General features: G+C 44.3%; 1 protein-coding gene across 1 annotated transcript; it reads right to left on the reverse strand.

The window, feature by feature from the left end:
- Positions 1 to 2,283: 2,283 nt before the first annotated feature.
- Positions 2,284 to 94,197, reverse strand: TNFRSF19 (TNF receptor superfamily member 19). Its single transcript, XM_061133211.1, has 10 exons — positions 93,961 to 94,197; positions 71,874 to 71,973; positions 68,301 to 68,411; positions 50,357 to 50,535; positions 40,584 to 40,669; positions 12,689 to 12,853; positions 12,115 to 12,240; positions 8,932 to 9,034; positions 7,437 to 7,842; positions 2,284 to 5,359 (listed from the first exon to the last, which is right to left on the reverse strand). Exons 2-10 carry the CDS (start codon positions 71,937 to 71,939, stop codon positions 5,327 to 5,329), a joined length of 1,275 nt encoding a protein of 424 aa, XP_060989194.1. The 5' UTR covers positions 71,940 to 71,973; positions 93,961 to 94,197; the 3' UTR covers positions 2,284 to 5,326.
- Positions 94,198 to 144,179: the final 49,982 nt, after the last annotated feature.

Below are 144,179 nucleotides of genomic sequence, written 5' to 3' on the forward strand. Positions count from 1 at the left end.
CATTTATACCCATGGAGCTACAGACTGTGACCAGGGCTTCCCTGGTGGCTCAAACGGTAAAGAATCTGCCTGCGATGAAGGAGACCCAGGTTCGATCCCTGGGTTGGGAAGAGCCCCTGGAGGAAGGCATGGCAACTCACTCAGGTATTCTTGCCTGGAGAATTCCACGGACAGAGCATCCTGGTGGGCTACAGTCCACAGGGTTGCAAAGGGTTAGACACGACTTAACAACTAAACAGCAGCACTCTATGACTCTACAAATACACACTGAAGGAAGGCAGGCAGGCCTGACACAGGAAACAGCGTTTTTTCAGAGCCAGGCCTCCGGGAGGAATTAGATTCCTGATTAGGTTTCAGGGGAGACAGCTCTTACCTGATACACTGCAGGGGACGTGTGCCAGGCATGGGCCACCTGCCTCCCTTCACCTGCAATTAAAGGATCACCAGCCTTTTCTCAGATCTTCTGTTGACTGTAAATAGTCCACCCCAGGGAGGAGATGCCTCTGCAGGGCCCTGCTGGCTATGCTTAACCCCAAACAAAATACAGAGAACACAGCTCTTTCTGTCTCTAACAGGAATAGTTAATGCCGTTAGAAATTAAGATAAAAAGAAATCCTCCATTTTTACAGATGAATCATTGAAACCTGGCTCGGAAGACCACCCATGGCTCCAGAGAAAGTGTTTTGCTGGTTAAGTTTTTAACATTCGAGGCTCTTAGAGAGGTTGATTTGAAAGCAGCCATAAATCACACCACTTCAAAGGCGACTGTGGTTTGTGAAAGGACCCGGCCGCTGCCTACCGGAATCTGGAGGGTAGAAAGAAAGCTTTGACCTTCCTCTGCTGACTCTGCATAATGACCACTTTTGAATCGTGAAATGTCTTAGAAATTATAGAAGATTTTGGAAATCCTCAGACTGACATTTAGTTACAAGATAACTGAATGGTACATTTAAGCTATATTTTCATACCTTATCGGGTGCCAAATACATTTTAAAAAAACCAGACAGCTGCTCAAGTTGAAATGGGGCAAAGAGACAAGTTCAGAATGATAAGTAGGCAGCTGCCAACCGACCTTCATCATGGTGATCATCACGCATATGTACTGTTTAAGTGACGGCAGAGTCCTTCAGGCCCCCTTGCGGGACTCTGTTTAGATCTGAGCTGCCTTCCTTAGAGAGCTGGAGGCACCTCCAGCCCCCACCCCGCTCTGTACGGACACTGGGAAAGAGCAAAGAAGGTGATGAGTGTCCTTCCTATGTGTGGACCCCTATGGGGTCCACAGGGACACTGAACAGTAAGCTGAGAGAACATGGTGACACTTTAAATAACCTATTTTTGGAAACTGAAAGTTGCTCAGTCATGTCCGACTCTTTACAACCCCATGGACTATACAGTCCATGGAATTCTCCAGGCCAGAATACTGTAGTGGGTAGCCTTTCCCTTCTCCAGGGGATCTTCCCAACCCAGGGATCGAACCCAGGCCTCCCGCATTGCAGGCGGATTCTTTACCAGCTGAGCCATAAGGGAAGCCCAAGAATACTGGAGTGGGTAGCCTAACCCTTCTCCAGGGGATCTTCCCGACCCAGGAGTTGAACCAGGGTCTCCTGCATTGCAGGCAGATTCTTTACCAACTGAGCTATCAGGGAAGCTGTCTTTTTGGAAAAGAACCTGAAAAAGAATAGATAGACGTATAACTGAATCACCTTGCTGCATGCCTGGAACTAACACAACATTGTAAATCAACTTTAAGATAAAAATTAAATTCAAAAAATGAATAATCCATGTTTTGTTGAGGAAGTCTAAAATCCTCTCAAAATCTAGGAACAGCTTTCAAAGCTTTACTGAGGGGAGGAAGAGGGGGCTGAGGAAGGAGAAGGGAAGGAGCCAAGAGGAAAGAGGCTCTCAGGTAACCACTGCTGCCCCGGGGGAGCCCCTCGTCCCCTCAGCCCCACTGACCTCCAAAGAGATGAATGGAGAATTTCTTCTTCAGACCTTCCCACTTGGTGTCACAAAATGAAGGACCAAAAAAAGAGATCATGATAAAATCTTCATACCAAAACCTCTCAGATAACTTAGAACATTTTTAGTAGCTTGACCCGCCTCATGCCTGAGAGATGTAACCTGGTCACCAGGGAGGAATCTAAATCCTCAGAGGTCAGAGGTCCAGAGAGGGGTCGTGGGGAGGACACGATCTTAGTGAGACCCTCCATGGGGAGCAGGAGGGGAAACACAGCTGCATTCACACCATCCATCATTTTCTCACCCAATGTGTCGACAAGAATACAAGGTAACAATTTTATTCACAAATAAAAAAAGGTCTTACAAAACTAGTTGTGTAAGGAAACCAACATTTACAAATTCATAAATTCCAGTATGCAAAATAGTCAAGATGAGGTCTAAATGGATGCAAGCTGACTGCCTTAAAGCAATGATGGGATTTTTCCTTTTCTATGTTTTTTTTTTTATTTTATTAGCACAGACAACAGTGCTTGACCTAGGTAACAGCAACATGAACACTTTATCTAAAGTAGAAAAATCTATATTGGAAAAATATATTCCATATACACAAAATCAGAAAACCCATGCCTTTCAGTGGTTGCTGTCCAATCCTCATCTCATCCTTGTTGGTGAGTTTCTGTGGCACAGAAAGTAGCAAGAATTCACACGTCCAGTCCTGTTATCACCTGATGCTGATTTCCTGGCATGCCGGCAGCTGAGTTTATCCTAGTGCTGCCAATATTCCAATGATATGAGATGCCAGCTGGACTGTCCTTTCCAGTGTTTACAAAGAGCGCAGGATATAACATCATTGTCTGTTTCCATAGTACATGGTAGTACAATGTCTTCATCTTGATAAAAATAACCCAAGATTTTTCAAATGTTGTATCAAATAAAATCCATTTGTAACCCTAATTTTCTCTGCTGGGGCTTCCCTGGTGGCTCAGTGGTAAAGAATCTGCCTGCCAATGCAGAAGACGCAGGTTCGATCCCTGGGCTGAGAAGATCCCCTGGAGCAGGAAATAGCAACCCACTCCAGTATTCTTGCCTGGAGAATCCCCATGAATAGAGAAGTCTGGTGGACAACAGTCCATGGAGTCACAAGGAGTCGGACACGACTTAGCAACTAAACAACAACAACAGTATCTCTATTGATCAGAAGTGATGTTTCAGGATTTGGAGCCAGAGCCTCTTTTCCATCAATCTTAGCTTTCTCCTGCAAGTGTTTGCCTTTGACGTTAATGAGGGCTCCTACACATGGAAGATATACTCTGGTTATAAAAAGGAACACTGCCCTGGCCTACCCTGTTGTAACAAAAGTGATTGGTTTGCAGACTACAGCACATGTGACTTAAGATGAACTCTGCATTTTCCTAGCCCTCTAGTGCTCAGATCCTAAGTACTTTGCATGAGTTTCCTAAAGGCACATCTCAGAAGAGCTGGTGCATGCCAGAGCTTAAGAATCATTGGTTTAGACTAAAAAAACGGAAGAGAAAAAAGAAAATCAGTTAACTCTGGCTGGGCACCAGGTAGACGGGAAAGGCTACGCGTTACTGTGAGATGCTCTAATTTCCTATTTCAGTCCAAGGAACGGAGGTCACACACACAACACACCAAACCCAGGGGTGTTTGTGTCTTTGCAGGGAGCCTGAGCTGTGGATGGAGGAACATGATGGGGGCGTCTTGTGAGAGCTCATGAATGCAAGAGAGAAAAGCACGGGGTAATAAGAGGTAAGTAACAATGTCCTGGGAAAGGTAGAGTTCTAATGCTCACTTCAAACTTTTTTTTTTTTTGGCCGTATCATGTGGCTTGTGGGATGTTAGTTCCCTGACCAGGTATTGAACCCAGACCCTTGGCGGTGAAAGTGCTGAATCCTAACCACTGGACCACCGGCAACTGCCTCCAGTGCTCACTTGGAAGGTCAGGAGAAGACACTGATTTTGGAGGAGCAACTCGGAAACAAAATATGTGAGCATCTCTAACGCACGGATGTTTGAAGGTTTATGTCTTTTTTAAGTGCAAATGGAACAAAGCTAATAGTCATCACTTAAAAGGCAACAGCCAGGACTGATTATGAACGTGGTAGGAAAAGAAAGAAATCCTGCTCAAATAAATCCTCTCCAGGGTGCACAGATGAAGAGCTAAGGAGCCGTCCCCTGGTTCATGACTGAGCTGGGTTTGTTTCTGTCTTAGCTGTAGAGCAAATTTTAGTATGTAAACACCAAGGTGGCAGGGATGGATCACCTTTGTAGAAGTACTGGACTCTTCAATCCAGCGTAGCTGCGCTGCGGTGGAAACTGCTGTGTTGATCAAGCTTAGAGATTGGAGGGAGCCCTGTAACGTGCTGATCAGACGACACAACGGTGGTTACAACCACCCACTGTGCTTGTTCTCTCGGTCCTAATACGCAGAGTCGTCTCCTAAGACTACTCACCTGGCATCGTATTTCAGTGGCATGGACATACCATGTGCTGGCATTTCTAAAGCCTTTATTATAAAACACGATGCAAACAAAAGATTATTATAAATACCGCTTTTCTATAGAAGAGAAAATCTGGATCTTTTGAGCTCAGTCCCAGGGACAGAAGTAACAAATGCTTCCATATCAGTGGATTTTCGAGGAAATCTGCTAATCTAGGATCAGGATTAAGGAACTTTTAACTCGGGGGAGGGGTTGGGTAGCCCTTTCCCAACCACATTCACTAACTCAGGCCCCTCTGGTCACTAACTCAGCTGGGGTTGATGAGACAGTGGCTGATGGAGAAGTGTCGATTCTGTAAGATTTGATCTCTTCTGATTCCCAGGCCACCATCTGATAAGCCATGACTCAGGCAGACCGTGTGAGGTCGCTCAATTCTAACCTCCCACGCTGATTATTCAGATGATGAAAAGGTGACCTCCAGTACACAGAAACACTCACCTGTGAACCTATCCTACGTAAAAACTAGGTAACCGATCTGACATTGACTTTTAGTAGGAGATGCGAAATTATTTCCAGAAAGTGTGAATGAGAAGTTATACTCTGGGCCTTCAGTCTCGGCAAAACCACCACATCCACCACGAAGAGAAGCATGACTGTGTTTCTGCTTCTCGTTATGCCCCTAAGCTCGGAGGCTGCAAACCTGGCCCACTGTGTCTCCGAAGAAGTCGGCCTCCCGCTCAGACGCTCCTTGGGTGGAAAAGATGCAGAGCTTGGAGGCTCCATTCCTTGAGGTTTCGGCTCACGGCGGGCCTGGCTCAGAAGCTTAAAATGACATCAGTTCAGTTCAGATTCACTTTTTCCCCCAGAAGCCACGTGAGGTCCACAAGCAGGCTCTGATGGACACTTCACTGAAGAAAGAAGCAAGTCCTTTCGTCCCCCTGAAATGGTGACAGAAGGAGAGCTCTGAACACAGCACCTTACGAACCGAAACCGCTACACTGTGACTGTGAAGACGGACGGTGCTTCACTTTTCCTAATGGTGCACCTGAATTTAATGATACATGGACAGGAAGCTCCTGTTACGGTGTCCTAATATCAGGCACCCATGTACTCTGGGAATAAAAATTAAGACTTCCTAACAACCCACTCACTCCATCTGGGCAAACAGTCCTTAAAAGATGAAAATGAACCCCAACAAACTATGGACAATGGACAATTGTCCATATCAATGGACAATTCTTCTGCTGATTTTCAACCTGTCAAACATTTCAAGCCTGGTTCTGTGTTGCACTTCTTTAAAGCAACTATAGGCAAAGATTTTAGGATTCTTTAGTCTATTCTTTAAAAGACAAAGATGGTTAATGATTAGTGCCATTCTTGGTCTTTGAATTTAAAACGTCTGTGATGCTACTGGAGAAAGCTTAGAAAGAGTTTGGGAAGGAGACTTCTCTCATAAATGACCTCCCTGGAACACTCACACATGTCACAGGGCAAACATCATTGGCAGGGAGCAGCCTTTAGGTGTAACCCTTGTCAAAAAAAGGGCAGTGACCTCACTTTGGGAGGGGCTGAGGTCTGGCCACTACATATTATCATACATACGTGAAACCCTCATTTCTGCAGTCACTTTTCATCAACTTACTACTAATTTGGCATTGATGACATATCAGATACATCTACAGCAAAATTTTTTTCATAAGTGTAAGCAGATTATCTTGAAATAGAAATTTCTGAGGTTCTCTCAATAATAAAATAGTTTTGTCAAATATACTGGTCAACTGATATGATAATACCAACCATGTTAATGCTATGATGGAAGGCAAATTATACTTAATTGGTCAATAGAGAGAAAAAGAAAAAGAGATTTTAATATATTGAGAAACTAGAACCCAGGTCACCTCATATCTTTTCTACCATTCCTCCCATATTTCATGCTGACATTTAAAATGTTTGTTAAAAAACACCACCCACAGAAGCTTTTCCTGTAATCGAATAAGCTATTTCATTCCCCAAACGTCTTTTCAAGTGATGTCTCAATATCTTAGTCCTCTTCCCTTCTGGAGAGGTGTGTTGAGGGAAAATTTGACTAAATTTGAGTCACACAGACTAAGGAAGAGGCTCACTGCTATTTGCTTTATCCTGAACCATAACTACATGGAGAGGGAGACAGCAACCCACTCCAGTATTCTTGCCTGGAGAATCCCATGGATAGAGGAGCCTGCTGGACTACAGTCCACGGGGTTGCAAGAGTCAGACACAACTGAGCGACTAAACCACCACCACCATAACTATCACTGTCAGACTCTGGGTGGATTAAACCACCCAGAAGAAGACTATTGCGTAAAAATACATTCTGGGGAACAAATGAATCACAAGTTAGAAATCTGATAATTTTTTTTTTTTAATTTCTTGCATGTTTAGTTGTGTCCAGCTCTTTGTGACTCTGTGGGCTGTAGCTGTCCAGGTTCCTCTGTCCATGGGATTCTCCAGGCAAGAATTCTGGAATGGGTTGCCATTTCCTCTCCCACGGGATCTTCCTAACTCAGGGATCAAACCCACGTCTCCTGCACTGGTTGGTGGATTCTTTACTATGTGAGCAGCCAACTGGGATGTGCCAGGAGGTACTTGGCAATAAATCAAATTAGCACTCTGCACACCTTTAACTTATACAATGTTATATGTCAATTCTATCTCCATAAAGCTGGGGAAAAAAGAGTAAATAGAGGTTAAAATATAAATGAGTGTCTCAGTAGGAATTTAATGTTTCATTGAAAATAAAATAGAAATAAATTATTTTCAAAGGGGTGGGGTTGTTAGTATAAAAAAACAAAAAACAAAACTCCTGAAATTTAATGTAAACATACTCTCCTATAACACACAAGAAGGTATGAAGGATGGAAAGACCTTCTCCCCAGGGTCGCCCACATTTTCTGGGGTCAGAGCCTGGTTCCCTCTGGGCGTCCCTGAGTCAGTACTGCGCCCATCCTGAGATCCACCACTGGCGGGGGGCCTCACCTGGGCGTGTGGCTGTGTGGTCAGGTGTGGGGCATCTCCTCGCCCCTGATGCAGCTGGTTTTCAGCAGTGAGCACGATCTGAGCCCGCACAGGCTCCAGCAGTGCATCACTGAGTCTCGACAAATCAGTAGTGTCTGTGAAGGTCTCCGGATGAGCTAGAACGGGCCCCACTCCACCGACCAGACCCCGACTGCTGTCTGAGTCCAGGGAAGCCAAGCTTGTGTTCTCTGGGTCGAGAGAGTGAGCGTCTTCTCCAGGGAGCTCAGGGCAGGAATCACAGGAGGAGACGTCGTCACCTCCACCGGGATTCTGCATCAGAGGCCAGGCGTCCGAGAACTCGCCACAGAGGGACCTTGACAGGGACCCGAAGAAAGTGGGAATCGCCTCCCCCGCTGGACCTGTGTTTCTGGACACATGTTCGAAAGCGTATAAGTAACTCTATCGGGAGAAAAACCTCCTATAAAGCAACACTCCAGCTATGCTTTCAAGTTTTCTAGATGAAATATACTCATTGGAAAGGACCCTGGTGCTGGGAAAAACTGGGGGCAAGAGGAGAAGGGGACAACAGAGGATGATATGGTTGGATGGCATCACCGACTCAATGGACATGAGTCTGAGTAAACTCCGGAAGATGGTGAAGGACAGGGAAACCTGGCGTGCTGCAGTCCATGGGGTCGCAAAGAGTCAGACACGACTTAGCGACTGAACAACATGATGTAAACAACATTTTATTAAGTCAGAATCTTCGTGCCTCCTTCTTTATAAACTTGCTTCAGTACAGTAAGTTAAATTACTCCATTTACTATAAAATTGAATTTCTATACCCACTTCTTCTAATCAACATGTGTTGATCACTTAGTTGTGTCCAATTCTTTGCGACCCTGAGGAGTGCAGCCTACCAGGATCCACTGTCCATGGAATTCTCCAGGCAAGAATACTGGAGAGGGTTGCCATTTCCTTATATTTATACTTAATCCAACGTCTAAAATATGGAGTGTCCTAGGTCTTCACTGAGTTTAACTACTATTCTAAGATTCTCTGGGTATGTGGCATACTAAAAATTACTTAGAGATGACAAAAGTGTTACAAATCATGAATATAAGACAAAAACAAAATTAGCAGGATATACAGTATAAAGAATGTTGCATTGGCTCTCAGTAACCCTGAGAGACTTACCTAATTCTTTCCAAAGTTCCCACCCTCTTAAATGTCCAGAATGTCATTAATACTACTAACAAAGTGATGTCCCCACAGTTTCACATGAAATGTAAATAAGTAGGATGTATATTTGCACAAGGGAATATGAAATTATATTGATTAAAAACACCACTTTGGGACTTCCCTGGTGGTCTAGTGGCTAGGGCTCCAAGCTTCCAGTGCCAGGGGCCTGGGTTTGATCCCTGACCAGGGAACTAGATCCCATGTGCTGCAACTAAGACCCAGCGCTGCCAAGCAATTAAATAAAGAAATATTTTAGAAACACCAACCCACTTACCTGTCCTGAAGGGTGGCCTTGCAGTGCCCCCGACAACCAGCAGCGTCCCGGCCGACGCCGCAGGTCCCACCACAGCACCGGGATGGGACGAGGTGGACAGGCCCTAGGAAAGTCGGAGGGCTTGTTACATTGCGTCAACACTGCACTTGAACGTTTAGCTGTTCCCCTTTGGGTGATTTCTGAGGGGGATGGGCCATGAGGTTTAATTTTTTCTCTTTTATCTTAAAAAATGATGAACCACTTCTATGCAGGACCTGGAGACAGGCAACAGGAGGGTGGTCCCCAGGGGCCAGAGGTGGGAAGATGGGGGTTTCCTGGGTGGGGTCGGGACAGCGTTTCGGGGATGGTGGTGGAGAATGTGCTTAATGTCCCCGAACTGCTCACCAGGAAATGGTTAAAACAGTAAACCTAATTTGATGTCAATTTCACTGCAATGAAAATAATGCTGAAAAGGTATGAAGAGAGGGGACATGAAATAAGTCTTTCAAACATGAAGGACAGTGTTTCTGCGAGCAGGCAGGGCATTGCTGGGCAGAACACGAATGTCCACAGCGTTTAACTCAACACATGCTTTGTTCTTTACTGCTAGGAACGTAGCTTAAGAAATAACTATCTATGTGCATACAGCTTTACTAACTACTCTGTTCACTGAAGCAGTATGTATATTATTTTTGGTTACGAAGACAATACACAGTCATTGAAGACAAACTTTAAAAATAGAGAGATTAGATCAGAAATTGAAAAATAAATCTTTCCCAATTCTATACACTGCAAAACACTGTCCACGTTTCTGAATAGCCTTCTAGACTCCTCTCTCTATGTATACAGACACACGTAAATCTGATTTTATAAACCATAAACAGAGTAAAGCATACCGACAAACACAAAAGACACGCACATATTAATATACAGAGAAAAGGTTTGAGGAAGTTATATATTAATACATAAACATATACACATCCAGAGTTTCCACAATGAATTATTTCTTTACTTTTATCAAGAGAAAAAAAAGATGATGAAACCATTTCCCTTTTAAAAATGAAAGTTAACCACTGAGATGCAGCAGCAAGCCGTGATGAGAGGGATAGCCGCCTGGCCTGCAGCCGACTCTGTCCGGAAGCAGCCCTTGTCTCACATGGCCATGATCGTGGTGACGCGCCTGGATCCACTGCCAGTCATTTCAGCAAGTCACCCTCACTGTGAGACATTTCAAATTTATTCAAAGAAAGGCACCACCATTCCCTGTAGAAATGGCTGGTTCTAGGGTTCCAGCTGGGAAATATAAGATGGGCCTGGAACTTCTTTCTGAGCCAGAAAATAACAGAGAAGCTAAAAAGATAATGAAACTATGTCCAAATGATGCCTGAGCAGGGTGAAGGGACTTCCTCTGGCCAAACCTGGGAAAATCTGAGCCTCAAAATAAATAATGATCACCAAGGACTGTTATCCCTTTATCAGAGACATTGCATCCACGGTAATTAAAGGAAAGAATAAGTGGGGAAGAAGAGAAGTTCTTGCTTACCTAGGAAGTCAACTAATAAATGCAGATAGTAACCGTCAGCGGAGAAAGAATTGTGCTAAAAATGCCTTACTTCCCATATCAAATATTAGACTGAAAAGCTGAACCCTTTGATGTCTTGAAATGAAAGATTGGACAGTTACAAGAAGACCAGCCATCGAATTGGGAAACACTGAACCTCACGGACGGTTATAGGAGACGACACACTGCTAGGTGCTGTGTCCACAGGTGCAGGGGACACACAGGTGAGGATGGAGCGGGCAGAGGGCAGGCTTCTGGAAGGGCTGCGGCCACCTTGATTATGCCCTGCAGAGGAGGTGAGGTCGTGGGGATGGGGCAGGAAGTTAAGCGTAAGCTAGTGTTCCTTTGCCGACTTTTGCCCATTTTAGAAACCTTAGTCCACCTGAATTACAGGCAGACCTGGCTGTATCGTGCCTGACAATTACTGCTTTTTCCCAAAGTGCAGGTCTGTGGAAGCACCATGTCTCGCAATTTAGGGGCACTATTTTTCCTACAGTGTCTGCTCACTCCATGTCTCTGTGTCCCATTTTGGTAATTCTCTCAGTATTTCAATCTTTTCCAGTATTATTATATTTGTTATGATGGTCTGTGCTCAGGGAACCTTAATGTGACTATTTTAGTATGACTCACTGAAGGCTCAGATGATGGTTAGCATTTTTCAGCAATAAATTATTTTTAAACTAAGGTGTATATGTTGTTTTTTAGGACATGATGCTATTGCACACTTAATATATTACAGCATAGCATAAAGATAATGTTATATGCACTGGGGAACCCAGAATGTCCCGTGACTCACTTTATTACAACGTTCTCTTTACTGCAATGGTCTGGAACTGAACCCCAGTGTCTCCAAGGTCTGCCTGGACTTCCCTGAACTTCCATCTCTGTCAATAATCCCAGAGGCAACACTGGTTTGTGGAAAACCCTGTCACAGGTCTCCCTCCTCCCTCTTCTGTAAGAAATCCGGGGCTTCCCTGGTGGCTCAGTGGGAAAGAATCGCCTGTCAATGCAGGAGAGATGGGTTTGATCCCTGGTCTGGGAAGATCCCACATGCCACGGAGCAACCAAGCCCATGTGCCCCAACTACTGAGCTTGTGCCCTAGAGCCTGGGGGCCCCAACTTCTGAAGCCCATGAGCCCTAGAGTTGTTGCTTCACAAGAGGAAGCCACTGCAATGAGAAGCCTGCACACCACAAAGAGAGTGTAACCCTCCCTCGCCACAACCAGGGAAAAGCCCACACAGCAACCAAGACCCGGCACAGCCAAAAATAAATAAATAAATTAGTTAAAAGAAAAAGAAATCCAGAAAGACACCAAGACAGCCATGTGCAGGTTCACTTTGAACCCACCAGACAAGAAAGGAGACAGACAACCCTACTCTACAAAAGGCTCACGTTATTTTAAATCAACTGACACCAGAATGAAGGCGAACTCATTTTTTAAAAGTTACTGGGAAATCCTAGAATTTTAATGAGATGCTTCTTTTCTGTTTGATATTAATACTTAAAGATGCCCAACACCCCAAACCTCTGGGGACAAGGGAGAATGACTAAACTCGATTAGCTTTAACTGGAAAACAGAGCAGGAGTGCTCTTTGCGGCCTCGGGGCCTGCGTTCCTAGTGGACCCCAAGCTCTGAACTTACCGCAGGTCTGGGCCGAGTCCCGCAGGCACTGGCAGCAGGCGCGGGGCGCAGGGGAGCTGAGCCGGTGTCTGTCGAAACAGGACAGCTCGGAGCCGTTGTACTGCAGGTCCTGTGCCCTCAGGGACCCTGCAGAGGCCGAGAACTCGGTCAGCGAGACAGGCTCCCCAGGGGAAGCCCGGGAACATCACAGAACCACCCCAGCTTCTGCAGTTTGGGAGGAAAGGACAGCTGTGGTTCCCATTTAAAAATACTTCTTCTTACAAAAAGGCAGAGAAATGAAACAATCGGTCAAGAAAGCTCGAGATGGGGGGCCCTTGTGTTGCCAGAACTTGGAACTAACTGTGTTTCTGTGGAGGGTGGGGGCGGCCCTGCCTCCTCAGGCCCCGGGGAAGTGATGCCGCCCCTCGGCCACACCCTCAGCGCCTCCCCTGGGAGGACTACTTGCACGTGTTCTCTGTCCCCGTGGCCGCAGCCAGATGCTCCTCTCAGGTCCTCGTTGGACACTCGGAGGACAATGATGATGATCAACACCCTTCGGCAGGATGCCAAGACACAGCAAGCGCTCAGGACTTACAGCTCGGCTTCTTCTCCACGAACTGCCGCTTACAGTAGATGACGCAGAGGACGAGCAGGGCCAGCAGCACGGTGGCCAGGGCGCTGCAGATGACGGCCGCCAGGGCCGTGTCCCGCGGGCTGGAGGCCGTGGATGGGATCCTCACCAGGTTGACCTTGCTGGTACCTGAAAACCACGGGGACAGAATTCTCATGTCTCCACCACCCAGGAGACTCGGACGCGCACACTGCATGCGGGGTCCCCTGCAGGGGCCTTTGTGCAACATCAGTGAGAGCCCAGAAGCCGGGGTGAGGAGGGAAGGTGTGCTAGGCGGCACACACACTCCCTCCACCCGGGAGATGGCTGGAATATTGCACTTCCACCTGCAGCTCTCCTCTCTTTCCACGGCAGCAACCACGTGCCACCCCGACACACATGTCCTCAGGCCCACCGGACCAGACCATCTGCCAGATGGGGGTCTGTCATCGTGTTCTGTCTCCCCAGCACCCGGCAGCATAGGGCACAGAGCAAGCACTTAATATTCTGCAAATTGGAATCAGACTCTCCACAGTTTTAAGCAGGCTGAACTGAGGTGTGCTCAGGAAGGCAACTTTAGGGGCAAACAAGGAACTGGATTATTCACAACCTTGCCGTGGGCCTCCACATTCTGAGACAGTGAACATTATTATTATTACTTTAACACTGTTGCTGTTACAGTACTGAACAATACCTATGTTTTGGAGGAAAAAAAGCTAACACCACCATGACCTCACACTGACAATACATCTCTGTCTGGATGGAGCTTGTTTTGAGGACCTGTTCACCCGCGTGGCTACCGCTGATCGTGATGGACTCGGCAGCTCTAGAGATACCTGGCTGCTACCAGTATCTGAGCTGCGAGGCACTAAAGCCCACTTGGAACACCTGGGACTTTCCCCCTGTCCCTGGCCACAAAGGACCACCCCATCCTAATTCCTAAAGTCAGGTTTCCACTGTGGCCGGGTTTCCTCTGGCCATGACCCCCGGGGCCAGAGCCACAGAGAAACATCAGGGTTGAGTTACTGAACCATAAAAACTTGACAGCCTGAACAAAAGCAAGAACGATCATTTGGGGATGTTGAGTCTTGGTGAATCTGGGCTCCATGACTCTGGGCCACCCTGAAACATGTTTCTCATTGTCACCGGGAAAGGTACAGACACCATATGGTTTGGACCTGGATGAATAAGAATCATAATCCAACCACACCTTTTAAAGGATATTTGTTGGTAAACATGTTCAACACTCATAAAAATATTGCTTCTAGTTATGCAGACATAATGTCATAATCAAACAGCACACATTAGATATTCACCACACAGCAAGTTAAAAAGATCATAGCCCGGACCTGATAGAGATGAAACCTAAATCTGAAACAGCCTCTATAAGTGGGCAAATTCACCAGAAAATGTATGAACATAAACAAACACAGCTGTGTAAACAGTGACAAATAAACACACGAATAGGAATTTATGTCTAATGCAGGTAAAAGTGTGGGCTACAATGAATTGTAAGTAACTTGGGAAACTTGAGTATTGCTTATTGCAACCAAATCGTGAGGTTGATTCATGTTTGTGAGAAAATGGTTTACTTTAGAGTGAGACTGGGCCCTGTAGCTTAAATTTTCCATCAAGTAACCAAGCTCCAGTCAACACTAGGCTTTGGCAAATCTGTCATCAAAATGAGACAGCTTGAGAACTAGACCCCGGCCTTCAGATTCTCTCTGGTGGACTACCTGCCCACTTGTTCAGCCACTAAGTCGTGTCCGACTCTGTGACTCCACAGACTGCAGTGCACCAGACCTCCCTGTCCTTCACTGTCTCCTGGAGTTTGCTCAAACTCATGTCCACTGTGAATTAACCAAAGAAGCCAGAAAAGTTGGCCATGCTCCTCTGTCCATGGGATTCTCCAGGCAAGAATACTGGAGTGGGTTGCCATGACCTCCTCCAGGGGATCTTCCCGACCCAGGGATCGAACCCTCATCTCTAATGTCTCCTGCATTGGCAGGCAGGTTTCTCACCCCTAGCGCCACCCGGGAAGCCCAAAGAGTCAGACACGACTAAATAATTTGAGCACTCCGTAAAACCACACAGGGGGATGGAAAAAAAAAAAATGACGAGATTATTTAGAGATCTGCTAATAACAGGAGTCCTTGAATATTTTTAGTAGAAAGTCATCCAAATTACCATCAACATTATCACAGAGACCACACACCAAATACCTGCGGAGGACTGGCCCCAGGTCGCCCGCCTTCAAAATGTCATGACAATCCTCCACAGCAAGGGTCTTACAGATGAACATGTCTCTACAAATCTAGAAATGGGTTTTCACTTAAACAACCATCAGGCGGTTGAATCAAGATTTAGGCCTGATCTGTCTGACTCTAAAATATATGCTCTTAAAAAAAAAAATTATGCTACATTCCTCTCAACATTCCAACAGTATTGTTTAGAGGGAAAAAAAAAAAACAAGAGTGTGAAGGACTATTATTCAAATTTTGTACAGGCCAGTAAATTCTACTTAATTAGCTAACATATACAATAAGACTTGACCTAATTTACAACACAAACACTTCTTCACAAGTCCAACCTCTCTTATCCCCAAGATTAAAGAGGCTATTGCGTTTTATTGCAGTGAAAAAGAACACATGACTCTTTAAACGTTTATTTTTTAAACGTTCTTGTTAAGGTCTATATAGTATAACTAGATGAGTATTAAACAAGTAGGGAAGGATATGAACTGTCATATATGAACTAATTATGCTTTCTGTCTGGGCTTCCATGTTTAAGATTTCACTAACACTTTGTGTTTTCATCAGAGAGTTCACAGAAAAAAATAAAACATCAGGTTGCATGCTATGTGACATGGAAGCTCCAACATAATCAGAGATGTGAACATTTTCACTTATTGATGACCATGTTTTGTCATGAGTAATTCAAGTGACAATTAGTTCTGGAAGATAATCAGACATTCTCTAATAATTTTCAGGAACATATTTTATCTTTGACTTTCATATTTTTTTCAAGTAAAAAAATCGATTCATTATTTTCTGTGCTCTTTCATTACCACTACCATCACCACCACCAAGAAAACTCATGTTGAGTAACTGTGTAACAAGCCCAAAACATGATGGATTGATCTCTCGCTATGTTCTTTAATTAAAAATATACATTAACAAAGAGCATTTTGCAATCTTAACTGAGGCAAGGATACAGGCCTGGAGTGTAAGCTTTATCTTGTTCATCCACACTGGTTAAACAAAAATATCTACAGTAACACTCAACATATGAATTCCAGATGTACCACAGAACAGTCTGCCAATAAACAAAATAGTTGGATTTTTTAAAGTCCATTTTATACCAAGCTCTCTCACACTGGATGTAATGTCATGTAAAAGAGTGAGTCTTAATCATTTTACTTATTTTTCATTTTAAACTTTGGTCTTTGAACAATGTGGTTTGTTTTTCAATACTGATAAAAAACATTATTTGAAAATGAGAGCTTTCTTTTGCACAGGAGAAAAAAAAGATTTTAAACTGGATTGATTTTTTCATTGTGGTGAAATATACATAACATAAAGTTTACCTTTAGCGACACGGAGTACTTCCACAATGTTATGTAAGCATCACTACTTGGGGGGGAAACCCCCAACCCGTGAAGCAGTCATGCCCCACCCCCTACTTCCCCACCACCACATCCTGGCAAGCACTAATTTGCTTTCTGTGTCTGAATTTGCCTATTCTGGATATTTCCTATAAAAGGAAACATAAAATATTACATGACCTTCTGTGTCTGTCTTCTTCTACTTAGCAGAAAGTTTTTGAGGTCATCTATGTCAGCATGCAACAGAACTTCATTCCTTTTTATGACTGAATAACATTCCATTGTATGGGTGGACCATGTTTTGTTTACTTGCTCATCAGATGGTGGACATCTGAGCTGTCTCCCCCTTTTGGCTATTGTGAATAATGTTGCCATGAACATTCATGTTCAATCTTTCTCCATACACTTTTAAACTTTTCACAAAGATACACACAATGGCTCCACATGCTATCAAAAGGTTAGTGTTCCTTCACTAAGGCGTTATGTTAATCAGTCACTCACATACTTAATGTTATTACACTAGAGCATTACGTTAATTAATAAGTCAGGAAAAAAAAATTCCTGAGCAAACCAAGAGAAGAGTGGAGGGAGACAGTGCCAGAGAAGCTAATCAGGACCAGTACTTGTAGGAATTGAAATGATAGTGAGGAGCTTGAATTCTATTCTAAGAATAATAGGAAGTACTCAACAACTGCAGAATATAGATTCTTCTTTAAAAAGACTAAAATCATACAAAGTATCTTTTCCAACCACAACTGAATTAAACTAGAAATCAGTAACAGAAGGAAAACTGGGAAGTTCAAAGATATGCAGAAGATAAACAATCTACTCTTAAATAACCAATGGGTCAAAGAAGAAATCACAAAGAAAATTAGAAAACATTTTGGGATGAGATGAATGAGAATAAAAAACAAAATATCAAAACTTATGGGATACAGCAAAAGCAGTGTTTAGAGGGAAATATATAGCAGTAAATGTCTATACTAAAAAAGATCTAAAATCGACAGCCTAATGTTTAACTTTATTACATTAGAAAAATAAGAGTAAACTAAACCAAAAGCTAGCAGATGGAAGGAAATGATAAAGATTAGCACATAGATAAATAAATAGAGAAAAACAATAGAGAGAAGCAATAAAACCGAAAGATGGTTCTTTGAAAAGATCAACAAAATTGATGAAACTTAGATTGACAGAGGAGAAAAGGGAGAAGACTCAAGTACGTAAAATCAGAAATCAAAGAGCAGACATTGCTATGGACTTTACAGAAGTAAAAAGGTTATAGGAGAACACCATGAACAAAGGTACCACAAACCGGATAAACTACGCAAAAAAGACATTCTTAGAAATACACAAAACAGTGAAACTGACACAGAAGAGACAGAAAATGAAAACAGACCACAACAAAGAGATGGACTCAGTCATTAAAAACCTCCTGACAAAGGAATGCCCAGAACCAGATGCCTTCTTGTGAATTCTGTCAAATATTTAAAGAAAAATTAATGCCAAATCCTTCTCAAACTTTTGCAAAAAATGAAGAGGAAAGAATACATCCTAACTCTTTCTATGAGGCTAATATTATCCTGATACCAAAGCCAGAAAAAGGCACTATAAGGGGAGAAAACTACAGATCAAGATCCCTGACAAGTACAGAAGCAACACCCCCCAACAAAAACGTACCAAATGAAAGTCAGTGCATATTCAAGAATTATACATCACAGCCAAGTGGGATTCATCCCAGGAAGGCAATGATGATGAATCATACCAAAATCAATATAACCCATGATAAAAAAATAAATGAAAGGGACAAAAAAACCCACTAATTGCCTCAATTATGCTTAAAAAGGGTTTCCCTGGTGGCCTAGAAGGTAAAGAATCCACCTGTGCAGGAGACTTGGGTTCAGTCCCTGGGTCGAGAAGATTCCCTGGAGAAGGAAATGGCAACCCACTCCAGGATTCTTGCCTGGAGAATCCCATGGACAGAGGAGCCCGGTGGGCTACAGTCTGTGGGGTCACAAAGACTAGGACACGACTGAGCAACTAAACAACAGTGGGCCCACAGGGGGACAACAATGCTTAAAAAGCACTTGACAAAACCCAATGCCCTTCTGTGATAAAAGCACTCAATACACCAGTAGGCATGGTTGCCAGTGCCCACCCTGAGCCAGTGGTTCTCTGCACACCCAGCGAGACGTGCCGCGTGCCCTTGGGGCAGGTGTGGGCAGAGTGGTGGTGGGCAGGCTTGGACTGGGCTGCTGCTGCAGGTGTTGCTCCCACCCAGGCAGATTTGTTCAAATCAGACAACTCTGAGAACTCTCAGGTCTTCCTCCCAGGACACCACAGCTGCCTCCAGTCCCACCAACGCCACCATGAGGCCAGTGGCAGTGGTCTGCAGTCAGTAGCCGTTCTCCCGGGGATCTCCTCCTACCTTCCACATCTCTGCTGTTAGGAGACTCGGGCCCGGAATCATCGCCACTCCCCATCCTGTAAACCCAACCCGAATGGCATCTAAACGTCCAGTGTGGTGAGGATGAAGCACGTCTTTACTGAATCTGCTAGCTTCATACCTTACATTACTGACACAGAAATGTTGGGGATCCCGAGTTTGACTGGCTTGGAGAGCATGATGAATACCAATATTAAATGTGCTGGAGTGGCATGTACAAGATGAAGACAGGCAACATTCAAAATTACTTAAGATATGATTCCCTTTTGTTCTTCAGTCGCTAAGTCGTGTCTGATTCTGCAACCCCAGAGACTGCAGCACGCCAGGCTTCCTTGTCCTCCACTATCTCCTGGAGTTGATTCAAGTTCATGTCCATTTAGTCAGTGATGCTATCTAACCATCTCATCCTCTGCCACCCCTTTCTCCTTCGGCCTTCAGTGTTTCCCAGCATCAAGGTCTTTTCTGATAAGCTGGCTCTTCACATTGTTGGCCAAAGTATTAGCACTTCAGCTTCAGCATCAGTACTTCCAATGAATATTCAGGGTTGATTCCCTTTAGGATTGACTGGTTTGATCTCCTTGTAGTCCAAGGGACTCTCAAAAGAGTCTTCTCTTAAATGTGCCTTAATCAATATGGACACTCTAAACTCTACCTTAAAAATGAGAAAACATAGGGTAAAATCTTCATGACTTTGGATTTGGCAATGGTTCCTTAAATATGGGCTTCCCTGTTGGCTCAGACAGTAAAGAATCTGCCTGCAGTGCAGGAGAATGGAGTTCATTCTTGGGTCGGGAAGATCCCCTGGAGAAGGGCATGGCAACCCACTCCAGTATTCTTCCCTGGAGGATCCCCATGAACAGACAAGCCTGGTGGGTTACAGAATGTGGGGCTGCAAAGAGTCCAACACCACTGAGCAACTAACATGTTCACTTTCACACAACTGAAGATCGGAAAAACAATCTGATTAAAATGAAACTAAAATGTGATTTTGAAATATAATATCACTAAGTAAAATAAGAGGAGCAAAGCTCAACGGGAGTTTACAACAAAACAGTAATCAAGATATGAGCAAGATTTTATTCATCAAGAAGCAAGATTATTTAAATTAAGAAAGCATCATTTTTCAAATGAATGTTAGAAGGATTATATGAGGATTTGTATTTTTTTCTTTTTAAAAAAGGAATCATTCTGACCTTACTTTTGAAGTTTCACCCAAACTATTCAACTTGATGTCTCTATTTACAGAATCTGAGCCTGGTAAGCACTGGCCAGACCACCTTCTTACAACTGTATCTGGGGCAGCCAGTTGTATGCAAGTAAAACCAAAAGTTCATCGTGTCAGGCTGCTTTTCAAACATGCTCTGAGTGCTGAGTTTCCAAGCTAATGTCCTAAATTGTTTTTTTTTTTTTAATTTATTTTCCTTTTTGAACTTAACAGCATATCAAAAACAGTACGGCTAGGCAAACATTTTTCCTTTGTTGAGCAATGCTGTAACATCTGTTTATAAACACAGAACTTCTGAGCTTGAAGTTCCTTCTTTCAAGTTCCCTCTCGGGCACTGCCCCAGTTACTAGTCCTTTCATGATTTAAACTCAAGTGAATCAAGGCAGAACCCCGAGGCAGCCTCCACTCTGCTTTCTTTTAATACTAATACAGATGACTCATAAATACAGTTCTATTATAAGCAGAGCCAGCTTCTGAGAAGTACACTTTTGTGTCTCTGCTTCCCAGTTGCTCAAGTTGGGTGAATCACCAAGGATAAATAAAGCAATACGTAAAAGCTGCAAGGCTATGGAACCAAAGAAACCCAGGGTACCCCACGATGTCAGGATGGGTACCTGATCATCAGACTATGGGATGGTGGTTCCCCAGGTTACTGAGAGCAGGAGAGCGGGAGACCCCCACAGAGGACCTCTGAGCCCTCACTCCATCAGCCATTCTGCCTCCACCAATTTCTGTTTCCCTCTGGGCTGCCTGCCCACCATTACCCAGTTGCTATTCTCAGCCTTTACCATGCATGTTGGGAGGAAACCATGAAAAAATGCAAACTGTTCTTCTTGAAGCTGAAGAGGGGGAGGATGGTGGACATAATTCCATTCACTCTTAAATTGAAAGCATACATTCCTTCACATTTTTTGTCTAGTCTCACAATCTTATACACAGAGTCTTTCTTTTGTAAGAGCAAGTGCCCACGTTGCTTAGTCATATCCTATTCTTTCTGAGCCTGTGGACTGTAGCCCGCCAGGCTCCTCTGTCCATGGGATTTCCCAGGCAAGAATAGTGGAGTGGATTGCCATTTTCTTCTCCAGGGGATCTTCCTAACCCAGGGACTGAACCCATGTCTCCTGTATTGGCAGGCAGGTTCTCTACCACTGTGCCACCCGGGAAGCAATTAAGATTATTAATAAATATTACCCTGTATTATGAGACATTAAAAAAGATATGATTATAGCCAATACTCCAAAATGGTTCCAATTATTCCATTATTTTCTTTTGAATTAAAGACGGAAAGTCCAAATCTTGCAATGAAACCGCTAGTGATATGAATCAAAGCCCTTTATTGCCTTCTGGAAAGCTTTTATGAAAACATTTTTTCCTGAATTCCTTACCCTAGAAGAGGTATGTGTTTAGAAAAGCAGAAACTTCTTTAAACCACACGCCCATTAGTTGTTATCTCCAACTTTATCTCTGCTCTTAGAAAATCTTAACTAAAGTCAGTGGTCAGTCAGTTCAATCACTCAGTCGTGTCCAACTCTTTGCAACCCCATGGACTGCAGCATGCCAGGCTTCCCTGTCCATCACCGACTCCCAGAGCTTACTCAAACTCACGTCTATCAAGTCGGTGATGCCATCCAACCATCTCATCCTCTGTCATCCCCTTCTCCTCCTGCCTTCAATCTTTCCCAGTATCAGGGTCTTTTACAATGAGTCAGTTCTTCCCATCAGGTGGCCAGAGTATTGGAGTTTCAGCTTCAGTATCAGTCCTTCCAATGAATATTCAGGACTGATTTCCTTGAGGATTGACTGGTTGGATCTCCTTGCTGTCCAAGGGACTCTCAAGAGTCTTCTCCAACACCACAGTTCAAAAGCATCAGTTCTTTGGTGCTCAGTTTTGTTTACAGTCCAACTCTCATATCCATACATACATGACTACTGGATAAACCATAGCTTTGACTAGATGAACCTTTGTTGGCAAAGTAATGTCTCTGCTTTTTAATATGCTGTCTAGGTTGATCATAACTTTTCTTATAAGGAGCAAACATCCTTTAATTTCATGGCTGCAGTCATCATCTGCATTGATTTTGGAGCCCCCAAAAATAAAGTCTGTCACTGTTTCCCCATCTATTTGCCATGAAGTGATGGGACCGAATGCCAAAATGAGGTAATTGACGGTTGAGTTTGGAAGTGACAGAATGTTATTACCAATCAAAGGGTTAAAGATAAGAATGCAATATCAGTATTTTGATTACATAGAAGAACAATTGCTTATGATTAGTCTCTCCTGAGACTTCCCTGGTGACTCAGATGGTAAAGAATCTGTCTGCAATGCGGGATATCTGGGTTCAATCCCTGGGTAGGGAAGATCCCCTGGAGAAGGGAATGGCAACCCACTCCAGTATTCTTGACGGGAGAATTTCATGGACAGAGGAGCCTGGTGGACTACAGTTCATGGGGTCAAAACAAGTTTCAGACATGATTGGGCGACTAACACACTTAAGCAGGCCTCCTGATGGCGGAGCAGAAGACAGTGGCAGTGACTTTTCAGATAAGTTAATGTACAGAATAACAAACAACTAGCAGAGCCTAGTGGTAATCGGCTCATATGTGGAGAGCTCATGCATGTTGTGTTTACACGAACCCGATTCTACTGAGTGAAAATTAAAATAGCAGACACGCGGCTTTTTCTCCTGGGCAGCCTGTCAGGGGCTGTTGCTTGAACTGGAAGCACTGTAGGCTGATGAATGTAAGCACTTTGCTGCTGAAGGACCAAAGCTCAAATTTAAAAAGGATAGGCAGAAGCCTCCCTCCACTGGTCCAAGTGCAGCACATGGACATCTGGGGTCTTTATCCTTTTTTCCTTCCCTCTTTTCCTGGCTCTAAAATATACTGTAAAGTGCTGCACACTCTTGGTTAAGAGCTTTGTCGTCAGCATTCTCGGTTTGAATCCTGGCTCAGCCACTTAGTAGCTGTGTCACCAACCAGCAAACGATGACTTCAGTTTCCTTATCAGTACCACCAGGAAACAAAAGTATCTACCTGAAGGTCTGTGAGACCTGAAGGAAGTGATATACACACACAGGGTCATCTTGGTACCTCCCACAGTGAACTTCCTGAGTTAGCCATCCTTTCTCCTAATATTATTCGGAATCAGACATCATATTCTAATTGTTATTATGGTAGAATCTGGATGGTCTCTTAAACCAAGTGAAACCACCTATGTAGCAGGCAGGCCGCTGAGCACCCTGATGGGATAGCCTGTGTCCTTATCACATGGCTCTGGAGGGCAGGAAAGCGCACAGTGAAGACAAACTAACATAATTCTCCCCAGAAGTTTAGGTTCGTTTCTTACAAAAGACACAGCTGCCACTACTTTTATCTAAGTGTCTCAAAGGGTCCCTCCTGCCATACGATTAACCAAAGTAACATTAAGCAATGTTGCATAAGAATAAGCGACCATGAGCAAAATAAGTCAACCTCTTGGAATATTGTGAATAAAATGGTAAAGCTATTACTAAAAAGAGCCTGTAGGATAAAACTTCAGGCAAAACAGAAAAATATTAATGGTCAGGCACAAAGACAGCTTGGAGAATACAGAGCAGGAGGGACATGGCAGACAAGCCATAGGACCTGTACTTGCTGCTCCTTAAAGACACTGGTGGGGAATTCTGAGTAAATGAGACTCCAGGCACCAGTCACAACTGACTATGATGTTTGTCCAAGATTTCTAAGTCTTCCTCAAAGGCTTTTATTAAGTAGTGTTTGTATAGGATTTGAGATGAATAGATGAAAATAGTATGCTTCTTTCTCTTCTAGCTTCTTGAACACTAAGATCATGGTTTGGACTTGTTACTTACATGTGCATGCATGCATGCTAAGTTACTTCAGTCACGTCTGGCTCTTTGCGACCCTATCGACTATAGCCTGCCAGGCTCCCCTGTCCATGGGAATTCTCCAGGCAAGAATACTGGAGTGGGTTGCCATGCCTTCCCCCAGGGAATCTTTCCAACCTAGCGATTGAACCCGGGTCTCCCACCTTGTAGGCAGATTCTTTACCTACTGAGCTATCAGGGAAGTCCAAGAATACTGGAGTGGGTAGTCTATCCCTTCTCCAGGGGATCTTCCCAACCCAGGAATCGAACTGGGGTCTCCTGCATTGCACGAGGATTCTTTACCTGCTTAGCTACCAGGGAAGCCTCATTACCAACATAGTGATAGATAAATACAAATATACATTAAGCATAAATAGTGTCATAAATTTAAATTACATACAAAAGAGGACATTGATAGAAGATCCGTTCAGTTCAGGTCAGTTGCTCAGTTGCGTCTGACTGTTTGTGACCCCATGGAGTGCAGCACGCCAGGCCTCACTGTCCATCACCAACTCCCGGAGCTCAAGTTGATGATGCCATCCAACCATCTCATCCTCTATCATCCCCTTCTCTTCCCACCTTCAATCTTTCCCAGCATCAGGGTCTTTTCCAATGAGTCAGTTCTTCCCATCAGGTGGCCAAAGTATCAGTCCTTCCAATGAATAATCAGGACTGATTTCCTTGAGGATTGACTGGTTTGATCTCCTTGCAGTCCAAGGGACTCTCAAGAGTCTTCTATAACACCACAGTTCAAAACCATCAATTCTTTGGCGCTCAGCTTCCTTTACAGTCCAACTCTCACATGACTACTGGAAAAACCATAGCTTTGACTAGACAGACCTTTGTCGGCAAAGTAATGTCTCTCCTGTCTAGGTTGGTCATAGCTTTTCTTCCAAGGAGCAAGCATCTTTTAATTTCATGGCTGCAGTCACCATCTGCAGTGATTTTAGAGCCCCCCAAAATAAAGTCTCTTACTGTTTCCATTGTTTCCCTATCTATTTGCCATGAAGTGATGGGACCAGATGCCATGATCTTAGTTTTCTGAATGTTGAGGTTTAAGTCAACTTTTTGACTCTCCTCTAACACTTTCATCAAGAGGCTCTTTAGTTCTTCTTCCCTTTCTTCCATAAAGGTGGTGTCATCTGCATATCTGAGGTTATTGATATTTCTCCCAGCAATCTTGATTCCAGCTTGTGCTTCATCCAGTCCAGCATTTCCCATGATGTACTCCATATATAAGTTAAATAAGCAGAGTGACAATATACAGCCTTGACGTACTCCTTTCCCAATCTGGACCCAGCCTGTTGTTCCATGTCCAGTTCTAACTGCTGCTTCTTGACCTGCGTACAGATTTCTCAGGAGGCAGGTAAGGTGTTCTTGTATTCCCATCTCTTTTAAGAATTTCCCACAGTTTGTTGTGATGCACACAGTCAAAGGCTTTGGCATAGTCATTAAAGCAGGTGTTTTTCTGGAACTCTCTTGCTTTTTTGATGATCCAACGGATGTTTTCAATTTGATCTCTGGTTCCTCTGCTTTTTCTAAATCCAGCTTGAACATCTGGAAGTTCACGGTTCACATACTATTAAAGCCTGGCTAGGAGAATTTTGAGCATTCTTTTGCTAGCATGTGAGATGAGTGCAATTGTGTGGTAGTTTGAACATTCTTTGGCATTGCCTTTCTTTGGGATTGGAATGAAAACAGACCTTTTCCAGTGCTATGGCCACTGCTGAGTTTTCCAAATTTACTGGCATATTGATTGCAGCACTGTCACAGCATCATCTTTTAGGATTAGCTCAACTGGAATTCCATCACCTCCACTAGCTTTGTTTGTAGTGATGCTTCCTAAGGCCCACTTGACTTCGCATTCCAGGGTGTCTGGCTCTAGGTGAGTGATCACATCATTGTGGTTACCTGGGTCATGAAGATCTTTTTTGTACAGTTCTTCTGTGTATTCTTGCCACCTCTTCTTAATATCTCTGCTTCTGTTAAGTACATACTGTTTCTGTCCTTTATTGTGCCCATCTTTGCATGAAATGTTCCCTTGGTATCTCTAATTTTCTTGAAGAGATCTCTAGTCTTTCCCATTTTATTGTTTTCCTCTATTTCTTTGCATTGATCACTGAGGAAGGCTTTCTTATCTCTCCTTGCTGTTCTTTGGACCTCTGCATTCAAATGGCTAAATCTTTCCTTTTCTCCTTTGCCTTTAGCTTCTCTTCTTTTCTCAGGTATTTGTAAGGCTATTTGATAGAAGATGGATTAATAGAAATGACTGTCTGAAAACTCCTTTCTCATGTATATATTTGCCTGGTTCTACTACCAATATTTAGATGGTCTGGCTTCACTGTGAAATTACAGCAGAAAAAAAGGCCAGTTCCATGAATGTGTGATAACTGTCTTTGTGGACAAGGAAATTTGACTTACTTCATTCCTGAGGGTGGATGATGATGCTCAATGTGCATCTTCAAAGCGTGGGAAGAGAGACCCTCCTATATGAGAAGAAGAGGGGTGAAGGGGAGATAGAGAAGAGGAAGCAGGCTGGACCACCACCCGGCCAGCACAGCATTTACAACCAGAAAGACACATTGACTGACGGGAAATTCCCCCCAGTGTCGAGGATGTTTCATCTTAACATGTGACCTTTTACCTGAGTGTCACTTTCACTCCCACCTGGGGACACTTCAGGGTCAGGAAGTCGGTGATGCGTGTGTTTATAATAAGATGATGGCGTGAACTTACAGAGGAATGCAGCAGGCTCACGTTCTCACCAACACAGCTACACAACTACATTCTCTGACTTCAATCACTAACCTGCATGGTGGCAAAAACTGATTTTAAAAAATCGAGTGGAAGTCACCAAGTCTCTCCTTGGTGTATGTAGACATGGGCTTGGTTCCCCATCCAACTGAGGCTGCGTTTCCACCGTACACCTCGTCCAACTACGTAAATGGGCCCCTGTAGTGTTTGAACAGAATCCCGGGCAGCCAATTGCCTTCCTCCTGAGAGTGGGGCACCACCCAAGCGTCCCCACTGCTCCATCTGCCACTAGCTGCATGCTCACGCATGAGAATACCTCCAAGATGTCTAGTGAGCTGACTTGCTCTCAGCCACCTAATGACTAACACGGTACCTGCCAGCGGCGATCTGTTTTGTTCCAAGGTGTAAAGCCACAGTAACATCACTCTGCCCACAATAACGAGCACTTTGTCTTTCAATGGCCAGAAAATCATGATTTGAGGATGTCCCCTCTCATCCAGCAGGGTGTGCAGTGCATTGAGAGTCGTCCTTCCAGATCCCCAGGTCTCTGTTGTCTTCTCCCACCTCCACTTGGTTCCCACTCACCTGCTCCCCATAGACCCCGCCCTGCCGCCGGAATCAGTCCCTCAGGGGCTGCTCTGTTTGTAGCAGCGGCTGCTGTGGACTGAAAGCCACCAGCTTTCACTGTTGCTGGCCAAGAGCCCTGAGGGGCCAGGGGCGCACAGCCTGCCCTCGTGGGCGCGCTGAGCCCCGGCGCGGTGCTAGCCGGAGCGGTGAGGAGCAGCTGGGAAGCGAGCTGTGTCTCCTCCAGCCCTGCGTCCCTGCAAGTGCCGGCCACGGATGCTCATGCCGCTGTCCACGACTGCTACCAACGGGAGTGGGAAACTTTTCCTATTTTTCGTTTCTTTAAATTTGGTTTGTGTGTGCGTGCATGCTAAGTCACTTCAGTCGTGTCCGACTCTTTGTGACCCCCTGGACAGTAGCCCGCCAGGCTCCTCTGTCCATGGGATTCTCCAGGCAAGAATACTGGAGTGGGTTGCCATGCCCTCCTCCAGGGGATCTTCCCAGCTTGGGGATCAAACCTGCGTCTCATTGTCTCCTGCATTGGCAGGCCGGTTCTTTACCACGAGCACCGCCTGGGAAGCCCAAGTTTGCTTTGGATCTTATTTCTTAGTACAAAACGTCAACACTTCTATCCAGAAAATGAAAATTAACCATATTCATGAGGCACTGAACTGAACAGCTGTATTTTTTTCTCAGCGGGACAAAAGAAAATTATAGAGGGACAAGACAAAGAGACTTCTATGCTTTAAGATGTGTGTGTCCTCAGGTGTGCCATCAGAAATACAATGATAAAACCAAACAAAAACAGGACTCAAGGGCCCTCGGCGGCCCAGCGATGGGCCTGGAGCAAGTGTGACAGGAGGTTGGGCAGGCCAAAGGGTCAGCAGGGGTTTTAAGAGAGGGGCTGGGGTGATGGATGAGGGCCTCAGGCTCCCAGCAGGTGGAAAGGCGTCCCAGGAGGCCTGGGGGTGGGAGGGACCAGGAAGGCTGAGGTCAGGAGGAGCATCCTGAAGGCCAAACCCAGCGAGCAGAAATAGCCCTGGGCAGGAAAGTCCTGGCAGGGGACCTGTTCCCAGCGGGGTTGCAGGTCCCAGATGCTGAGACTCAGTCAATGACTTAAGTAAACTTGGTTTCTGCTCTTCTTAACCTTGCTTCCAGACTACTTGGCCTGGAGATCTATTCCCCGCCAGGACTGAGCCAAATGTGATCATGCATGTCTTTATGGGGAACAGAAAGAAAGAAGAAAGGGCAGAGCAGGTGACTGCCACAGGAGAGTGGCTGGAGGGGCAGGGAGGCAAACCCCAGGCCAGCACTGCCCACCGTTCAACCACAGGGTCGACTGACGAATTCCGCCGCTTGTGCGGTTCAGAGGAAGCCTGTGACACCCAGAGCAAGCTCGTCACTTTACGTTTGGCAGTGGGTGAATTATAAATAACTGTCTGGTACTTTAATTATGATAAATGTCATAATTAACACTGAAAAACACCATAAGCCACAAAATGGCAGCAGCTTGTCTATGGCATTTCTCTGTAGACACGATAAAAAGGATTTTTTTTCCTGCTTTCAAGGATGTTTTTCTTCTTTTTATTATCCCCCAGTCCCAGAAGGTCTCGCTGTGTTTATTTGACTGATGGAACAATGAAGCTTTGAAACTTCCACACCAAGAAACAGAAAAGACACCATAAAAGAAACACATTATTACGGCCGCCACCATCTGTGCTGAAGGATATACACAGGCTCAAAAATAGTTTTGCCTCAACTGGGACTAACGGACGGGGTTGCCATCTGGGAGCTGGAACAAAGACTTGCGACTTGGGCCCCTGCCCTCCTTGTTCCCGAACAGGACTCCGCTTAACCCCTGCAGTGCCAGGCTGCACTGGGGGCCCTGGACTCCGCGTTCCCTTGGAGGGAACCTTGTTCATTTGACCTCATCCTCGGGGAAGGCAGCATCCAGCTTGGCACGCTTGCACCTAAGGACTCTGGCTCCAGGAATCATCAGCTTCCTCGTTATTAGTAGAGTGGATAATTCTTATTTACCTCACTGCAGTACTGTGAAATGATTCTAAGATGACAAAACTCAAGTTACTTCGAACCCATTAACTTCTTACTAAGAAAAAAAAAAAAACATGTGTATGTCTCTGCCCAGTTTAGCATGGCGGGGCCTAGACTGAGGAGAAAACCTGGATGTAGACTGTGTTTCTTGCCATCCCTGTTCCAGCAGAATCGACCTTGCTCTTCATTTATTCATAATCTTATAGCTGACAGAACTTATGGTGAAGAACCCAAGTCTGCATTAGGTCAGAAAGATAACATGTCTTGAGGTTTGGAATGTGGTGCAGATTTAGGACTTCAACCAAGGCTTTATCTCCTCTTTTAAAATTGTGAGAATCTGGAGCTCGAGCCCTGGGTTGGGAAGATGGCAACCCACTCCAGGATTCTTGCCTGGAGAATCCGCATGGACAGAGGAGCCTGGTGGGCTACAGTCCGTGGGGTCACAATGAGTCAGGACTGAGCACACAGATGCTCTGGGCTTCTTCCCTGGTGGTCCAGTGGTTAAGAATCTGCCTGCCAATGCAGGGGACATAGGTTTGACTCCTGATCCAGGAAGACCCCACATGCCACGGTGCAGCTAAGCCCATATGTCAGAACTACTGAAGCCCTCTTGTCCTACAGCCTATGCTCCACAAGGAGAGAAGCCACCACAATGAGAAGCCCACGCATCTCAACTAGAGAGTAGCCCCCATTTGCTGCAATTAGAGAAAGCCCATGCAGCAGTGAAGATGCAACACAACCAACACTGGATAAAGTAAATAAAATAAAATAAAAGTAAGGTAAAATTAATTTTAAAAATGGTGAGACTCTTCAATTGGTTCATGAAAAACTGGGACACAGACAACCTAAATAACTTATCTGGAAGTTAAGGATTGGGACTAGGACTCAAAAGCAAGCTCCCGTAGAGACTGGCTGACATTAATTTGGAGATGATAGGGTAAGACAGTTATGTCTTTTCAGTGCTTACGAGCATTAGAAGTCAGAGAGAAACTTCCTGCATCTTATCCTTCAGATCAGAATCTGGGGGACTCTCAAGAGTCTTCTCCAATGCCATAATTCAAAAGCACAGATTCTTCAGCGCTCAGCTTTGTTTATGGTCTAACTCTTTTCCAAGTAGGTCTAACTCTTTTTCAAGTACCGTTTTGATTTCTTTCTTAAGTTTAAAATTAAAATGCCCTCACTCCTGGTCCTGGAGCTGGCCTGAAGAAGTGGGGCTGACTGGGGGTCCAGGCCTGCCTCTGCTGTGGCCGCTTCTTGGCAGTGACGTGGGGGTGGTGCAGGCTAAGAGAAGCACATGGAGAGTGGTTCCCTCCAGGACTCAAGACCCACTTGCTGTTTTAAACTCTCCTGGGGCTCTCCTCTCCTTTCCCTCCTCAGAGTGATGCTTCTCCAATGACTCTTCCTGGTCAAGAGCTGGTATGGGAAGGGGCTGGACACACATTCGGGTTTAGCGACAAAAAAACCCCCTCCGTGGGTGCAGCTATGCTTATTCCAGTTGCCCTTGGGATGTGGCCCCCAGAGGACAGAGCTCACAAACCTCCTCCCGAGGACAGACGCTCGGCTCTGAGGGACGGAGTCGCTGCTAAGCTGAATCTCTGACAGTCTCTGCATCCAGTCTGGCGTGCACTGTGAGGTCGCTTTACGCCATGCTTTTTTTATTTTAAGCATTTAATGGGTACACACACAAATCACTGATCCCTTTGCAAAAGTCTATGACTTAATGAAACAGGCCTGCTGGATTTTATATTTTTTAAATAAACTGTACTTAATCTAACACTCATTTAATTTAGTGATGGCCTTTAACAAACCACAACCTGTTTCTTGGTGAGTAAATATTTAAACCAGCTCATTGACTTTGAATGTCTAAGAGAGACTGCAGAGAAAGGCCAAGGAGCTGGATTTACAGCCAACTGGGTAATGATCAGCCGCTCCTGTTCTCAAGGGGCTGGATCAAAGCCTTCGGCGCCTCCAGTTCAGGACTCCCCTACCTCCAGACTGAGGCCAGCAGACGAGCTCTTGAAGCATCTCCAGGGTCGGGGGACATGGTCCAGGGACCCGGGGACAGCACTCAGACTGTTCTTTGCTTTTCTTCTCTTTATGTGGGACCAAGTGCATGGCTGACAGACACTTGGCCATTTTATATTGGGAGAAAAGCATGCATGTAGAGCACGTGAGTCTAAGAAACATTTTTCTCTTAAAATTTCTTGATTTTTGTTAACTTTAGTGAAACTAGGGCTAAGGAAAGGCAAATATTTGAAATAGTTAAATAATCACTCAAAGCGGCTACATTCACCAAGCACTTCTTTCTCTAAAGAGGCCAAGACATTAAAGCTGCCCCAGTGTTTTCTCAACATCCTTGGAAAAGGAGCCATTTGCTATGACGGATTTTCAACGTATCTTTAGAAAACAGTTGCTTACCCTAGAAGCAAATCTGCTTAAGAAAAAAAAAAAAACCCAGATTAACTATGTGGGATGGAAACCATTTCAATGAAAGGAGAGCAGCAGCTTTCTGTTTTCAGGAAAAGATCCAATGTGACTGGATCTCCCCTTCCCCACCCCTCCTGGGTCCAGAGTAATAGTGAAAACTGCAATGACGGTAGCAGGTGGTATCAGATAACCCAGGGGTCCATCCACACGAAGCTGGAGCACGCTGGGTGCTCTGTCCAGGGCCCCCGCCCCAGGCCGGGTACACAAGCCACGCCGCTCTCCTGCATCATCTCTGCCTGCCGCAGCCGCCCCCATTTCCCGCCCTCCGCCCGGCAGGCGGCGCTGTCAGAGCATCATCTACAGTAAAGCCTCAGTGGACCCCACGGGGCCCTCAGGGTGTCCCGGGGCCAAGCCCTGGTGCGGGGACCGTGCAGGGCGCCCTGGTGGATTTCCATCTCTTGGTTCCCATGTAAGCCACTTTCCATGTCCACTCTGCTAGCTTGTTTGTCAATAAAGTAAGGAAATCACAAGGAACTGAGAAAGAGAAAGGGAGGAAAAGCAGGAAACTGTGGAAAGATGAACAAAGAGAAGAGAGCACTTCCCGGAACCAGTGACTAATGAGTGGGCAGTGGGGGAACGTGCTCCAGACGCCCGGGGGCCACTCTGCAGTCGGCTCCAGGAGCCAGGGCTGTTTTCTCTGATCTCCCTGTCCTCCCGCTCCTCGCCCTGCTCTGTGAACAGGACAGAGCTGCATCTTGAAGAAGCTGCCCTTCCCTACTGTTCAAGAGGCCCCGGGAGCATCTGTCTGACCTGAAAAGAGTCCCCAAACTGGGCACCACCTGCAGGAGCCAGGGCGCCAGTCTCCCGCCCGACACTCGGACTCCTGGCCTGAGGACCACAGACTCCGAGGACATCCCATGTAAACTGAACCCGTAATCGGCAGAGGGTGGCTTTGTGGGCCTGTCCGGCAGGGGATCCAGCAAGTTCTCTGCAAAGTCAGGCCGCTAAGTATGAGCCAACTCAGGAGAAGAACTCTGTCCTGCAGGAATGGGAAACAATCACAGATGCAACACCACCACATGATGCTTCCGAAGCACATGGCTTTGCTATAAGTCTTTCGGATTATATACATCTCTCCGCACCTCGTTCTACATCACTCTGATCAGATTCAGTGAGTGCTGGGTCCCCGGATGAAGAGTCCTGGGTGCAGGGAGGTGGCAGGAACTGACTTCTGATCCTCAGGGGTTCAACTGTACACAGAGCGGCTGAAGTCACCTGCTCTCCACCACAGGCAACCTGAAAACCCACACGGGCATCGATTTCAGAACACTCCCCATTTGTTTCCTCTTAAACTGAGAGGAAGTGTTAGTCACTCGGTCGTGTCCAACTCTTTGTGACCCCATGGACTGTAGCCTGCCAGGCTCCTCTGTCCATGGGATTCTCCAGGCAAGAATACTGGAGTGGGCTGCTATTTCCTTCTCCAGGGGTTCTTCCCCAGCCAGGGATCAAACCTGGGTCTACCTGCATTGCAGGCAGATTCGTTATCATCTGAGCCACCATGGAAGCCCTCCTTTTAAATTGGTTTTCTTTAAAAGAGGTGTTTACCAGGCACCCTTATTTAAAACAATTTAGCACGACAGGTCAAGAGCGGACGATACGAGTGCCTTTGGACACATGAGCACCTGTGGGCACTTGGGGAAGGGCTCCCACACGTGTGGACAGAGCAGTGTGTGTGGCAGACAGCCCTGAAGTCCACCTCAAGTCTGAAGCCTGCAGCACTTACTTGAAAATATCATTAAAGTAATAATTAGTATATGAATATACATCTCAAGGGGGAAAAGGTTACAAAACTGTGTACGGCATAATTACACCTATTTTTTAAAAATATCAGTAGTACAGATAGAACAAAGACTGAAAAGAAGACCATCAAAATACCATAATTTTGTTCTGTTATGTGTCAATGTTGGAAATGTTTTGTTTACGATGCTCTCCCCTTCCTTTTTTTCCTACTAAACTTAAAAAAATTATCAATTAAATGAGCAAATGTGGTGTTGTTGTTTAGTTGCTGTTGTGTCTGACTCTTTGGGACCCTGTGGACTGTAGCCCGCCAGGTTCCTCTGTCTGTGGGTTTTCCCAGACAAGAATACTGGAGTGGGTTGCCATTTCCTCCTCCAAGGGATCTTCCCGACCCAGAGATTGAACCCACATCTCCTGTGTTGGCAGGCAGTTTCTTCACCGCTGAGCAACCAGGGAAGCCCCATGAGCAAAGAGTTCTTTTAAAGTTTATTTTGAAATTACTTTTATTCTCTATTTAGATGATGGTTTGAGTTTCCTATGGAAAACAGTCAGCCTTTGACTTCCCTGTGGCTCAGATGGTAAAGCGTCTGCTTACAATGCAGGAGACCCGGGTTCAATCCCCAGGTCGGGAAGATCTCCCGGAGAAGGAAATGGCAATCCACTCCAGTATTCTTGCCTGGAAAATCCCATGGACGGAGGAGCCTGGTATGGCTACAGTCCATGGGGTCCCAAAGAGTTGGACACGACTGAGCGACTTCACTTTCCTCCTTTTAACAACGAAATGCCTTAATGGTGCGGAGAGTAGCGGGCTTTCTGAGAGGATGAAGTCATGTTAAATCCTACAGAGCCGTGGGTCAGCACAGCTCCCGACCTCCTGTCTCCCCCACAGGGTGACTTATCTGATGGCTTATCTCCTAGGAATCATGTGGCTTGTTTTACTAAGCCCCCAAGGACAAAGCAAACATCTCGGTTAAACACCCTTAAATAAAAACCGCTTTGAATGTTTTCAAAACCATTTGCTCCAACCACAGTGTTTGTTCCAAATTAAGTAAACACTGCTTAAAGGAAATCACGCCAATCCTGCATTTCTTATCAGGCCCAGGGCAGGAAGTAGTTCTAAAATTTCTAGTGTTTTTCTGTGTTTCTCCTAATGCTGTAAACAGCTGCCCCTTATCAGAGGGTGGAGCAGGGGTTTCTATGGAAAGGGTGCCTTTATTTACCTGCAGCTCCATCCTCACAAATTAGAATGCTCTGGGCGGACTAATCCATGGATTAGTTCACACACCCATCATTCTGCCAGTGGGAGGGGAGCTTAAAGCTCAAGCTGGTTGGGCAGCGGGCGTGGGGCTTTGGGCCAAGGGGCAGAGGAGATCGGGCGGCCTGGTGTTCTGGCCATCTGGATCACCAAGCACAGAAGTCCTCTGTAGCCCCATTCAGGTGACCCTCAACCCCCCGCTCCCCGGCCCCCAGGACTAGGGGAGGACTGAAGCCAGCTGCATCTGGGACCCTCCCCGCGTGGGGCAGCTCCCAGCCACCACCTCCCACACAGGGCACACCTGGACGGGCGGGGCCGCGGCATGGCAGGCCAGGTGCAGTCATCGTTGGGAAGAAGGCTGGCGCTCCTGGATGCGATCCCGTTCACGTCTATCTCCCCTCTGCCAACATGGCACGGTTATCCCCATCTCCCGAGGGCCAAGGGGAGGCTCAAAGTGATGAGCTGACTTGCCCGAGGTGACACCCGCGGTCCAAGGCAGAGCCTGGGCGTGAATGAAGGTTCACACACCCACCAGTCTTCCGGGGCAGGGGAGCTTAAAGCTCATGTTGGCTGGGCTGCGGGCGTGGTGCTTTGGGCCATGGGGCAGAGGAAAGGGTGCCCAGACTTTTCGCTGGTTCCAAGCCGTGCCCCACCCTCGGCTGCTGGTGGACGCCAGGGTCTGAGGACTTAAGACTGGGCCAATATATACAGTCAGAGGGCAGGGGGTTGGATAGAAACCTCTTCTAGTTTTGTAAAGCAGTTTATAAGGAATTCGAGTACGTGGTTCAGAGAGAGAAACTGCCACCGAGACACTCTTGGTCACAAATCTGAGCTGCGGAGAACGGATGGCCGAAGCTCCCTCTGTCTCTCCTTATGCCCCGTCCAGGTTCCCACACTCACTGCTGGACTCTGAGCCACAGCCTCTGCTAAACCCCACAGCCCCAGGCCGTCCTGAGGTCCTTTCTCAAGATAGCGCGTGTGCATGCTGAGTTGCTTCAGTTGTGTCTGACTCTTTGTGACCCTATGGACTGCAGCCTGCCAGGCTCCTCTGTCCATGGGATTCTCCAGACAAGAATACTGGAGTGGGTTGCCATGCCCTCCTCCAAGGGATCCTCCCGACCCAGGATAGAACCTTCATCTCTTACGTCTCCTGCATGGGCAGGTGGGCTCTTTACCAGTAGCGGCACCTGGGAAGCCCAACATAAATACACTACCATGTAAAAAAGAGATACCTTGCTGGAAGCTGCTGTATAACACAGGGAGACCAGCCTGGCGCTCTGTGATGACCCAGACTGGTGGAACGGGGTGAGGGGACGGAGGCTCGAGGTGGGGGATATAGATACATATATACAACTATGAATGATCAGAGTTGATTTATGGCAGAGACAACCTCAACACTGTAAAGCAATTAGCCTCCAATAAAAAAAAATTTTTTTTGATGTATTTATATTCCTTTAAAATTATTCTCGTGTTATTAACACAGACAGTCGTCCTTTTAAAGGACTTTGTTGCAAGCCAGTCAATCCTAAAGGAAATCAACCCTGAATATTCACTGGAAAGACGAATGCTGAAGCTGAAGCTCCAATACTTTGCCCACCTGATGCGAAGAGCCAACTCATTGGAAAAGACCCTGATGCTGAGAAAGATTGAAGGTGGGAGGAGAAGGGGACGACAGAGGATGAGATGGTTGGATGGCATCACCGACTCAATGAACATGAGTTTGAGCAAACTCCAAGAGATGATGAAGGATAGGGAAGCCTGGCATGCTGCAGTCCACAGGGTTGCAAAGAGTAAGCCACGACTGAGAGGCTGAACAACAACCACCATAAGCTGCACGTTTCGGGCACAGTTTAGGTACGTCTTGTGGCACAGAGGCCTCTACAGACATCACAGGAGATGGAAACAAGGCTCACCACGACCACTGATCCAGCTGGACCCTTGGTGCTCCCGGGAGCCCACTGTTTTCTCCCCTGACCCCTCCACTCTCATTGAGGGAACCTCAGACGCCTATGCTGGCCCAGCCTTTGCAGGCCTGGGTCCATTGTCACCTGGGAGAGTGGTGCTTCGTGCTCCACACACACACACACACACACACACACACACACAGCCTCGCAGGAGAGCCCCTTGCCGGCCACTGGATGGATGCACATGCCCGGGTTTTCGCCTGCCCCTGCCCTGGTTACAGCATGGAGCCTGGCACCGCCTCCAGCAGAGGGCAACCCTTCTCTGGATCCTTCAACAGACCTTACATAACACCATTCTCTTGTCCTCTCAGATAAAACAGTCAGCCTCTCTCAACTGGATCGTTCCCTTTAACCTGCAAACAGACAGGCGTGCCTCTCGCCTAGAAACAACATAAAACAGAGCCCTCCTCTGACTGCGCTCCCCACGATCACTGTCGAGGCAGGCTCTGGACCGAGTGACCTACCATCAGCTCCCTCCTTCCCTTGCATAGCCTCCTACGTCCCCGTCGCCTGGGCTCTATTTCCATCACTCACTGAATCGACCACCGAAGACTTCCCGGGGACCAAGTCCACGGGCAATGCCAGTGTCGGCTGGCTGGACCACAGTCAGCACCCCACGCTGCAGGATGCTCTCCTTCCCACGTCCCCCTCCTCGGGCTCGCCCTCCCCTGGCTGAACCCCGGGTCACAGCTGGGGCCACCCTCCCTGCGGCTCCTGCACCATCACCTCAGAGCCGAGGGTCCTCCCAGGCGGGACTGACCATCACCATCGCCCAGGTGTGTGGCGTCTGAGTGACCGTGAGCTCCATGAAGGGAAGGGCTGGGCCCATGTCTGCCCCACTGTGGGTGTGCACCTCGTAGACACCCGAGTATTTGTTCAGCAGGTAAGCGGGAAGGGCGGAGCTCCCAGGACGATGGTGTTCACCTGCACCTGCCGGATTCTCTCCTTCAGGAGCCCGAAGGGGCAAGCACATGCCCCAGCAGCCCGCTGAGAGCGTGGGGAGGCCAGCAGGCCTAAGCAGGGCCTGCAGGCTGAGAGAGGAGCCACAGGGAACCTCCCGCTGCGGGGGCCGCGGTCCCCAGACCCTAGGGCTGCCCGGGGTCCCGAGCAGGGGCTGCTCCTGGTCTGGGGAGTCCAGGCTCCCACCGTCACATGCACCCCTGAAACGAAGCCTGTCTCTGCAGGGAGCTTCCCAGGGGCCACCACCTTGGCGCTTAGAGTATAAATAACACAAGAACGCCTCTGGGAAAGTCACTAAAGAAGCAGTTGTTCATGGATGAGTGCAAAAGCCTGAAGAAGGAGAAATGAAAATATGAGGCGCCTTACATAATTTTCCCCAAAGACATCGAGAACTCTTTTGAAGAGATTAGCCGCGTTCTGGAATTATTCCCAAGAACTGTGCCAAATGCAGCAAACATTCCTTTAAAGAGATAAGGATTAAGGCTCACTAAAGACCACCATACAGCTGTTTCACAATTCGAAAAGCTATTAGCAGTGTGCGTGGCATTTCTGGCTTGGAAAAAAATTTAGTATCATACAGGAGAAATATTAAATACATATATATATATATATATATACACACACAGATATATATATAGCCAATTTTATTTTCAAATGATCACTTACTTAGGGCTTTACAAGACATTAACAGTTAAATGTGAAATCTATGCTTAAAGCCTAATTTATGATGTCCAAGCTTAGCCAGATTCCCCAAAGGCAAACAACTCCAGTGCCTCAAACATGACTAGATCACATTAAATTTAAGCCCAATAAATTAAAAGAAAAAAAAAAACCTAGGCCTTTCTAACTCTAAATTGGGCAATATCAATTTCTTCACTAAATCTTTTTCTGATAGTTTAGGATGAAGGGGATAATCTTTGCCTTCTGGACAGAATGACAGCTGAGCTGAGCCACAGGCAAGATGAGGCTGCTGCCTCATTTTAACTTTTAATTTTATTTTGGGGTAGCCAATTAACAGTGTTGTGATGGTTTCAGGTGGACAGCAAAGGGACTCAGCCACACATGCACACGTCTCCAAATTCCCCTCCCATCCAGGCTGCCACATTAACGTTGGGCAGGTCCTGTGTGCTACACAGTAGGGCCTTGTTGCCTTTCCATTTTAAATATAACAGTGTGTACATGTCCATCCCAAACTCCCTAATGATCCCTTCTTCCCATCCTCTCCCCCCAACCTGGCAACTGTAAACTCATTCTCTAAGTCTGTGAGACTGTTTCTATTTTGTAATAAGTTCATCTGTATCATTTCTCTTTAGATTTTGCATATAAGGGACGTCATATATTTCTCCTTCTCTGTCTGACCCACTTTACTTGGTAGCTGTGCCATTCTAACTGGCAAGAGGACATGTCCTTTTCTGAGCTACATAGCAAAAAGAGACTCGGCACCTCTCCTAAGTTGGACTTTTAGAGTTTTCCTTAGATGATGAACAGTAAAGCAAATAATACAAGAAAAAGTCAACATGGAGTGGATGACATCAGCCAACAGAGGATCGACTGGGTGGCTGGGGACTGCACGGAGACAGCAGGGCATGCGGGGGAGAACATAGTATCTGGAGTCAGACCCGCGGTTGCCAATTACCAGCCAACAGTGGAGAGTCATTAACCTCTCTGGACTGGTGTTCACATTGATGATTGAGAGCTGATGATGAGACCCTGAGAAAATTAAGTAAAACCAACTGTGACCCACACAAAACAGACATTCAATACTGCATCTGTTAACTGCAATGAATTATTTGGTGAACATTTACCTATTACAAAGAGAGGGGTCAGCGGCATTTCTATAAAAGAAAGAGTCAAGTCCTTGGCCTTCCTGTCACTTCAAACGTAGAAAGGAATGCACTTTGGTAAAGGACATAATAATAGGGACTGCAAAATTCCATCACATTCTCGGAAACAAAAATCCCATGTGACTTTATCAAATAATGAAGTAAATTTCAATTAACTTAAGGGGGCTCCTGTCATGAAAAGAAGTAAGAGGTCAGATTCTGGGCATGGAGAATTATATCACAGTAATCCCTAAATAAATAAATGTCTGTATTACTCTCCCCGAAAGGAAAGAGCAATGCCCATTTGAGCAGTGTCCTCTTCCAAGCCCCTTCCTGGACCTTGCTGCCCCCCTCAGCACAGACAAGCCCACCCCGAGCACAGCTGGGGGATGGCGGGGCGCCCACCCTGACTCCCCTCCTGGCCCCTTGTTAGTGGGTTTTCATTGCTGTGGCTGTTCAGTCACTTAGTCGTGTCCAACTCTTTGCAACCCCATGGCCTGCACATGCCATGCCTCCCTGTCCTTCATCACCTCCCAGAGGGGTTTTCATTGGCCAGATTTATATCTAGGATTAAGATGAATCAGAAGCCTCTCTTTCCTAATCAAAACCAATGCAGGTTGATAACCTATAACAAATACCTTTTACATCTAAGAAACAATGTGGTCAGAAAGTCTAACTCGTTGCTACAAAGAGAAAAGGCAGTTTTCTCCCTACCAACATGCAAACAAGTTTTCTCTTGTTGTTTTGCAACCCTAGGGACGGCAGCCACCAGGCTCCTCTGTCCATGGTCTGGGGACCAGGAAGGGAAACACACGGACTCAGGGGGCCACAGCACAAAAACAGGACACATCAGGCAGAATCTGGACCCCTAGTTAACTGGAGTTGCCCGAGGCATCATCTAGACTGAAAGATAAGAGGCTGAAGGGAACAGGAGTAGCAACATGTCGTATTTTCCTTCGAGGTTCCGATCAGTGGACGCAGTTTGCTGACTGAGACACACAACAAAAGGGCTTTCTGTCCTGTTGGACACCTGACAAAAGACTGTACCCTCTAAGCCAGCAGTATAGAGAGGCTGTGTTCCATCTGCCAACTGGAGAAAGCTTTTACAAAGGCCCAGAGCCCCTCTGTGTGCAGGACATGACTCACAGTGCGGCTCGTAGGGGGGTGGAGGGTCTCCGCAAGGCACACACTCCATGTCTTGAAAACCAACAAGTTTCGTCTTCCTGTAAAACCTAGAAGAGAAAGGAGAATAATCTTTGTGTTGCTTTTTTCATCTCAGCTCACAGATGCAGCAAACAGATTTCTGTCATAAATTACTGCCAGTCTCCATTACCAGTTCTATGTTTGAAAAAAGGTTCTCAAAGGCTTAAATATAACAGTATATTTCAGACAGGCACAACTTTAGAAATCACTCTGAGCAGGCAGTGGACTTAAGAAATGACAACTCACTAAATGTAACTTTGTAGATTCTACTCAGCCCCACTTTTGTACATTGCGGCGGGAGGGGCGCCAAGAGGCAATATGACATCTGGACATTTCTATTGCTATTTAAATGACAAAATACTTTATGCGGTGCTAGTTTTTAACCTTTGAAATGCAGAAGCCAAAATGCCACACAAACCATAAGAACACTGGGAAAATGTAGGCAGATACACAATCTTGATATCGGAACATCTTTCTAGGAATGACAAGAAATCCAGGAGGCAGAATGGAAGAGATTAACAGTTTTGAACCCGCACATAAACACACTCACACACACGTGTGCACAAATACTAGAGACACCTGAAAAGGAAAAACAAGCTGTCGACATAATTAGTGGGCAGAAGAAAACTGAAAAATGGTTCTAATCACAGTATTGTCTATAACTTAAAACTTAAAAATCATTATGATGAAAGTAAACATGGGACATCTCTGATGGTCCAGTGGTTAAGAATATGCCTGCCAATGCAGGAGACACGAGTTTGATCCCTGCTCTGGCAAGATCCCACACGCTTCGGAGAAACAAAGCCCCGGGGCTACAACTATTAATACTTGTGGCAACTAGAGACAGCCTGCACACAGCAACAAAGACCAAGTGCAGCCAAAAATAAATTAAAAAAATAAAAATAAATTTTTATAAAAGTGAATATGGCAACTGAAACACATGCAAAGAACACTAATGTTACAAAGAACACATCATAATTTTAAAATTTCTTAATTTAAAAAGTCACTCAGTTGTGTCCAATTCTTTGTGACCTCATGCATTATACAGTCCATGGAATTCTCCAGGCCAGAATACTCGAGTGGGAAGCTTTTCCCTTCCCCAGGGGGTCTTCCCAACCCAAGGATCGAACCCCGGTGTCCTGCATTGCAAGCAGATTCTTCACCAGCTGAGCCACAAGGAAAGCCCAAGAATACTGGAGTGGGTAGCCTATCCCTTCTCCAGCGGATCTTCCTGACCCAGGAATTGAACCGGTGTCTCCTGCATTGCAGAGGATTCTTTACCAACTAAGCTAAGAGGGAAAAGATGATGAAATTAAGAACTTTAAAAAATTTTAACATTAAAATGTTTAACCTCATTACTAACAAGCAAGTGCAAACTGCAATGAAAATATACTGTTTTGAATTAGAAAATTGGAAACCTGTTGGCACGCACCTAGGCAAACGGGCACACGTGTGCAGTGGGAATACAAACCACTGCTTTACAGGGCAATTTAGCAACAGGCCATCAGAACTCAATAGAACAGTTTACATCCTATCCAGTAATTTCATGTTTTGAAATTTATCCTCAAAAAATAATCAAGTGGGAGAAATTAGATGTAAATAGAGAAACCACAGCATTGCTTATAAAAGAAAAAAACCCAAGAGGCCTGGCCCATACCCAATAGCAGATGTGACCTCAGCAGTGGTGGACCCAAGGCTGTGAAATACATGGGGGCCTTTAGAAACCACGATGCAGGTCTACGTACCTATTTTTTAATTTATGAAATACCATTAACTGAAAATGAATTGTGAATAATATAGTTCCAATTTGCACACACACACACTTTGGTATAGATTCTTTCAGATTATTTAATTATCAATGCAGCTAAAGACATTTATGTGTGTAAAGGTGCATTGTAAATAGTTTGGTATATTATACACCAAATATTAATAGAGATTATTTCTAAATGATGGGGATTCCAGTGATTTTTATATACATACATATATACACATGATATATATATACACACACACACACACACATGTATTTTCCAACTTTTTCATGACAAAAACAGTGATATGGAGAATAAACTACAGATCAAGTTTATAGAGACAGGTAGATGCAATTATTTTGTGAAATTGGATTATTTAGTAAATCTGCATGATTTGTGGTTGAAGTAAAATCTGCATTTAAAACTAGATAATTAGACCAAATGTTCAGATTCATCCAGTACTTGCTCAACCTTCCATTTTCAATGGATTGTGAAGATCTGCTTAAATGATTGTAATATAGTGACTTCCCACCACAATTTGATAAAAAATATTTCTTTTGGAATTTATAAAGTAAAAGTCAAAGAACAAAGTTGGAGGAGTCACACGTCCTTGTAGAAGCTTGTAGAAAATCGTTTGACCGCACATGTGCGGGTTCACTTCTGGGCTCTCTGTTCTGTTCTGTTCTGTTCTGTGTGTCTGCATTTATGCCAGCATCACACTGTACTGAAAAGTGGAGTTTGTAAAGTGTTCTGATATCAGGAAGTGTGACTCCTCCAACTTTGTTCTTTGATTTGTTAAAAATTTGTTAAAATTTAATTCAAAATGAATTAAAGACCTAAACATAAGACCCCCAGACTGTAAATTCCTAGAAGAAAATACAGGAGAAGTTTCATGACAACATCTGGCAATGATTTCTTAGATACGACATCAAAAGATATATAATATATAGGCAACAAAAGCAAAAATAGACAGGGAGTATATTAAATCTGAGACTTTTGTATATCAAAGGATACCATCAATGTGATATGTACTTATGACCAAACTCATGGAGTGGTATACAATAGATATGTACAGCTTTAGTCAATCATACCTCAACAAAGTGGTTAAAAATGTCACAACTGATAAAAAAAAGACTTTTGAATTTTAGTAACAGTTTCTTTGGCAGTTAAAAAAAAATGAGACAATGAAAAGAATGAAAAGGCAACCTATACTATGGGAAAATTTATTTGCAAATCATATACCTGATAAGGCTTGATATCCAGAGTATTTAAATAACTCTTAAGCTATGGTTTTTCCATTAGCCATCTACAAATGAGAGAGCTGGAGCATAAAGAAGGCTGAGCACTGTAGAATTGATGCTTTTGTATCGTGGGGTTGGAGAAGACTCTCAAGAGTCCCTTGGACTGCAAGGAGATCGAACCAGTCAATCCTAAAGGAAATCAACCCTGAATATTCATCAGACGGACTGATGCTGAAGTTCCAACAAGTTGGCCACCTGATGCAAAGAGCCGACTCACTGGACAAGACTCTGAAGCTGGGAAAGATTGAGGGCAGGAGGAGAAGGGGGAGACAGAGGATGAGATGGTTGGAAGGCATCACTGACACAATGAACATGAGTCGGAGAAGGACAGGGGAGCCTGGAGTGCTGCAATCCATGGGGCCACAAAGAGTCGGACACAACAAAGAGACTGAATGAGAATGACAACAAAAACGTCCTTTACAAGGAAGGGGTGATGTAATCCCTTCTTCACAGAGTGATTCGGCAATTAAATCATTGAATCCATACAGAGTGCTTGGAAAGTGTCAGCCATCTTGGTTACTAAAAGCAGCAAAGAACCGGCCACGTGGGTTCCTCTTCCAGGGCAGGGCCCCAGGTCCCCTCAGCAGAGAAAGGCGGGTGGGGCCGAGGCCGGAGGCCATGTGGCCCCTTTTGCAAAGCTTTCACAGGCCCCACACAACATTAACTGACAGCAATGTCTGTGGTTTATTTAGTCCTTACTGTGCCCTAGGCACTCTGCCAGGCTCTGGACATAAGCTCTATTCTTAACCTTTCCAACAATGCTACAGGTTGGTAGCATTACTACATGATATATACATATTTTTACATAATTGACTTATTTATCATATAGATTTTTTTTTTAATGTGGACCATTTTTAGTCTTTGTTGAATTCATTACAATATTGCTTCTGTTTCATGTTTTGGTTTTTTGGCCACAAGGCCTGTGGGATCTTAGTTCCCTGACCAGGGATCAAACCCTGCTCTAGAAGGCAAAGTCTTAACCACTGGGCCACCAGGGAAGTCTCTATTAGATGCTATTTTTATAGGTGAGAAGAATTGATGTCAGAGAAATTAAGTAACTGGCTGGAAGCCACGACCATACTTGGGAACAAGGGCACTGACTTTCCCTGGTCGGTCAAACCGTAGCCTGGAGGACAGACTCTCCACCCCAGGGTTCGGAGGGGCCAAGCCCATGGCCAGGTCCTTATCCCAGTAAGACCATGGCTACAGAAGCTGGGCATGGCAACAGGAATAAAAATGCCCACCTTGTGCCTGATCTGGGCATTTTTCTGGCGGCAATACGCAATTCATTTATTTTCTTTCTTTTTTTTCAATATTTACTTATTTATTTGGGTACACTGTACCTTAGTTGCAGCATGTGGGATCTAGTTCCCTGACCATGGATCAAACCCAGGCTTCCTGCATTGGAAGCACAGAGTCTTTACCACTGGACCACCAGGGACGTCCCTGTTTATTTTCTTTCCGCCTCAATTTTCCTGTCTGTAAAGCACGTGTGAACTATTTGCCTCTTTCACACAAACACAGTCAAGCTGGGTGAGCACTTTGAACACACCCAGGAAGACCTGTGTACAAGTCACTCTGTAATTGTTGCCTGCCTCATACCTTCATGCTGGCTTAGAAAGGATGTAATTTTAAACTAATCATATAAATAAACAATGAAACACTATTCAAATACCTACTCATTTCTAACCTTCCCGCATGGAAGCATTTATTTACAGGAGGAGCAAACATTCTGGAAACTAAAGCTGTGGGCTCAGGTGACAGCAAATTTGGTGGAGCATGAAGAAGCATGTCTGGGAGGGGGCTCGGGGGAGGCTGGATCCTCTCACGGTCTAGCAGCTCACATCTGGGGTCCCCGCCCCAACCCCACAAACAGCAAGTCCTGGGTCTCCAGGCACTGCCCACCTTGGGCAGCAGCCCCTGTGGACTCCTCGTCCCCCTGCCCCCATGCCCGACCCCAGTGAAGAGGGCAGAGGGGCACAGACTTGGTTTTGTCAGGACAGGAACAGAGATAAGACAGGTGTTCAGTTTCTATCCCTGCATTAGATTTGCACAAGGTCAAACCTCGGCATGATGATACGCAACAGGTATCAGCGCCTTCTGAGATTACTTTTTTTTTTTTTAATAACAGATTGGGGACATCCCTGGTGATCCAGTGGTTAAGACTCTGAACCTCCAATGCAGGGGGCATGGGTTCAATCCCTGATCAGGAACAGCTCTCACATGCTGTGTAGCACAGTTAAGAAATAAAAACAGAGTAGATTATTGAGATATAATTCACATACCATGTATTCCATCCCTTTAAAGTAAACAATCTTTAGTATCGACACATTCCGTGTTATATCAGAACTGACTACTTTAGAACATCTTCATCACTCTAGAAAAGAAACTCTGCCTCCTTTGGCAACCACACCCCATTCTTCTCAACCCTCCCCAGCCACTAGCCCTCGACAGCCACTAATTTACTTTCTGTTCTTTAGATCTGCCACATTTGGACATTTCACACAAATGGAATCATACAAAACGGGGTCTTTTGTGATTGTTTTCTTTCACTTTGCATCATGTTTTCTAGGTTCACCCACATTGTCACCTGTATCAGTAATTCATGCCTTTTATTGCTGAATAGCATTCTGTCATTAATTTGTTAATTTCACTCCATTTTGTTGATCCATTGATCAGCTGAAGGACATTTTGGTCATTTCTACTTTTTACTATTACGTATAGTGCTGTGAACAACTGTGTACAAGTTTTTGTGTGGTACGTTCTTAATTCCCCAGGTTACATATACCCAAGGGCAGAAGGGCTGGGTTGCAAGTAAACTCAATGTATAACTTGTTGAGGATCTTCCATACTGTTTTCCAAAGTGGCTGCACCATTTTATATTCCCAATTTCTCCGGTCCTCACCAATACCTGCTATTGTCTGTCTTTTGGCTATAGCCATCCTTGCGGACAAAGGAGGAAGAATACACAGAAGAACTGTACAAAAAAGATCTTCACGACCCAGATAACCATGATGGTGTGATCACTCAACTAGAGCCAGACATCCTGGATGTGAAGTCAAGTGGGCCTTAGAAAGCATCACTAGGAACAAAGCTAGTAGAGGTGATGGAATTCCAATTGAGCTATTTCAAATCCTAAAAGATGATGCTGTGACAGTGCTGCACTCACTATGTCAGCAAATTTGGAAAACTCAGCAGTGGCCGCAGGACTGGAAAAGGTTAGTTTTCATTCCAATGAAATGAAATGGCAAAGGCAATGCCAAAGAATGCTCAAACTATGGCACAATTGCACTCATCTCACATGCTAGTAAAGTAATGTTCAAAATTCTCCAAGCCAGGCTTCAATAGTATGTGAACCATGAACTTCCAGATGTTCAAACTGGATTTAGAAAAGGCAGAGAAACCAGAGGTCAAATTGCCAACATCTGTTGAATCATCAAAAAAGCAAGAGAGTTCCAAAAAAACATCTGTTTCTGCTTTATTGACTATGCCAAAGCCTTTGACTGTGTGGCTCACAATAAACTGTGGAAAATTCTTAAAGGGATAGGAATACCAGACCATCTGACCTGCCTCTTGAGAAACCTGTGTGTAGGTCAGGAAGCAACAGTTAGAACTGGACATGGAGCAACAGACTAGTTCCAAATAGGAAAAGGAGTACGTCAAGGCTGTATATTGTCACCCTGCTTGTTTAACTTATAGGCAGAGTACATCATGAGAAACACTGGGCTGGAGGAAGCACAAGCTGCAATCAAGATTGCCAGGAGAAATATTAATAACCTCAGATATGCAGATGACACCATCCTTATGGCAGAAAGTGAAGAGAAACTAAAGAACCTCTTGATGAAAGTGAAAGAGGAGAGTAAAAAAGTTGGCTTAAAGCTCAACATTCAGAAAACTAAGATCATGGCATCCGGTCCCATCACTTCATGGCAAATAGATGGGGAAACAGTGGAAACAGTGACAGACTTTATTTTTTTGGGCTCCAAAGTCACTGCAGATGGTGACTGCAGCCATGAAATTAAAAGACGCTTGCTCCCTGGAAGGAAAGTTATGACCAACCTAGACAGCATATTAAAAAGCAGAGACATTACTTTGCCAACAAAGGTCCGTCTGGTCAAGGCTATGGTTTTTCCAGTGGTCATGTATGGATGTGAGAGTTGGACTATAAAGAAAGCTGAGCGCCGAAGAATTGATGCTTTTGAACTGTGGTGTTGGAAAAGACTCTTGAGAGTCCCTTGGACAGCAAGGAGATCCAACCAGTCCATCCTAAAGGAGATCAGTCCTGGGTGTTCATTGGAAGGATTGATGCTGAAGCTGAAACACCAATACTTTGGCCACCTGATGCAAAGAACTGACTCATTGGAAAAGACCCTGATGCTGGGAAAGATCGAGGGCAGGAGGAGAAGGGTACAACAGAGGATGAGATGGTTATATGGCATCACCAGCTCAATGGACATGAGTTTGGGTAAACTCTGGGAGTTGGTGATGGACAGGGGGGCCTGGTGTGCTGCGGTTCATGGGCTTGCAAAGAATTGGACACACCGAGTGACTGACCTGAACTGATCCTCATGGACATAAAGTATATGCGGGGGTATTTTTCTGCATTTCCCTGATGACTGATGTTGAGTATCTTTTCATGAGCTCACTCATGAGTATCAACTGTGTATCTTATTTGCAGAAATGTCTATTCATATTCTTTGCCCATAATTTAATTGGGTTACTTGTCTTTTTGTTATTGAGTTGTAAGAGCTCTTTATATATTCTAAATAAGATAGTCCCTTATCACACATATGATTTATGATTTATGAATAGTTCTTCTAATGCTGGGGGATTGTCTTTTCATTTTCTTGACAGTATCCTTTGAAGCACAAAAGATTTTAATTTCGATGAAGTCCAATACAGCTGTTTTCCCTTTGGTCATTGTGCTGTTGGTATAAGACCACTACTTTTTGCATCTGTTTGGGGGGTAAGTTTTTGCCTGAGGACATGACTCATAAGGCTATTTTCTGCTCTTTCTTTGGGCCCAGAGTTTTAGCTGTCCTCTGGCTTCAATAGAAGCCCCAGGACAAGCACCTGGCATCTGTCAAACCCCTGGTCTTGTGGGCACATACTGGTCAAGTGCAGGGAGGGCCCTGCATCTGTTATGACTTGGAGCGTGGATTCTGGCAGCAGAGTCCTGGACATGGCTCCAAGTTGCCCCTTGTACTGTCTGTGCAATTTCACCTGAATAACCTTAATGACAAGGCTGTTTCTTCATTTTTAAAACACTGTGAACATTACAGAAAATAATTCATGTAAAGTGCTTCTCTGTGTTAAATTGTTTCAGTCCTGTCCGACTATTTTGTGACTCTATGGACTGTAGCCCGCTAGGCTCCTCTGTCCATGGGATTCTCCAGGCAAGGTTACTGGAGTGGGTTGTTATTTCCTCCTCCGAGGATGTAGAGTGCTTGGCCACTAAGTAATACATGTCTGCTGCTCCCGTAATGCTGCTGGCCCTGGTCGATTCACTTCTGCCATAAAACCTGGGTTCCAGGCAAGCTCCAGGACTCCTGGTCTCTCCTCTGGCTCTGTTCTGCTTAAACACATCCTCCTGGCAGTCACCTGGTCTCTTCCCTGCCTTACCTCCTGCAGCAAGGCCTCTTCGCTCTCTAACAGACCACCACTCGGCCCCAGTGGGTCCCAGTTTTCATCACCACTCTGGCTTCCAGCTGCCTGTTTTATCTGGCATGTCCAGCCAACGGTTACCTACAAGCACTTCAATCTTTAAAAATCCCTCCTCCTGGGCTTTGTCTCTCCACCTGGCCGAGGTGTGGTCCGCTTTCTGTCCACGGCCTGGGTTCCTTTCCAATGTGCACATTGAAGGTCTCCAGCGTCACACGAGTCCACCCCTGCCACCCCTTCTGCCTCTCCTTCCAGCCCGCTCTGTTGCCTCCTACACCTGCCTTGTCCTCTTGGCCGTTTATGAAATGCACACACGTCCACCCTAGGGCCTGCGTCCTCAGAGACCTCACCTTTTTAGCATCACCCAGCCTGATGACCCACTCTGATCCTGCCACCTGCCTCTCTTCTCTGGCTCTGGGGGGCACTCCCAGCCCCCTGAGCTGCTGAAGGCTTTCTGTTTTCCCCAGGAACCACCACCTTCTACCTTTCTGCACAACTTCTTATTATTTACTATGCAGGTACCTTTCAAACCGTATTAGGATGTAAGCTGCCCACGGGCGGCAGTCTTTGTCTCCCTCCCGAAAGCAACACCTAGCAGCTGCCCCACACACACCGCAGAAGTGACCGGCTGGACGGTGGTGTTTGCGTTTCTCTGATCATATGGAGGATGGCCATCTTCTAGCATCACAGGCCACATGCACTTCCTCTTTTGTAAGCAGCCTTATTCTTTCATCCCTTTGTCCGTCTTTTCTTTTTCATTGACCGGTGGGGACTCTGCAGAATTTTGTGACACCGAGCCTTGGTCACTAGCTTATCTGTTTGATCCTAACTCCCCACCTGTCACCGTCCAGGGCGCGCGGGAGGCCCAGGAAACAGAAAAGCTGTGAACCTCAGCAACCTTGTTGGGGTTGATGTCAGCAGGCATCCGTGTTTGGAAGGGAACCAGAGAGAAAATCCTGCTCAGAATAACGACCTGATCTCCAGGGGAGGACTGGCCACATACCCAGGCAGGCAGTCCCCGCAGATGGCGTCGCCGGTGGCCGAGCAGTTGGCCTTCTGGAAGCGACTCAGCAGGGCGCAGTCCAGGCACGGCTTGCACTTCTGAGAGCCCCAGTCCTCCTTGAACCTGTGCGGCCGGCACTTCACACACTGGGCGTCCTCCCCGTAGCCAAAGCCACATTCCTGTGGGGATGAACAGACAAGAGACGGCTATTCAGACCCCGCAAGCATGAAAAAGGAGGACGACGAGATACGACGGGGAACCGGGCTGGTAATTACCCAGCGTCCGCCTCCCTGCACACAAAGGCCCCTCTTTCAGCGGTTCCCATGTGTCTCCCTGCTAATAATCTCTCTTACGGCCAGAAGTATACTTTGTCATCCACTTTATTTCAGCAGCATGAGCATTTGAATACGAAAGGCTCTCTGCCTCCTGCTGCTGAATTATCGCTGGCTTAGGGCGGAATCAGGCACTTTATTGTCTAACTTGGCCAGTCATCTGAGTCCTCAGAAACTGGAGTCAGGGAAACAGGCAGACACATACACACTTATCAAGGCATAAAATAAGTGCTTTGATAAGTATTAGAAGGCAAGGACAGCTGCATATGAAATGTCAGAGGCTTACAAGCCTATAAACCTATCCAGTGAACTGCCTTGAAATATTTAGCTGTTTATTATCATCATTTAAACACCGAGTCTGACTTTTTTGCAACCCCATAGACTAATAACCCACCAGGCTCCTCTGTCCATGCGATTCTCTAGGCAAGAATACTGGAGTGGGTTGCCATTTCCTTCTCCAGGGGATCTTCCTGACCCAGGGATCAAGCCTGCATCTCCTGCGTCTCCTATATGGGCAGGGAGGTTCTTTACCACTGTGCCACCTGGGAAGCCCTGGCTGTTTATTGCTGTCTGATAGAAGATACTTATATGACGCCTAAAAGAACACTAAATTCTTGTCTGGATCAAGCCCTGTGACACTAAAGTCTCAGGACTTTCCAGATTTGGGCATCAGAACCCGGCGCTGCTTTTCAGGGATGGGCCTCACAGATGACTCTTTGACCTGCGTGCGATCATCTCCACAAGTTCAAGCACTAAATCAATCACAGCGGATCATGATGCAGTTATAATGCAACCACAAGAAGAGTGCTATAGACAGGTGTTCGTGAGAGTTTAAAAAATAAGTCATAATACAGAATGAGAAGTATGACCCCATTTCTTACAAAAACACTAATATTAAGTACTCAGATTTATTGGGGGTTCCCTTTATGTCAGGCTCTCATTAGTTAATACTCCCCCCAGTAAGGAAAGCCCTACTCATGCTCCCACCTCAAGGATGGGAGTGGGGGGTTTCCCAGGAGGAGGCACCTTAACTAAAGAGACATGGTTGATGTCAGAACCAGGATGTTCCCAGAACAGTCTTTAAATTAACTAATTAATTGATTCTATAGTGCTTTACAATTTTTGAAAGTGTCACACACATAATTTTATATAATCCCATAATAATCCTTTTTTTGAAAGTTCTCTATCCCTATATTGCCCCCCTCTTCTCTCTCCACTGGTAACACTAGTTTATTCAGTTTTATCTGTGAGTCTATTTCTTTTCTGTTTAACTCACTAGTTTGTTGTATTTTTCAGATTCCACATATTAGTGATATCTTACAGCATCCTGTCTCTCTGACTTAACTTCACTTAACATAGTGCCCACCAAGTCCATCCACCTTGCAGCAAACGGTAAAATTTCATTCTTTTTCGTGGCTTAGTAGTATTCCATTCCACACACACACACACAACATCTTTTTTATCCATCCCTCTGTTGATGGACACTTAGGTTGCTTCCATACCTTTGCTATTTTAAGTAGTACTGCTATGAACACTGAAGTGCATATATCTTTTTGAATTAGTGTTTTTGTTTTTTTCATATATATACCCTGGAGCAGAACTGCTGGGACATAAGGTACAAGACCTACACCATTTAATTCCAGAGCCAGACTTCCTATTATTATACTGTGGGCCTTTCTGGCAGCTTATCTGACATGTACACAGAAGGATGTCTGAAGAGTTACATACCATAGTTAAACCAACTATGTGATGGTTTCTATAGAACACTGGCCATTGAAAAGAAAATCAGGCAGCAGCTCATAAGCTGCACACACAGCCTCACACCAAGGGTGTGCCAGGGGCCCACACGGCCCTACACAAGGGTGTGCCAGAGGCCCACACGGCCCCACACGAGCGTGTGCCAGGGGCCCACAGGGCCCCACATGGGCGTGTGCCAGGGGCCCACAGGGCCCCACACGGGCGTGTGCCAGGGGCCCACACGGCCCTACACAAGGGTGTGCCAGAGGCCCACAGGGCCCCACACGAGCGTGTGCCAGGGGCCCACAGGGCCCCACACGGGCGTGTGCCAGGGGCCCACAGGGCCCCACACGGGCGTGTGCCAGGGGCCCACAGGGCCCCACACGGGCGTGTGCCAGGGGCCCACAGGGCCCCACACGGGCGTGTGCCAGGGGCCCACAGGGCCCCACACGGGCGTGTGCCAGGGGCCCACAGGGCCCCACACGGGCGTGTGCCAGGGGCCCACACGGCCCCACACGGGCGTGTGCCAGGGGCCCACAGGGCCCCACACGGGCGTGTGCCAGGGGCCCACACGGCCCCACACGAACGTGTGCCAGGGGCCCACAGGCAGCCAGAGGGCTCCCCTCACAGCCTCAGCTCCCTCTTCTGGGAACCGTGGAAGCCAGAATACAGGTCCAGGGAGGTCAAAAATCCTCGTTTCTCCATAACATTTACTCATTTAACTTCTCCATCCATACTTGTATACAAAGACAACTAATTAAAAATTAAAATCAACAGGCACACATACAAGAATATACAAATGAACTTAATTACAAAACAGAAATAGACTCACAGACATAGAGAACAAACTTACGGTTACGAAAGCGGGAGGTGGAGGAGAGGGACAACTTTGAAGGTTGGGGTTAACCGATACGCACTACTGTATATAAATAGATAAACAGCAGGTCCTACGATATAGCACAGGGAGATATACACAATATCTTATAATAATCTATAATGGGGAAAGAATCTGAAAAAGAATAGGTATTATATATGTATGCCTGAATCTCTTTGCTGTATACCCAAAACTAACACGTTGTAAATCAACTACACTTCAATTAAAAAACAAAAACCAATACAAAGAATAGTATTGCCTGTACTCAGTAAAGAACTCAATAAAGGGTACTGGCAATAAGGCTTCAACCCACTAATGAACTCATGCACATTTGGGAGGAGGGGCCCCTTCGCCCCCCTTTCAGCCCCTCTGTCCGTCTTTCAGATGTGTCTTGAACAAGTGCAGCAAAGAGCTGTGGAGAAAAACAAAGCAGAAGGTCAGCCCCTCCTCAACCCTGAGGGCTCCAGCCAGACAAAGCTCTGACCCGAAGGCAGGCGGGGACAGGAGAGGGGTGGAACCGGGGTCTCCTGCATTGAGGCAGATTCTTTACCATCTGAGCCACCAGGGAAGCCCCAATTCACAAATTAGAATCTCTTTAAAACTGTTAACCGATTCTTTTTTTTTGTGGGGGTGGAATGATGAGGTGTTTTCAGTTCTCATAACTCCGTAATGATTTGATTTTCATGCAGAAAGCAGCTGTAGCAATCAGGAAAACACCACAGACACATATCTAGAGAGAGTTCTTGGGATGTGTGCTTGGTCTCAGTGGGGTGGGGGGGGAGCCCCTGCTATTTGCGGGGCTGGGCCTCTCAGTGTGATCTGCGTTGGGACCATGTTAGCTGCAGAGAGAGCCAGGCATCCCAAGGTTTTCATTTGGCACAGAAGGGCACCTCCCACCTCGTGCCCCCAGCATCAGGGATCAAAGCATGTGACATTCAGCGTGGGGCCTCAAGCTCAGCATCCCCATCAAAGGTCGCTGCGGCCACACCTGCAAAATCACTCTTGGATGCAGGCAGCTTGGATGGCACGGGTCTCATATACAGGTTAACACACAACAGAGAGGGGAAGGAACAGTGGGCAGAGGAAGACAAGCAAACAAAGGGAAAGAGGCAGGGGTCCGTGAACTGGCAGCACACCTCCAAAACGCTGCTCTCCCGGCCAGGCTGACGCAGCAGAATGGGGGTATTCTCCCACACTGGAGACAGACACACATGGGCCACTTGCCAACCAAGTTACTCTGGGAACTCTCTGACCCTCAGCTGCTTCATCTGTGAGAGGGGATAATCACCCAGCCCTACGGGGTTATTCTGAGAAATAAACTGGAAAACATATAAAGCCTCTAAACTAGAAATCAAGCACTAGCATCCGGCCAAAGAAGGGATACCAATGGCTTTTATTATTCTGGATGCTCTACATCCCACGTTTTCCTGATTCCAGTATAATAAAGTCTCGCTGGGGAACAAAGTGATCTGCAGACCCCAGTTTTTTAGGTGACTTCAAACATCACTTTGAAGTACTTTAGCCACTTGATGCAAAGAGCTGACTCACTGGAAAAGACCCTGATGCTAGGAAAGATTGAGGGCAAAAGGAGAAGAGGGCAACAGAGGATGAGATGGTTGGATGGCATCACCGATTCAATGGGCATGAGTTTGAGCAAACTCCAGGAGATGGTGAAGGACAGGGAAGCCTGGCAAGCTATGGTCCATGGGGTCGCAGAGTCAGACACAACTGAGAGGCCGAACAATAACAACAAAAGCGTCACTTTTCATCTAAAACATTTTTACTGAATAAAAATCTGTCTAAAATGAGTCTCAACTACTTGCTTTTGAAAATGGGTACACAAAATAGAATTTCACCTTTCCCGGCTGAATCTACTGCTGCACTGTGCTGTCGTACAAAGAACCAGGCAGCCCTGGGGCTGCAGGTGCTGCTGCTGGGTTAACACCCTTGCCGGCCGGTCAGCTGTTCTCCCTCCCTCCTGCCGGGCATCACTGTCTACAGCCACTCACTTCCTCTCCCCATTCCCGAGAAACTGGATAAACGATCTGACTTGAAAGAATATACACGGGGATGTTGACAGTCCCATCTCTCTTGAGAAAGAACATGTACTTTAGTGTCAGAGAAATCTTTGTGCTTCTTTTTGATTCTTGGCTGTATTCTGGAGTTCATATCCTACATGAGGACTGTTTTGGCCAAAGACTTTTTGCCATATTATCGCTGTGTGTCATTTACATGGCATTAGATTTTGTAGAAAGAGAATTTCATGATTTTTTTTTTTTTTTGGCTCATTCTACACTGGACCAAATCACACATAGAAAGAAAAAAGTGGGGCTCCAACTGTATCATAGGTTTCCTTAATAACTGGATACTGGCTCACTACTTCTGCCTGGAGTTTACATGTTTTATCCCCTGGAGATGGGAAAGGCAACCCACTCCAGTATTCTGGCCTGGAGAATTCCATGGACTATATAGTCCATGGGGTCGGAAAGAGTCAGACACGACTGAGCGACCTGTGCTTTCAGTCAGAAACAGACTCACAGACATAGAGAATGGCTGCCAAGATGGAGGGGCGTAGGGGAGGGTTGGGCTGGGAGTTTGGGGTTAGTAGATGCAAACTGTTATATACAGGATGATAAACAACAAGGTCCTACTGTACAGCTCAGGGATCTATATCCAGTATCCTGTGATAAACCATAGTAGGAAGGAATATGAAAAATAATGTATATATCTCATATAACTGAATCACTTTGCTACACAGCAGAAATTACCACAACATTGTAAATCAACAATACTTCAATACAATTTTTAAAAGTATATACTTTCTCTAAAGTATCTGCCATTTTTAAAACAATACTATTCTAATACTATTTTTAAACTTTTAAAAATAACATCACAGCTTGCAGTTCATGCCAGCTTAAGTGTATGAAGTGACCATTTCATGCGTTGAATTAACTAGACATCTTGAATTAACTAGAAATTCAGAGCAATTATTTCCAAAGAATTATTGTACAGCGTCCAAGGCAGCAACCACTTTTAGAGCTGATTTGTCGTATTTCTAAAGCACTGTAAACATACAGATGCCATAATTATTTGAAATCCAGGCTATAAAGTAAACAGCACATAAATATTAAATTATATCCCAATATAAATGTCTACTTTGATGTTTTTATTTCATTCAGTAAAACAAAGTGGTTAAAATGCCTTGAAATCATCCCTCTTAAGTTCAATAAACAACCCACCCTTCATTTGTAACTTCCTACCCCCCACCCCCAGACAAACACTACAGCCAGGTTTGGGAAAACCTCACAGACATATCCTTCTTGTGTGTGTGCATGTGTGTACAACTTGAGTGCATCTGCCTGTCTCAGGGCATGGTGGGAGTGTTCAGGATACAGGTCTCACCACTGCATCCCAAGGGCAACCTCTGCACGGGGTGAAATGCACTGGTGAGGACCACGTGATACACTTGGGCATCTAACCAAAATAGCATCTGATCTTTCGGGTTTTCCCGCATGACTCTGGGGTAGTAGGGGGTGATTTCTCTGGTAGAGTGCTTTCTTTGAGTACAGAAGCAAGAAGTATGGATGGATCTCTGGAGAGGAGGCAGGGAGCAGGCTGCCCGCGGGGGATCTGTTTCATCTTACCTTTGACAGACCCTCCACTTGACCAAACCGGACAAGCTTTCCTGAGCCAGTTGCTCAACTATGCCCTGTTCTTAGGTCTGGTCTTGAAGAGCCCAGTTGTCTCCCATTGTCCACACATGCTTATTCTCCGTATCTGACCAGCTCTCCTCACCCTCCCCCCACCCTCCCCACCCACTGGTGATGTCTGATCGTCTGCCCACCTTCAGCAGGAATCCCCCCGTCTGTTTAGCCGGGATGCCCCTTCCCCTAATGCTTCCTCTTTGGGAGTTCCCCCCTGATGCCCATCCTGCTCCTGGGCACTCGCCCCCCATGTGTCCACCTGGATTTGAAATTGAACCCAGTTGTAGGCCAAAGTCTCTGCTGCAAAAGCTCCTGAAGAGAAGTTCTTCTTACTGCTTTAACCTCTGTCCCCATGTCCCAGGTGGCCCTGAGCTCTCCCTCTGACCCTTTTATTAGAAGAAGTGTGTGTGTGTGTGTGTGTGTGTGTGTGTCTGGAATGGTGTGGTGTGAGAGAGAAGAGTGAGTCAGTCACCAGCCCGGGCTCTAGAATTAGTGACATGTTTTAGCTCAGTTGGTAAAGAATCCGCCTGCAATAAAGGAGACCCCGGTTCGGTTCCTGGGTCGGGAAGATCCGCTGGAGACTGGATAGGCTACTCACTCCAGTATTCTTGGGCTTCCCTTGTGGCTCAGCTGGTAAAGAGTCTGCCCACAATGCAGGAGACCTGGGTTCGATCCCTGGGTCAGGAAGATCCCCTGAAAATGGGAAAGGCTACCCACTCCAGTGTTCTGGCCTGGAGAATTCCATGGACTGTATAGTCCAGGGGGTCACAAACAGTCGGACACAACTGAGTGACTTTCCCTTCACTTTCACTTTTGTTTATGGAGGACCATCTCTCATTAATATCCATGCATGGAGAAATGCATGGAGGCTTCAAGACAACACCATGGCCTTTATTTTTTAACTTATGACCTGCCGGAGACATGGGTTCAATTCCTGAGTTGGGCAGACCCCCTGGAGAAGGGAATGGCAACCCACTCCAGTATTCTTGCCTGGAGAATCCCATGGGCAGAGGAGCCCAGTGGACTACAGTGCTCCTCAGCTATGAATTCCCATTTCTCCAGGATGTATTCAGAGACACCGCCTCCCCTTGTAAAATCCCACCACAGCACACCCTACACCTGCTGCAAAGGTTCTGAGTCATCCCTGTTCCACCATCCTTGACAAGAGACAGTGAGTAACTTTTCTTTAGCAGTAGTTAAGCCAGTGTGTAATAAAGAACTGCCTGCTGTTTAAGACGGATGAACAAACATTGTGCATTTTCCTAAAGTGTATTATTACTACCACTACTCCTACTGGTGCTATTATTTAACTTCAGGGAGCAAGCCTGTAAAGGCCATGGCAATATTTCCTGGTCAGCAAGGCCAAGCCTTCCTCCTGGGAGGGCGGGGATGCGCAGAGCGGCTGCCTCATCTTGGTTCCGAGGCAGCAGGAGGCTGGACCGAGCCGGCGGCCGTGGCTCTGTCACTCTGCCCAATATTTTAAAGCCACAATTGGTGGCTTTCCAGTAGCAAAATGACTCAAAGTAAACAGTCCTCAGATCCCCTTCTCTCCTCCCTCCCTCTGCAAACCCAGAACCGAACAAAAACACAAGTGGATCCCACCTATATGCTGGGGGAGCAGGCCCGCACTCCCAACAGGGGAGATCCTCCCAGACCACGAAATGTCCCGGAGACACACTCTGGGCGCTTGAGTCGAAAGCACTATTTATTTGTGCGGCCAGTGACTATTAACTTGGGTTCTTTGAACTTTAAAAGCTCAACTTGGACAGAGAAGAAGCTATTTATAGAGAAAATCTAGGGCACAGAAATGGGAATGACAAATTAGATTCATGTGGCCGGTGTTCAGAAATCAGCTTTTTCATTTCCTTTAATAAAACAACACCAAAGACACATCCCCCCCTCCCCAAACTTTTGGTTTGTGAAAACCCGCAGTTGAATTTTTCTAAAGAAAAATGACAAGCTAGAGCTTGTTAATATCTGCCAAACATCACTGGGCTCGATTAGGTATAATTAAACACAAATAAAGTGAGCAACGGTGTAATTAAATTGCAGAAATGAATCGTTTTATACTTGAAAATTACACTAAATTTTGTGTAACTTTGTTCATAAGGATGAAAACAATCTTCCAAAGAGGGAGACGTCTTTAAAAATAGGAAGCCCCACATAGACTCGCATAAACTCTTGTTGTTTACAAGAGTTGATTTTTTCACATTAACTAAAATCATCCCAATAATTGCTTAGCAAAGCTTACTTTGAAAACCATGCCAGAGACTTGAAGTCTGTTTCCAGAGGCTCATGCAAAAACTAGTTTCCTGATTTACTGCTGAGAGGCGACCGTGTTAAAAGCTCACTGTTGGCATCAATACTCGGTGCGGGGGAAGGGCTGGGCAAACGCGAGATGGTGAGAATCCAAGTCTAACATGGTCACTTCGGGAAAACAAAAATATCATCTCCCACACATCCCAATGCTGTTTGCTCTCATGAGCCCCCGGGACGCCACCTGACACTCACGCACACGGTCCTGGTCATAACACCGGCGGCGCTGCTCACAGAGCCACAGAAACCACACGTGGTATTTTTTGCCTCAGAAATAGGAAAAAGACATTATTCATTATCTTTATCATAGACTCTCAAAAACTAAAACCTAAACCATGCAGTGGGGGAGAGAGTAAATATGGCTCAAGGGAATAAAACCCTCAAAACAGACTCCGAATGGCTCCATGACTTACCACATTATTTTCCAAAAGATTCAGGAAAACTACTTCCTAAGCTGAGTTACTAAAAAGTCTTTCTTTTCTTTTAAAGATTTCTCTTTTGTTCCCCATTTAAATTTCTCCTCAATTGAGCTTTTAATTTTAAATAATGAAGAGTTTGAGCCAACATTTGCATGGATCATATATTGCTGATCAAATGTGCTGTGTTGTGCTTCGTCACTAAATCCTGTCTGACTCTTTGCAACCCCATGGACTGTAGCCCCCCAGGCTCCTTTGTCCATGGGATTCTCCAGGCAAGCGTACTGGAGTGGGCTGCCATACCCTCCTCCAGGGAATCTTCCCAACCCAGGGATTGAACCCAGGTCTCCCACACTGCAAGCGGATTCTTTACCCTCTGAGCCTCCAGGGAAGCTGATCAAATACATTTGTCTAATTAAAATAATTAAATTTTGCATACAGGTTAATTATGTATCAGTACACATTATGTAGAATATTGACTACATATACTATAAATGTAATATACATGGTATACGTATTTATATTATCAATGAGCCGTGCTGTGCTGTGCTAAGTCTGACTCCTTTGTGACCTCAGGGACTGTAGCCCGCCAGGCTTCTCCGTCCTTAGGATTCTCCAGGCAAGAATGCTGGAGTGGGTTACCATTTCCTTCCCCAGGGGATCTTCCTGACCCAGGGATTGAACCTGGGTCTCCTGCATTGGCAGGCAGATTCTTTACCACTAGCACCACCTGGGAAGTCTCTTAAACATGAGTTACGTAATATCAATTATGTAATGCTAATATAATACACATTTACACATACAAATACATATGTGTACTTATGTGTTTGTTCACCTTAACATATCAGAGATTACAGTGACCCATTGATAATAACGACTGTCACGGTTCCATTAATGCTACATGAGCACTGAAATGTATTAATTTGTTGTTACAACCATGAAAAGACTAGTACTGGCTTGGCCAAAAATCTCGTTTTGGAAAAGCCAGAACCAACTTTTTGGCCAACCCAATACTATATCATTGTAAGTAACAAAATGAATATGAAATTTTCTTTAAAAAGGGCCTAAATGAGAGAGCTGGTGCTTGGGGCTCTCGGGCGGGGTGGGAGCGAGGCGGTTAACCTGGGAACCAAACGGGCTGCTGAGATGTCCCTCGGCACAGAAAGCCCGGCCAGGTGCGCTGTGCCGGGGCGGCAACGGGCAGAGGGTGACCCCAAGTGGCCCCAACACCCTCCCCACGCCGTCACTCACGAACAGCGGTGGTGGACACGCCGGCTAATCTCTGCGTCTCTGGTTCCCCATCTGTGAACAGCAGCAACTAGACTCCCCTCTTCAGACCTACGTGAGCATTTCTGATGGCACACACGGAGATCACACAGAAGCCGGCTCGTGACATCAGCCACCACTGTCCATTCTCGTTGCATGATCCGTATGACAGAGTCACAGGGACAGACATTTTGAGAGAGAGGCTTTATTTTTTATAAGACACACCCTGCAGATGCACATAACAGAAAGCATACACACGAAGTCTCAAAACAAGTACTCGTTTAAAAAGTGGCCAAAGATGGAAAGAGTGTCCATCTCAATGAGCCACAAGGATCTTATGGAACCTGGGGCTGCGGGGTAGACGCCTTACGCTCTCATGACTGGGAGGAAGTGAAAAGCGGTCGGAACCACGACCAACTCAGCTGAGCGGACAGCATAGCACCCCCGGTGAGCGCTCCCCACGGCTGGCAACAAGCCCCACTGCGCGTCCTAAGGGTAGAGACCCAACCACGGGGGAGGAAGCCAGACACCTTGCGAAAAGGCAGGGCTGAAAGCTTTCCAAAGAAAATAATAATTAGGAGTAATAAAACCACAGATGGAAATTTTAAGTATACCTGCTCACCAAAAGAATTTCCAAGCTTAAGTTTTAAGATACAGATACATGTTTGCAATTCAAAGAACTGCATGACCCAGACTTTGTTATTTTAGAGAGACATGATAGTAGAAAATAGAACTTTTAAATTACCTTTGGTACAACAAAATACATTACATAGTAATGTTAGAAGAAAGATTATTTGAAAGCTCTGTTTGGTGAAAATGCTCCTTTTAAAATTCTTAACATGAAGAAAACTTTGATTGTGGGTATGGATCATTTGATCCAGCTTTTCTACTTTTTCATAACTAATCTGAAAGTATTTATTGTGCTTTCAAAATATCAAACACCACAGGTAACCAAACTGGTAAGCTTCAGTTAAAAAAGCAAAGATGCTTGTACTCATCTGCTTCCCTCCAAATGAACAGATTCCCCCTCCAAATGATGTATTTAATATTCCAAGCAGAAAGCAATTATTTATAAATGTTGATATCTAACAAATCAACAAAAACTTAGTGAGAAAAAAGTTTTACCTCACTTTGAAGAACTTGGAAGTGAGTCAGTAACCAATTGAACATACTTGTTGATTTAACTGATTTATCTGATTTTAATATACCCAGAACTTTTCTTTCCTCTGAAAGATGTATGTTTTTGCTAAAAATTTAATAAAATCAGCCTGGAAGGAGAAAAATGCAAATTCACGGGTAGGCAGTTTGGAGATTTCTAGTTCCAAAGTAATGGCTTATATTAAAAACAAACAAACAAAAAACCCTCATATCCCTTGCCTTGATTAATTAACGGGGAAATAAAAATATTTTTTCACTTCCACTGGTATGTTTGAATCCTTTGCCTTTCTTATATTTTACAGTTTAGAGTCTGAGCAAGGCTCACTTGCTAATTTTATTTACTAAGAGCTAAAACCAAACTAAAAGACTTGGCGAACATTATTAGTAACACACCGATCACACATTCATTAACTTTTATACTACTAGATTTAACTGTTACCTTTCTTTCCAAGTGGCTCAGACAGTAAAGAATCTGCCTGCAATGTGGGAGACCTGGGTTCAATCCTGGGTTGGCAAGATACCCTGGAGGAGGGCATGGCAATACACTAGTATTCTTGCCTGGAGAATCCCATGGACAGAGGAGCCTGGCGGGCTGCAGTCCACGGGGTCACAAAGAGTCAGACAGGACTGAGCGCCTAAGCACTGTGTTCACTGTGTACTAGCACTTACTTTCCAAAACTTATTTGAGGTTGACCGATCTGTTCACTCCTCTAGCAGAGACACACCAAGTGTTTGTTAAATGGAGCTGGGCAGTCTGTGTAGACCGCGAGGGTGAAAGCTGACCGGCTGCCTGCCTGCAGGGGGCACATATCAGGGCATGCAGAAACACCCTCAGCATATGTAAAATTCTGCTTCCGAGTGGGTCTTCAGTTCAGTTCACTTCAGTTGCTCAGTTGTATCCAACTCTTTGCGACCCCATGGGCTGCAGCACACCAGGCTTCCCTGTCCATCACCAATTTCCACAGCTTACTCAAACTCATGTCCATTGAGTTGGTGATGCCATTCAACCATCTCATCCTCTGTCGTCCCCTTCTCCTCCCACCTTCGATCTTTCCTAGCATCAGGGTCTTTTCCAATGAGTCAGTCTTCACATCAGGTGGCCAAAGTACTGGAGTTTCAGCTTCAGCATCAGTCCTTCCAGTGAATATTCAGGACTGATATCCTTTAGGATGGACTGGTTGGATCTCCTTGCAGTTCAAGGGACTCTCAAGAGTATTCTCCATCACCACAGTTCAAAAGCATCAATTCTTTGGTGCTCAGCTTTCTTTATAGTCCAACTCTCACATCCATACATGACTACTGGAAAAACCATAGCTTTGACTAGAGGGGCCTTTGTTGGCAAAGTAATATCTCTGCTTTTTAATATGCTGTCTAGGTTGGTTATAACTTTCCTTCCAAGGAGCAAGCGTCTTCTAATTTCATGGCTGCAGTCACCACCTGAACTGATTTTGAAGCTCCCCAAAATAAAGTCTCTCACTGTTTCCACTGTTTCCCCATCTATTTGCCATGAAGTGATGGGACCAGATGCCATGATTTTAGTTTCCTGAATGTTGAGCTTTAAGCCAACTTTTTCACTCTCCTCTTTCACTTTCATCAAGAGGCTCTTTAGTTCTTCTTCCTTTTCTGCCATAAGGGTTGTGTCATCTGCATGTCTGAGGTTACTGACATTTCTCCAGGCAATCTTGATTCCAGCTTGTGCTTCATCCAGAGCAGCGTTTCCATGATGTACTCTGCATATAAGTTAAACAAGCAGGGTGACAATATACAGCCTTGACGTACTCCTTGCCCAATTTGGAACCAGTCTGTTGTTCCATGTTCAGTTCTCACTGTTGCTTCTTGACCTGCATACAGATTTCTCAGGAGGCAGGTCAAGTGTTCTGGTATTCCCATCACTTGAAGAATTTCCCACAGTTTGTTGTGGTCCACACAGTCAGAGGCTTTGCCATAGTCAATAAAGCAGAAGTAGATGTTTTTCTGGGACTTGCTTTTTTGATGATCCCATGGATGTTGTCAATTTGACCTGTGGTTCCTCTGCCTTTTCTAAATCCAGCTTGAACATCTGGAAGTTCATGGTTCATATACTGTTGAAGCCTGGCTTGGAGAATTTTGAGCATTCCTTTGCTAGTGTGTGAGATGAGTGCAACTGTGTAGTAGTTTGAGCATTCTTTGGCATTGCCTTTCTTTGGGATTGGAATGAAAACTGACCTTTTCCAGTCCTGTGGCCACTGCTGAGTTTTCCAAATTTGCTGGCATATTGAGTGCAGCACTGTCACAGCATCATCTTTTAGGATTTGAAATAGTTCAACTGGAATTCCATCACCTCCACTAGCTTTGTTCATACTGATGCTTCCTAAGGCCCACATGACTTCGCATTCCAGGATGTCTGGCTCTAGGCGAGTGATCACACCATCGTGGCTTTCTGGGTCATGAAGATCCTTTTTGTATAGTTCTTCTGTGTATTCTTGCCACCTCTTAATATCTTCTGCTTCTGTTAGGTCCATATTATTGTGCCCATCTTTGCATCAAATATTCCCTTGGTATCTCTAATTTTCTTGATGAGATCTCTAGTCTTTCCCATTCTATTGTTTTCCTCTATTTCTTTGCACTGATGACTGAGGAAGGCTTTCTTATCTCTCCTTGCTATTCTTCGGAACTCTGCATCCAAATGGGTATATCTTTCCTTTTCTCCTTTGCCTTTAGCTTCTCTTCTTTTCTCAGCTATTTACAAGGCCTCCTCAGACAACCATTTTGTCTTTTCCATTTCTTTTTCTTGGGGATGGTCTAGATCCCCTGTACAATGTCATGAACTTCTGTCCATAGTTCTTCAGGCACTCTGTTTATCAGATCTAATCCCATGAATCTATTTCTCACTTCCACTATATAATCATAAGGGATTTGATTTAGGTCATACCTAAATGGTCTGGTGGTTTTCCCTACTTTCTTCAATTTAAGTCTGAATTTAGCAATAAGGAGTTCATGATCTTAGCCATAGTCAGCTCCCAGTCTTGTTTTTGCTGACTATATAGAGCTTCTCCATATTTGGCTGCAAAGAATATAATCAATCTGATTATGGTATTGACCATCTGGTGATGTCCATGTGTAGAGTCTTCTCTTGTGTTGTTGGAAGAGGGTGTTTGCTATGACCAGTGCATTCATTCTCTTGACCTGCTTCGTTTTGTACTCCAAGGCCAAATTTGCCTGTTACTCCAGGTATCTCTTGACGTCCTAGTTTTGCATTCCAGTCCCCTATAATGAAAAGGACATCTTTTTTGTGTGTTATTTCTAGAAGGTCTTGTAGGTCTTCATAGAACTGTTCAACTTCAACTTCTTCAGCATTACTGGTTGGGGCATAAACTTGGATAACTGTGATACTGAATGGTTTGCCTTGGAAATGAACAGAGATCATTCTGTCGTTTTTGAGATTGCATCCAAGTACTGCATTTCGGACTCTTTTGTTGACTATGATGGCTACTCCGTTTCTTCTAAGGGATTCTTGCCTATAGTAGTAGAGTGGGTCTCCAAGATCTAATATTTCAGGGTCATTATTACCTTTACTTTTACTCTTTTTCCCTCAATTTGTCCTGGACATTTTTAAAATGAGGAAATGGATCATAAATACTAATAAAAAGAGTATGCATAGGAGAGTTATTCATTGCTTCCTTTTTTTTGCTGTTAATGAAATAAAGTTGGACAGCTATTGCAACAATCAGGGAAAATTACTCCCTAATGAAAAATTCTTCTTCTGGCTATCCATGGGAAATTATGAAATATGGAAACTACTATCAGTTAACCTCAGAAGATGAGTTTTTTAAAAAAATATTGGAGCTGATAGAAACTTCATCTTCATTCTCTAGATAAATGATGAAGGTTAGTGAATGGTTTCTTAGAAATGACTTAACTCATCTCTTCAAATCTGTGAGTTCTCATTCAGATTTAAGTGAGATTTGGAAAAAGAAAAACTCTGAGGGGTAGAAACACTGCTATTTTCCTCCCAGGCATGATCTCATTCTTAACTTTGTCGATAGATCCCAGATATGCAGTCTGCCATTATAAAGGACCTTTTTACAACAGACAGGGATTAAAAAAACATCAGTCAGGGTGCTCCAGTTAACTTGACTCAGCAGAGTTCAAAACTCAGCCAGTTTCTGCCCAGACGGACGGCCCAGGAGACTGAACGCCATCGCATATTAAACACAACATCCAGATAGGCCATCCACCAGGAATTACTTGTGGAATGCATAATTCTTTGTTTCCCGATGTTTGCAGATCATCGATCAAAAATCTATGAATGACAAGACTCAACTTCAGAGAACAGTAGACTGTAGGGGAAAGGACTTCTCTTTGAAAAGTCACTTAAAGAGACATTTTTTGTTCTTTTCTCACAGGAAGATCTTGGTTCATTATTTAGAACAAAACGATACATCAATTGTGCACAACTGCTAACATCTTTGAAAGGTCAGTCAATAAAGCAAATGGGTGCACAGCTTCCAAGGTTCTCAGGACAGAGAAGGGCCCCAGAACACCCAAGATGCTGCGTCCACCCTCTTAGAACACGGCTGCCTCACAAGCAGCCCTGAAGATGAGTCTATTTAAGCTGTTCCTGAAAGGAGCTTATACTCAGCATGCTGCTGCCGCTAAGTCTCTTCAGTCATGTCCGACTCTGTGTGACCCCCTGGACTGTAGCACACCAGGCTCCTCTGTCCCCGGGATTCTCCAGGCACGAACACTGGAGTGTGTTGCCATGCCCTCCTCCAGGGGATCTTCCCGACCCAGGGATCGAACCTGCATCTTTTAGGTCTTTAGCATTGACAGGTGGGTTCTTTACCACTAGCACCACCTGGGAAGTCCATACTCAGCATCGGAAAAATAATCATCACACTGGCATTGTCGAAAGAGTGTTCAAAATTCTGGCTTGGAAAACAACTGCTCCCTTGGAGCCTGGTTACTTAAGACACTGCTGTACTCTGTTCCTTGACTAGCAATGGTAACCTTCATCTTAAGAAAAAGAAGCCCCAGTAAATAGGAGCATTAACATATTCTGCTATCAATGCTTTATTTTTAAATCATTAGTAGAATGTTGATTCTTTTTAATTAATGCAAATAAACCTTAATGATTCTTTTTTTTTCTCAAGGAGATTGTTTCAGGGCTTCCCTGGTGGCTCAGTGGCAAAGAATTCGCCTGCCAATGCAGGAAGCAAGGATTTGATCCCTGATCCAGGAAGATCCAACGTGGTACAGAGCAACAAAGCCACAACTATTGAGCCCACGTTCTAGATCCCGGGAGCCACAACTACTGAGCCCACGTGCCATGACTACTGAAGCCTGTACGCCTACAGTCCGTGCTCTTCAATAAGAAAAGCCATCGCAGTTGAAAGCCCACACTCTCTGACTAGAGAGTAGCCCCTACTCTCCGCACCTAGAGAAAAGCCCATGCAGGAACAAAGACTCAGCACACACAAAAATCAATAAATAAAATTATTGTGTGTTTTCAATTATTCTATTGAAGTATAGTTGATTTACAAGGTTATGTTAATTTCTGCTGTGCCACAGACTGATTCAGTTATACATATGTATACATTCTCTTTCATGTTCCCTTTCATTATGGTTTATCACAGGATATTGAATATAGTTCCCTGTGCTACACAGTGAGACCTTATTGTTTAATGATTCTATTCTTTTAGTAAAATATGGTAAACATTTATGTATACAGAACTATGACATGTATTGAGTTATGGTTACCAGAATCGACTTCTGTCTCAGTGAGACACGTGAATCGAATGTATTGAGGAGGGAATTGTGCAACACTTGGCTAAAGGAGGAAATCATCACCAGTCATCAATTGAAAGACTTCAGCTGATAAGAATGCATTAAAAAAAAACACAGACGTGGGACTTCCCTGGTGATCCAGTGGTTGAGAATCCATCTTGCAATTCAGGGGACCCATGTTCGATCCCTGGTCAGGAAACTAAGATCCCACATGCTGCAGAGCAACTGAATCTGTGCACCACAACTACAGAGTTTTCACACTGCAGTAAAAGATCCCACATGCCACAACCAAGACCTGAGGCAGCCAAACAAATAAGCAAATAAATGTAAATAAAAAACACAGGCGTACAACCGTCCCACGCACCCCACAGTTACCTTGGACAACTCCATGCCTGGCCCACACTGCTTGCACAGAACACAGCTTCCTGACTGGTCCCTAAATTCCTGCTGTCCACAGTCTCCTGTCTCACAAATCACTCCACATGCCTGAAAAAAAAAAACATTTCACAAAACGTTATCTTAAGGTGAGGTAATTCTGTTTTTCACAAGAAGGGAACAGTATCTTCAGTATTATCGACATAACCACTGAAGATAAACATTAATTCAGAGTGAGGCCAATTTAGTTTCCACTTTAGGAAGGAAAACCACTTTCTGGAAAAGTCAGAGAAACAATTCAAGCCTGCCTATCTCTGCTTCTGAACGAGAACTCCCCTTTTCTGGAATCAATTGCCATCTTCTCCCTACACATTTGTGAACCCAAGGTAAAAACTGCTAGAAGCTGTTCTAAGTGAGAAGATGACTTAAAGAACAGTTATGCAGAGACCCAGGGTACTTCTTCAACTGGAAAAATTCTGAATTTAAAAATCATATTTTAAAATTTTTAATATAAACATATTCAGCTATAATGAATTGAAAAATAAATAAATGGAATACGTAGACTGGCCTCAAGAATTCTGCCATTATCTTTTAGACATATCCAACACCCAACTTTGATGCAGAAGTTTCCACCTTTTCAGTTGAATTACATTTACTTAGAGTCCATCATTCAAAAAATTCTGACAATATTGAGATCAGTAAAATTCCTGATAATTATGATGATGACAAAAATGGCCAAATCCTCTGTTCTTCAAAGTAAAAGTGTTACTTTCCTATTGATTGCCATTTTGCCACTTAAATGGAACCTAACAATAACCTTTTTCTAAAAATTGAAGTATTGTTGATTTTCAATGTTGTGCTAATTTCTAATGTATAGCAAAGTGACTCAATCATACATACATAATTAGACATATATATGTATGCATAAATGTTAAGTCATTTCAGGTGTGTCTGACTCTTTGCAACCCCATTAACTGTTAGCCTGCCAAGCTCCTCTGTCCATGGGATTCTCCAGGCAAGAATACTGAAGTGGGCTGCCATGCCCTCCTCCAGAGGATCTTCCCAACCTAGGGATCGAATTCACATCTCTTATGTCACTATATATGTATATAATTTATTTTTTAATATTCTTTTCCTTTATGGTATATCACAGGATATGAACATTGTTCTCTGAACTTTTTTTTTTATCCATCCTATATGTAACAGTTTGCATCTGCTAACCCTAACCTCCCATTCCATCCCTCCCCCTTGGCATCCACAAGTCTGTTCTCTACATCCTTACAATATACTTTGGTTCACATAATAGGTCTTAAATGGAAGGACTATCTACTTTGCAAAAACAAAGGTTGTAAGTTATTTTCAAGATACAGACTTTATTTCTTATTTTACCTAAAAACAGTTAAGTTTATATGGGCTCATCTTACAAAAAGTATGTATACCTGCTTCTTAATAGCCGGTGTTTCATTAAAAAGTGTTGGAATTAATAGAATCTCAGACTGGTGACAACATTCAGTTCAAACTCTCATGCCAAGCAAGGGCCCCCTCAGTAATATTCCTGATGCTAATTCTGTTGCCCTAAATGAAAACTGAGAGCGTCAGGAGGCACGGGCGGAATAGAGACTGGAATGTGTAATGCTCTTTACACGGAGGTGCATAGAACGGGCTTTAGTGATGACAGCATGGGCAGTTATTCAGTACAAACTGCCTCCACTCGAAGCAAATATCTACAGTGATGTCATCCAACCTCCTTAAATAAAATCCCAGCAATCTAGAGCAAGCAGGAGGGAGAATTCAAGGTGGGGTTCAAGATCATAATGGGGGGCTAAAGGTCTAGTAATCACCTCCAGCCTCTCTTAACCACACTTGACAATCAATCTTAGAGGAAAGTGTTAGTCGCTCAGTTGTGTCCTAATCTTTGTGACTCCATGGGCAGCCCACCAGGCTCCTCTGGCCATGGGATTCTCCAGGCAAGAATACGGGAGTGGGTTGTCATTCCCTCTTCCAGGGAAATCTTCCTGACCCAGGGATTTGAACCTGGGTCTCCCGCATTACAGGCAGATTCTTAACCTTCTGAGCCACCAGGGATTGGTTTCATTTGAGGGAGAGAGCATATTCCTTCCACCACAAAGACACTGCATTTGCTTTGAGAAAGAAATGCCACAGCCTCTCTCATGGACCATTTCTTCCAACATTTAACAACCTCAACTTAAGGAAGGGTTGTTTTCCTCACATCTACCTGCATCCCAGACTCCAGTCTGACCCCACTCCCCCTCACTCTGTCTTCCAAGAAGACCTCAGGAACTATCTTTGGTGTCACTAATCCTTTTTATATTTGTAGATCATGACTGCATCTCCAGACCAAATGTTTCAGTAATTCTTCTGAACACATTCAAAGATCTTTTGTGTGAAAGCTTTCAAAGGTTACAATTCTCTATCTGTCTTTGATGTTTTTTGGAGTCAAAATGGATATAAATAATCATATAAAACAATAGTATTTAAGAATCAACTCCAAACTCTACATGGACTGTGAAGTCATGGGCTCCAAGCTAAGACCTTGTTAGTGTCTAGGCTGTGCTGTGAGAGGCACCTGCCTGTAAGCCCATGAAGCATCATTATCTTGGGGCTACAAGTAATGCCATGACTTGATGATCTCATCAAGATTGAAATAAGTAAGTGCAATTATTGCCACTAAAGTCAAGACCCAACAATATGCAAACTAGTACAGCCGCTATGGAAAACAGTGTGGAGATTTCTTAAAAAACTGGAAATAGAACTGCCATATGACCCAGCAATCCCACTTCTGGGCATACACACTGAGGAAACCAGATCTGAAAGAGACACGTGCACCCCAATGTTCATCGCAGCACTGTTTATAAAAGCCAGGACATGGAAGCAACCTAGATGCCCATCAGCAGATGAATGGATAAGGAAGCTGTGGTACATATACACCATGGAATATTACTCAGCCATTAAAAAGAATTCATTTGAACCAGTCCTAATGAGATGGATGAAGCTGGAGCTCATTATACAGAGTGAAGTAAGCCAGAAAGATAACATTACAGCATACTGACACATGTATATGGAATTTAGAAAGGTGATAACAATAACCCTATATGCAGAACAGAAAAAGAGACACAGAAATACAGAACAGACTTTTGAACTTTGTGGGAGAATGTGAGGGTGGGATATTTCAAAAGAACAGCATGTATGCTATCTATGGTGAAACAGATCACCAGCCCAGGTGGGATGCACGAGACAAGTGCTCCGGCCTGGTGCACTGGGAAGACCCAGAGGAATCGGGTGGAGAGGGAGGTGGGAGGGGGGATCGGGATGGGGAATACATGTAAATCCATGGGTGATTCATATCAATGTATGACAAAACCCACTGGAAAAAAAAATAAATAAAAATTAAAAAAAAAAAATAGCCTCTGACTTATTAATTAAATGCAACAATGATAAAAGGAATTTGAAAGAAAATTTTGAAGATATGGGGTTAAAAATGGGAATGAGATTGGGTCCTAGTTCTATGAATTTTTTCCCCTACATTCTTATGAAAGTGAAGAGTTGACTTACCAAACAGGCTAGTAAAACTACAACCGTGAAAGATTTCTGTTGCCTGAGTAGCACCTTTGAAGCCATTGCTCTTAGTAAATGTATTTCTGGTTGAAGAGCTCTAAAAGGGAAGAAGATACAGTTAAAGTTAATATCAGTAGTGACTGTGCTTTGTATTTACTATGCAGTGCTACCATTTACTATATACACTGGTAAAACATAATGCTATTTAGTATGTTAGTAAAACAAAATATCATTTATGTTTTAAAAAGGACTTATCTTTTTCAAAGATACCAGAGATAAATACTAAACAATTCTTTAATAATTTAGGTTATGAGAACTGAAGCTTTGTCAACCTACACAGTACACAGAAAATACCTACTGGCTCTGAATTCCTAGACTACACATGCCTTTATTTTCTTTCTGTCCAAATCTCTACAGTGTCAACTTCACCCAGCAGAAAATTACATTCAAGCTCACAGAAACTTCCCATTTATATGGGTTTAGTCATATAGGATAATACCAATGATAAAATAACAACACATGCTAAGCACACAATGCCAGGTACTATTCTTAGCAGAACTCATTTCATTTTCACAACTACCCTAGAAGGTAGATGCTGTCATTATTCCCATTTTAGAGATGGGAAAACTGAGGCTCATTAAGGGCTGAGTCACTTGCCTTGGGTCACATTGGTGGTAAGAGGCAGAGCTGGATGCCAATCCTGGTGGGTGGCTCCAGTGTCCCCATGACAGACACTGTGAAATCAACCTGCTCCATTTAATAAAAACTGCATATATGTACCATAGCTTTCTTATCCATTCATATGCTGATGGGCATCTAGGTTGCTTCCATGTTCTGGCTATCATAAACAGTGCTGCGATGAACATTGGGGTGCACGTGTCTCTTTCAGATCTGGTTTCCTCACTGTGTATGCCCAGGAGTGGGATTGCTGTGTCATATGGCAGTTCTACTTCCAGTTTTTTAAGGAATCTCCACACTGTTTTCCATAGCGGCTGTACTAGTTAGCATTCCCACCAACAGTGTAAGAGGGTTCCCTTTTCTCCACACCCTCTCCAGCACTTATTCCTTGTAGACTTTTGGATAGCAGCCATTCTGACTGGCGTGTAGTGGTATCTTACTGTGTTTTTGATTTGCATTTCTCTGATAATGAGTGATGTTGAGCATCTTTTCATTAGCTGGTTTGTTAGCCATCTGGATTTCTTCTTTGGAGAAATGTCTGTTTAGTTCTTTGGCACACTTTTTTATTGGGTCATTTATTTTTCTGGAATTGAGCTGCAGGAGTTGCTTGTATATTTTTGAGATTAATCCTTTGTCTGTTTCTTCATTTGCTATTACTTTCTCCCATTCTGAAGGCTGAAAGCTATGGTACATATACACAATGGAATATTACTCAGCCATTAAGAAGAATTCATTTGAATCAGTTCTAATGAGATGGATGAAACTGGAGCCCATTATACAGAATGAAGTAAGCCAGAAAGATAAACACCAATATAGTATACTAATGCATATGTATGGAATTTTAAAAGGTGGTAACGATAACCCTATATGCAGGACAGAAAAAGAGACACAGATGTATAGAACAGACTTTTGGACTCTGTGGGAGAAGGCGAGGGTAGGATGATCTGAGAGAATAGCATTGAAACATGTATATTATCAAGTGTGAAACAGATCACCAGCCCAGCCTGGATGCATGAGACAAGTGCTCGGGGCTGGTGCACTGGGATGACCCAGAGGGATGGGATGGGGAGGGAAGTGGGAGGGGGGATTGGGATGGGGAACACATGTAAATCCATGGCTGATTCATGTCAATGTATGGCAAAAACCACTATAATACTGTAAAGTAATTAGCCTCCAACTAATGAAAAAAACAAAACAAAACAAAAATGCGTGCTTGTGTCTCAGATCTTGAGCTTCACTAAGAAGCAGGAACAACTAACATCTGGCATTTGTTAACTCTTCTCCAAACCAGTACGGTGCAAATTATCTACTAGCAGAAAAATGAGCATTTATTTAAAAAAAAACCACCTAAAATTCATTTACAAGTGATGAATTGGAGGTACTACCCTGACACTTCAAGAAGAACAAACAAACTAAGCCTCTTTCTCTTTCCCAGGAATGATGTAAAATGTAGAGACAAGTGTGTTTTGTTTTCTTTTTACAGACTCATGCAATGTCAAGAGAAGAGATTTATTTGAACATTTTTAAAAAGTAAAGACTCATCTGTTCGCTCCACCAATCAGGCAGAGGAACACTGGTTCAGTTTCTAAGAAGACCTAGAGCAGATAGCCTGACTACCTGGAAAGAAACCAGAGCAAAAATCAAACAGCTCAAGAAAAACAGCAACAGTAACAACAAGAAAGCGGGCTGAGCTGAGAAGGCTGCTGTCCCAGCTGCGGACCAAACAGCCAGCCGGGGGCACCCCACCCCCGCCAGGAGACTGTCCAGGTGGTCATCCCAGCTGCCAGCGCAGTCCAAACATCAGGGCAACAAGAAGTCATCTTTAAACTTGGTTGAGTGAATAACCCATTTTGAGTGAATTCAAACAGCTCTTTTTTTTTTTCTTTTCCAGCTTCTTGATCATAGCTTTCCCCCGCCCCCCTTGCATATCTCAAAATCATCCAGCAATTACCCAACCATGCAACCTGCTGCTGTGTAGACACAGGATATGGGTCAGAAGATAACATCACATTCCCTGAATGGTGTGCTTCAGGCTGTCTCTTTCCCAGCAGGGCCCTAAATTTTTTTTAAGGTAAAAAGCACAGAGCCAAAAAAAGAAAAAAAAAGCACAAAACCTATGTGGAATTGAATTAACACAGAAAAGAGGTTATAAATATCAAAGTATATACATAGAACATGAAGAATAAAGAGATTGCTAGAGTCTGTGCATCATTGTTGTTATTGTCTGGCTCTTTGCAACCCTGTGGACGGAAGCACGCCAAGCTTCCCTGTCCTTGACTATCTCCCGGAGTTTGCTCAAACTCATGTCCATTGAGTCAGTGATGCCATCCAACCATCTCATCCTCTGTCATCCCCTTCTTCTAGAGTCTGTGAATAATCAGTCTATAGTTGAGCATCTAGTTAGGGCAGATAACTTTACTGGGACATGGTGCTAATTTACTGTGGAAGGCAGACAAAACATGCAGCATCTTCTTGTAAAGATGACTGATGACACACACCTCAAGCTAGAAGTCAAGGCAATATGATTCTGACTTCACAAGACACACCCATTTTATGTACGAAAATAAATATGCCAAAATAATATCAATGGTTTAGGTTTATACTGTGGCAATCTGGGGGGATTATTTACCCTCTTTATCCTGAACATTCTTTGTAGTATAAATATTTCATTAATAATGAAACAAATACATGTATCGTGCTTTGGGGGACAAAAATGTAAGTAACATGGTCCTTCTTAAAAGTTTATAAATTAAAAAAGGTGATGAGATAAAAACCATACATATACTACCCAAAAAGGAGAACACTGGACAAAGTACTATGATTTTTGCATCACAAAAATTTTTTAGATGATAGGGTAGACAAAAATTAATGAAACTAGACTCAGCGTGCTGATTTGTATTGGGTTAGCCAAAAAGTTCGGGCTTCCCGTGTGGCTCAGCGGGTAAAGAATTTGCTTGCAATGTGGGAGACCTGGGTTCAATCTCTGGATTGGAAAGATCCCCTGGTGAAGGGAAAGGCTACCCACTCCAGTATTCTGGCCTGGAGAATTCCATGGCCTATACAGTCCATGGGGTCACATAGAGTCAGACATGACTGAGCAACTTTCACTTTCACTTTTTTCTTTCGGCCAAAGAGTTCATTTAGGTTTTCCTGTAAGGTGTTATGGGAACTTTCTGGCCAGCCCAAAATATTATCTTCCCAACATACACGCTAAACTGGGTAGTTTAAATGGGAAATACAAAAGGAGCACTGCTACGCCTACACTTCCAGGGGCACAGTGGATTGAAGCCTGCAAATTATCTTCTAAACTCCTCGGCCAGACACCTATGCCCTTTTCATCTGCCCTCTGGCCTAGAGGTCTCATCACTGGTCCCTGCCCTCACTGCCCACCCAGCTCAGCCACACCCTGACACCCGCTCTTCTGCTGGACGCCTGTGATCTTGCTCCTCTGGGTCTGGAGAGCCTTTCTCCTTCTGAGTCCCTCCAAGAGCCAGCTCAGCGACCACTCTGCTGAATGCTGTCCACAGCGGCTCCCGGTGGCCCCACAGCCCTTCCACGCTCACGGACATGGTCCTTCACAGCAGGGGCCACACCTGGGACTTCGTTCCTAGCATCAGGCACACCAGGGTGCTCAGCGAACGTGTGCAGAATTAAATGGATGAAGCAGCATAAAACAATGAAAAACACTTCCTGGAAAACACCTGAGATTTGGTTGCGGATAACAGATCTAGTTCTTCTGTGGTGCACACGGTAAACATTTTCTGTTTCAGACAAATATACGTATATGAAATCTTACTACCTGCTCAAGGCATTCAGTACATTAGATTGCACGCTCAGTCACTTCATATGTGTCCGACTCTTTGTGACACCATGGACTGTGGCCCACCAGGCTCCTCTGTCCATGGGATTCTCCTGGCAGGAATACTGGAGAGGGTTGCCATGCCCTCCTCCAGGGGATCTTCCTGACCCAGGGACTGAACCCGAGTCCCCTACATCTCCTGCACTGCAGGCAGATTCTTTACCCGCTGAGCCATCAGAGAAGCCCACCTTAGATCAGGAGACAGGATTAAATGACACAGTGACATATTTTTAAATATCTTAATTCACTTAAAAAATGCAAGCGGTCATTCACAGATTTCTTAAACTGGGAACTGGGGGTTGAAATGTGCCATGAACTATGTCACTTCTCTTTGCTGTGGCTTCTCTTTTAACCTGACTTTTTACACCAAGAGGCTGAGAAGTAGTTTAGGCTTGGGCGGACTATCTAGGGAGTGGCTATGGTGATATAAAGGCCAAGTTCAAACAGTCTTCTGCAGGTAAACCCAGATATCCCCATTTGAATGCAGAGTTCCAAAGAATAGCAAGGAGAGATAGGAAAGCCTTCCTCAGAGATCAATGCCAACAAATAGAGGAAAACAATAGAATGGGAAAGACTAGAGATCTCTTCAAGAAAATTAGAGATACCAAGGGAACATTTGATGCAAAGGTGGGCACAATAAAGGACAGAAATGGCATGGACTTAACATAAGCACAAGATATTAAGAAGAGATGGCAAGACTACACAGAAGAACCATACAAAAAGATTTTCATGACCCAGATAATCACGATGGTGTGACCACTCAGCTAGAGTCAGACATCCTGGAACGTGAAGTAGGCCTTAGGAAGCATCACTATGGACAAAGCTAGTGAAGGTGATGGAATTCCAGCTGAGCTATTTCAAATCCTAAAAGATGATGCTGTGAAAGTGCTGCACTCAATATGCCAGCAAATTTGGAAAACAGCAGTGGCCACAGGACTGGAAAAGGTCTGTTTTCAGTCCAATCCCAAGGAAAGGCAATGCCAAAGAATGTTCAAACTACCACACAATTGCTCTCATCTCACATGCTAGCAAAGTAATGCTCAAAATCCTCCAAGCCAGGCTTCAGCAATACGTGAACTGTGAACTTCCAGATGTTCAAGCTGGATTTAGAAAAGGCAGAGGAACTAGAGATCAAATTGCCAACATCCGCTGGATCATCGAAAAAGCTAGAGAGTTCCAGAAAAACATCTACTTCTGCTTTATTGACTATGGCAAAGCCTCTGACTGTGTGGACCACAACAAACTGTGGGAAATTCTTAAAGAGATGGGAATACCAGACCACCTGACCTGCCTCCTAAGAAATCTGTATGCAGGTCAAGAAGCAACAGTTAGAACTGGACATGGAACAGACTGGTTCCAAATTGGGCAAGGAGTACGTCAAGGCTGTATATTTTCACCCTGCTTGTTTAACTTATAATGCAGAGTACATCATGAGAAATGCTGTGCTGGATGAAGTATAAGCTGGAATCAAAATTGCCAGAAGAAATATCAATAACCTCAGATATGCAGATGACACCACCCTAATGGCAGAAAGCAAAGAACTAAACAGCCTCTTGAAAGTGAAAGAGGAGAGAGAAAAAGTTGGCTTAAAACTCAACATTCAGAAAACTAAGATCATGGCATCTGGTCCCATCACTTCATGGCAAATAGATGGGGAAACAATGGAAATAGTGAGAGATTTTATTTTTTTTGGAGGGGGAGGCTCCAAAATCACTGCAGATGGTGATTGCAGCCATGAAATTAAAAGTCACTTGTTCCTTGAAAGAAAGCTATGACCAACCTAGACAGCATACTAAAAAGCAGAGACATTACTTTGCCAACAAAGGTCCATCTAGTCAAAGCTATGGCTTTTCCAGTAGTCATGTATGGATGTGAGAGTTGGACTCTAAAGAAAGCTGAGTGCCATAGAAGTGATGCTTTTGAACTGTGGTGTTAGAGAAGACTCTTGAGAATCTCTTGAACTACAAGGAGATCCAACCAGTCCATCCTAAAGGAAATCAGTCCTAAATGTTGATTGGAAGGACTGATGCTGAAGCTAAAACTCCAATACTTTGGCCAACTGATACAAAGAACTGACTCATTGGAAAAGACCCTGATGCTGGGAAAGATCGATGGCAGGAGGAGAAGGGCACAACAGAGGATGAGATGGTTGGATGGCATCACCGACTTGATGGACATGAGTTTGGGTAAGCGCTGGGAGTTGGTAATGGACAGGGAAGCCTGACGTGCTGCAGTCCATGGGGTTGTGAAGAGTCAGACATGACTGAGTGACTGAACTGAACTGAGGAAAACCCACCATAATTGAAAACAGCCTGTGGGTAATTGGGAATGGTCAGGAAAAAATGCAGCCAGGATCCCTGGGTTCTCAGAAAAGTCACTCTGAGATCACACATCTGTAGAGACAAAAACAGGCCCTTTCTGTGAGGTGTGGGAGGGTTTGCTGAGATAATGCAGGGAAGCGGCACAGCTGACGGCCTGGAACAGAGTAAAGGCTTAAAGGATGATGGCTGCTGAGGTTGCCATGGTATTTGTTGCCCTTGGGAGCATCACTAACTAACTGTGGACCTGACCCGAGTCTCCTCTTCTCTGAACTGGGTGCAGTGACAGGACTGCCTCCAGAATGGCCGTGAGCAATAAGTGAGCCTGACAGCTCTGAGACGTGACTGTTCCTGGCACATAATAAGTGTTCAATACAGGTCAGCAATGGGTGCTGACATTATTGCGCCTCCCAGTTGGATCAGTGGTAAAGAACCTGCCTGCCAACACCAGAGATGCAGGAGACCTGGGTTCGATCCCTAGCTCGGGAAGATCCCCTGGAGGAGAGCATGGCAACCCACTCAGTATTCTTGCCTGGAGAATCCCCAAGGACAGAGGAGCCTGATAAGCTATAGTCTATGGGGTCACAAAGAGTTAGACAGGACCAAAGCTACTTGCATAAATTTACCCTGCCTTTGTTAATGATATTACCCTTGAGGAGCAAATGGTCCAGGGTATTGACAGTCCCTGAAGGCTGCAACCTGCTGGAAAAATGTGGGACACCGAGATGGTCACGATTGACCAAGCAGCATTTCAGACCTCTGGACCTGAGGCTGCAGAGGATGTCTGAAGACTGAGAACAGGGCCAGTGAACTAGGCATTCATAGCATTGAGGACCTTGTCCATGCTCTAGAAAAAGGACAGCTTCTTTCCTTACTACCTACCCTCTACATGAGGTGTTTATCCCCATACAAGGGAGGACACTGAGGCCCAAAGGACACATGGGCTAGAAATGGTGGAAACCAAAGAAAACTCACTTCTGGTGACCCCAAGGCAGGGCTCTGGGCGCTCTTCCAGGCTGACTGAGGGTTGTATCCGCCCCAGTGAGTATCGAAGACCCTTTCACTTAGCTCCACAGGACTCCACCAAACTGGTCCATACTGCAAAGCTGTACAACCACCTAAATAACGTGTTCAACAGTGCAGCCCTTCATCCCAGCAGTCTGATGGAACAGCTATCAGAGCCTGCAAGGAGGAGGAGCCACCTGAGGGAGGGCACGGTAAAGGGGCGCTTGGCCCGAGCTCCTGGCGGAGCAGAACAGCTGAACCTCTTCAGGCTGCCCGACCAAGAACTATTCAGAAATAAACCATTCAGCCGGTGGAGTGTTCTAAGCGTGACCTTGAATTTCCTGGAATAAAATGAAATCGCTTATGAAATGTGTTGGCATCCATAAAAAAAAGAAGGAAAATTTAATGGAATAACAAGCATGTAAGTAATAATGTTTAAAATAAAAATAAGGCAATAAAAAGGTATTTACTGAAATTGCTTTTAACTTCTGGGTCTGGCCCAGGTAAAGAAATGCTTTTTATAGATGCCAGCATTCTGTTTATCTGGGGAAGGACCTGACAAGCACAGAATATACACATTATGAGATTATGGACAATGGGTCCGGGCTTCCCTGGTAGCTCAGAGGTGAAGAATCTGCCTGCCAATGCAGGAGGCGTGGGATCGATCCCTGGGCCAGGAAGATCCCCTGGAGAAGGAAATGGCAATCCACTCCAATATTCTTGCCTGGGAAATCCCATGGACAGAGGAGCCGGGCAGGCTGCAGTCCTGGGGTTGCAAAGAGTCAGACGCAACTTACCAACTAAACAACAATGGGCCCACGGGGACTTTCACATTTTGCCTCAGTGTCCAGATGACACATCAACTAACAATCTAGTGCCTGTTTTTCCAAAATATGTGCAGAGAAACCAGCCGTGGCAATCAGAAGGCCAAAGATGCCTGGGGTACAGGAATCCAGGCATGTGAGATTGCCGTCTTGCCATCTCTCTTCAACAACAGCAAGCAGGTGTCAGGAGAACCAGGCAAGCAGAAACGAAGAGCCCAGAGCACAGAGCTGGCAAACACTTCTCAGCAGCAGAGAAAGTGACTGCTTATCAGATCAAGCTGCTCAGCCTGCTCATTTGAATGAATGGTAACTAACAGGGAGGCCACCTAACTGCCAGCCCCCCGTGAAGGTAAATCCAACAGGTGTGGAAATGAAAGGCACCCCCCTTCCCTTGCTGATCCAGATCCCGAAGCCCTGGGCTGGTGCATGTGTCACCGGGCAGAGCTCAGGGTTTCCGGGAATGGCTGGGAGTGGCAGCCCCAGGCTTCCCCCGTCCAAACGGGGCAAACCCACTGGATCCGAACCACGGGGCTGCTCCAACCTGCAGGTCCCTCCAGCCGCCCCCTGCTTCTGCCCCCGGGCTCTCCTGCACACGGGGCCTCACCTACCATGTCTTCCACCGATCTGCCACACTGGGTCTCCCTAAACCTAGCATGGGCGCCCTCCCTGGGGCTTTTGCAGCACCCTGGGTGTCCTGCCAACCTACAGGGTGACCGTCCGGTTCCTTCTCTCTCTCTGTTGCCCTTGAATTGCATCTTGTCAGGACGCATCACTTCCTTCTGTCACTATAGCACTTAACTTTAAAGATCAGTTTTCATATTAAAAAATGAAGACTTTTCCTGAAAACTGAAAGCCTGGCATCCACAAGTCCCACTTCAAGGCGACCCAAGCTCCAGCTGAGCAGCTGCGATCCCATCCACGGAGGAATTCAGGCACTGGGGGCTACGGTCTCCACCTCTCCACCTCCACAACCTTCCTGCATCACCAGCTGAGCAGTCAGAGTTCATCACCAGTTGGGGTTGGAGTATTTGGTGATAAGAACCATGATTTTGCTCTAGAACTGTAACACATCCAAAATACGTGCGCAATACCTGTTTAAGCAATGAAGAAATTCATTAACTAGAAACAGTAAAATGTTAGGGTTGTTGTAAGGAGTAAAATAATATACGGGGAAATGTGTGCGACCAACCACACCTTGAGCTTGAAACATAATTGATGGTGGGAGAGCATGGTTCAGGTGAGGAGGGTGTTTCTGAGTATAGAGCTATAATAATAACAAACGTCCCCAAGGAGGAAGAGCTCGTGTGGACCTTTCCAATTTTAACAATTCAGTAACATCTTCAAAAATGGTCCTTATTTTTGATCTTATAAATGACCAAAATATATGACTCTTAGAATAGTTCTAATAATCTAAATAATTTTTTCTGAGAAAAAGTTGCTTAATTTTCTTTTTACCCCTCACATTTCAAAGCCATTTGATTTATTATCTGACATGCAGAGCATGCAACAGGAAAACGTTTTCATCTAGTAAAACTATATATACACTAGGTCATGAAGCCACAACCAACTCATACATTTTTCCAATATGTAATAAGCTGAGATATTTTTTTAAGAAATTACCATTAAACTGGCAGGCTTACAATTTATAAAATCAGCACTGAAATGACGCCAACACTACACGTATGGCCTCTTATATTTTAATGGTGGAACAATCATAAATGGCTAAGAATAATGTCAGTTACATATGCGAAGAGAATAAAAAATTAATTAGAAATTTAGGGTGCTGCTATTTCCACTCACGGCAGCAACCTCTAGCTGCTGGCTATTCTGTATCTTTGCCTTCAATTTCACTCTATCCTGAAAATTGTTCTTCTTATACAGTAGAATTTGCAGCCCCTTTTGTGGCCTAGAAAGCTCAGGAAAGTATGCAGTAATAAAAATATACATATTGTTGTTGGCTGGGAAGTGGGAATGATTTCCCTTTTCAAGTCAAGAAATATTTTCTACTAAAAACTCTACAAGCTTTAAAATGTTCTGTTGCCAAATACAATACCTTCAATTCCTTCAAAGTTCAAAACCATTAGGGGCCACTCACTGTCAGGCTCCTACAATTGTTTTTAACAGAACTTAAACTAGGATAGGTTTTTTGAAAATAATTCTTTTTATTTCTCTGAGTTGTAAATGCTATCATTTTTGCCTTAGGAAGACACAGTGTTCTCAAAATGTTCAATCAACAAGCATACTGTAACTGGGTACTCTTCCCCAACTTTACTAATGTTTTCCAATCCTCAAAGACAAATAAGACAATTGTAGCATCAGGGTCTAAGGGGACCCCAAACATCCATACAGTCTATTCTAAGAGAATTGTGCATAACAATGTCTACACCACAGCTGTTTAAATTTTTACTTTAGAAGTCTGGACAGATTCCAAAAACCCCTCTCTGTAACATGTGCAGAGTTCTCCATTATAAGTGGCCTCCATTCTTTTAGAACTTCCTCATTTTAGAACCATCCGAGCAGACAGAGGGGAAGAGTTGGCTGAATAACATTTAATCTTCAGGTAGACAAGCTCCTCTGGTATAAAATTGCTGAGGTTGGCTGTACTCCTTTTAAAAACCCAGCTCTTAAAACTTCAATTTAAAAGGCACATATTCTGTGATGTGTGGACTACATGATAACCCAATACTGTTTAAACATCTTACTTCTAAATGTAAACAGTTGAGACAGATAAAATACGATGAATGAACTCACTGCTCAGCCAGTAAATCATGAAAGGAAATTGTGTTCGTACTGCTTGACTGTTCTTTTTCTTCAGCCAGAAGGTCATTTTAGAAAGGTTATGAACATTTAAGAATCAGCTGCCATGAGACAAACACCTCTCACTGTTAAGCTGTTCCTGCTCTCTTATCACATGAGCAGCTGTCTCTTTATTCAGGGCATACATTTATTCAACCTGTTGTCAACAGACAGAGCATGCTGGCCTTTTCCAGATCTTTAAATGCTTAACTTTAAATTACTGATTTATCAGATTTAAGAGAACTTGGCTATTTTCCTTAAAGATCCTTCAGTCTTTTGTTTCTGCTGTGTTAATTTCTGAATGGCTGAACTGGTTGCAGAGGACTGGGTTAAGGTTGGGTTTGGATGTTTAAATAGGTGAAAAAGGAGAACCAAAGTCTCTTCAGGAGTGTTAGCAGAACTCCACACTCAGATGTCAAATGTCCCCAAATACCCTGGATTCACATATCAGAGCTACAACTAGTAAATTAAATTAACATACTTAGCACAGCATGTAATTATTACATGTATGTACAAATACATTCTATGTAAGTTAAACTTCATGATCATCTGAGGTTAAAAACAAATTTTCTGTTCTTTTAAAAAGCCTCTTAAATGTTAGCAATGTTCTTTATTCAAGTCATCTGGGTAGGAAAGGCACTTTACATTACAATTTCAAGTGCATAAAAAGTCTTCCTATGTGTTTACCTTCAAATTCAAAATTCAGTCTGGACTCAGAGCCTAAAGGCACTCCCATCAAAGAAACAAATAAACTCCATGAATGTCCCAGAAAATGCTAACACAACATCCTAGAGTCAGCACTTAGTATGGAAAAAATTCCAAAGTACATAAAGACACCTGGCCTCCATAACAAAGTAGACTTCATGAGACACTTCCAAGGGTTACAAAGAAACAAACATAGAGCTATGATAAAGCACCATGTATTCATGCCAAGGGAGTATTTTCAAAATGAAACTGCATTTCTATGTTTTGTATTATTGCCAGAACTTGATAAATATTATGTGAAGAAAAACTCTTTTCAAGTACTGACATCTCTGTGAATGATAACTGTCAAAAACTGTCTTCCAGGGTAGGACTCTATTCTCACCCCCTCTAGTTATACATCTTTAAATTAGATGATAAAGTGCTTGAAATAAGGCGTGTTTTTAAACTACATGAAAGCATAGCAAAGACGCCTAAGGTGAAGCTGTACAACAGAAAACATAGGGAGTAAATCCTGAACTAATGCAAAATTATCTTCCCCTTTGCATATAAGTATCTGATAATGAAATAACAACACATCAAAATAAATTCTTCTGTTTGCCTAAGTCATGTTTAACAGTAACTGTTTCCTGTTTGTATAAAGAAATCGTCTTCTATTGTAAACAGTAAAGGAAAACTGTCACTGGAGCAAAAACCACCCATTCATAGTTTGAGTTAAACTATTTCAATTAAAGAAATACTGAACAATGCCTAATGGTCTTGATTGTCTGCAAACTGAGTCCTTTTTTTCAATGGAAAAAAAAAAAAAAAACAACAACTGAAATGGATTTCCTACAACGGTAACTGTAGGTGTGACGCATAGCTCGCTACCGACGAAACATCGCTGCAGCTGGGTGCTTGCAAACTTCCTCCTCAAGAGGGAATGCGCTACATCTCAATGCCATCGAACGGCAGGAGATCCCTGACCGAGGCTGCGAGAGCGGCCCTGTGCATCACCGTGCCGGGACCTCCTCCCTCCCCAGCTCGGAAACGGCCGGCCGGCCGGCCTGCAGACCGCTTCCCGCCTGGAGGGCTGCAGCGCCCGGTCCAGGCCCGGCGAGCACACACGCCTTCTCCGGCGCGCAGCATTCTGTTGACCAGATCCCTGCACCTAGGGTCAGCGCGCTCTGTCCGGTCGCCCACGCGGGCCGGAGGGCGTTCCCCCAGCTCGGGCATCTCCGTGCCCACCGCCGTCAGCCCTCCCAGGGGTCGCCTCCGCCAACCCTGTCCTCCCGTCCCCTGCCCTGAGCGCGGGCAGCCCAGGTTGGCGCCCCTGCCTCCACCCGCGCCCGCCTCCTCTCAGCGTGCGTTTCGCGCGGATCTGACGGGGCGAGGGCTGGGACCGCCGCGTGGCGTGGCCGGGTGGGCTGCGGGCACCTACCTTCTCCGGTGACTTGAGGCTGCCCCGCAGGTCCCGACGGCGATCGGAGGCTCAGGGGCGCGCGGCACGCGGCGCGGAGCTGGGCCGGGGTCCGCTCCTCACGCGCGCGCCCTGCACTTCCTCGCGCTGCGGCCCCGCGCTCCCCGGTAGCCCGGCAACCGCCACCGCCTCCCGGCCCCGCCCACCAGGGGCCCCACCCACCAGGATTCCCGCCCACGTCCCCTCCGGCCCTCAGGCTCCCGGCGGCGCCACCGCTTGCCCTGCCCACGCCTGAGCCCCGCCCACCCATGGCCCGCCTACCTCGAAGCCCCGCCCACTCTCGACCCCTCCCAAAGCAGAGCCACCGCACACCTTCGGCTCCGGGGCTGTCCCCACCGGCCTCGAGCACCTTAGGCCTTAGCTGAGCCGCCCGTGGCCCCCGGGGCTGCGGGAGCTGTTGACTGCATCCCGCAGGCGGGCCTAGGCAGGGTGGAGGGTGCTCATCCGGATCGCCTAGAGCGGGGCTGTGTCACTGCCTGCGGCTAGAGTGGCACCCTCGCGTCCACCTGGACCTGCTTCCAGGCTTCGTGCCTCTGCGCTGCCCGTCACCTTCTACCCTGCGCCCGCCTCCGCACCAAGAAAGGCGCGGGAAGCCACGTGACACGAGTGCAGTGGGACCAGATCACCACGACCTGGCCCACCGGGCTCCTCCCCACTCACAGAGGCTTTTCCCAGCGGGTCCACGGGACGCTGGCTTCCAGAGGGCCCAGTGCACCCACAGGCCCAGCGTGGTCTGGTCCAAGCCCCCGGGGATCCAGGCCTCCACATGCACCTCGTGAACGGATGGTGTCCAAACTTCACTTGGCACACTTAAGAAGCGGAGCTAACGGTGCCCACTCCGCACCTTTGGTGGAAGGAGTAAAAATATCCTTCCAAGTACAGAAAAAGTTAGTTTTTCTGAATAGAATGGTATAGAAATGTAAGCAATTATCATCATCTGGCCAGTGAGTAAGTGGACAAACTTCTCTCCAGCCCAAGATGCTGAGGCGTTGAGTTGGTGCAGAGGAGTGCCCTGCTCCCTGTGTTGGCTTTGATTTCCTGGCAAAACTTCACTTCCTTTGGATGGAACCAAATCCTATGTTTCCCTTCTGTACTCCAAGACCCATAGCAGCCTTCAATAAGTGTTTGTAGATTGAATACGTTCCTACAGTTATTTACCATACACAAGACCCCACACTGAGAATGCCCAGTTCAGTACTAGGTAGTTGTGAAAAATACTTTAAAAATATCCTTCCAAGTGTCAGCCTCAAGGTTGTCATGGCCGGAATAGAAACTGCAATAATAACTTACTTTTAATCATTTACAAATTATATACCTTATCCTATTTGAGGACTTTCCAGGTGGCGCTATTGGTAAAGAACCTGACTGCCAATGCAGGAGATGCAGTGATGCCAGTTCGATCCCTGGGTCAGGAAAATTCTCTGGAAAAGGGAATGACAATCCACTCCAGTATTCTTGCCTAGAGAATCCCATGGATGGAGAATTTTCCCAGGCTACAGTCCATGGGGTCACAAAGAGCTGGACATGACTGAAGCGGCTTAGCATGCACGTACACATTATACCTGAAACTCAAGGCAAGCCTGCATTTCCCAAACCTACCTGTCAGCTGTGATCTGGGACCACAACACTCCCTGAACTTCACCCACAAGCTCTCTCTTCGATGGAAGTCACCTGTTTGTTTAACTGGACTCCACCTCCCCGAGGGTACCTCTTATTTTCTTAGTAGCCCAGAGCCTAGCACACAGGGGATCCTCCGTCTACCATCCTTAAGCTGACTTATTGCTGCTTCTCTGTAAGGTCTCACACATTCACCCTTTTCCCTCTTTCTCTCTTTACCATCACCTCAACCTATAGTGCAGGCCCTCCGCACCTTTCGCCTGAACGCCCTGCCTTTTCAAACCTCCCTCCCCACTACCCTGTCCAGCCCATCTGTCTTCCTCCTGCCTTACATCGTGGTCACTGACCAGTGAAAAGATTTCCAAGGATTCTTCACTATGAAGAATGGCTTCTCCATCCCTTAAATTAGCAGTCAGGGATTTCCATGTTTGGGCTCCACCCACATCTTCAGCCTTATCTTTCCTCCCTCTGCACCGACCACTTCACATTCTGGCCAAACTGGTCTGCATGCCTTGCCTCCAGTGTGCCCTGAACTTGCCCTCCCTCTGCTCCCCAAGCCTTCTCTTCACGCTCACCTCTTTCCCTCACCTGACTCCTTCGCACTCCAGAAGCCACAGCTCTCACGAGTCTCCCTAAGGTCTGAGGCCTTCTTAAGACAAGAACAGCACTTGCCACATTCTCCCTCAGTAGAGGGAGAATGCCCTGTTCCTGTGACTTAGCTTTCTTCCTCAAGGAGTTAAAAGGAGTTCTGCTTTCAAGAAGTGGCATATTTTGCTCAAACGTGCACCTTTGACAGTATCGAACATTCACATGAATGTTCAGTGTTTTCTGAGAGGAATATAATCTGCCAGCCCAGGAACTCCTTTGTTTTCTTCTGGCCTCCCTTTCTGCTCGAGACAGTAGCACATTACTTCGTTCAGTCGTTTTGCACCATCTCATGTGTGTGTGGCTGGGTTTCCCCTGAGCCCAACAACTCTCCATGGACGGGTCTGATGCACACACACGGCCGCTGGCATCGCACATTCTGGCCTTGGATGCTAAGTTGCCGCTCACTAGCTGTATGCCCTTGAAAAAGTTACTTGACCCTCCTAAACTTCTGCTTCAACTGTGAAAGGCGTGGTTCCATTGGTCGTTGTTCAGGAAGATAAGGGATGCAAAGAGCTCGGCCCAGTGCCTGGCACACAGTCAGTGCTTAATAAACGGCAGCCTTTTGTCAGGCACACAATGCCAAGCATTGGAGATATGTGATAACCCAAATGGCGCTTGACAGTGAGGAGTACTGAACGGCTGCACTGTGGCTATTGAGTGCATTTTACTCTTTTTGTTTTAACTTTTTGGCATGTGGGGTCTTAGTTCCTCGACCAGGGATGGAACCCACACCCCCTCAGTGGAAGTGTGGAATCTTAACCACTGGACTGCCAGGGAAGTCCCACATGCATGTGTTCTCAGTCGCTCAATCCGACTCTTTGGGACCCTGTGGACAGTAGCCCGCCAGGATCCTCTCTCTTCACGGGAGTCTCCAGGCAAGAATACTGGAGTGGGTAGCCAATCCTTTCTCCAGGGAATCTTCCCAATCCGGGGAATGAAACTGTGTCTCAGCACTGGCAGAAGGATTCTTTACCGCTGAGCCATCTGGGAAGCCCAGGGAAGTCCCACACTGATTGTTATTAATGAATTGAAATTTTACTGACAAAGCCAAATTCTCTTTTTTGGGGGGGGTGGGGGCGGGCTACTGGGGATTGAGGGATCTTAGTTCCCTGGGGCCAAGGATCAAACTCTGGTTCCTGGCAGTGAAAGTCCAGAGTCTTAACCACTAGACCACCAAGCAATTCCCCAAAAGAGCCAAATTCTTAGGAGGATTTTGGTAGAGGTGTAGTTTTAAAGATTATGTTAGGAGTTGGCTTTCTGAAGCTACTTTTAGCAATAGCTAGGCTGATTTGAAGTGCATTTGTTTAGAATATGTTCCTAAAAAAGTTGAACCAATGAAGTTAACAAACCTCTTGGGAAAATAGTTTCTGTGATAAGCTAGCTCACTGGAATAAAAGTTAATGGAAAACTGCTTGACTTTCAAGTAATTTCCAGCATAAAACACTATTTCATGGGGGAAAGGAACAGAATGCAAGTCACATAAGAATCGTGAATTCTGTCTGTTCCTTCACAGTGCCTGGCACATAGTAGGTACTCATTAAAAATTTGTTGAATGAATGAATAAATAGGGGTAAAAATCTCAAAGAGTTATAAAGTTTGCCAAATATAGTTAGGAAAATAGTGGGGAATATAACCAAGACCCAGATATTTAAATAATTCCCAGCACCCATTACTGACCATCGATGTCAGACCATCTGTGTAGGGCAGGGGCCTGACAGGGAGCAACTTGTCCAAGGCCACACACCAAGTTAATAACAAAGCAGGATCCAAAATCCAGGCTTCCTGAATCCTAATATAATCATCACCATACCAAGAATGCATAAATTAATACATGTAGCTTAGGGCTTCCCTGGTGGCTCAGATGGTAAAGAATCTGCCTGCAATGCAGGAGAGCCAGGTTTGATTCCTGGGTAGGGAAGATCCTCTGGAGAAGGGAATGACAACCCACTCCAGTGTTCTTGCCTGGGAAATCCCATGGACAGAGGAGCCTGGTGGGCTATAGTCCATAGGGTCGCAAAGAGTTGGACATGATTGAGCGACTAACACAGGCCAAACTGGGTATTTATTCAGTTGATATAACATCAAACTTATGACATCTATAGAGCAAAATTGCTGTAAGTTGCAGCAGGTGCACTGATCCTGGTGAGTTTATGATACCACGTTGGTCAAAACCTTCTTCTGTGTTTATTGAGAGAAGAAACAAGCCATGATGCTTCTTTTCTGCTTCCCAAGAAACACAGGTGACTGACTCCTCTGCACATCGCGGGATGAAGAAGCAGGCTTACTGGGCAGCAGTCCCCAAGGCCAGGCTGTAGGACTGTCTAAGTCCTGGGCACCACTGACAGGATGGAGAAAGCTGTACTTAGAACGCTTCTCAGAGAGGGAGCCGGTTGTGTTGGAAGAATCAGTCTGATCAAGTTGCTCAACACCTCCATGTTATCTCCCTCCTCCTCCTCATCAAAGGGCAGAGTTAAGTCACAGTGGATGATGCTGAAGTACTTTGCAGCAAGGATGTGAGAGATGGTCAGGCTGGAGTGGTGATTTCAGCCAGTGAGTGGACCTGAGGGAGCATGGCCACCAGGGAGCCTCCTCACGCCCCCTTTCGTAGCCCATTCCTCTAAGCAGTGCTGACAACATGTTAAAGAATCACTCCTTAATGGTGCACTGGTTTCTGAAAGCTTCCAGGGTGTCCTAAACGGGCCCTGCTATCACAGAGAGTCTGACCAACCACACCAATGATGGATGCATGAGTGTGGTCCAGTTCTGAAGCAGAGAAAGAATGACTTAGATCCCCAGGTCCTTTAGAGTTGAAGATTCTAGGCCCATGATGGAAAACTCAATCAAAAAATTCTAATAACTCTCATAAAATACACCAAATGAAATTTTTTACAAAGCCCATTCCCCTCCCTAAAATTCTGGCTGCAATGTGTGCTAACAGTCAAGTTCAGCTCCATGCAATTCTTATAACAGAATTAACTGCCCAGCCCTAAAACAAAAGAACCTGAATTGAAATCAGACTCCAGTGGTGCACTTAATTAGTCCTATGAGCTCGCACTTAATATTTAATCCCTCTGAGACTCACTTTTCTCTTTTGTATAATTGCAGCAACAAAATTAATTGCTGGAAATTTAAATGAGATGGTGTCCTAAAAATACTGTCAGAGTGCCTGACACACAAGTACTCCATAGATATGAGTGAATTAATAACTAGTGTATTAATAAATGCTAGTGAATGTTACTAAGTAATAATCTGTAAAGCTTTACATGAAATCTTTATGAGGGTGATAACACATGAGAGATAGCTATTTGGCCTTGAGATCAGTGTATATGTAAAAAATTTATAGTCAATAAATAAATTTATTCACGAGAGATATTCTTTTTTTTTCAAGAAAAAATCCCAGAAGGAGTTAGTGAAAACTTGCTCAAGAATTCTTAATATAGTCAAATGTAAATGAAATATATATCATGTACAAGCCCATATTGAATCTGTAAACTGAAATCTCACAAAATCCCACTGGGACTCTTCAGGGAGGAATAACAACCTTTAGTTAACTATTACATCAAACTTTTCACTTTTCACTAACATCCTCCAAGAAAGTATCAATTCCTTGGAAAGACAAAAAGAGTGTGCACATAATGTCAAAATATGTGTGTAATATATATATGCACACCTGTATCTACACATGCACAAGTATATATAATTCAACATTGCATAGATGTATTAAATTTTTGTGAAAATTACTTTAAATGTTCTGGTAAATTATGTGTGGCAGTAATTGTGTTCAGACTGCTTAGAAACACAGAAGCAACTGCAATTATTGGGAAATCAGAGGACTGGTCCAGTTGACTGACACATTTCTCACGGAAACAAAAACTACACAGCAGAAGGAAGTGGTTATCTTGATCTTTCAAACTAACCCTGTTCTCCAGTCAGCAGTGCATTTGTTTTAGCAGGTGTTGGAAAATATCCATGGTGAACTGGGAAGGACACAGGACCAAGACTTGGAAAACTGGCCACGTAACTTAATTAAGAAAGTCAAGTGACTTTTCCACAGTCCTAGTTTCCTCATCTGTACAATAGCTATAAAAATTCCACCCTGCTTATTTCAGGAGGACGATCTGGTCCACTCCCTCATTCCCCACATGAGAACACTGGGGAGTGAAGTGAATCCCTTAAGGTCACATAGCTGATCAGTGAGAGAATCAGGACTAGAAATAAGTCTTTTGAAGTCTTGGAGTTTCTGCAGTAACAAAGCTGCCATTGAAGCATCAGATAGGAAAGGGCTTTGAAGAATGTAATGTAAGGGTTTTCTTCAGTAGAAATCTTATGGATTTAAATCACAGTCAAGATCAACATAAAGCAATCAGTTCAGAGATGACTTTTAAGACTGTACCTGTATATTTAGCAATAGGCATCCTTTTTTTTTTAAAATCAAATACAATCTGCATCTTTTCTCAACCAAGACACAAAATGTAAACAATTCCCTGAATTAATTCAGACCCTGAAGTGGATTTTCAATGACTTGACTTGCCCAAGCAAGCTCTCTGCAAAGCCTAAATTAATCAGATAATTGCCAATCCTCCCTTTTGTTTTCTGTTGAAAAAGTGTGTGTTTGTTAGAATGAGCCTAGTAGCAGAATAATAGTCATTAAAAAAAATTTTAAGTCCCAAATCTGAACTAAATGACTGAATTCTTAAGCACACTATTTCTTTAGGCATCTTCTCCAGTCATTAATTTAAAAGTTTAATTTTCTTTATCCTAATGTGAACATTATTGCTGTGGTTGTGATGTAAAGAGGACTTTTTCAGCAAACGAATGAAAAAAAAATCAACCTAAGCTGACCACTCAGGATTTTGTGAACATGCTTTGTCACATTGTCAGTAAAACAAAAATTTAAATGCCTCTCTTGGCATGACTAAAAACAGGAGTTAAATCTTTTAAATTCTTACTGATACATCTTAAAAATAAAGCCAGTTTGGTATGGTTTTAAATAATCTCCACTTAACAGCTATCAGTTTTAAAATTAAGTAAACAATGCTAATTACACTCCTTCAAATATCAAGAGGAAAATTTAGAAAGTAATTTAATTAATTGGCTCTGAAAAATTAATTACACATGAAATGAGGCTCATTAGGCCCTTCAGGTCTCATCAGAATTTCTGACTAAAAAATAACTGATCTCATCACTTATTCTTGCTCTGTGGTGTGGCTGGCATTAAACAGACTACCGTGATGATACGTACTCTACCCAAGTAAAACTAAGACCAAAACATTAAAATAAGCTAATATGAACATGGTGCTCTTACATTTCCACTGTGCACGCGTGATCACTGAATTGACAAGTTAACTTGCAAATTCAGCACAGCCATATACTTTTTTGCCATACTGAGCATAAACTAAAGGGAAAATGGGACTAAAAATCGTGTAACATCGTAACTGTTGATCACCCAGTTTTCATAAACAGTTGGCAAATTTTAACTCACAACAGCTGTCACTGCATTAAAAGTACATGTCAGTTTAGGAATATTAACCTCTGGGATGTGTCTGCACTTGAGGCTTGTGCAAAGGTTCCAGAAGATCACCAGAGGATTTTTTTTTAAACCAAACTCAGCACAACCTAACCCTCCCTGTCTGACAATTCTTCAGTTTTACCCAGAAAAGGGCTTTAATCGTACTTGAATGGCTCTCCAGTATTTCCTTGGAAGGGACATACTGCATAAGGAAATGTATTTCTTAGGTCGGCATCTTGGAGGTGAGAGAGTAAGTGAAGAAACAGTATTACCAGAGATGCAGTGCTCTTTTCTATGAGAAAACAGGAAAGCATTGGTATCCATGGAGTCCCTCCGCCTGTTTACTAAGTAAAGCAACTTGTAAATACTTAGAGCAATTACAGCCTGCAGACCTCGGGCTCTGCAGCGGCGGGGGAGATGGCTCAAGTTAGCTCCCTCCCCTTCGGTCCTGTTGGAACAACTCATTTCCAAGTAAAATGTGCGCGGCAGATTGCAAACCCTTTGTACAAACTACCAAACGGACCCCGGAGTATCGGATTTCCTTTCATCCACACACACACAGAGTACTCAAGGACAGAAATGCTCGTGCCCCCCTAGACTAAAACCCTCTTTTCTGAGAACATGCAGGAAAAGTGCACCGAAAGCCACAACAAACAGAAATCGCTGTACCTTCAACGTGCTGAAGTCTTTCCAAGGACTCACCACCCTTTTCGGCAACTGAGTTTCTCCTTGGCAGCCCTTCTGCGCCCAACGCTTGTACCTTCCGAAAAATGTATGTCGGCACAAGCCCAGACGAAACCTCCAACCAGGGAAAAGAAAATGAAGCCTGCAGATCAAAGGCAGACGAGCAGGGAGATGAAATGCCCGTAATCTGATCGGTGATCAGTTGCCGCACATCAAAGGCAGGCCAAGTTGCTCTGTGTGCGTGTGTGTGTGTGTGTGTGTGTGTGTGTGTGTGTGTGTTTGTGTGTGCGCGCGCGCGCAGGGCTCTCGGAACGCTCCTTTCAAGCAGGTAGCCGCCCCCGCGCCTCCCCGCCTTCGGATTCTTTTGTTTGACCCGGATCCCGCCTTTCTCCTCTTCCCTGGCACCCAGGAGGCCCCCGCGGTAGCCCCCGGCCGGGACTGAGAGTCTGGGCCCGCGGAGCTCGGGCCCCCGCGCTGCGCCCGGGCTGCGCGCTGGGAGCCTCGCCTGGTGCCAGCCGGCCGCGCCGGGGCCCTTTCATCTCGCAGAGCCGCGGGTCCCATGACCTCACCGCTGCCTGGCAGGACGGCCGCCCGCGGGGAGCGCGCCCGGGGGCAGGGCGGCCGCCTCCGATCGCGCCGCGCGCCCGCGGCCCCGGCGGCAACGCCTGGCCGCTGTTGCGGGGCCACCCGGTGGGGAGCGGACCCCCGAGCTGTCCTGGCTGCCAGAGACACAGCCTTTATCTGCCCCTTTCTCAGAGGAACCGCGGTGCGTCCCGCAGAACCGGCGTCCGGTCTCCAGGATGGTTCCGAGGAGCATTGGGGACCCCGAGGGAGAGAGTGACCTCTCTCTTCAAAGGCTGTTCCGGCCTTCCCTGTGACCAGTCCTTACGGATTTTGAGTAACCTGTCTTTTCCTTGCAACTTAAATTATTAGACGTTGCTAATTAATCACCGGCGCTTTAATCAAAGTCATTAACGAGCAGATAACTAAGTTACCCAGTATTTTGATATCTCTCACCCTCTCACTTAAGCCACGGGGCCCTACACAGTCTTGATCTTAGTTTAGGATTCAAAAATGAGATTTTAAAACTACGTGTACTTCTTAGATAGGTGTAATTCATTAACACCTATTGAGTATTTAAAAGTCACAAAAGAAGGACTTCCTGGTGGTCCAGTGGTTCCCAGTGCAGGGCACCTGGTCTGATCCCTGATGGGGGAACTAGATCCCACATAACTAAGGCCTGGCCCAGTCAATTAAATAAAATAAATAAATATTAAAAAATAAAATTCACAAAAATAAAGAAGGCTGTGTTCCTTGCCTTTTAGGGCCATTTCTCCTAAACCCATAGTTTGGACTCCTAACTCACTAAAAGTCATCACATTTAGTCTATTTATTCATATTTTAACCTGAAACTTATTACATATTATTTAGAATTGTCTGACTATCCTTCCTGAACAACAGCAGATTCAATAAAATAAGTTTATTTTTAGTATTTATCAAAATAGAAAATAATTTCAAAATTTCATCTTACAATCCAGGATACAGTGCATTTCTGAATTCCAGGCCACTCTTCTATGGCCTGAAGGAAATTTTTCTATTTTCTAATGGCGACTTGCCAACCTTTAGAAGTCAGTTAAAAATATTTTGTAAAACTTAGAAGACAGTAGAATTTAAGTTATATATGTTATATACTCCTCTTCCTAATTAGTTTCATCTAATTCTTTCCTCATGTGATTTTTGAAAATGTAGTTTATGGTGTGTTTATTTCCAGATGTCTGGGATTCTCAAACAAATTTTGATAGCAAAATTTTTGGTTTCCACAGTTGAGTTCAGTATTTAACATTTAAGTAATCATTTCCCCCAGCATTTCTTGTACAATTTTCCTCCCCCACAGGTCATTTCTCAGAGATGCTTAGAGCTCAGATAGTATATGATCAAGGTATGATTTCCTATGACTTCTCAAAAGTAACCAGGAAAACTCCTGTGATACTTGGACTCCACGTAACATTTACAGAGAATACCAAAAAGGACAAAATATTTCTCAGTGGCCATATGTTCATTTCTTCTCTGAGTTAACCCAGCCTTGCTCCTAGTGTGAAATCCATATTCCACCAAGCAGCGCTCAGAAGTTATGTTTCCTGATACACAAACATATTAATTTATAAGCCCTAGATGCGAAGGAGACATGGGTTCATTCAGGAAGATCCCCCTGAGGAGGAAATGGCAACCCGCTCCAGTATTCTTGCCTGGGAAATTCCATGGACAGAGGAGCCTGGAGGGCTACAGTCCATGGGGTTGCAGAGAGTCGGACACGACTGAGCAACTGACCATACATAGACACACACAGAAGCTCTGTGAGGCTCTTCAGATAAGCATGTAAAATCCTAATGTATCGATAGAGTTCAACACCAGTGGAAATTAGGTGAGGGGCCGAGTCAGGATTCTGACACTTCCACTGGAACCTGGCAGGATGCATTTGAAAGCAGGGACTTAAGTGAAAACCACTCAAGTGATCCTACATTTACACGAACCTCACCAAGGAAGATCTGTAGTTCAGAGTACGTCTAGAAATGTGATGATGATGACGCAATGGTGTGTGCACACCCAGTTGTGTCTGACTCTTTGCAACTCCATGGACTGTAACCCACCAGGCTCCTCTGTCCATGGGATTCTCCAGGCAGGAATACTGGAGTGGGTTGCCATGCCCTCCTCCAGGGGATCTTCCCAACTCAGGGACCGAACCCAGGTCTCCCACATTTCAGGTGGATTATTTACCTCTGAGCCACCAGGGAAGCCTAGCAATGTGGTATTATCTCCAAAGGAGGAGTTTATTCACCCAGTGGCTGAGAATTATTTTGAGTTGTGTCTCTTGTGGCCGAGAGCCCCCCTACATATGAGATGACAGGAAGCGAGGTTAGGACCACCTATGTCACCCGGAGCAGAGTGTGGCTGAAGGCCGCCTGAAACGAGGCTTGACCTCCTGACCCAGCCCACAAGGGCTGTGCCCACGAAGGCTCCTGCAATGTGGAGACGCGGCCACACCGTGGTTGCTTCTGCAGGGCTCCATGAAGGGGAGCTCCTGCACGGCTTTCCTCTCTCCCCTCTGGGAATCTTAGATTTGAGAAATTAAGTCATATGCTAAGACATTAAGAAATATGTCAGCCGCCACTCTGTTATGATCCGGTTGAACAATACTGAGTTGAAGTCTTTAATTTCTGATCCCTAGAGCCACGTCCTGCATAGACGGCATATCTCGTTCTCCTCCCCACGTCCTGTCTCCACCACCTGGCTGTGTCTGGACCAATATTGACACATTATTATTATTATGTAAGATGTATTTATTTGTTGGCTGTGGTGGGTCTTCATTGCTGCACATGGGCTTTCTCTAGTTGCGGCGAGCGGGGGCTACTCTATGTTGCCGTGCGTGGGTTTTCTCACTGCAGCAGCTTCTCTGGTTGCAGAGTGCAGGCTCTGGGAGTGTGGACTTCAGTAGTGGCAGCGCATGGGCTCAGTAGTTGTGGCACACGGGCTTAGCCGCTCTGTGGCACATGGGATCTTCCCGGAGCAGGGATTGGACCAGTGTCCCCCACATTGCAAGGCAGATTCTCAACCACTGGACCACCAGGGAAGACCTGATACATTTTATTAGCTGAAATCCCTACTTCACACTAAAGGTCACTCATTGTGTTGTACAGTTCTTACAGATTTTAACAAAGGCATAGTATCCTGTTTCAGTCGGAATAGTTTCACTGCCGTTACAGAATTGTACAAAGAAGTTGTATAGATTTTGACAAATGCAATGTCCTATCTCATACATAGAATTCTGATTGAGAGTCCATTGAACCTTTAGATCACACTGGGAAAAGCTGACATCTTAACAGTGGATCTCCCTATTCAAGGACTTAGAATATCTCTCCATTCGTTTAGGTCTTCTTTGAATTCTTTGATCAGAGTTTTGTACTTTACCTCGTATATATAATACATTTGAAAAGTTTTATACCTAAATATTTTACTTTTGGGGGGTAGGCTGTTAAGATAAATGACATTGTGTTTATAATTTCAAGTTTCAATTGTCCAGTGGTTGTATATAGGAGCCCAATTGACTTTTGTGTATTATATCCTACAACCTTGCTCTTATCACTTACTTGTTCCAGGAATTTTTCCACCATTTATTTGAGTCAGTTCTTTGGGATTGTCTATAAATAATCATGACATCTGTAAACAGAAAAAAAATTTAATTTCTTCCTTCTCAATCTGTTGACTAAGAAATTGTAAATGTGTATTGCAAGCTCTAGGTGCATATGTGCATACTGAGTCACTTAAGTCATGTCCGACTCTTTGTGACCCCATGGACTGTAGCCCTCAAGGCTTTTCTATCCATGGGCTTCTCCCTTCACAAACACTGGAGTGGGTAGCCATTTCCTCCTCCAGTGGATCTCCCCAATCCAGGTATCAAACCCACGGTCTCCTGCATTGGCAGGCGGATTCTTTATCACTAGTGCCACCTGGAAACTTTCCTTTTCTCTGAAGAATTTTTTGATGATTTTTTGCTTTTCCTTTCAACATTTTAAATATTTCACCCCACTCTCTTTTTGCTTTCATAGTTTCTTATCAAGAATCTGATGCAATTCTTATCCTTGTTTCTTGATAAGGAAAGTGTTTTTGCTTTGATTTTTGTTTTTAGATGTCTTTCAAGAGTTTGTCTTTTGTTTTCTGTGGTTTAAATAGGATATGCCTACCCATAGGTTTTTTTGTGTTTATCCTGACTGGTAGATTCTGAATTTCCTGGATCTATGGTTTGGTGTTTTTAATTAATTTTGGACAATTCTCAGTGGTTATTATTTATTTAAAATATTTCTCCTGTTCCTTTCTTTCTTTCTTCTGCTGACATTCTCATCACTAGTGTGTTATGCCTTTTGTAATTATCCCACAAGATTTTCTTCATTTTTTTCTTTGCATTTTCACTTGGAAGTTTCTACTGATATTTCTGCAAGTTCATTGATTGTTTCCTTCACTGTGTCCTGCGTATTGATGAGCCTACTGAAGGCATTCTTCATTTTGGTTACAAAGTTTTTGATTTCTAGCATTTCTTTTTTATTTTCTGTTTTATTTTTAAATTTACTTTTAAGATATTTATTTGTTTGGCTTGCATGGGGTCTTAGTTGCAGCAAATGGGATCTTCACTGCATCATGTGGAACCTTTTGTTGCAATGCATGGACTCTCTAGTTCTGGTGTGCTGGCTTCAGTAGTTGTGGCACATGGGCTTAGTTGCTCTGCAGCATGTGGAATCCTAGTTCCGCAACCAGGGATTGAACCACATCCCCTGCATTGCAAGATGGATTCTTAACCACTGGACCACCAGGAAAGTCCCTTTCTCTTTTAGAGTTTCCATCTCTCTGCTTACATCTGTTCTTATCTCCTTTTTCCATCAGAGCCCTTAATATCTTAATCACATGTTAAGTCACTTCAGTCGTGTCCAACTCTTTGCTACCCAATGGACTGTAGCCCACCAGGCTCCTCTGTCCATGGCATTCTCTAGGCAAGAATACTGGAGTGGGTTGCTGTGTCCTTCTCCAGGGGTCTTCCCAATCCATTGATCAAACCCATGTCTCTTACATCTGCTGCATTGGCAGGTGAGATCATTACCAGTAGCACCACCTGGGAAACCCATATTAATCACAGTTAGTTTAAATTTCCTATGCAATAATTCTAAAAACTGTATCATGTTTGAGTCTAGTTCTGAAGCTTGCTTTGGCTCTTGAGATTGTACATTATCTTGCGTTTTGACAGCCCTTATGATCTTTTGTTGAAAGAGGGACATGATACATGAGGAAATTAGATTGCTAATGGAATATTGAGAACATACGGAAAGATTCAGTAAGGAATGTCTTCAGAATAATACCACAGAGAGAGAGAGATTTTCGCTTCATCAGGAAGTACAATTTTAGATAAAGAAAAGTAGAAGACTACTTTAAGAAATGCTGATCTAAAGTCAAAATATTTAATGAAGTTGAAAAAGCACCTAGCATAATGTTGGTGGCATAAAACACACAGAATAATGATAATTGCTATATAAAATCAGGAAAAGATAAAATTTATTTTTAAAAAAGAAGTGTAATAGAGTAGTTATGCAAAATAAAACTGAATTGCAAGGTAAAGTGGTACAGTAAATGGATAACCACTTGTGCTTATACACTTTTTCTTGCCTTCCTGCATTACTAGGGCTTCCGTTAGGGTATTGAATTGGAGTGGGGAGGGACAACATACTTGCTTTTGTCCTAGTATCAAGGAGAAACCATCCATCTTTCAGCAATAAGTTCAATGGCAGCTATCAGGATTTTTGTCCTGGCTTTTGTTTCTCATCAGGTTGAGGAAAGCCTCCTCTATCCTTAATTTTCTAATATATTTTTTTTTTATCATAAATTGATGGCTACTTTTGTGACACATTTTTCTGTGCATCTATTGAGATGACTGCATGGTTTTTCTTCAGTTTATTTGGTGAATTACACTGATTGATTTTTAAACATTGGGTGAGGTCAGTCTTGCATTTGTAGGACTTGGCTGTGCTATGTGAGCTTTTTAATGTTTTGTTGGATTCTGTTTTTTTTTTTTTTTTTTTTTTTTTTTTTTGCGTTTATGTTCATGAAAGGTAGTGTTTGCTCATTTTTTTTTCTTGCAATGTCTTTGTTCGGTAATGCCAGCCTCATAAAATGGGTTGGGAGATAACTCATCCTCTTCCATTTTCTATGAAAGTTTGTGTAAAATTGGTATTCTTTATTCCCTATATATAAAGTGAAAGTCCCTCAGCCATGTCCAACTCTTTGCAACCCCATGGAATATTCCATGGAATTCTCCAGGCCAGAATACTGGAGTGGGTAGCCTTTCCCTTCTCCAGGGGATCTTCCCAACCCAGGGATCGAACCCAGATCTCCCACATTGCAGGCAGATTCTTGACCAGCTGAGCCTCAAGGGAAGCCCAAGAATACTGGAGTGGGTAGCCTATCCCTTCTCCGGTGGACCTTCCCAACACAGGAATCGAACTGGGGTCTCTTGCATTGCAGGCGGATTCTTTATCACCTGAGCCACCAGGGAAGCCCAGATATAAACTTACCTTCTAATAAAGCATACACTATGCAGTTGCTATTTTTAATTTGTGAAAAATGACTACATTGTAGATCTTTCCTAACTTTATTTAAGATCATAGCCTATAAGTTGTATGAGCCTCAGAGTTTAGTCTCTATTTTCCAGCTTCATAGATAATTGTGTGCATTCTTAGTTGCCAAGTTGTGTCTGACTCCTTGCAACTCCATGTTCTGTAGCCTGCCAGACTCTCTCCATGGGATTTTTCAGGCAAGAATACTGGCGTGGGTTGCCATTTCCTTTTCCAGTGGGTCTTCCCCACCCAGGGATTGAACCCATACAAGTAAAGATGCATACATTGTTGGAAGTAGATATAAGGAATTTTTCAAAAAGAAACTGTTCTAGTCAACTTTTCACCTTCTAATGTGTTAGCTGGAGCCACATTGCTTAAGTGAATGGTTGCTCATGCCAGGGTTTGCTGGCTTGAATTCCAGTATTTCCACATGAAATTCTGAGTGTCAATAAGTCACTTTAAACTTCAGATTCCTTATCTTTAAAACGTGGGGCAATAAGACTACCTACTCCCTAGAGTTTTTGTCAGCCTTAGAATAGTATTGGCATATAGTAAGTATGGAGCACATCTTAAGTCCCAGCTATTTGAAGTGTTGCCAAAAAAAGAGAGAGAGAGAGTCATTTCTAACTGTATCAGATGAGAAAAAAATTGTCTTTGGAAGAGAAAAGCACACTGTATTCTGCTTTTTCTAAGCATTTCTCATGTTGAAGTCAAAAGATATTTTTGCATTTTGGCAAACAACATGTTTTATAGCTTTGAATGTGGACAACTTGGATTTTTAAAAATTGCCACTGTGGTATTTTCATACTGTTCATGGGGTTCTCACGTCAAGAATACTGGAGTGGCTTGCCATTCCCTAGCTCCAATACTTTGGCCACCTGATGTGAAGAGCCGATTCATTGGAAAAAATCCTGATGCTGGGAAAGATTGAGGATAGGAAGAGAAGGGGGTGACAGAGGATGAGATGGTTAATAGCGTCACTGACTTCAATGGACATGAATTTGAGCAAACTCGGATATAGTGGAGGACAGAGGAGCCTGGCTTTCTGCAGTCCATCGGGTCATAAAGAGTCAGACACAACTTTTATCGACTGAACAACTGTGATATTTTAGTATTATACCATCAAAAAGTCCAAAGCGTATTATGACAGTTTTCAGAGGGGATACTTCATTCAGGTTAGAGGTTAAGGATTCACCACCCTAGATGAATGCATAAGATTAACAAGGTTCTCTCAAAATAAGAAGTGAAAGTGTATATACTGTGTATAAATTTCAGTCAATTAAAGGGATTTTCATACACTGTAACAGCTAGACAGTGAGTGAGTCCTCCCTATTGGAGGGACAGAATGCCCACCGTCAGCAAAGGATGTCTGGTCCTTCACCAGTCAAGGATATGGTGGAGGGCAAGGGTCACAATGGAGACAGGGAGGAATCCTGGGATCACAGTAGAGGTGGTCTGTGTGCTGGGGGTTGGGGGCAGCTTTGTGTTGTAAGTCTGCCATCTTGGAGTGGTACAGGCTTCCTAGAGAGAGGGCACAAGCCTGGAGATGATAGAAGTCACAGAACTTCTTGTGCTAAGACTAAGGGTATGGTCTGGAAGGATGCACATGGCATGATGAATAGCAAAGACCTCAGCCAGTGAAAGATGGAGGAAGTCCAACTGCTAAAAGGTCAGAAGTGAAGGACCCTGGGGCCCAGTACACCCCAGATGCCACCAGGAAGAGAGTCTGTGATCAGAGGCAGAAAAGTATCCAGTGCTCCTCAGATGCCTTAATGATCTGACAGCTCCTTTGGGGTCTCTGAGAGGTTGGGGACACAGTGGAACTCTCCATTTCCATGTGTGTTTTGCAGAGCCATTAGCAACATCTCCTGGTTAACTACCTCCCTTCAGCCTTGTCCTCTGCTAAGTTCATAATCAACTCCCTCAGTTCACGGGCCAGGAGACCAAGGGGCTGAAAAGATATATCAGCCTTCCACAGTCACATAGCTAAAATCAGTCTCAGGAGTGTATGACTCCAATGTTGTGTTCTTTTACAAGATCACACTATTTCACTATTTTTCTGTTAATTAAATGTCTTTCTAAAACCCTGCTTTAGTTTTCACAAGTAGGGAGCCCTGCCAACCTAAGTGTTAATAGCCTCTGTCAATTACTGGGGCTTCTTGGACTACAGAAATGCCCACAGGAGGCTTATGTGTCCCCCTGTTAAAAATGTTAAATTTCAAGCACTGTTTTTTTTTTCTGATTATAAAAACCGTATATATTTGTTTTAAAAAACTGAATAAGTACACAAAGGCAAAGTAAAAAGATATTATCCATTTCATCCATAATCCTGATTTAGTCGTCTTTATAAAAATTATATGGATTTAAATGATTAAAGCAAGAAGTTTTTCATTACTGACAAATCCTGAAAGGAGAAGGCATCTAGCAAGCAGGTTTCTGATGCGGTTGTTCTTCCTCTCCTGTTTGTTTAACCTTCTGGTCGGGATCTGAAGTGCTACTTCAGTGTGATATTTAATACAGGAAATGCTGGGCACTGCTTTATCTCATAATCACATCTATGAGCAAAGCTTTAGGGAACAAATGTCTTTGACAATCAGTCCCTTTATTGGGAACGTCTCTGACACTGGGTGGGGGGAGGTTTGCAAAACAAGACACTGTCCTCAAACGAGGTTCCTAAGAAAAAGGTCTCTTGTGCTGGAATTCGAATAGAAATTGCACCATTTCCTCTTCAAAGGTCTAGCAGGAAAAGAGAAACATGACTCAGAGATCAGAACATCAGTACAGGAATCTGTAATAAAGATTCAAAGGACACTGAATGTGTACAGCGAAAGGAACTCCTTCCCCTCCTTCCTTCTTTCCATGCTAATCCCATTACACAGGCTGATTCTGCCAGCCCTGCAGTGGGAGCCCTTCCAAGTGTGCGTCTGTGCAGGTTCACACACTGACTGCACACATACGTCATGCACACACACCATGTGCAACACCACACCATGCCTACACCACACACACTGCACGCAGACATCTACCATACTGTGCACACACCACACAATGTACACACCACACACGCTGCACACACACGCCACACTGTACACACACCACAGAATGTGCACGTCACACATGCTGCACACACACGCCACACTGTACACACACCACAGAATGTACATGTCACACATGCTGCACACACACGCCACACTGTACACACACCACAGAATGTACATGTCACACATGCTGCACACGCACCATACATACACACTGTGCACACATGCCATAGCATGCCTACACCACACACACTGCACGCAGACATCTACCATACTGTACACACACCACACAATGTACACACCACACATGCTGCACACACACGCCACACTGTACACACACCACAGAATGTACATGTCACACATGCTGCACACACACGCCACACTGTACACACACCACAGAATGTACATGTCACACATGCTGCACACACACGCCACACTGTACACACACCACAGAATATACATGTCACACATGCTGCACACGCACCATACATACACACTGTGCACACATGCCATAGCATGCCTACACCACACACACTGCACACAGACATCTACCATACTGTGCACACACCACACAATGTACACACCACACACGCTGCACACACACGCCACACTGTACACACACCACAGAATGTACATGTCACACATGCTGCACACACACGCCACACTGTACACACACCACAGAATGTACATGTCACACATGCTGCACACGCACCATACATACACACTGTGCACACATGCCATAGCATGCCTACACCACACACACTGCACACAGACATCTACCATACTGTGCACACACCACACAATGTATATACCACACATGCTGCACACACACGCCACACTGTACACACACCACAGAATGTACACGTCACACATGCTGCACACACACCATACACACACACTGTGCACACATGCCATAGCATGCTTACACCACACACACTGCACGCAGACATCTACCATACTGTGCACACACCACACAATGTACACGCCATACATGCTGCACACACATGCCACACTGTGTAAACACACCATGCACACACACAGCACACTGTGCACACATGCCATGTACACACACCACACCATGCATATACCACACACACTGCACACCCACACCATAGTATACACACACACCACACACACTTCTGCCACACCATAGACATACACCACACATACCACACCATGTACACACGTACGTATTTTTTTTAAACAAAAGGTGGTTATGCTATCCTTCCCTCTATTGTTTTACAACTTACCTTTTGTACACTAAATGTATCAGAATGCTAGCATGGTGTTTCCTTATTAGTGAATATTAAGTTATTCCCAATTATTTTATTATTGTAAATGGTACCATAGTTAATATCTTTGCCAACACATGCTAATATTTCATTAGGAAAGACTCCTAGAACATTGCTAGGTCAAGTGATATGCAGCCAACGTCTTAGAGTATCACTGCAGTACCCTCCTAAAAGGTTGGATCATTTAGCATTATCACCAGCAGCATATGAACATGACTTCTTTACTCCAGCCTTCACCTTTGCTTCACACTGAAATTTATCAGTATTTTCCACTTTTTGTCAACTAGATAGGTGAAAACTATTATCTCATTATCTTATTTTGCATTCTGTGTTAATTACAAGTGAAGTTAGGCAATGTTTCACATATTTATTGATCGTTTGTATTTCCACTGTTGTGGGCTTCCACTCTTTCCTGGACTTCCTCAGGTGGCTCAGGGGTAAAGAATCCAACTGCCAATGCAGGAGTTCGATCCCTGCGTTGGGAAGATCCCTTGGAGAAGGAAATAGCAACCCACTCCAGCATTCCTGCCTGGGAAATCCCATGGACAGAGGAGCCTGGCAGGCTACCTGGCGGGTCACAAAAGTGTCAGATACCACTTAGTGACAAACAACAAAATTGCTATAGACTGGGATTTGGTCCCACGTTGGTGACACCTGGTTTTTTTCTCTTCTTAGTCATGAGATTGGTACACTTTAGAGAAGTCCCCCAGCCTCTCTGATGAGAGCAGTTCCCTCAAGCTTGCTTCTGGTTCCCAAAACTCTAGGGATTACATCAGTGATGGCCACCATCCAAAGGCTTCCTATTTGTAAATGTCTATATGATGTGGCTACATAAATCATATTCGATCAAAAAGTAGGTGCAATGTCACTGATGGGAACTTTAAGGACATGAAAGAATTTTGGCAACAGGTGGAAGGTGGATTAGTAAGTCTTAAATGATGGGTAACAAGGTAAGAAAGACAACATTCGCAAGGAAGGGAAGTTTTGCGCAGTTCGTTTCTGCTATGGGCATCATGGATCAAATGCTGGACATTTTGCAAAAAACTTCAATCATTATTTGTAGGAAATCTTTCCAGATATCCTGGGTACTTTGTTCTTGCTTTAGTTTTACCTTTACTGTTTCTCACATTATGTCACCCCCAAGGAAGCAAAATAATGACTTGCCTTCTGGGGTGTTAACACCTTTTAAATATTTGTAGAGCTCTTATCACGCACCCAGGCAGCATCCATTCCCCCCACCACTGCTCAGCCAGTCTACACTCTGCCAGGGCTTTTGATCTTAATGCACAAGGAACTCCTTTGATCATCTGGGTGCCGGGCTCTGGACCCTCTCAACGGTATCAGCTTACTCCTGTTAACAAATGCTGCTCTGCGCAGTCCTGCTGTCATCTTTCGAGAAGCAGACGGCAGAGAAAATATTCCTCTGCTGCTCTGGGATGTAAACCCCTGGAGCATTTGACCCAACTCAAGACTTTCCTTTTCATTGTAACCAAGGTTATTTCAAGCTCACAATTATGTAAGCTGGCCTTTCAAGTTTTTAACAGTCATAAAATGTGGGATAGTTAACCTGGGGGTGGGAGGAGCGGTTAACAGAGAGGACTTTTTATTGTCATCATCTGCGGATGGACTGTCTCTACTCTCTTCTGATTGGCTCTACTGGAGCCAGTCAAGCATTTCAACTGAAACAGATGAGCTGTAAAACAGGAACACTGTTGGGAGAAGAATAGTTGACCTACATTCCCACTAAGACATGACTATGTACACATTCAATTGAAACAGAGAAACTTTAAAGAATGATTACTATTGGGAGACCTGAATTATCCTTCAGGGACTGGGTCAATGTCTTTTAGTAACTGGTAGTAATTCTCAGCATTTTACAGGGGATACGGCATAGCAGATGGCCAGTAAATAATGGCTGAATGAATAAACGACTAATTTCTACAGGAAATACCTGCTTCTCAAATTTGAGCCCCTTGATTCTATTTCTCGCCCAATGGGTAGATTAGCATGTACTCTTGTTTTCCAAGCTATGTCTTATATATTATGCTATCTCTATGTTTCCTCTATAATTTAAAAAATATTTTTGTTTATTATTTTTGGCTACACTGGGTCCACCCCAAAATTACACTAGTCCCATTTCCATTGTCCAAAAAAAAAAAAAAAAAAGACAGATTGGGTGTTACTCAGGATTGTGTTTGCTTAATCTAATGTGTTTGCTTAATCACAATAGGAAGATTGTGAAGATAATACTGTCTTCTTCAAGGCCAAATTTCCTACTTCTGAAATTCAGATCTTTGCTCGTAAGCAGTAACACAGCCCAGTATCTTAATTACTGTGAAGTGTGAAAGGGAGAGGGAAGCTCTCTGAGGAATTTTTACCTAGACAGTAGAGCTTTGTAGATTATATCCAGCCCCTCTGAGTCACCTTAAGAAGTGAAATAGAAACATCTGCTACAGGCCAGAGAATCCAGACTTCTTTATGACGAACTTTCCCAAGCAGACACTGCTACTTAAGGCAGTTGTTGAAGTTTGTGAGTGAGATGCAGAGAAATTCTCCAAGGAGTTTTCCTTCTGGAAGCTACAATTGGACAGGCTGCTCTGATGGCATCTGCCATAGCAATTGTAAAAGACTCACACTCTGAAAAGTTTTGAAGTTAGAGACCTACTTTTCTCTCCTGGTGGGTTTATTGCATGATGCTGTATGCTGTACCTGGGGAAGGGAATACTTTCCAATAGGAACTAGTCCTTGATCTTAGAGTGGTATGAATCTTTCTTGGCCTCTTAAACGTTTAGGAAAAGACTTTTATCTTGGCTTTCAAGGTGACCAGAAAGCTAGTTAGTTTAAAAATACTTATTAATGCTTTTTAATAAAAGCCAAATGTTGTTTTAGACCCAGAGGATATAAAGCATAGCCCTGACCTGAAAGAAGCTTGTACCTGGTGGCAGAGAGAAATGAGCACTAGATACTTGTGAGCAAATGAAGAGTTGGTGAAAAGCTTGGAGATGAAGGCTCGGCCTGGGAGAAGTTAGGGTTCAGATTTTAACTGAAATGCAGAAGCCTAGCAGTGTCCTGTGTGGGAGACATCACAGGAAGTTGTGAATGGCCCTTTCATCGTAGAAGATGTTTTTCCTGTATCCATAAAGTACGATTTTTACCTCTAACTCACTTTCTTGTGGTACAGGCAGTAATGTGGATCCTGGACCTGGCTGGATGTGAAGCCCCTTCAGTTTCCACCCTCTTCCATGAGTGCAGCCCGTACTGTTTAGGAAGTAGACAGAAAACTGGTTCTCTAATCTAGATAAAATTCCAGCTCCCTGTACATCAGGGTGCCTTGATTAGTGCTTTGCATAAAATGCATGACAACATTCCATAGTCACTGTCAGGCAAGCATGTTTGCCTAGAAATGGCTGGATTCAAGATTGTTTAAAGAGTAAGCCTCATACCATCACTGAGTTCAGACTACAGGCTCACTGAATTCTTATGTGTTATGAGGGTGATGAATGCCTCTGAAATACCCTAGCCTGTCCCCACATTCTGAATGCCTTTGATTTCACCAGCAAGGGCCCATTTTTCACATACATGTTGCTAATTAGTGACGTCTCACATGCTGACTGATGTAATATTACATAAACACCTCTGAATGTGGACTCGTGATTGTGAACATTGATATGCCAGGTCAAAGCTGGAATTTATTGGAACAAATATAGTACCATTCTTTCTTGGCTAAAGTACTTCAAATTGCAGAAAAAAAAAAATTGATTCAATAATGTGAGCAATGTTTATGGTATAGCTTAAGTAATGGAGAAGTACCAGCAAGGAAACAGACTGAATTCCCTGACCTTACAGAACTTAAGAACTAGTAGGAAAAACTAGGAAAACAGAGAATAAGGGAGAGAAAGTGATATAGGTAGTGTGTCAAAAGCTTATGAACAACTTTCACTTTCAGTCATGTTGTTATCATTGTTACGGACTTACCCTGCCATCAGTTCATTTCAGTTTAGTCACTCAGTCGTGTCCGACTCTTTGTGACCCTGGGGACTGTAGCACGACAGGCATCCCTGTCCATCATCAACTCCCAGAACTTGCTCAAACTCACATCCATCGAGTTGGTGATGCCATCCAACCATCTCATCCTCTGTCATCCCCTTCTCCTCCTACCTTCAATCTTTCCCAGCATCAGGGTCTTTTCCATTGAGTCAGTTCCAAAGAACTGCATCAGGTGGCCAAAGTATTGAAGTTTCAGCTTCAGCATCAGTCCTTCCAATGAATATTCAGGACTGATTTCCTTTAGGATGGACTGGTTGGATCTCCTTGCAGTCCAAGGGACTCTCAAGAGTCTTCTCCAACACCACAGTTCAAAAGCATCAATTCTTTGGCACTCAGCTTTCTTTAGAGTCCAACTCTCACATCCATACATGACTACTGGAAAAACCATAGCTTTGACTATACAGACCTTTGTTGGCAAAGTAATGTCTCTGCTTTTTAGTATGCTGTCTAGGTTGGTCATAGCTTTTCTTCCAAGGAGCAAGCGTCTTCTAATTTCATGGCTGCAGTCACCATCTGCAGTGATTTTGGAGACCAAGAAAATTAAGTCTGTCACTGTTTCCACTGTTACCCCATCTATTTGCCATGAAGTGATGGGAGTGGATGCCATCCATCATCTTAGTCTTCTGAATGTTGAGCTTTAAGCCAACTTTTTCACTCTCCTCTTTCCCTTTCATCAAGAGGCTCTTTAGTTCTTCTTCACTTTCTTCTTCTTCCTCCTGCCATGGAGAACTAGAAAAGGGGACAAGGACTTCCCTGGTGGTCCAGTGGCTAAGACTCTGCATTCCCAATGGAGGGGACCCGGGTTCAATCCCTGGTCAAGGAACTAGATTCCACATGCTGCAACTATGACCCTGTGCAGCCAAATAAATAAATATTTTTAAAAAGAAAAGAAAGATAAATAAAAGGATACAAGGTTTTTGAAGCAATGACTTGAAGATGCTGGACCACGGAGAGCACAGAGTGAGCTTCAGAGGAAGGGGAAACCATCAGTGTGAGACCTACCATCTCCCATGGTTTATACCTGCAAGGACTTAATCAGAAGGATGCATATTGTATAACTTCTAGAGTTGAAAAGTACAATACCTGGAAAGAGAAAACTCACTTGAAGGGAATAATAGTGGATTTAACACTGCAGAGGGAAAAAGTTAGTGAAATCAAAGACACAGCAATAGAAACTCCAAACTCAAACATAGAAAGGAAAAAAAACGCTGAACAAAAATGAACAGTGCTTTAGTGCCATGTAGGAAAATATAAAATGATTTAACATGTTATTTGGGGGGGAAAAGGGCAGAAAAAAATTTTTAAATAATGGTCACAATTTTTCAGAATTTATGAAAACTATAAACCTATAACCCAAGAAGTTCAATAAATTCCAAGCAGAAAAAAACATGAAAAAAAAATGCTAAGGAACATTACACTCAAATTACTGAAAACCAAGGATGAAGGGGGTGCAAGAGGTAAAGAACCTCTTGTGAGAAATGGCAGTGCAGGAGACACAGGAGACATGGGTTCCATCCCTGGGTCATGAAGATCCCCTGGAGGAGGGCATGGCAACTCACTCTAGTATTCTTGCCTGGGAAATCCCTGGCGGGCTACAGTCCGTGGGGTTGCAAAGAGTCAAACATGACTGAGCACAGCATAGCTAGCTAGTTAAGGATGAAGAGAAAATTTTAAATGCAGCCCAGAGAGGTGAAGACTTTATGTACATGAGAATAAAATTAGGAATGTTCCATCCTTCTCAGAGCCAGTAAAAGCCAGAAAACAATGGAAAGACATCTTTAAATTGATGAAAGGAAAGTGGGAACACAGAAGTTTATAACAAGTGAAAATATTCTTCAAAAATAAAGGCAAGAAAATCATTTTAAGACAAACAATCTTGAAAGACATTTCCCCAGCTTATATTGTAAGAAATGTTAAAAGAAATTCCTTAGGATGAAGTAAAATCATACTAGTAACTTGACTCTTAAAAGGAGAGAAAAACATCATAAATGAAAAATGTATAGGTAAATGCAGAAGACAGTTTAAGTAGTATTTAAAGGCATTATATAGGCTAGAAAAGAACAAATGAAACCCAAAGTAGAAGAAAGGGAAAAACAAGGGCAGATCACATATTAATACATTAGGAATCAACCAAACAATAGAGAAAATCAGTGCAAGCAGAAGCTGTTTTCTGTGATTGTTAGAGTGGTTAAGAAAAAAAGACACGAATCACAAATATCAGGAATAAGAGTGGGTCATCACACACATCATACATATATTGAAAGAATAATGAGATATTATGAACAACTTTATGACAATGAATTTAACATCTTAGATTGAATGGACAAATTACTTGAAAGACACAAACCAATATGATTCAAGAGGTGATAGGAAATATGTATAGGCTTATACTTATTAAATATTTTAATCTGAGGTCAAGTCTCTCAATAAAGAAAATTCCAGACTCAGATAGTTTTGGATGGCAGAATTCTGCCCAAATCGTTTCTATCAATCTTAGAGAAAACAGAGGAGAAGTGAACACTTCTTAATTTTATGATATATTTCCCAGATAACAAATCTAGAAAATGACATTACAAGAAAGGAAAGCCATTTGCAAATATATTTTGTGAACATAGAGGAAAAAATCCTTAGCACATGTTGGCCAATCAAATCCATTAAGATATGAAGAGGATAGGGCATCAAGTTCAAGTGGGTTTCATGCTGGGGCTCTAAGGATGGCTTAACATATAAAAATTATCAAGATACTTCACCATAATAACAGAATACATATGACCACCAGATAATCCTAAAGGAAATCAACCCCAAATATTCATTGGAAGGACTGATGCTGAAGTTGAAGCTCCAATACTTCAACCACCTGATATGAACAGCTGACTCATTGGAAAAGACCCTGATGCTGGGAAAGATTGAGGACAGGAGAAGGGGTGAGAGATGGTTGGATGGCATTATCGACTCAGTGGACATGAGTTTGAGCAAACTCCAGGAGATAGTGAAGGACAGGGAAGCCTGGCTGCAGGCCATGGGGTAGCAAAGAATTGGACACAACTGAGCAACTGAACAACAATAACACACCAAGTAATCTCAATACGTGCAAGGAAAAGGATTTGACAAAATCTAACATCCACTAATAAGAAATACTCTAAACAAACTGGGAATATAGGGTAACTTCCTCAATCTGCTCATCTACGAAAATCCTCGCGTTAGCAACGTACTTCATGGAGGAAGACTGAACATTTTCTCTCAAAGACTGGGAACACAGCAAGGATGTCTGTCTCTCCATTTGAGCGCAACATCATCAAAAAAGGAAGGAAGGAAGGAAGAAAAGAAGGGAGGGAAGAGAAATACAAATTAAGAAAAAGTAGTAAAACTGCCTTTAAATGATCCCATTTACAGTGACATCAAAAATATGAAATGGCTAGCAATAAACACAACAAAATATTGTAAGATGTGGTCATTGAAAACTACAAAACATTGCTGTAAGAAATGAAAGAATACCTGAGCAAATAGATACACTGTGTTTATATATTGGAAGACTCTCTGTATATACATATTTTAATTGAAAAAATTTTTTTCGGCCATGCTCTGTGGCATGTGGTATCTAGTTCCCTGATCAGGGATGGAACCAGCCCCTCTGCATTGAAAGTGTGGATTCTTAACCACTGGAGCACCAAGGGGAAGCCTTCAATATATATTTTTAAAGGATTAATTGTGGTAAAATACACTTAGTATAAAATTTACCATCTTAACCATCTTCAGTGTGCAGTAGCGCTAAGGATATTTACAGTGTTGTGCGGCCAGTCTCCAGGACATTCTTCATCTTGCAAAACTGAAACCCTGTCCCCATTAGACAATGTGAGCAAACAACCCTCCAATCCACTTTTCTCATATCACTGACCAGAATGAGTACTACCCCTACCGTTACACCATCAGGGGCAAAGGTGATTGGGACTATCACGATGTCATAGGGAAGTCAAGGGTAACTACCTGCACCTGGGGAGCCCACATTTCCCAAGCACATTGGGAGATTCACTCCCCCCTTCCCCTTTGTTAATTGCATATTTGTTTTTCCACATCTGAGTCTGTTTCTGTTTTATAAAGAGGTTCTTTTGTTTCATTTTTTTTTTAGATTCCACATGTAAGTGATATCATACGGTATTTGTCTTTCTCTTTCTGACTTCATTTAGTATGATCATCTTTAGGTCCATCCACGTTGCTGCAGATAGCATTATTTCATTCTTTTTCATGGCTGAGTAGTATTCCATTGCACATGTGTACCATATCTTCTTTACCCATTCATCTGTTGATGGACATTTAGGTTGCTTCCAAGTGTTGCTATTGTGAATAGTGCTGCTGTGAACACTGGGATGCAAGTATCTTTTCCAATTATGGTTTCTCCAGATATGTGCCCAGGAGTGGAATTGCAGGATCACACAGCAGCTCTATCTTTAGGTCTTCAAGCACCCTCCATACTGCTCTCCATAGTGGCTGAATCCTCTCAAGTCTTACTGTTTTGTTTTTAACAAATGTTAACTCTTAGAAATACTTGCAATTTAAAGAAAAACTATCACCCTTATGGCAGAAAGTGAAGAAGAATTAAACAACCTCTTGATGAAAGTGAAAAAAGAGAGTGAAAAAGATGACTTAAAGCTCAACATTCAGAAAACCAAGATCATGGCATCCACTCCCATCACTTCATGGGAAATAGATGGGGAAACAGGGGAGATAGTGGCTGACTTTATTTTTGGGGGCCCCAAAATCACTGCAGATGGTGACTGCAGCTATGAAATTAAAAGACACTTACTCCTTGGAAGGAAAGTTATGACCAAACTAGACAGCATATTAAAAAGCAGAGACATTACTTTGCCAACAAAGATCTGTCTAGTCAAGGCTATGGTTTTTCCAGTAGTCATATATGGATGTGAGAGTTGGAATATAATGAAAGCTGAGCACCGAAGAATTGATGCTTTTGAACTGTGGTGTTGGTGAAGACTCTTGAGAGTCTCTTGGACTGCAAGGAGATCCAACCAGTCCATCCTAAAGGAGATCAGTCCTGGGTGTTCATCAGAAGGACTGATGTTGAAGCTGAAACTCCAATACTTTGGCCACCTGATTCGAAGAGCTGACTCATTTGAAAAGACCCTGATGCTGGGAAACACTGAGGGCAGGAGGAGAAGGGGACAACAGAGGATGAGATGATTGGATGGCATCACGGACTCAATGGCCATGGGTTTGGGTGGACTCTGGGAGATGGTGATGGATAGGGAGGCCTGGCGTGCTGCGGTCCATGGGGTTGCAAAGAGTCAGACACGACTGAGCGACTGAACTGAACTGATGAAGATGTTGAAAAAAGTTCCATGTGCCTCTCACCTAGTTTTCACTATCATGAAAATCTTAACCTTTGTACAGTGCATTTGTCACAGTTAATAAATGAATGTTGATTTACTGTTACTGAAGTCCATACTTTATACATAAACTAGTCCTTAGTTTTTCCTAATGTCTTTTATTCCTCTTCCAGGACCCCAAAGAGGACACATCATATTTAGTCCTTATGGCGCCTTAGTAGACTTTGGTCTCTGACAGTTTCTCAGATATTCTTTATTTTTGCTGACCTGGACACCCTGAAGACCACTGATCAGGCATTTTGTGGTCGGTCTCACTGTTGGTATCTTTGGATGTTTCTCTCAAGACTAGACCAGGGCTGTGGTTTTTGGGAGGAAGACCACAGACATAAAATGCCCTTTCCACCACATCATATAAAAATAAGGGCATGTGTGGTCAGCATGATTTACCGCTGTTGACCGAGGTCACCTGGCTGAGGCTGTGTTTGTCCTTCTCCTCGCCCCTCTCTGAACTGTACTCCTGAGAAGGGAGCTTGCTCTTCTTTTTCCTGTCAGTTAAGTTGATCTGTTGGAGCTGAGTGAGGACAGGACTTCTGTTGGGATCGTGCCAGGCCTTCTTCATCAGAAGTCTCCTGGGATGACCTTGCCTCTTGACTTTCTATGTGGGGTCCAAGTCCCAAAGGAGAACTTTCCTTTCTGCTGTGGGAGTAAGCGGGCTCCCACCTCTTCAAAAACGCTGTTCTTTGTGCTATGAGTTCCTAGTCTCTCCTGCGTTTGTCCTAACAGTTCCCTTTAGGGCGACATCTGGCAGGGTTTCATGGAACGTGGTGTGAACGGTTCCTCCTGCAGCTGTGTGGCGGGGTGAACCACAAGCTGGAGATTGTGCCCTCAAGCAGAGGTCCCCAACCTTTTCGGCACCAGGGACCAGTTTTGTGGAAGACAATCCCTCCATGGATGGTGGGGAGGGGCATGGTCTGGGGATGAGTCAAGTGCATTGCATGTATTGTGCACGTTATTTCTATTCTTGTTACATCAGCTCCACCTCGGATCATCCGGCTTTAGGTCCCGGAGGTTGGGGGCCCCTGTGGACCTAAAGGAAACCCCAAGTGTCCTCGTGTTGTCTGGCACCAGGACACTTGCCCTTCCGTACATCATCATGGGCTCTGGGAGAGCAGAGAGAGCTGGTCTGTGTGGGACTCACAGAGGAAAGACCAGGGTGGAGCGGGGGGTGGGGTGGGGGTGGGCAGGGTGGAGGGGAGTCTCCGGGGCCAGGAGGGAGGCGGGGTGCAGGCGGAGCAGACTCCAAGTGACTCACCTTGTGCCTGATTGAAAGCCAGGAGGGTATGAAAGCCAGGGCGTGTCAGAAGTAGATGTTTTCAAAGAACTGAGCAGACGGGAGTATAAAATACATCAGAAGAGCGAAGGCTGACAGACTGGATGTTGATAAGAGCTAACATTTACTGAGTGCTTATTCTGATGTGGCTTACCTTGGTGGTTCTCACACTCCTGTGTGCATCAGAACCTCCGAGACGGGCTTCAGAGGTGGTGGGTCTGGGCGGGGCTGAGTGTTTTGGCATTTCCTAAAGTTCCCAGGTGATGCTGCCCCCAAACTGTGAACCAAATGTTGAGAACCACTGACTTAACTAATTTACTTCTGGCAGATACCTTGGAGGGTCCCCTGTTACACACAAGGGAACAGGCTGAGAGATGGAGTCACGTGGCGACACTCTACCCTACCCTCCAGCGGGGAGGCCGGATTCCAACCCAGGCCATTGCACTCTGGTTCTGGATTTTAAACACTACCCCACACAATGTCCTATATAATTAGGTCCACCAGAGAGATCTTACCCACCTAAGATAGTATCCTGGCTGGCTTACTGTCATCTAATACAGTTTTAAAGATATTATCCCCAAAAGGCAGCAAATATTTGAGAGCTAGTGAAATAAGCTATGTATTTTGGCAAAACCTTGGTTAAACACAAAACCAAACCAAACCAGTCATTGTAAGAATTGTCTTTCAAAGCAATTACGTTAGTTACTAAGGAAGGTAGAAGTTAACATAATGGGTGGGTAAACCTTATAAAACCTTTAAGTCTTTCTGGAATTTCAAGGTTTAACCCTGAATGTGGATTACTGTTTGCACTGAATCGAAAAGCTTTTTAAATCTATTTATGGTTTTCTCTTCTGGCTTCCTGCTAGGCTGAGCTGGTCAAAACATGTTATATAAACACGACGGAGAACATGTCCAAGTTAAATTTAGTTATTACGGAGCCTACAATTTGAGGCAGAGTGGGCAGATAGAACACACGTCAGATCTAATGATGGTCGTGGTTACTCACCTCGATGACATCCGATACCCTCTAAACCGCTGCAGTTGCTCTTAAGCCCTTAAAACCAGAGTAAAGACAACATTAATCCATAGTCAAGTCAGTTCAGAAAATGAAGAGAAGAAATGTATTCAGATCAGAATGTCTACAATTGCACGGGTCTTCAGAAAACCCTCCACAAGCCCACGTTGCCCACAGTCTTGTTGAAGGGAAGAGCGGCGGTGAGGGGACAGATGGACGTGCAGCCCCGGAGTAAGGATGCCCCTGTCACTTTGGAGTTCTCCCTCAGCTTCAGCAACAGCTGATCAGAGAATGAGAATGAGCATCACCACATGCCTTATCCATTTTGGCTCAGATGGCAAATAATCCGCCTGCAATGCAGGAGACCTGGGTTCAATCCCAGGGTCAGGAAGATCCCCTGGACATCTGGCATGGCAACCCTCTCCAGTATTCTTGCCTGGAGAATCCCATGGATAGAGGAGCCTGGTAGGCTACAGTTCATGGGATTGCAAAGAGTCAGACACGATTGAGTGACTAAGCACACATGCCTATCTGTTTTCTCCACGCAACAGGATTGGGAAAACTCCTCTAATTGTATGGTTCAGAAAAGGCAAGTAGTGGTCAGAAAGCAATCAATCCCACATGACAACAGTCTTTTGGGGGGGCTGTCCCCCACCCTGTAGGATGCCCAGCCTCCAGCTGCATCCCTGGCCTTTACCTGCTACTTCAGCATAGCAGCTCCCAAGTCCACTCAAGATAATGTAAAACACCTCCAACATACCTTGGGACTTCCCTGGTGGTCCAGTGGTTGGGAATCTGCCTGGCAATTCAGGGGATGTAGGTTCAATCCCTGGTCTGGGAACTAAGATCCCACATGCCACAGGGCTACTAACCCCACGTGACACAACAGAGAGCCAGCGTGTGGCAACTAAGACCCAAGGCAGCCAAGATAATGGAAAACATCTCTAGTCACTGCAAACTCCCCCTGAGAGGTTCTCCGTTCAAGAAACACTGAGGCTTCCCATTCATCCTCTTCTATCTTAAATCATTGCTACTAGGGGCAAGGCCGGCTTTACAGAGCTTGGGTGTAACGATGAAGGAATCCCTTTGATTTCTTTTTTCTCTAGATGAAACAACTTGAAATCAAAAGAGGTGCCTTAACCTATCTGTGGGCCCTCATCTTCAGAGCTGGAAGGATTGTTCAAGGTCCCAAACTCTAGACTCACATTTCGGATTAGACTCATGAAAGAGTATGTTTGGTTCATTCCTGTAAGAGGATGGATAGAAAACAATGGTTTGAACATGTTTGAAAAGGGAAATAATGAATGAAGAAGAAAGATCACTGTTTCTGGTACCCCAAGAAAAGCAACACTGTGTCTAGGTAGGGAGGGGCCCCACCAGGAGCTTCAGGAGTGTTTGGCTGGTTTCTACTCACTTGGGAACTCTGTTGCTAGTTGTTTCTTATATGTAAACATGGCAGTTTGCCTTTTAAGAAGCAGTTTAGTAAATAATCAGATCGGCAACATTTTGAAGTCACTGAACTGAGCCAAAGATAATAGAGAAAGGAAAAAAAAAGACCACGATGAGAGACTTCAGGGATGTACAGAGTTCACTAGAGAGGCTTTCTGTTTGGGAGAGGAATGCAAGTCAGGAAAATGGGAGAATATTCTAGATCTATGGACATACTGCTTAGTCACATGAGAGATGTACTGTGTGCTCTGTGATGTGTCTATTATCCAATGCTTTAAATGAATCCAACGTCAATCAGTGTTTAGCAAGAGATAAATCGCGTGTTTCAACAAGCAGTCAGGAAACATGAGCCGCAGGCTTGCTTGCTCCCAGTAGGAATGACGATGGGGGCTGGGGTTGTGTGGTTTGCAGAGGACTAGCTGTTGTAACCAGAGAGAACGGCCATGGTTTCTCTATCTCTGTCCCCAGACTGGCGTTTTCAGTTCTACATGTGGAAGACAAGTTCTTTTAGGTGCACGGAGTTCTTGTCACATTTTAAAGAATTCTATTATATCCAGCCCCTTCGTGGATCACAGCCTTGTGGTGAAGGGCCCTGTGTAACTCAATGAGGCTATGAGCCATGCCATACAGGGATACAGGGCCACCGAAACATGTATGGATGTGAAAATTGGACCATAAAGAAGGCTGAGGGATGAAGAATTGATGCTTTCAAACTGTGGTGCTGGAGAAGACTCTTGAGAGTCCCTTGGACAGCAAGGAGATCAAACCAGTCAATCCTAAAGGAAACCAACCCTGAATATTCATTGGTAGGACTGATGCTGAAGCTCCAGTACTTTGGCCACCTGATGTGAAGAGCCGACTCATTGGAAGAGACCCTGATGCTGGGAAAGATTGAAGGCAAAAGGAGAAGGGAGTGGCAGAGGATGAGATGGTTAGACAGCATCACTGACTCAATGGACATGAGTTTGAGCAAACTCCGGAAGACAGTAGAGGGCAGAGGAACTTGGGATGCTACAGTCCAGGTGGCCACAAAGAGTCAGACATGACTTAGTGACTGAACAATTAAATCCAGGTTTCCAGCACAATTGATTTAGCTTTACAGCAACTGTGTAAATGGGCATGAAACTTCACCTGCCCCAGGGCTGCATATCAGAAATCGTTTTACAAAATTTTGATCAAGGATAATGGTGTGAAGTGGGAAAGAATGGCCTTTTGTAGGTCAGAAGGATGGCAGCTCTGACACGTAGTAAGTTTAGACATCTCTGAACCTCAATGTCTGCATCTGAGATGAGCATCACAGTAAGAATATTTGTGCTTGTTATCTTTGGTCTAGGCTTGAACGAGTTAAACTGTAGGGAAGTGCTTAGTGACTACTAAGAGCTGTACTAACTCTATTTCATAGCAATTACATCATGATAATATTGTAGAAGTCACATTTTTGTTTTGAAAGCATCTGGACAGAAAGCAATGTTCGGCCACATCATAATTTCATTATGAGAAGCCATGATTATGAGACCTGAATGGGGTTTTCTCTACTTCTGTTTGTTTGTTCTTGGTCACTCTGTCATGTCCGACTCTTTGTGACCCCATGGACTGCAGCCCACCAGGCTCCTCTGTCCATGGGATTCTCCAGTCAAAAATACTAGAGTGGGTTGCCATTTCCTTCTCCAGGGGATCTTCCCGACCCAGGGATTGAACACACATCTCTCGTGTCTCCTGCGCTGGCAGGCAGATTCTTTCCTACTGAGCCACCTGGGAAGCCCTTTCTCTCCTAGTGTTGTCTTAATCAGTTGGGGCTGCTATCACAGAATACCATAGATTAGGTGCTCATAAACAGCAAACACTTATTTCTTGCAGTTCAGGAGGTAGGCAAGTCCAAGATCAAGATGCCAGCAGGCAGACTTGTGGGCAAGAGGGCTCGAATCAAGGTTCACGGACGGCTGTCTCTCAGCAGAAACACCACGTGGTGGAAGGGGCACACGAGCTCCCTTTTGAAAAGTGTCTTTTTGCAAAGGGCACTGATTTTGTTCACAGGGCCCCATCTTCATGACCTCATCGCCCCCAAAGCCAGCCTCCTAATAACTCCGTAGTGGAGGATTAGGATTTCAACACGGGAATCAGGAGACACAGTCAGGCTGTAACAGGCATTTTTAAGGTGAAAATGGCACAATGAGAGGTGTGTAAAATCCCAAGGTCGTGGTCCAGAAGAGAATGTTACCAGCTTCTATGTGACCTTGTCACCCTCACCCCTCCCTTGTTGGGAGCTGGTTGCTGGGAGGGTGGCCCTTGCTCTGAAAGGATGAACTGGTGCAAGTGAAGGTGAGGTCTGAAGGCAGAGGAAGCAGGTTTTCTCTTAAGTTGATGAGAACCCCTGTTCACGATGGAATGGTGGGCTGTGCCTGTGGCCCTCACCCAGCTCCTTGCCAGGGGCAAAGTAATCCAAAAGGAGACAGGTATCTCTCGGCCACCCAGGCCAGCCCTCTGTCAGCAGCAGCACTACCTGGAGGAAAGACACTTTGCACATGCACTTTGCACACACAGGCCTTGATATTGAACGAACTTGCACCTTTGTTTTGTCCAGTACACTTACCCTTGATTGAGTGTATATTTAAATTGACTCCACTGTATTCCTAGATATTTCTTACATGTGTGTGGCATTTTAATCCCATTATTCTCTCTCGGCAGAATGGTCCTAGTGATTGCCCATGACAGGTAGTTTTTAACATCCCAAGGATGGCAAGAATGGGCATAGCCGTCAAATAATCATAGGGTGTCTTTGAACAAAATGCGTACAAAATAAACAAATCCAAACATCAAAGCAGTGGGAAGATGAAACAGTAAATGAAATGAGGGTGCATTAGGAGAGAACTTCAGAGCATTAGGTTGTACTTAGCTTTCATGAAAATGAGAATTATTACCAAGGTCCTGAGTGAGAGGCTTTGCACTGTTTTGGCAACATTACTTAGTTTCGATCCACAGCTACTAAATCACCCTCGGTTTCTTTTGAGTGAAGCAAAACTGCTCTGTACCATCCTGAACAATTCTGAAGTAATTTTCCAGAAATGCTCAGTGAAATAAGATATGTTTACTGGAGCTTTCCAATAAGATACATCATAACCTTTAAATAGCACCGACTTTGAAATGGAACAATGATGAATGTCTCCAATGAGATGGAGAATGTGGTTGTAAACAGCTCACTGAATGTGTGTGTATAACATCTATCTCTTCTGTGATTTGCAGTTAATGGACTAAAGAGAAAAAAAGCCTCAGTTTTTAAATTTTTTCACTAGATGGAAGCTCTCTATTAAACACCCACACATTCACATGCTCACACATATTTTAATTAAGTACTTGATTAAAGTACTTACACTAGGATAAGTGCAGGAAACCTCCTGGGCCACGTTTTAGCCTTGTTACCATCATTTCCATTTTGTAGAGAGATAACCAAGTACTATTGAAACAGAACCTGATTCTGGGAAAGATTGAAGGCAGGAGAAGAGGGAGACAGAGGACAAGATGGTTGGATGGCATCACCGACTCGATGGACATGAGTTTGAGCAAGCTCTGGAGGATGGTGAAGGACAGGGAAGCCTGGTGTGCTCCAGTCCATGGGGTCACAAAGAGTCGGACACGACTGAGCAACTGAACAACAAGAGACAAATGGCCTAGTCGCTCAGTTTGTCCTGAGTGGAGAACTGACCGAGCAGAGACCCTCTGAGAGGCAAGACTCACTTCCCTGAGCAGGTCCAGCTCAGAGCCTTTCTCTGCTGGGTGGTGGTCCGGCCCCACCCTGTACTGTATCCCTGGTCTCCTGGGTCTCTGTCTTGGCTTTCCCGCTGGCTTCAGCCAAAACAAAATCACTGCAGGCTTTGAAAGGATCTGCCTGGGCCACGTAGAACTTCAAAAGATGCCCCAGATAGCAATGCCTTAATGGATGCTAATGGGTCTGACCTTAGCTGATTAAATCCAGTCTGGGCCATTTGGCCCCTGCAGGTATTAGAGGAAGGCTTTTAGGGAGACAATAACTTCTATTTTCCCTGCACTGAGCTTTCTGTAAATGAGAACATGGGACTTCCCTTGCTGTCTGAGCAAATGAGTGCCTGGTGCTTCTGAGGCAGGATCACCTGTAGTCAGCCGTTCTCCCTGGTCAGGAAGTCGAGAGACCCCGAGGCAGCATGACTTGCCATGTGTCCTGCCACCATATCCTCAACACTAGACCCACCACTGAGCCTTCTACCTTGCTTCTGTGCTATCCTGTCCTGACAACCAAAGAGGGTGAAAGAAGAGAGTGAAAACGCTGGCTTGAAACTCAACATTCAGAAAACTAAGATTGTGGCATCCGGTCCCGTCACTTCATGACAAATAGAAGGGGGAAAAAGCAGAAGCAGTGACAAATTTTACTTTCTTGGGCTCCAAAATCACTGCAGACGGTGACTGCAGCCATGAAATTAAAAGATGCTTACTCATTGGAAGGAAAGCTATGACAAACCTAGACAGCATATTAGAAAGCAGAGACATCACTTTGCTGACAAAGGTCCATATAATTAAAGCTATAGTTTTTCCAGTAGTCATGTATGGATGTGAGAGTTGGACCACAAAGAAAGTGGAAGCCAAAAAATGGATGCTTTCAAACTGTGCTGCTGGAGAAGACCACTGAGAGTCCCTTGGACTGCAAAGAGATCAAACCAGTCAATCCTAAAGGAAATAAGTCCTGAATATTCATTGGAAGGACTGAGGCTGAAGCTGAAGCTCCAATACTTTGGCCACCTGATGCGAAGAACTGACTCATTGGAAAAGACTCTGATGTTGGAAAAGATTGAAGGTAGGAGGAGAAGGGGACGACAGAGGATGAGATGGGTGGGTGGCATCACCGACTCAATGGGCATGAGTTTGAGCAAACTCCAGGAGATAGTGAAGGACAGGGAAACCTGGTGTGCTGCAGTCCGTGGGGTCACAAAGAGTCAGACAAGACTGAGTGACTAAACAACAACACAAGTTCTGACAACGGCTAACCACGTAACACCATTTCAGCAGTCATCCTATCCTCCTACTCACTCTCACCTGGATGTTGGAAACAGGCTGCCTCTAGGGATGGCATTTGTCTGACCCACAGTGCTGGCTGTCACTCCTTGAATTTTCTAAGCCAGAGTTAGCTGCTGAGGTTTACTATGTACATGTGTATCTGCATTCTGGCTTTCATTCAGAACTCAGAAGATTTGGATCTACTGAGCCAGCATCCTCTGGCCCCATGAGGATGCCGTGGTCCTACTTGCCTCCCTGCCTCCCAGCACTGGCTGTATCTCCCAGGCAGCTTCAAGCATCTTGGGGGCCACAGCACTTGTCTTCCTCTCTTGTCCCTCTCTTATGACATCAGTGACAAACTCTCTTCTGAGGGCTATTCAGTGCAGTGCTCCACTTTCTAGTTGCTTCTCCTTCTGTGAAGGCTGAGAGGACCTGGAGGTGACCTAAACCAGGAGAGGCTGGATCCAAGAGATATTCAGATGGAGGACCTTGGAATTTGGCAGGGTTGGGCTTCCCAGAGAAGCCTCAAGGGTGACATCTCTAAGGTTAGGTTGTCAGGAGTAACGGGCACTGTCAACTGGTAAAGAAAAAACCCCTGTTTGGAGGAAGAAGAGAGTGTGTGTGGTATGTGGGTAAGAAGGGATCGCACTGGGATGTGTTTAATTTGGTCACTAGTGGAATACCGAAGCAGAGGTACAGAGCAAGTACTGAGTACTCTTGCCCCCTGAGGATGTCGTGGTCCTACTCACCCCCCTGCCCCCCAGCACCGGCTGGAAGCAGTTTCAAGTGCTTCCCCAAACACAGGAGAAACAGAAGTCCACAAGACCTATCCTCTACTATTATTCCCATGGTGAATCTCCTCTCGGTCCTCAGCATATAACTCAAAGGCTGACCCCGCCGTGGGCCCTGTTGCATTTATTAAACTGCACTGTATTTGTTTATACTTCATATAACTATAACTTACTGAGCTCCTTAAGTAACGTGTTTTCCACTTTGCACCTATGCTCAACCATATTTGGTTGAATTGACAAAGGGATATAAACGTTGTCTTTAGAGTGTTGCTAAATGAAATCATGGAATGTACAAGGTTCCCAGGGAGGGTGAAAAGAGAGGAAAGAGAAGACCAGGGATAGATCTCTATCTTAGGGGACACCTACAAAAGAGAAGTTGGGAAAAGCAGTGAAAATCGGGCAATGACATTGACAGCCCTGCCCAGCCTCCCCCTTCTTCATGGCCCGTCCAACCCACCTGGAGCCTGGCTCAGGTGTAACTGTGTGTTCAGCACTGCTGGGCCCCCTTGCAATGCTCTGCACATGTTAACTCAGTCAATCCTCACTGCAGCCCGACTAGCAGGGACCAACTCTTATCCACCTGGAACTGGCCCAAGTGGACACACCCAGTGGGTGAGAGACTGGGATTCCAGCCAGCCTTCAGGGCCCACCCACCGCTTGCCACGCTGTGCAGCTGAGACATTCTTGCTGAAAGGCCAGCTCACAACCCCTCTGCCTCTGAGTCCCATCTCGGCTTCTGAGAGCCCTGGAGGAGCGCAACAACTGGGCTCATGGCCTGCTCTTCCATTTCCTTCTCTTCTCCATTTTCTCGGGGAGTTTGTCCCGAGGACTTAGCGTTAACACATGTGACAAGGCCTTGTGCTTGGGGAAGGCGCTGCAAGGTCCTGCTGGCCCACCAGACACTTGTCAAAACCTGAAGACTTGTCTCTAAATGAATTTTGGATCCACACCCGCCTTTCCAGTTCAGTGCTATTGATACCCCTGCCCTGTTGCCTTGCCAACCACAGCTGCAGTGCATGTGAACTGCCCATCGCCTCCTCGTGGCTTTAGCCATTCTGCACCCTCCACCCAAGCTGGAGGGTCCCTCTGTTCAGCTGGCTGCTGGGAACACTGTTATCCTCAGATGAATAGCCCCCCAGTCCAGCCCCTTTCTGAACTCTAGCCTGCCACTGACCAGAAAGACCTCCCCATCATCTGTGTTTCTAGACCCCTTGGTTTATGCCTCTGAGGTAGTCTTACCTTTTTCTACTTCTTAGCGGAAGTTGTGTGCACACTTATCTGTTTCAAGGCAATAAAAATCTTTGAGGGCTGAGAGTGTTACTTTCATGTTTTCTTTCCTGGAGGTCAATTCAGTGATTTCAGTCAGTTCAGTCCAGTTGCTCAGTCGTGTCTGACTCTTTGCAACCCTGTGGACTGCAGCACGCCAGGCTTCCCTTTTCATCATCAACTGCCGGAGCTTGCTCAAACTCATGTCCATAGAGTCGGTGATGCCATCCAACCATCTCATCCTCTGTCATCCCCTTCTCCTCCCGCCTTCAATCTTTCCCAGCATCAGGGTCTTTTCAAATGAGTCTGTTCTTTGTATCAGGTGGCCAAAGGATTGGAGTTTCAGGTTCAGCATCAGTCCTTCCAATGAATATTCAGGACTGATTTTCTTTAGGATTGACTAGTTTGATCTCTTTGCAGTCCAAGGGACTCTCAAGAGTCTTCTCCAACACCACAGTTCAAAAGCATCAGTTCTTTGGCACTCAGCTTTCTTTAGAGTCCAACTCTCACATCCATACGTGACTACTGGAAAAACCAAAGCTTTGACTAGATGGACCTTTGTTGGCAAAGTAATGTCCTGCTTTTTAATATGCTGTCTAGGTTGGTCATAGCTTTTCTTCCAAGGAGCAAGCTTCTTTTAATTTCATGGCTGCAGTCACTATCTGCAGTGATTTTAGAGCCCCCAAAATAAAGTATCTCACTGTTTCCATTGTTTCCTCATCTATTTGCCATGAAGTGATGGGACTTGCTGCCATGATCTTAGTTTTTTGAATGTTGAGTCTTAAACTAATTTTTTCACTCTCCTCTTTCACTTTCATCAAGGGGCTCTTTAGTTCTTCACTTTCTGCCATAAGGGTGGTGTCATTTGCATATCTGAGGTTAGTCGATATTTCTCCTGGCAATCTTGATTCCAGCTTGTGCTTCGTTCAGCCTGACATTTCACATGATGTGCTCTGCATATAAGTTAAATAAGCAGGGTGACAATACACAGCCTTGACATACTCCTTTCCCAATTTGGAACCAATCTGTTGTTCCATGTCCAGTTCTAACTGTTGCTTCTTGACCTGCATACAGATTTCTCAGGAGGCATGTCAAGTGGTTTAGTATTCCCATCTCTTGAAGAATTTTCAACAGTTCATTGTGATCTACACAGTCAGAGGCTTTGGCATAGTCAATAAAGCAGAAGTTGATGTTTTTCTGGAACTCTCTCACTTTTTTGATGATCCAGCAGATGTTGGCAATTTGATCTCTGGTTCCTCTGCCTTTTCTAAATCCAGCTTGAACATCTGGAAGTTCACAGTTCATGTAGTGTTGAAGCCTGGCTTGGAGAATTTTGAGCGTTACTTTGCTAGCGTGTGAGATGAGTGCAATTGTGTGGTAGTTTGAACATTCTTTGGCATTGTCTTTCTTTGGGATTGGAATGAAGACTTGGTTTACATTTAATAAATAATTGGTTTATACTTAATAAATCCTTGTTGAATAATGTGGCTAATACGATAAATGGTAGGTGGTCTCTGGTGTCATCTGGATCATTCATTTGATAAACTTAATGCAAAAGTTTAGTACAAAAATTAGGCACAAGTGGAACATCCCTGGTGGTACAGTGGATAAGAAAATCTACCAGCCAACACAGGGTTCAAACTCTGGTTCAGGAAGATCCCACATGCCTCAGAGAAACTAAGCCCATCCACCACAACTACTGAGTCTGCACTCCAGAGCCTGGGAGCTGCAACTACCAAGCCCACGTGCTGCAACTTCAGAAGCCCACTCACCCTAGAGCCTGTGCTCAGCAACAAGAGAAGCCACTGCAGTGAGGAGCCTGTACATCGCAACTGGAGAGCAGCCCCGCTTTGCTGCAACTAAAGAAAAGTCTGCATAGCAACAAAGACCCAGTGCAACCAAAAAGGAATAAAATTTAAAAATTAGACACAAGTAGAATCAGCAATAGATAAACACCTACATTCTCATATCATGATATCTACATGATATCAGAGCCTATTATTGACCAAAACGTGTCTTATGGTCAGACACCTGCCGATATAATGAGAGTCAGTGGGATAATGTGAATCCATGTGAAATATGCCATCTAACACAAGTGTATAGATTATGTAGAAAACCTATAAGTAAAAACTGCATTTATGGAGCACATAAAGTTCCGTGTTTGGTTAGAGTTAGGGGAATGAATGTGAATGGCTCTACATCCTTATGTGAGGGAAGGGCACACAAACATAACCGTTACTAAATAAAGCAGGGTGGGGGGGATTCGTCTGAGAACCTGGGAGTCCTGGAGTCTGGGGGCAGGACTGCTCAGGTCCCCCGAGCGGCTCCTGTGAAGGCTCCGTGGTGAGAGCAGAGGATGGGAGGAGGCAGGCTGAGCGAGCCTGCGGGGAGCCAGCTCGCTGGGGCCTGGAATGCAGGTGCAGATATGGGAAGGGGCTGCGGACCGAGCCTCAGCTCTGAGGCCAAAGAGGCGAGGCGTGGGCGTGGTCCAGGCGGCGGAGAGGTCCTGCAAGTTCTGTCTAGGTCACCCGAGGATATCTCTGATGAGAGGAAGTTTGTCTGCTCTCCTGGCTGATTCTGGGCACTCAGTGCTCCGTTGAGAGGAAACGGATTATTCTCAGGCAGCCAGCCATCTCTGTGACACAGGGCAGAATGTCCAGTCTCTCCAGTAATTCAAAACTGGAGCGTGTGTTTCTAGAGGGGGATCTTCTGTGACCAGCATCCCTGTGACTGTGTGCCCTGGGCAGCTAAGGAGCACCGCTTCATTCAGTGTCCCGTTCAAGCCGTGGCCTCGCTCAGATCTGTCACCCAGGATCGAATTAGCGTTTATGGATCAGGATATGAAGAGAAACTCATCGGGAGACCCAACTGGATTTTGGACTTGAGTCCTGGAATTGTCTCTTACTAGCTGTTTTACTGAAGTATGCGAAAGTCTATATAGCCCAGTGCCTGGCACAGAGAAGAATTAAATTTGGGTCTAGTTTATTTCCAGCAGATTTTAAACTATTCAAAGTGATCATTTTAGTTTCTGAAGTGCTTCACATTTCTAACTGATTTTGTCCGTTCACAACACACCCCATGGATCACTGTCTCTGTTGCTAAATAATGACAGTCAGTTGCCTTGAACCAGTCTCAATAGTGCAGAATCTCATCTCTGATTGGAAGCAGAGAGTGAGGTGGGGAAACAGATACAGAAGCTCAATAGACAAGAGTCCACTGGATTCAGGGACCCTGATCTTATCTGGACACCCTGCCTGGTGAGGTGAGAAGGAGTCACAAATTACCTGCCTCTCTTGGGAACGACTAACAGTCTCATGCTGGTCTGGCGTCCAGCTGGTCTGGACCCAGCTGGTCCTCTGAGCTGGGGAAAGCAGGGGACATGAGCTGTGAGCTGACCAGTACTAATTTATCGTGACAGCCACAATGGAGCAGCTCTTCTCCAACCAAAGGTGTGGAATTAGCGAGGTATTTGGGTGGGAAGGGGTGATGCATTATGGAAGTAGCACCTGCCAACCATTACACAAGGAGCTCCATATCATGTCTTTCGGAAGCAAGGTCCATGTGCTCCTAAGCTCCCAACTTGAGATATCCTGTTGTTTTCTGGGCCCATCTCTACAATACGGTTTTTGCACCACCTGCTGGCAAAGAACAGTGATCCTACCTCTGATGGAAGGAAGGTATGTATTTATCTAAACTCCCTGTGAGCAAGGCTCTGGGTAGATCAAAATCGTTCTTGTTTATTGCAAACATGTAGCGACCCACTGGTGAACTGCATCCAACTCCTTGTCACCACCTTGTTAACAAGTTTTAAGTTGTGCCAGGTGATACGCACAGGTGTTTTCTTTCTGAACGTGTCATCATAATATGGGCTTGTTCTGGGCTAAGTTAGTGGGAAAGGAGGCATTATTTCCAGTGATTAAGAGGGATAGTCTACCTAGTACACCTGTCCAACATACAGGTTACTCTTTCTTTGGAAAACATTTCCAGGCTGCCCCCATTTAAAAATGCTGAAGCAACATAATTTACCTATTTGCTTGTTTATTGCCAAGGAACCAGGTAGATCTTTGTGACTGAGAAACACTTCTATAACAATCCAAGAGTATCATGTTCTACCTTGAGCTTTTAAGTGGCTTTGCTGGGTGAAATTTTGGGAAACACAGTGATACATTTTCATAGTACCACTTGGGAAGGAATTTGGCTTTTAATTGTTTTCTCTTCTGGATGAGACATCTGAGCTAAATTTATAGGGGACCAATAGGCTGAAGCCTTCACCATAACTGTTTCAGATTCAACTCTACCCCTGCTCTCTGATACTGGAGATAATTGGAACAAATGTCTTTGTTCCCTGCATACATTTTGGGAACTTGTATTGATTTTGAATAAGTGTTTTGAACCTCCTTCCGTCTTGTCCTCAGTCTCTCTGTTCCATCCATTTCGTCCCATCTCGTTCCTCTTCAACTCAACATTTATTGAGTAGTCACCACCTAAAGGGCCTGTATTTGGAAGACACTCGAGGAGACATAACAGTGAAGATGAGATTCACATCCTCAAAGAACCTCACGCTTGCTTTAGGACAGAAGACACATGCCCAAATCTCCTTAGTCCGCAATCTCATTCCCTTCTGAGGAACAGCTAAATAAAATGTCCCTGAAATGCCAAGGAGAGGCAGATGACTTCAGCTGATTCACTCAGGAAGGAGTGAATTAGAGGAGTTAGAAAAAAACACACAGAAATACTTAAGAGGGAATCTGCCCCTCAAATCCTCATTTTCTCTTTTAACTGACTTCATTTCTTTCTTTCTAATCAAAGTATCTTTTCCAGACTCGAATTCTGGTTCATGTCACAGGTTTTCTTCTGCCAAGGCATTGGCCCAGAAGGGTGGGCCTTTAATACACTCTGTTAAACTCTCTTTTGGTGGGTATAAAATATTTCAGTAGCCTTTTGAAAAAACATCAATGTTTTTAACCATCAGAAGTGGATGACTGTTAACGATAAGCATTGTTCCAAATGCTGCCTCCCCTGGAAGCAAACTCTGCAGCTCTGTTTGTTACTGGGAAGTGGCATCTGGAAAAGCACTTCTGATCTAATATTGAGGTTGTCTTCTCTTGCTTAAGCTGTTCCACATGGAGCCAAATGCACCGAATGTGTCTGGGAGGCAATTTCAAAGACAGAGGAATTGAATTCATGCTTGGTGGCAACATCAATGTCTTCCAGCCTCTCATAACCCTTTTGTTTTCCAAATAAATCCATGAAACAGATGTGACGAACGGATCCTGAAGAGATGCCAGCGTGAAGAGAACCAGCCGTGTTAAACTCAAAGCACAAGGGCCTGCATTTGGAAACGGTGCCTTGGTTTGTAGCTTCAGATCTTGTTTAGAGCAAATGAAATTCCATCATAAGTCAATGAAGTCATGCTCGGTGCCTTTCAAAACAAAGGAGCTAATATAAAAGGTGATGCTATTTTATAACAGTTTATACAAATCTGAACAATGCAAGGTGGTAGGAAATCTCATTAGTTTACTGATGTAGAAGTTCAGTAATTGCCAGGAATGTATTTTCTCTCAAAAATACATGTTATATTCCTAATCAATTAGGATCAAATAAAAGCTTACTTGCTTAGTCACTCAGTCATGTCTGACTATGGACTGTAGCCCACCAGGCCCCTCTGTCCATGGTATTTCTCAGGCAAGAATCCTGGAGTGGGTTGCCATTTCCTCCTCCAGGGGATCTTCCCGACCCTGGGGTTGCACCCAAGTCTCCTGTGTCTCCTGCATTGACAGGTGGGTTCTTTATCTGCTGAGCCATCAGGGAAGCCCCAATAAAATCTTAAATGACTTCAAATGAATGAAAAAAATCACTTGAGGGAATATAAAATTTTAACTTTTTTGAACTATTTACATTCCAAATAACTCTTATCATTAGAGAATAAATATACAGTCAGCTAACAAAGGTAAGTTAGCCTAAGAAATGAGATTGTAAAATTGGAAGATCTGCTATAAATCCTTAAGGAAAGCTAATATTCCTTGTCTAACTATATTTTGGTTTAGTTTTGTGAAATATCTACCCATCTGGCTTCCCCCCCTCTTTCCAAATGTGTTTCTTATCTGTCAAAAGATTGGCTGATCTTTTCATTTTAGATGTAGAATTGTCTTTCGTCTCTTCTCTGGAGGAGGGTTTGGACCAGTCGACTTCTGGGAATGCATTCTTGCTCTGTCATTCTTAATTGCAGAAGAAACCTTGCGGAGCTGGGCATGTAAAAACATCAGACAGACTTTGCTCTGTTCTGGCAACATAGAGGCATTGATTGTAGATGAGTCGACTGGGGTCTTTTTTATCGTCTGGGATCCTGCCAATCTTGCTCTTTCAAGGTAATCCATCACCTCCAAGCTGAGCACTGTCCCCTGCCCCTCCTGGGAGGATGCCCTGGGGTCCTTCATGGCCAGGGCCACACTCCACCTGACTATTCTCATGGCCTATTTCAACCTTCATCTCTGCTGGGGCCCCAAGCCAGGTTCTCAGTTAAAAAGGTATAGGCTTCCTGTCCGACAGTCTGAGGTTCGAGATCCCGGAATTTAAGTTTTTAATGATAAACATTTGACTTCTGGTATTTGTAACTTAAACTATAACATATTGCTTCAGAAAAAAAAAAAAAAAAAAACAAAAAAAAACAAAAAAACTTGTATCATGTGGCCCCTAGAAAAGAGTTACTGTACTTATAACTTTTTTATTAGGAAAAAAGCAGCCATCGGCCATTATTTAAACTGGTGACTGTGGCTGCTCAGTCGCTCAGTTGCGTTCGACTCTTTGTGACCCTGTGGACTGCAGCACACCAATCTCCTTCACCATCGCCTGGAGCTTGCTCAAACTCAAGTCCATTGAGTCAGTGATGCCATCCAACTATCTCATCCTCTGTCATCCCCTTCTCCTCCTGCCTTCAATCTTTCCCAGCATCAGAACCTTTTCTAATGAGTCAGCTCTTCACATCAGGTGGCCAAAGTTTTGGAGCTTCAGCTTCAGCATCAGTCCTTCCAATGAGTATTCAGGACTGATTTCCTTTAGGATTGACTGGTTTGATCTCCTTGCAGTCCAAGGGACTCTCAAGAGTCTTCTCCAGCACCACAGTTCAAAAGCATCAATTATTTGGCACTCAGCTTTCTTTCTAGTCCAACTCTCACAAAGCTTTAACTAGATGGACCTTTGTCAGCAAAGTTATGTCTCTGCTTTTTAATACGCTGTCTAGGTTTGTCACAGCTTTTCTTCCAAGGAGCAAGGGTCTTTTAATCTCATGGCTGCAGTTACCATCTGCAGTGATTGTGGAGCCCAAGAAATAAAATCTGTCACTGTTTCCATTGCTATGAAGTGATGGGACTGGATGCCATGATCTTAGTTTTCTGAATGTTGAGTTTTAAGCCAACTTTTTCACTCTCCTCTTTCACCTTCATCAAGAGGCTCTTTAGAGACTACTTACTTCAAAAGTTTAAACAGTATGATTTTTGTTTTGTACAGTCTTCTGTACAACTTTAGGAAAGCTGGTGTTAATCTCATTGCTGGAGTAGGAAAGATCAAATGGACAATTTGCTTGCTTTCTCCAGGCATATACAACACCAACCAGAAGCAGTAACCACCCAAGGACAAGTTAACATAGAAAACAAAGACAGCCAGAGAGCCAATTATTAGCAAAGATACCATTATAATAGCCTCTATAATTTGAAGAAGAAGAAAAAAAGCTTCAAACCCTTCATTTTCTATATAGATTTATCATATATCAATATTTTCTTGAATCAAAAAGTTCAAGAAGAAGTGTGACTTTGTCAGGTACTGATCAAAACCAAGAAAATTCATGGTGACTTTAGAACCAGTGTCACAGGGGCTCCAATTAAATTATTTGGATTGACCCTGTTGATCTAATTACTCCACATTCATTACAGAAATGATTCATCTCTGTTTCTCTTTGTACAGTACTATGTAAGCCTGGCGAGCTACAGTCCATAAAGTCACAGAGTTGGACCGGGCTGAAGAGACTTCGCACACACATAAACCTACCTGTTGCTTTTCGAAGTGTCTGTTGTGAGAATTCATGAGGATCTAGCCAAAAGGCAGTGCTGGTGTTAAAGGTCATGATTGTGTAGCAGCTCTGGTCCTCCCCCGGGGTGTAATCTGATTTCACATTGGGGCACTGGTTACACCGGTGCTGCGGGCATGGGGATAATAAGCTCAGGTCCCCAATGGTGGTTCAAACTATCACCTGGGTGATTCTGCTTCCACTTAGGAAGTAGAAAACTGCAAAAGAGCATCACTCGCTTCCCCCAGCCATGACAAAACGTTAGATGATCTACAAAAGCAGGACTCTTCTGGAACCCATCAGGGAGCTGAGTTACAAGGCCACTGGGTAAACGGAATTTCAAAGAGGGATCAGCCCTTCCAGGAGAGGCCGGACTGCGAGCACTGAGAGGAGAAGGCAGCACCACACAGACAAGCGAAAAGGCCGACTCCTAAGGCCCATGTGGGCTAGCATGCCCCTCAGCCAGAAGCCCAGACGGAAAGGGAGCTCCCACCCCTGGAGCTCCTTAGGGCTGGGGACAGAGGACAGCAGCTGCCCAAAGCCCACCCACATACCCTTTGTCCTGGAGGGGTAAGGGCAGAACCAGCTGCCCTGGGGGAGGAATGCAAAACCCTCCTGACCCCCAGGACCCAAGCAACACCCCACTGGCTTCCCAGTGAGAGGAAGCCAACTTAGTCTATGGCCCCTGGAGAAGGAACAGGACACCCTGAAATGATGGATCAGTCAACACAGCCCACATCTCCACATTTTATTTAACACTTGCCATTTTTCCAATCTGAGGCAGCTTAGAATAAAACAGAAAGAAACAGTAAGTATAATAAACCAAAATCAGAAAACTCTGACTATAAGGGCTTGTCTAGTTACTGAATACAGTATTTGGTTCAGATTTGGCAGTCAGAGCAAAATGCTAAGCTTAGTGGTTTAATAATTTTGATTCTAATGTAGGATGCTTATAAACTCCTTAAAAGAGACATTTCCCTGGTGGCAAATCCTGAGGGTATCATGTTAGATTAATCACAAGGGACTTTGGGTGAGAAAACATTGTACTTCAGTCATTTGTTGGATGAACATATGCCATTGATCAGGTTAGACCTGAGCTGAATCTGGGGATAAAAAGGCCTTGGTCTGCTCCTTGTTGTTGCTGTAGTTCATTGCTCAGTCATGTCTGACTCTCTGCCACCCCATGGACTGCAGCACGCCAGAATTCCCTGTCCTTCACCATCTCCTAGAATCTGCTCAAGCTCATGTCCATTGAGTCGGTGATGCCATCCAACCATCTCACCCTCTGTCATCCCCTTCTCCTCCTGCCTTCAATCTTTCCCAGCATCAGGGTCTTTTCCAGTGAGTTGGTTCTTCACATCAGGTGGCCAAAGCAATGGAGCTTCAGCTTCAGCATCAGTCCTTCTAACGAATAACAAATATCAGGGTTGATTTCCTTTAGGATTGACTGGTTTGATCTCCTTGTGAGGATTCATGTGAGACTGTGGAATTCCTGTCGTGGGGCATGGCAAGGATGGTCTTCACCTAGAGACTTTTCCTTGGCCATGTCGCCAGTCATTTCTGTACATAAAAAGGCACTCAGCCATCCCTATGGGGGCATCTGGTCCTTTTCTCCACTTGAGTTGTCTGTAGGCATAAACCAACCGTGAACGTTTCCATGGAAGCTCTGCTCTTGATGAGGGAAGAGGAGACAGCCTTCAGAGGATCTCACTTGTGGTCACAGGATTCAGCCGCTCATACTGAGGAATTATTTTCTTTTTAATTTATTATTTATTTCTGGCTGTTCTGGGTCTACATTGCTATGCAGGCTTTCTCTAGTTGCAGGGAGTGGGGTCCCCTCTCTATTTGTGGTGCTCAGGCTTCTTCTCGCAATGGCTTCTCTTATTGCAGCGCACAGGCTCTAAAGCATTTGGGCTTCAGCAGTTAGTTGCCCTGAGGCACATGGGATCTTCCCAGACCAGGGATCAAACCCATGTCCCCTGTACTGGCAGGAGGATTCTTAACCACTGGACCATGAGGGAGGTACAGGGATGATGTTTAAAAGAGGACAAAGTCAATACTTTGGTTAGAATAAGTTTAAAAATCTATATTTTGGTAAGCATGAAATAAAACTTAAATGCCAAAGGATGCTGTATCAGAGTTATGGAAATATTTTGTCTTTTCCATGATGAATTAGTACTTTGGGGACATTAGGTCTGGTTCTCTGTCCTGCAGCGTCTCTGAATGCCTTGGATGGAGACATAGTTGCTGCGATTGGAGCTTATGAGTCACTTGTGGTCTTTGATGCCCAGGGAAGCACAAGTGTCCTCTCTCCCTACAAATCATTTTCCAGCCCAGGAGAAACATTCAGGAAGCATCTTGCTCAGCAAATGTCATTTAAGTCAGTCCTGCAGAGACTCCTTGGGATTCAGTACTCCAGGAATAAAAAGCCTTATGATAGAATATTTATCCCTGAGTAAATTATCTCTGGCCAGAGCTGTTTGGAACCAGTTCATTGTCCCCAGAGGAAAGCATCTAAAGAAAGGTTCCATTCAAGTCACCACTGTGAATCAAGAGCTTTGAGGTTCATCCACATAAAAGACACCATGACCGCGTTTCATCCCACACTTACCAGTCACAAGCATGGGGACTCATCTATTTCCATACCTCATTTTTTCATAGTATCACAAGATATCCAGCTAGTCCTTTCCTGTGCTCTGTTGCTTGGTCGTGTCAGACTTTTCCGACCCCATGGACTATAGACTGCCAGGCTCCTCTGTCCATGGAACTTTTCCAGCAAGAATACTAGAGTGGACTGCCATTTCCTCCTCCAGGGGGTTGCTTACTACTTGAACTTTAAAAGAGAATTTTGCCATTAATCAAAACATTTATCACTTCAGAGAGTAAAATTCCTTATGGGCCAACTGTATGAAATTTATTGTGGGAACAGATGATTTTATCTGCAGAGCTTCTAGAATGTCTGCCGGGGCAAACTTATCAGCAATCTAGTTATCCACAACCCTTTGATTATTTTTAGTTCAAGGAAAATTTCAGAAATTCTACATGAGGTTTTATTCATGCAGCTTTTCGCCAGCGAACTCATATGGCAGTTACTTTTGCTTCCTGGAGGATGAGCTGGTTTTAATTCAATGAAGTGAATGGAAATATCCAGACGATCACTGTGCATAAAATGAAGCAGAAGGGTTTGTTTGTTTGTTTGTTTTTTTTTGCAGTATTCATTTTTCAAAAGTAGTTTGTAATTCAATCAAGATAAAACTCGAGCCAATGTCTTAAAAACTGCTTTAGATATTATAGAAAGTATCAGTCATTCTAAAAGATATCTGATCTTTTATTTAAAATTAATTTAGTATTATTTGTATAATTTTGTCAGTTTCAGTCATGTCTGATTGAAGTCATGTCTGACTCTTTGCAACTCCATGGACTACAGCAGACCCCATGGGGATTGCAACCCCATGGACCCCTTGGACATGCCAGGCTTCCCTGTCCATCACGAACTCCTGGAGCTTGCTCAAATTCATGTCCATTGAGTCAGTGATGCCATCCAGCCATCTGATCCTCTGCTGCCCGCTTCTCCTCTTGCCCTCAATCCCAGCATCAGCGTCTTTTCCAGTGAGTTGGCTCTTCACATCAGGTGGCCAAAGTGTTGGAGCTTCAACTTCAGCATTAGTCCTTCCAGTAAATATTCAAAATTGATTTCCTTTAGGATTGACTGGTTTGATCTCCTTGCTATCCAAGGGACTCTCAAGAGTCTTCTCCAGCACTGCAATTCAAAAACATCAGTTCTTTGGCACTCAGCTTTCTTCATGGTCCAGCTCTCATATTTGTACATGACTACTGGAAAAACCTTCTGGTTATTGAGGGTCCAACCTCATCACCAGAAGGGAAATAATCTGCTTCAATGAATTTTTCCTTAGAGGAGCATGACTGATGTTGACTATTGAAATGGCTGGTTCTCAGAACTTCATGTCCACTCACTCAGTCACTGAGCTGTTGACAATATGAACACCCAGGCCCTCATTCCAGGCCCCTCTTGTGGAGCGGAGGATGCTATAAGTCATAACTGTATCACCTAAAGTGTTTTGTGTCGTTATGACTATATGCAAATCGAGATCACTTTGGAGGTACAAAGATGATTCATGTGGTGTGTGTGATCTCTATTTTACATACACAAATATGCATGTGTAAATACACATACTTTTCAAGTTTCTGAAAAATCAATTCCAAGTGTTATATAAGGAAACTATTTTGGCTCACAAGCCAGTTCTGCTGGCTTCTCCCCATTTTTCCCTTCCTTCCCACATTCCCTATCCTTTCCTCTCTTCGGTCTGAGTCCTGGGAGACTGACCCATGTGAACTCCGTTTTTCAGCTCCCTCTCAGCCAGTTTGGGCCTGGGCATAGGATGGACCACAGGAGGGGAGAAATGAGGTTGTCCCCTTTTCTGCTCCCCACGTTGGCCCTACCTTTCAGGTCATGACTATCCATCTAAGAATGTAGCTACTGGGGTCTGGTCACCCACCCTCCTCTTGCCTCCCCATCAAGCCCGGGGTACCTGACTTTTTTCCTCATGTTGCTCACATCTGGGTGTTTCAGAATCCTTGGGGGCCCCCTCTGGGTGTCCCACTGCTCTGTGCAAAGTCTCTGCATTGTGTGAGGTGGTGGCCCTTGGATGAACTGGTGTTTCCCACGGGGGCTCTGACACATAAATGGGGTTCAAGTTTGCCTCTTCTGTCTTGGGACCCGTGGCTGGGGAAGTCAAAGGAACAAGGGAGAGCCTTGATATTTTACTCAAGAAGTCCAAACGGCATGATTTGTGACACTAAGAAGCCCAGACTTTCCTGAAGGGTTCCTCCACCACCTATTTTTTTTTTTTTTGCTGTTGCTCAAGAGACATGATTAGGATTTACTGTCCAATTTTATAGTTGCAGTTGACTTCATATCAACTTATAATTCAATCAACTGAGAATCTAGTCTAGCGTTTCTAATGACATTATTTTAGGATAATCTGCTGTTGAGTTTTGGGATTAGGAAATTGGCACAGGACATCATTTCCAAAGGCTTTTTGGGTTGGGATGCTTCTGGGAAAGAAGCAAAAAGGAGACATGCTGTCTTGGGAAACTCAGCAAAATTTTACTGAAGAAGTCAATCCTGGCCTTAGATGTGCTGGCCTTGAATTTTTACAGGATACACCCCCACCATTTCCATGAGTCGGTTTATTACATTCCCTTTCTGATTATACTGCCTGCCTGAGAGGGGATGGAATTGTTTTTATGCATTTCCCTAACTTTGCTGGCAAAGGACAACTCAGTAAACCCAAACAGATGGGCACAGGATGCTCTGCCAGTCACGGCGAGGCCAGCCTCTGTGTCTTCAACTTCTCATTTCCACTGCCTTATCTAAGAAAGGAAAGTCAAGTTGCTCATTTGTGTCTGACTCTTTGTGACCCCATGGACTGAAGCCTACCAGGTTCCTCTGTCCATGGAATTTTCCTCACATAAGGCTGTGCAAATCTTATCTGTTATTTTGAATTCCAGTGTCTTGGTGGTACTGGCATCTTCTTCGCAGCCACTAGCTGACCGCATCTCCTAGATGATTTCTTCTTGAGCCTTCTCCTTGTCCATGACTCCCTCCAGATTGCTTCCTCACTGAACATTCTCGAAAACTTAGGTCAAGAACAACTGGAAACACCTAGAGCATAGACAGTCTTCATCACTGTTTAGAAGTAAACTGGAGAATGATCACATATAGCCAAAGTCCCAAGATCATCCCTTCTTCTTTTTGTATTTTATTTGGCTGCGCAGGGTGTAAGTTGTGGCATGCAGGATCTTTTAGTTGCACATGTGGGGTCTAGTTCCCTGACCAGGGATTGAACCTGAGCCCCCTGCACTTGGGAGAGTGGAGTCTTAGCCACTGGACCACCAGGGAAGTCCGTTCCCTGATTCACCCCTTCTTACGTGGGTGAGGATCTCTGTTTTCCATGGATAGACATACCCCACAGCGTGGTTTTTACGTGAAAGCACATGTGCAGACCCTGAAGCTATGAAACTAAGCTGATGATACATATTTTCATAAAATAATCTGAGCTCTTTAAAGTCAGCCCTCTGCTTCATAATGTCTTTTCCAACTTCTAATATCTTTCTTATTAACACTAGAAGGTTATAATTCCAGAAAATTCTAACTAATTTCTAACTACATGATTGCAAGTGTATATATCTAAGGTTTTCCACCCCTCGCAACTGAAACCAGTTTGGATAATTATTTTTTGTCATTGGAAGCTCCAGATCTCTACAGTTTTCTGATATCAGAACTAACTCATCTTACCACCAACCTCCTTGTTAACTGGATTGTTTTTGTATGTATTTGTCTTAGTTTTAATATTTATCAAATTTACACAAGTCCTTAGTTCATGACAACAAGCTGGTTATGAAAAATTCCTTCACCGCTTTCTCCCCTCACTTTTTACTCGGAGACAACCACGTTTACCTATTTTAGGGTATAATTGTTACTTTACCTCCATTTCTCTAATGGCATGCTTTTATTTCTACTATTCAATTTTTTAGCTCAAGGTTATCTTCCTATTACTGATGATTACTTATCTATGTCTTTCCTCTTCTCCCAGTTCCAGAAATATTACAGCTATGCTATAAAATAATTAACTCAATATTCAGTATTTGTGTCCTTATGACCATGTAAATGCTATTTGTAGCCGAGCCATGAAGTAAATCATGATTACTTTCCCCTTTCTGTGCAAAGTTTTGTTTTTCTTGGAGTTAACAGTATTTTTTTTCCTCTCTTGATTTTTTGTCTTTCTGTTAATTTAACCGCAAACTCTTCACAAGTTGTCCAAGTCTTCCCCCAGGGCTTTCAGGTGACATCAGGCATTCTATCAATTTCAGTTTTTGGGAGAAGCCTTTCTACGCACTTCTAGTCTCCTCTGGTCCAGATCACTTGTCCGCCAGGCCTGGTCCACGGCTGTCATCATGGGATCTCTCCACCACTTCTTTGCTTCTTCCTGTGCTGATTACAGGCTTCCCAGGTGGCTCAGTGGTAAACAATCTGTGTGCTGATGCAGGAAACACGGGTTTGGAAGATCCCCTGGAGAAGGGAATGGCTACCCATGCCAGTAATCTTGCCTGGAGAATCCCATGGACAGAGGAGCCTGGCAGGTTACAGTCCATGGGTTTGCAAAGAGTTGGACATGACTGAGCACACATGTGTTGATTTCTTATTTCTTTTATTCCTCGTCTTCTTTATTGGTGAAAATTATCTTCTGGTAGCTTTTTGTGAGAAAAAGCTCAGAGAAGCCTATAACTTTTTACTATAAGGGACAAATTTCATTTTTTTTTTGAGATCTTGTACATTCAAAAATACATTATGACCTCACACTTGATTTATAGCTGTGAAGAGTGAAGACGCTCAGTCGTGTCCGACACTTTGCAACCCCATGGACTGTAGCCTACCAGGTTCCTCCATCCATGGAATTTTCCAGGCAAGAATACTGGAGTGGGTTGTCATTTCCTTCTCCAGGAGATCTTCCCGACCCAGGGATTGAACCCAGGTCTCCTGCATTTTAGGCAGACGCTTTACTGTCTGAGCCACCAGGGAAGCTGATTTATAGTTAGGCTTGGTTAATAATTTCAGGATGAAAACATTTTCTTTAGAATGCCAAAGGCATTGCTGCATTGTTTTCTGTCTTCCGTTTTCTCCATCTTCTTTTTTTCATCTTTAGAAGATTTCAGGAGCTTCTCTTTGTCTTGGAATTCCGAAAAAATTTGACAACATGCTCTGATATAATCGTACTTCTTAATTTCTTGGCCACTTGGTTGGCCGTTTCAATACAGAAACCGGTGACACTTAGTTCTGAGCAATCCTCTTGCAGTATTTCTCTGATGAGTCTCTGTCCCCACTTTGATTTTTTATGGAACTCCAATTTTTAATTTTTAAAGGAAAGGGAAAAGGAAAAGAGTCTTCTTTACTTTGACTGTTTAGATATTTCAATAAAAAGAAATGGTAGGCAAAAGATATATTTCCAATTAAAGTGAACATAAGAAAATAGAGCCCAGGGGAAAATCATGATAATTATTCCAAATTGTCTCCCTTTTTTGAAGAATAAAGTGATTGGGCTGGAACAAAGGTGAAGGGAGATTTTGAGTGTCTTCCTGCAACCTTCAAGGGTGAAGTTCCAGGATGGAAGACCACCTCCTTCACCTGCTTTGGAGCTTTATTTATTTATTTTAAATGGATGAGACATTGTTATTCTTTTTTTTTTTTTTTTCCATTGTTTTTGGCCGTGCCTCGTGGCATGTGGAATCTTATATCCCTGACCAGAGACCAAACCTATGTCCCCTATAGTGCAAGCTGAGAGTCCTAACCTCTGGACCACCAGGGAAGTTCCTATTTGGGGTTTTATATCTGGATAACGTGTGTCCCAGGAGGGAACTTGGGTGGTGATAGACTAGGGGCATTGTCAGGGAGGCATTGTCTGTGCTGAGCTTGTGGAATCTTTGAGCTCGGTGATCACCTTGACCTGGGGCTGGTAGGGATGGGAAAAGGGAGATAAATGAGTGAGGGGAGAGCGACACTAAATCAGTCTTAGTCACATTTTCCTAATTCGATGTTTAAGATGTTGAGTATCATCTGCACCCCCCTGGACACACACACATACAATCTACCCCCTGGACACACACACACAGTCTCCTCCACACACACACACAATCCCAGGCACACACCTTCATACGCACTGCTGGGTTCCCATACCTAACGTCAAAGGACTGGAACTAAACTACATACACACACACACACACACACACACACACACACACACACACAGAGCACATGAGACTCAGTATGCTGGTCTCCATTGCTAGTTACAGTTTTATTAATATGCCTGTGTAACTCTGCAAGGCCGATGTTTTACGCCCCTGAATCTCTGCATCCTGCCTGGCACCTGGCAAGTGAAAATTTGTATTAATAGCTGGTGGGGATCTCACATGTACCCCCTCATGTCTGAGAGAAAGAAGCCCCCAGCATTCACGAACAGACCCAGGAGAGCGTCCGTCTTCAACTTCTAAGGCTTATGACTGGCTTTCTCTTAGAACTCAGCTTCAGAATTCAAATTCAAAGTGGCTGAAGGCCACTTTTAAATAAAAATAGGATTCTGAAAAAAATGAGCAAAGACTGTTAATAGGAAGACTGTGTATGAGAACCGAACGCAGCAGAACTGGCCCAAAGATAGCACCCCCAGTCTCTTATCCCCTTGGCTGCTTGCAGTGCCTCAGTGAGTTTAGTGTTGTCCCGACCTAGCGCGTGGCTTTAAGGGAGTCCACCTCTAGAATTCTCTGGCTCCCCGATGGAATGATAATGAGATACCCCCACACACTCTGTAGCAACTGTGGTGCCTGGTGTGTTGGTGACGAGACCAACTGCAAGGCCCTCAGCTTGTAGCTCGAAGCCCCCGGATCCACCTAACACTCCCCATCTCCAAATCTCCCTGATGTTTGTTCCGCAGAGTTGACAGTCTCTCATCAGCCACCCTACAGTTTGATCAGGAAGGCTGCCCCGTGAGGCTCAGAACCCAGGCAGAGCGGGGGTTACTTTGGCATCATTCTTACACAAACAGATGAAGACAGCTGAGAACATTAGCGAGTTCACTTGTCATCTCGTTTTCTAGGGCACTTGCTTCCCTGAAAATTATTTCTGTTTGATCTGTTAATCCATGGCAACCACTTGGCACAGCTGCACCAAACGTTGTCCCCGCTCGGTCAGTTGCTTGTTCCCTTTGCAAGGTTCTATTTTTGGAGTGCTGTACACTTCTATGTTCAGCCAAGCTCGGCCTCCATCCGGCTGCTGAGGGTGGCTTGAAAAAGAGTCTACCACTTGGCTCCAGTCTTTAGGAGGACAAAAATCTGCTCATTTATCCAATGGCAACAGTAATCCACTTTACATTCTAAAAGATTAAAAATGAGAATTGTTTTTTGCATCAAGGAATCTAAATGTTTAAAACTTTTTATGATAAAGAATCAAAATAATATAAAAAAGCATAAATGATAAGTGATAGCCTCCACTTTCTCACCATGTCCCACTGCTTCTAGATGATTTTTGAAAACATCTATTTTTGCTCCTGTTGGTTACCTAGCAACATTAACCTAACATTATCTAAAGAATGTGCTTTTACATTTGTTCTTTGACCCATCTATTTTTTTCAGCTGTTTTTAAAACATAACTTTCCTGATGTATATATAAGGTATGTGCAAAATTCACTTATTTTAAGTGTACAATAAAATGGATTTTAGTAAGGATAGAGTTGTGTAAGCATCATTACAATCCAATTTTAGAACATTTCTACCCAAAAAGACCCTTCTGGCCATCTTCAGTCACCCTACATTTTCAGCCCCAGTC

The sequence above is a fragment of the Dama dama genome, chromosome 30 (assembly GCF_033118175.1).
Source record: "Dama dama isolate Ldn47 chromosome 30, ASM3311817v1, whole genome shotgun sequence".
NCBI classification, from domain to species: domain Eukaryota; kingdom Metazoa; phylum Chordata; class Mammalia; order Artiodactyla; family Cervidae; genus Dama; species Dama dama.

What these genes read in the sequence shown, in the direction of transcription:
- TNFRSF19 (XM_061133211.1), bottom strand. Translation starts at nt 71,939, where the DNA reads ATGGCTTCAAAGGTGCTACTCAGGCAACAGAAATCTTTCACGGTTGTA. An exon ending in AAGGCCACCCTTCAGGACAG is followed by an intron (nt 7,843 to 8,931) that starts GTAAGTGGGTTG and finishes ACATGTGTCCAG; the next exon opens with AAACACAGGTCCAGCGGGGG. An exon ending in CCACACAGCCACACGCCCAG is followed by an intron (nt 5,360 to 7,436) that starts GTGAGGCCCCCC and finishes TCACCATTTCAG; the next exon opens with GGGGACGAAAGGACTTGCTT.